The following is a 103,158-nucleotide window of genomic DNA, read 5'->3' on the forward strand; positions in this document are numbered from 1 at the left end:
ATTTTCATATTTAAAACAGATTTTCCCAAGAAACTTGGAAAACAAAAATGTTACTTTTCATGCATGTATACTTTCACTGTGTGAGGTTTGATTGTGATAGGAGTAAAGGAAAAAATAAGCCCATTAGGGAGTATTTTGGGCATATTACATTAGTATATTTCTCATTTGCATATTCAAATATTTGGGTGTATTTTGGATATATTTGATTAGTGTATAGCCCATTTGCATAGTAAAATTCATTTTCAAAGAAACTTCTAACACAAAATGTGTTACTTTTCATGTCGACTTTCATTGTGTAAAGTTTTGTTGTGGTAGGAGTAAAGGGAAAAAAGCCCATTTGGGTGTATTTTGGGCTTATTCGATTAGTGTATAGCTCATTTGCAAAGTAAAATTCATTTTCAAAGAAACTTGTAAAACAAAACAAAAATACTTTTCATGTGTACTTTCATTGTGTAAAGTTTCATTTTGATAGGAGTAAAGGTAAAAAACAGCCCCATTGGGGTCCATTGTTGTTTGGCCTTACTGGCACACATCTCGGATTGATGAGAATTGAACATATTTCCTCATCTAGGATTTCTTAGGACTTTTAGTATGTTGTTCTGGACACCTCATAGAAATGATCTAAGCTGAAAAAAATTACTTTACAATTAGTTCTATTTTTGGCTCCAAAATGAGTTACTTTGTCTGGACTACTATCGGCAGGGCTCAATCTTTCAAATTGTAGCCCCTCTGCATGCAATAGGATAGCGCTTTAACCAACCAGAGCAATGAAGAAGGTGAAGCGGAGCTCGTTTATAGATTCAACTTTTGCATTATCGGGTCGGCAAAACTCAAAACATATCTTCCCTTCTTAAGAATGACTTCAGTGCTGTTCTTTTCTCAAAGAAAAGCTCAAGTCGTCCAGAGTCAGCTTTTTTGTTTTCAAGAAGCACGCAACTGCCGTCATTTTGTTAAGCCCCGCCCACCGACTCTATACATGATGTGATTGGCCTGACCAGAGTTTGGTTTTTCCAGCTCGCAAGCCAATGGAGAGTTGCTAGACGACCCTGACTGCAAATTTAATTGGCTACCGCTAGGGTGCGTCTAGGTTTTTAGGCTAATTGAAGTATGGGAGAAAAATTGAGGAATGTTTTCCTCAAAAAACATAATATCTTTTTGACTGAAGGAAGAAAGACATGAACGTCTTGGAAGAGAAATTACCAGGAAATTTTCATTTTGAAGTCCACTAATCCTTTAAGGCAAATGGTTTCATAGTCTTTGACCTGGAAACTTGTACATTATAAAGGTATAAAAATATTAATTTCTTCTCATTTTATAAGTCTACAACACGCCCCCGGGGTGAACCTTACTGTGTGACTAGACAAGAACTTCCACCTCTTTGTAACATTTAAGCACTATTTAAGGTACAACCTGTGCCAAATTGTCGATATAGTCAAAAGTACATCATTAGCCATGTCTATATTCATAACTCAGCACAGCCTTGAGAGCTTTTTTGCAGCTTGGCTATAGTAAACAGGTATTTTGCATCATAGCTAGTACTATAGTTTTTTTTTTTTTTTCACAGCTAGACCACAGTTTTGACCAATCGAGTAACCAGGATCTGGAGCGATCTGTTCTGTAATACCCCTATGGTTATTGGTTTTACAGTGCAAATGCCATTTAGATTAACATACAAATGTGATGCGTAATTGTAATGTTTCCAATTTGTATTTGGTATTACATTGAGACTTGTTATGAAAATTGGTTCATCTTTTGTTCAGTTGTTTGTGACAAACTCCTGAACTTCAATAAGATGAGTAAATAATGAGCTGGCTTCTTTTCTTATCAGTGCGAAAGAGACTCAATACTCTGTCGATGTTGGTAATTCAGACAAGTGTTATGCAACATTATAATCTGCTAAGTTTCTACTTTTATTTGTGTACAATCACAATAAAAACAAAATGTTGTGCTTTTTGCAAAATGAAGAAAACAAGCATGATGTGCGATCTGCAACCTCTGCCAATGACGTTCATTGTGATAGTCTTCAGAAAATGAACTGTAACTTAGTGAATACTTGTCACACAAACATCAGGCATATGTCTGAAGAAACACTGAAAACAAATCAAAACCAAATATTCTCTGTTTATCCACAACTTTCCTGCAAGTCTTAGTGGGCGTCGCCATGACACTCGATACTTCCGGTTGACGGTATCTCTGTTCCGGTTTAGCACACATAACAGTTATGCTGCGTTCACACCAGACGAGAGTGACGCGAATAAATAGCGCTATTCGCGCGAATATGGACGCGTGAAAAGTTTGACTCCATTCGCTTCATTCACTACACAACAGACGTGAATTTGCGTCACGGGAGGGGCCAGGCAGCGGCAGTCGTCAGAAGAAAGAGCCGAGATAAGGCTACTCTCGCTGGGGTTAATGAGCGCTGAGCGCCGCTGAGCTTCTGGGTCTCTCACCTCAGAAACCTACTTGCTTCCATAAACCATGCAACATAAACGGACCCGTCTGACATGTTGTCTAGCACCCTTCGCACTCCATTCAATGCCCAACGAGCTTCAAATAAACTCAAGAATTGTGATGTAGAATTAATATTAATATTTGTAATTGTTGAAATCATGTCAGACACTGTCAGTAGACTATTTTTTAAAGGTGCACTATGTAGTATTTTTGCAGTAAAATATCCAAAAACCACTAGGCCAGTGTTATATATTTTGTTCAGTTGAGTACCTACAATATCCCAGATGTGTCCAACTATTTGTAAATTGTGAGAAAATTGCTATTTTAACAACGGACCGGGACGTTTCAGCATTGCGTTTGAGGGAGTCACCTGTCAATCGCGTCATATCGGCGCTACCCTCGGTTTCGGCTTTTATTTGGCAGGAGCGCTTTACTCTTAGCAGTGTGAACAACTGAACGCACGGAGTAACGTCATAACATCGTTTTAAACACACTTAAATGTTTCAAATATGATAAACAGAGCTGCATTACCTCAAAATCATAACCGGAAGAGCGGATCTGTGCAGGCGCCCGGCGACTGTCTCGCGTCCCGTCATAATAAAAGTCCCGGTATTCGCGAGGCGGGTATTTGTTTAACAATCGCACCAGCAGCCGTGCTCAGCTCCACAACACTCGCTCCTGCTCTGCTTTAGACTACAGTAACGTTAATAACCGCATGCATGAACGTGATTTCTGCCTGAGTCCTATTTTCCACCGGCTGTGAGATGAAGACCACATGTCCCAAGATACTGCGCTCACACAATGCGTCATCAAACTATGCATTTGTTTTGAATAGGTGCCCTCCAGTGGACGGAAAGTTCTATAGTGCACCTTTAATCGACATGAAAATAGATGCATGAACTTCAATTAATTTAAGTGCATTGTAATAATTAACATTTCATTGCTGTAAATTTAATTATTGAGTTTATATAATATATAAGTTTAACCTAGCCTATTTAAAATACTGCAGTACAACTGTATAATTTTTTGCAAGGGGTATGTTTATTGTTTTCAATAATTTACAGATTTATTGTGTAGGAAGACCGCTCTAACAACCTAACGTTAAATAGAGACCTGCACTCCCGCGGGACCCAGCACAGCCGAGTGCGGCGCGGGATCATATTTGATGGTGAATGTGGATGCGGTGGCAAGATATTATTGTGTGCGTGTCGCGGGAAAATACAATTATTTTGCGGGACTCCCGTAAAGTGGAAATATCTAACAGAATAAATAACTAGAAACAAATAAACTTTTATTTATAATAAAATAAAATCGATTTACAGACCCATGGACGGAAGGTAACTCTCGCGTGGATCATAGGAACAGCCAAAGCCTACACACAGTGGCAAAATGTGTGCACCGCATAACTCGGGTGAACCGCTTAGTGCTGCAGATATTAGTAAGTTGCTGTAAGATAGTCAGATCCATGCGACCATCTGGAACATGTGATCATTTTGCCTGAAGCGTTGTTATAAAAGTTTACTCCTGAGTCCTGATAATACAACCAACGTTTAGCAAATAACAGTACAGACTAACCTAAACCGGAAGTTCGATACCGGCGTGTTCTACGTTGCCATAGCGATCATGGAAAAGGTCAGAGTTCGGGAAAGTTGTGGATACCATGGTCCGTTTTAATACTCGATTCTGATTGGCTGGAAGGTGTGCAGTAAAACCGTTTAATGCACAGGTAGTTCCAGTCAGTTTGATTACAGTTCGAAATTAATCCACCACTATAAACCATAGTAACACAGTTACGCTTGCAAACAGTGACAGTGGCAGCTGGCAGTATCAACCACAGGTATACATATCTATGGCAACATTAAGTGACATGAGACATGACGTGACACACAGAAGCCAATGGCACATGTCACTATGCGCAGATATTTATACGTATACATATCTATAACTATGCGCGTATTGTATTGGCACCTCCGTGGCACATGCGGTCTTCATTGTCATGTCACTGACATTATCGCGACTGACATGACACCTGCATGACATCGAGTTGCGGAACGTGTCGTGCGTTTTTTACAGTCTATGATGGTCGTGAAACCTACACTGACAGACTCGAGCACCTATATTATTATATAATTTAATGCATTAAATGTAATGTGTCTTTATGACGCGGGGTATATTTCAAACTAGGCTACATAATGATGATTCATTCAAATAAAGATTGCCTTGTCACTGCACTGTTGCCTGTCATTCATAAATAATTTTAATAAATCCATTAAATAACCATTCAGTTAATGTTCGATACGCTTAAGCAACGAGGGGATCTTCAGACTGACATAAAGAGATCGCGAACGCATCTCTCTCTCTCTCTCTCTCTCTCTCTCTCTCTCTCTCTCGCTCTCTCTCTTTCAGTTTCAGTTCTCTGTCTCTCTTTTAATAATGAATTTAAATAAATGTGCTAATTTGTTCATATAAAAACATTTCGATGGCTCTACTTTATTTAAAGCGGCGGTGTGCTAGAACTAACGAGCCGTAACTTAAGAAAACAACCGTCATTTTAACCCGTCTCTTAAAAAGCATCAGTTACAGCTTTAACTTGTTTTTAACTTGGCAAATAACCATGGTATAAGCGGGATAATCCACGGCTAGCCATGCATTAAAGGATTTTAATGCACGATAGGGTTGGGCGATGTCACTTAAATCGGCAGCTGACGATGTGTACAGCAAAACATCGCGATGGACGATGATATCGTCCGGGGGGGGTATTTTAGTTTCGTTTTTTCGAACTAGAGCTTAGATCAGTTCAAAAAAATCAAGACTGACTGCAACTGCAATTATGAGCCCGAGCCCCATTTAAACCCAACCATTTTTGAATACGTGGGCGTTCTGTCGAGAACGAGCCTGTAATGACTAATGAGCGGAGCGGAGGGAGCCGGTGTGATCAGCTCAATAATCCGCAGGCGCGCGCTCATGAACCCGCCGGTCAAATGATGTTCGTTCAAATCCAGCTCAGACATGACATAAGCTACTACAGACATACAAAACATAAGCTACAGACATAAATCTGTAGCTTACTATACTTGTTGTAGCCATTAAACAATGCTTTTAATTTATGTTTAAATATTATATCCTAATATTATTTTTTAATTTCATCTGATTATGATAGGCTATAAGTGCAAAGATGCGAGTGGGTCAGAAATGATTTTGGAAGTTATATTTAGTTTAATATTAAGTTTTGTTTTGTAAAAAGCCTTTCTTTCGTTTTGTATAAATTGTATCTTAATTTTAATAAAGGTTTCTTCGGCCAATTGCATGTATTTAATTAGTAAGAAGCAATTAAGTAGCCTAGACTATGAGGTCGCGGTAGCGATCACTTTCAATGATCATGAACTGAAGCGCGTCTCAAATAAACTGAAACTCAGCAGGCTTGCCCCACAGACATGAGAAAAATGTAGCCTAATATGTGTAGAAACGAAAAGATTTAAATAAGCACATGGTGCAGTGTTCAGAACTCACGGCAAACAACCAGCGTTATAGGCTACAGATGCTCACGGCGATGGGCATGAGCGGGATGTTCAAATTTAAGGGATTTTTTTTAACCTCATACGGAATATGTTCGGGTGAAAGCGCATTTTAAACAGGTAGCACTTATTCACACACGAATTAATCGTTCTCTTTAATGCATTCAAAAACATCTTGTAGTGCTTACCTGCATACAGTTATCAGTAGCCAGTAGGTAGCCTATACAGTTATAATATTTTATTATATGATTTTGAATGAGCAGACATCTGAATTGATCCGTAGATAAAATAACTAATGAAAACATTCATCTTTCCAAACTTCCAAACATACAAACAAATTAGCACTGCAAAACTCTGCTTCGCGTCGGGCGGTTCTTCGCCTCTATGCCGTGCATTAAAATCCTTTTGATTATCCCTTACTTATGTAATCTGTTTGAAAATAGAGAGATGTCAGTCGTTCATTATCCACTAACGTGGCCACACCCACAGAGCGCGCGTTCTTTTGAGAGTCAAATACTGACGCGATCCATGCCAGTGTCCCCGCCCGCATCAACTCGAATAAACACATCAAGTTTAGTGCATGTACTTTACTTTGTTTTGAGACGCGGTGAGGAATAACTCTGGAATAATTTACCTCAAAAGAAAAGCTGTTTCATTTTTAAACAGCACCGGATCCAGCCGATGATTGTGAGGTAAGTTTATTCTGTTAGTGTCTAAAACGAAAGCAGCAAATCAGATTTTTTTTTTCTATTTATATATGTAATGTTAAGGTAATGCAAGTGCAAAAAGTGTTGTGAAATACAGTATTTATGCCTGTCAAAAAGGATGACAAATATGCGAAACCCTAATATTCTGTGAACGAGAGACTTTTATTTTGACGTGATGATGTTTTGAGGGGCATGTCAGGAGTTTGAAGGGTGGCTAGCTATTGTTATTTCTCATTTTTCACACGTTGCCTCTTCAGAAATGCACAAGTGTGCAAAGAAAGCTGGGAAATCTGAATAATAGGCTGAGATTAAAGTGATGACACTGTAAATGTATTCATATTTATAGTATTCAGACATCCAACCACAAATGAACACATTATGCCCATGTATACTATATGACGCTAAAACAGGTGCAGATATTGTTCTCTAATAATAGAAGCGACTTTCCGTGGCAGGTTATTAAGGAGGAATTCAGCATATAATGGAATGGTGCCGCTTGTTCAAGATTTATTGCACTACAAATGAATATGTTACTGTATAAACTGCATGATGCTAAAACAATAGCGTAGTACAGTATTGCTTAATAGACTCTACATTCCAATACCTTGTGTCTGGATAGAAAGGATTTCAAAATAATGGAGGGGTGCAGTTTGTTAACGGTAGCAGAAATTGTTTGATATCGACTCAGCCCTACGGTTCCTCTGTGATCAGCTGTATATTGGACAAGGGCTGATGGGATACAGCGGTGCCACAGTTCTTCATCAGACTGATGCCCGCAGAAAAAGGCTTCATAGTGGAAATGATGAGAGCCAAGCAGTCTGCCACATCTTTATTTGGAGCGCATGCCAATGCTGGAGTATGACCTAAAAAACATGGCACAATTAATGAGTGCAAAAACATTTCAAACACAAGTATTATGTAAGGATGAGTTATCCTGATGCACTTCAAAAACTGTTTCATTTTAAAGGGGTCATATAATGTGATTCTAACCAGTGTCTGGTTCTAACGTGTTAGCAACTTCGATGCAACTTCCTAGCATCAAAATGTCTGGCTGTTGCGTTTTCGGTTGCACTAATCGCTATTCCTCCAATGGGCTTAAGTTTTATAGGATTCCGACAGGATCACGGACGTTTCAGAAGAACCGGCAGTATCTGTGGCTGCAGGCGATTAAATATGAACCGGTGTCTGACATGGGACAAGACAAAAGCTCAAACGAGATTCGACATTTAAGACTAAACAGGACGTTTCTAAATGGGTGGTTAACGTAATGTCACTGATCTGTCTTTATGAACAGGCAGGGTAACGTTAGCGATGAATGCTATGTGTTTACTGATGTTCACATTAGTTCAGTGACAGATTGATGTTACAGCTAATGCCAATAAAAACGTTTTTTCTGTAAATGTCGGCTTGTCAGTGATGCTTAACGTTATCAATGCAGGGGAATAACTATTACAACACGATTTATTTTTTGACAGTAATTTATAAATCATCTACATAATTAAGCTTATGTTAGTTTCCACGTCCACGTTAACTTTTTAAACCGGCGTACACAGTTTGTAATAACACAATATCCATAAGGTGTTGTTCATTATAAACGTGCGATTATGAATTATATTGAGAACGTCATACATAGAAAGCATGCTGTAATGTAACTTAACGTTACCCACTTTAGCCGCATTCATCGTGAAACGTGTACGCGTTTCAAACTACTCACTGGTGAGAAATGCTTCACGGTTCGCGCAGACATAAAAACATTGACGAAAACATAACTCAGCCACTGCGTCTTAAGCGGTTTGGATTTAGGAACATCAGAATGACTGCTGTGTTCATTATTACACCCAAGATCAGAACACTACAATCGCTTAGACACCATTCTGCTCCAGCTTATCCACAATAGCAGACTGTGATGAGCTTGCGCAGGGCGGGTCTGAGATGAAACTGCTTGTCAATCAACAGTCGTGGGAGGGGTGTCGGGTCGTGTGACGTCACACGGCCGAACGGCTCGATTTGAGACAGGAGAAAACATATAAGGAGATTTAAAAAAAAAAAAGCACTGGATGGATTTTTATCATTATAGGATAGTTGTGTACAGGCACTGCCAACACACATTTCCATTCAGTCAGCTTGTAGAAGTGGATGTACCATTATATGACCCCTTTAAGATTCATAAAGTGCGTCATTACAGTCGCTCTGTAACTCAGAAACTATGGCTTTCCAAACAACAAGCTCAATAAAATATGTCAAACACCAGCTAACTAAATGTTATGCAAACATGTTCTCTAAAAGTGATAGTTCACCCAAAAATAAAAATTCTGTCATCATTTAATCATCCTCAAGTGGTTCCAAACCTGTGAGGCCTTTGTTCATCTTCAGACACAAATGAAGATATATCCGAGCTCTCTGACCCCTCCATAGACAGCTGTTTAATTCACACTTTCAAGGTTCAGAAAGGAAGTAAAGACATCATTACAATAGTCCATGTGACTCCAGCGGTTCAACCTTAATGTTATGAAGCGTAAACACACAAAAAAACGAATTTTATTCAACATTTTCAGTCTAGCCTGTGTCAGTCTCCTACGCACTACTGTAGGAGACTGACACAGACAAGAACGAAATTGTTAAATAAAGTCATTATTTTTGTGTGTTTACGCTTCATAACATTAAGGTTGAACCACTGGAGTCACATGGACTATTGTAATGATGTCTTTACTTCCTTTCTGAACCTTGAAAGTGTGAATTAAACAGCTGTCTATGGAGGGGTCAGAGAGCTCTCGGATTTCATCAGAAATATCTTCATTTGTGTCTGAAGATGACCGAAGGTCTCACGGGTTTGGAACGGCATGAAGGAAAGGGATTAATGACAGGATTTACATTTTTGGTGAACTAACCCTTTAGGGGAACAGTCCATTTTATGAAACTAAAGCATTTCATAAAAAACAGAGAGTTTGTTTTTGTACAAAGTTTGAGAACATTATTAACACTAGTACATTTTTGCAAAGTAAAAATGTAGTAAAATTAAACCCATAAAGATATAATACCCTGACAAAATCTATCAGTCAATACAATAAGTTAATTTAATTCTGTAGGCTCTAGTTTGGTAACGTGATGCCCATAGAGAAACTCACCGTCTTCATCTACAGCCAGAACCGCTGCACCTCGAGCAAGCAGAACCTCAACCACGGTGGCAAGTCCATTTCGTGCTGCAATATGCAGAGGCCTAATGGTATGCAGAAAGAAAAACTTCAATTGTGAAAATAACCAAATAATCAACGCACACACACACTTATCATATGGGTATGCTCACGTTTGAAGTGCACTATTTGTGGCGTTGATGAGCGAGGGGTCGTCGATCTCAGTCAGAATGAGAAGAGCACACATTTCATGACCCTGTTGAGTTAAACACGTGAGGACCATTGATAATGGAAACTCACCACACAGAACATGTTGTGCAATAGGATAATTACTCTTCTACAGGCCATGTGAAGTGCTGAGTTCCTGTTGATGTCCAGCAGAGAGAGGTCCGCTCTGGCCTGATGAAGCAAGATGTCTAGAACCAAGTAAAGTTAGAGCAGATCAATATGACAACTACAGATAATGGAAAAAGCACAAGTTAATACAAAACACTAGACAATTAGCCTGGATGGCAGCCGAACTTAGCCCCGCCCACAACATCTGAGCTCGGGCACTTCGGTCTGGACTTGATCCATAGAGGAGTAATGATGCCGGAACAGAAACTGACCAATGAGATCATCAGGGCGGGCTTTAGCCGATGATGGACAGATGATCAACAGAAACTGACCAATGAAATCATCAGGGCGGGCTTTAGCCGATGATGGACAGATGATCAACAGAAACTGACCAATGAGATCATCAGGGCGGGCTTTAGCCGATGATGGACAGATGATCAACAGAAACTGACCAATGAGATCATCAGGGCGGGCTTTAGCCGATGATGGACAGATGATCAACAGAAACTGACCAATGAGATCATCAGGGCGGGCTTTAGCCGATGATGGACAGATGATCAACAGAAACTGACCAATGAGATCATCAGGGCGGGCTTCAGCCGATGATGGACAGATGATCAACAGAACCTGACCAATGAGATCATCAGGGCGGGGTTTAGCCGATGATGGACAGATGATCAACAGAAACTGACCAATGAGATCATCAGGGCGGGCTTCAGCCGATGATGGACAGATGATCAACAGAAACTGACCAATGAAATCATCAGGGCGGGGTTTAGCCGATGATGGACAGATGATCAACAGAAACTGACCAATGAGATCATCAGGGCGGGCTTTAGCCGATGAAGGACAGATGATCAACAGAAACTGACCAATGAAATCATCAGGGCGGGCTTTAGCCGATGACGGACAGACGATCAACAGAAACTGACCAATGAAATCATCAGGGCGGGGTTTAGCCGATGATGGACAGATGATCAACAGAAACTGACCAATGAGATCATCAGGGCGGGCTTTAGCCGATGACGGACAGATGATTAACAGAAACTGACCAATGAGATCATCAGGGCGGGCTTTAGCCGATGACGGACAGATGATCAACAGAAACTGACCAATGAGATCATCAGGGCGGGCTTTAGCCGATGACGGACAGATGATCAACAGAAACTGACCAATGAGATCATCAGGGCGGGCTTTAGCCGATGACGGACAGATGATCAACAGAAACTGACCAATGAGATCATCAGGGCGGGCTTTAGCCGATGACGGACAGATGATCAACAGAAACTGACCAATGAAATCATCAGGGCGGGCTTTAGCCGATGACGGACAGATGATCAACAGAAACTGACCAATGAAATCATCAGGGCGGGCTTTTGCCGATGATGGACAGATGATCAACAGAAACTGACCAATGAGATCATCAGGGCGGGCTTTAGACGATGATGGACAGATGATCAACAGAAACTGACCAATGAGATCATCAGGGCAGGCTTTAGCCGATGATGGACAGATGATCAACAGAAACTGACCAATGAGATCATCAGGGCGGGCTTTAGCCGATGATGGACAGATGATCAACAGAAACTGACCAATGAGATCATCAGGGCGGGCTTTAGCCGATGATGGACAGATGATCAACAGAAACTGACCAATGAGATCATCAGGGCGGGCTTTAGCCGATGATAGACAGATGATCAACAGAAACCGACCAATGAAATCATCAGGGCGGGCTTTAGCCGATGATGGACAGATGATCAACAGAACCTGACCAATGAGATCATCAGGGCGGGCTTTAGCCGATGACGGACAGATGATCAACAGAAACTGACCAATGAGATCATCAGGGCGGGCTTTAGCCGATGACGGACAGATGATCAACAGAAAATGACCAATGAAATCATCAGGGCGGGCTTTAGCCGATGATGGACAGATGATCAACAGAAACTGACCAATGAGATCATCAGGGCAGGCTTTAGCCGATGATGGACAGATGATCAACAGAAACTGACCAATGAGATCATCAGGGCAGGCTTTAGCCGATGACGGATAGATGATCAACAGAAACTGACCAATGAGATCATCAGGGCGGGCTTTAGCCGATGATGGACAGATAATCAACAGAAACTGACCAATGAGATCATCAGGGCGGGCTTTAGCCGATGATGGACAGATGATCAACAGAAACTGACCAATGAGATCATCAGGGCGGGGTTTAGCCGATGATGGACAGATGATCAACAGAAACTGACCAATGAGATCATCAGGGCAGGCTTTAGCCGATGATGGACAGATGATCAACAGAAACTGACCAATGAAATCATCAGGGCGGGCTTTAGCCGATGATGGACAGATGATCAACAGAAACTGACCAATGAGATCATCAGGGCGGGCTTTAGCCGATGATGGACAGATGATCAACAGTAACTGACCAATGAGATCATCAGGGCGGGCTTTAGCCGATGATGGACAGATGATCAACAGAAACTGACCAATGAGATCATCAGGGCGGGCTTTAGCCGATGATGGACAGATGATCAACAGAAACTGACCAATGAGATCATCAGGGCAGGCTTTAGCCGATGATGGACAGATGATCAACAGAAACTGACCAATGAGATCATCAGGGCGGGCTTTAGCCGATGATGGACAGATGATCAACAGAAACTGACCAATGAGATCATCAGGGCGGGCTTTAGCCGATGATGGACAGATGATCAACAGAAACTGACCAATGAGATAATCAGGGCGGGCTTTAGCCGATGATGGACAGATGATCAACAGAAACCGACCAATGAAATCATCAGGGCGGGCTTTAGCCGATGATGGACAGATGATCAACAGAAACTGACCAATGAGATCATCAGGGCAGGCTTTAGCCGATGATGGACAGATGATCAACAGAAACGGACCAATGAAATCATCAGGGCGGGCTTTAGCCGATGACGGACAGATGATCAACAGAAAATGACCAATGAGATCATCAGGGCGGGCTTTAGCCGATGACGGACAGATGATCAACAGAAACTGACCAATGAGATCATCAGGGCAGGCTTTAGCCGATGATGGACAGATGATCAACAGAAACTGACCAATGAGATCATCAGGGCAGGCTTTAGCCGATGATGGACAGATGATCAACAGAAACTGACCAATGAGATCATCAGGGCGGGCTTTAGCCGATGATGGACAGATGATCAACAGTAACTGACCAATGAGATCATCAGGGCGGGCTTTAGCCGATGATGGACAGATGATCAACAGAAACTGACCAATGAGATCATCAGGGCGGGCTTTAGACGATGATGGACAGATGATCAACAGAAACTGACCAATGAGATCATCAGGGCAGGCTTTAGCCGATGATGGACAGATGATCAACAGAAACTGACCAATGAGATCATCAGGGCGGGCTTTAGACGATGATGGACAGATGATCAACAGAAACTGACCAATGAGATCATCAGGGCGGGCTTTAGCCGATGATGGACAGATGATCAACAGAAACTGACCAATGAGATCATCAGGGCAGGCTTTAGCCGATGATGGACAGATGATCAACAGAAACTGACCAATGAGATCATCAGGGCGGGCTTTAGACGATGATGGACAGATGATCAACAGAAACTGACCAATGAGATCATCAGGGCAGGCTTTAGCCGATGATGGACAGATGATCAACAGAAACTGACCAATGAGATCATCAGGGCGGGCTTTAGACGATGATGGACAGATGATCAACAGAAACTGACCAATGAGATCATCAGGGCGGGCTTTAGCCGATGATGGACAGATGATCAACAGAAACTGACCAATGAGATCATCAGGGCGGGCTTTAGACGATGATGGACAGATGATCAACAGAAACTGACCAATGAGATCATCAGGGCGGGCTTTAGCCGATGATGGACAGATGATCAACAGAAACTGACCAATGAGATCATCAGGGCGGGCTTTAGCCGATGATGGACAGATGATCAACAGTAACGTAATCATCACGTCATCAAAGGCGCTTGGATTGAATTTGTTCTAATCCTAAACGGAGAGCTTGTTTGTATCTGCATTCACCTTCACTATTTCTCTCTGAAATGATGATCATGTTGGTAAGTACTCAGTTTATCCTTAAATTCTTTTATTTACAACACCGGCAAAGATCGTTTACACTCATCTTCTTCTTGTAACGTTACTTATTCCAGCGCGTGTGCAGACAGGGTTGCCAAGTTTTTACAACAAATCCCGCAAACTACTTTTTGGGGGTAAAATGTGTGTTATTTTGGCAAGGTTGCTGCTAAAATTCGCATTCCTGGGTCTATATATCCCATAATTGAGGTCGCTTCAACCCGCGGACATGGAAAACAACCCGTGGAAAAAAACACAGACTTGACATTTGACAACTAACGTTATGCGTCACTTCGTTGCTCTGACTGGTTGTAGGTCTGTCCAATCGAGGTCTTTCCTGGTTGGGTTGAAACACGCCCCATAATCACAGCCCAATGGAGCATCAGACTCATTTTATGACTAGAGCTGAGTATGACGACGTCAGGCTACTAGATAATAAAAACAATACAAACCGACAGCAGAAGTATGGCCATTTTCAGCAGCAACCATTAATGCAGAGCGTCCCGTGTAATCGACTGAGTTTACATCTGAACCGCAGGTCAACGCCAACTGCAGTGCTGCCATATTTCCTGCATATGCGGATGCATGTAGTGGAGTCCTGTAGACAAAACACACTGAAAATCTTTAAGTGCCCCATTATAAAATTACACACATTTTATCATAATATCTACTGCAGCATCAGCTCTTTTCTCTCAGTGTCTGAAACAGTTTGATTTAGATTCAGTCTCTCTAAACCCTGCCTTTCCGCAAGTCTGCTGTGCTCTGATTGGTCAGATGGCCAAATTTGTTGTGATTGGTTGACCATGTGAGAAACCGAGCTGTCATTATCATATCTGAATCTCGGCTCTTGACAAACAGTGATAGGAACAGTACCGATGGCATGGGTTTGACCGTATCGATCTCATCAAAGTGGATTTGCTTTGGCAGCAGAAAACAGCGTCTTCTCCACATGAATAACACCAACCAAACTCTTCCAGTGTCAGATACAACTACAGTGTGTGAGGACGGGGCAAAGAGATGCTGTTCACAACAGCCAATAAAGACTGTAAGCTAGCAGTATGCAAATCTGTTACAAACATACATAGATTCAGCAGGAAGTGAGACTGACTGGACCTGCCTGACTGCATTGTGTCAAGTGTAAAGTTTGGTGGAGGGGGGGTTATGACGTGGGGTTGTTTTTTTTAGGGTTTAGGCTTGGCCCCTTAGTTCCAGTGAAAGGAACTCTTAATGCTTCAGCATACCAAGACATTTTGGACAATTTCATGCTCCCAACTTTGTGGGACAGTTTGGGAACGGCCCCTTCCTGTCCCAGCATGACTGCGCTCCAGTGCACAAAGCGTTGGTCCATAAAGACATGGATGAGGAGTTTGGTGTGGAGGAACTTGACTGGCCTGCACAGAGTCCTGAGCTCAACCCGATAGAACAGCTTTGGGATGAATTAGAGCGGAGACTGAGAGCCAGGCCTTCTCGTCCAACATCAGTGCCTGACCTCACAAATGAGCTTCTAGAAGAATGGTCAGAAATCCCCATAAACACACTCCTAAACCTTGAGGAAAGCCTTCCCAGAAGAGCTGGAGCTGTTAAAGCTGCAAAGGGTGGGCTGACTCCATATTAAACCCTATGGATTAACAATGGGATGGCATTAAAGCTCATGTGCAGGTAAAGGCAGGCATCCCAAAACTTTTGGCAATATAGTGTATTACGCCGCATTCACACGGGACGTAGAAATTAACACTTCCCATTTACTTTGAATGGGTGACATCATCCGTTGCCGAACTGAATTGTGGGTTCCGTCGCGTCGCTTCAATCGCGTTGCAAGCGGCAGAAGATTTCTCAACTTTTCAAGCGCCAGCGCAGGCGTCATCCAATCAGATCGCCGTATGCAAATATCCTTGAGCAGGCGCTGGCCAATTGCTTTCATTACTGCTCCGTGAACCATCCAGACGCAGCTCCCGGACGAGTACGTGATATTCTTCCTGCTGTCGGGCTCTGAACAGCTTCGAGCACCTGTGCAGTGCACTGACAACAACTACAGGGGCAATCGCATTCGCACATACAAAAAAAAAAAATCGGCATCCATTTCGTCTCACAGACTAGCTGTCAAAAAAGCCGTTTTTTTTGTGTTGTGTTGTCGTCCAAGCGGCAAGTAAGTTTTAATGTGATTGGCTGTTGTCACGATGACGATCATGTCAGCACCAAGCTTCAGCCACGCCCTCCGTCAAGCGTTAACGCCTATGCCCCGTGTGAACACACCATAAGGCGAAATTCAACATACTGACACAAAATGATAACTGCAGAGTTCAGTTGTTTCTGTGAATTGCAGCGATCCATTTGCTTATCTTTTCTGCAGCTTACGGTAGTCTGTAAAAATATACCTCTAAATATGCCTTCGCACAGTCAATCTCAAAGCACTTTCCCATTTTAGATGCGTTTGTGTGTGTCGATGCTGCCTCTCTGTCTTTTTGCCACTCAGTGGGCATAACCGCAGTCGCTCCGCCTGATGGTGACGTCACTGGCATACTCTCTATAAAACGAATTGGATAATAATAATAATACTCTTTCTGAAATATCAGTGGCTTTTTGATATTAGCTTTTAAAAAAAGACCCTCTTATTTATCCAAAGTGATGGGTGACCTACTGTAAACCATTCAAGTTTCTATGTTTTGCTCTTGAATTATATTGGGGAAATTTTTGTTAAGTGGACAACAGACATACACACCTTCCTTTTGCATCTCTGAAGTCCATGATCTTTGTTCCTATAGTTTCAACAAGCAGTTGAGCAGCACCATCGTGACCAGTAATTCTGTGGAAATGTTCTTGTCATGAAAAATGTGTGTTTGTACAGAAACATTATGAAGATGGACAGTTCACTCACAGTGCACAGTGCAGAGGTGTAAAGGTATTTCCTTCCTGGAAGCTTGATGGTCTATATTCAAGTAAGACTTCAAGACAGTCATTGTGCCCTTAAAAGAAAAGAAAAAAACCTTGACATGATTTGTGTCATGACCAAAGTTATTTTGACAGTTAAAAGCACCAGAATACAGTATGTTTCCTTAAAGTCATTATGGAATCAAAATGGACAATTCTTAATTGTCCATTTTGATGATTTATCTGTGCACATCTTAAAAAAAAAAAAAAAAAATTCATCCCAGACACCAACATGGTGTCAGCCCAGATCCGGCCCATATCTGGTACATGTGGATTAAACGCGTTCCAGATTTGGGCCAAATCTTGGCCGACACTACGTTGCAATTTGGGATGTGCTTCATAATCTTGAATCAGAATGACTTCCCCCTCCCTCTTGCGGCGACATCTCTTGGGCCCTATTTTACCGATCTGAACGTATTGTATGAAGCTCATAGTGCAGGTGAATTTAGGGCATGTCCGAATCCACTTCTGCTAGTTTAATGACGAAAACGGCCGACACACCAGGAGCATGGTCCAAAAGGGCTCTCCCTCTTCTCTTAAGGAGTGTTGGGTGTGTTTTGGGCGTAGCGTGCAATAAACCAATCACAGTCTCATCTCTCTTTCCCTTTAAAAGCCAGTTGTGCTCGCACCATGCAGGATTCACAATTCACATGCCAGCGGAAAGACTGAACGCTTCTCCAGAGAGGAATCCTTTTATTTTTAATATTTAAACGTGTGTGCTGCTGTGCGTCCCTGCGTGTGTAATAATCAGAGAGTGTGTGTGTGTTGTGCACTGTCTATAGGCTTCTAACACACCCTTTAAAATAACACAAAAAATACTGCACTACTGACTTCAGAGCAGGTTTGTGTTGGTCGTTTTCAGTTCCTCACAATAGCAACGTGCCAACAATGCTCCTAAACACTCCTGGTTTTCACACTAATGGTGCCAGCCAGTGCATTTTATATTTAAACAACTAACACTGCTGGACGTGAAAATGATTTGAAGTGAAAATGGACTGCGTTGGGCTGAGACTAGCCAAAAAACGCCTGGCGGTGCATAGCGTCGGGTGTATGATACATTTCAAGCCAACTTTAATTTTATGTAGCAAATGAAAGATATGTCATCCATTGATATAAGTATCAACTGATGTTTCTCCACTAGTCTAGCATTTATTAAAGGTAGTAGAATGGGATCTTACCATGGTAAGCAGCCCAGTGAGTAGGTGTGTAGGCACTGTAGTCTAGCAGAGAGTCAAGGGGGTCTGAAAGTGACGCTGCATCAAGTAAGGGCCGCAATAGCCCTGCATGACCACAAGAGGAAGCCAAGTGCAAAGGGATTCTGCCATGAACGTCCCGGCACAGAGCAAAGGCTCCATGCACCAGCAGAGCTGAGACACACTCTTCATTACCAACTACTGCCTGAAATACACAGAAGACACTGAAATTAAATTTGCTTTACTAGCATTGCATTATCATTTTCAAGAGCTCTTGTTATTCTTAGCTTCATTTTGTACTACACTATAAAAATAGGTTTTTTGAAAGTTCAAAAGGTCCCACTTTATAATAGGTGGCCATAACTAATATGTTCTTACATCAGAAAATAATTACAATGTACTTATTGTGTTCATATTGTAATGCAAAACACTTCTGTCAGGACCACTATCGTCAAATAAGATTGATTGACTATTAGCATATAGTTTGGATTGCCGGTATGGTTCCTTCTGGGCAAGAACTCCCTGCGCAGCCTAGTATGGATAAGAGAAGGGAGAGCAGCGATAACCCCAAAACAAAACCAATGCTGACATCCCCAAAACATGACTGATGTGAAAATCTGAATGCCCCTTATTCAATTAGAAATATTAAAAAACAAATTTAAATTCATTGAATAATATCCACTGGGGAAAGCCTATACACCCTTAGCAGCAGCAAAATTTGATACAAGAAAGACTATCAAAATCCACTGCAGGCGGTCGATCCTTTTCCTATTTAGCACCTAAACTCTGGAACAGACTTTCTAGCACTGTTAAGAAAGCAAAAACACTGTCTGTTTAAATCTACACTAAAAACACATCTCTTAACTATGGCATTTACATAAAAATGTATTAATTTATATTATTTAAATCAGTTAAATTATTGTTTTAGGGTCAGCCGGAACGGGAACACTTCCCATAACACCTTAAGTGTGGATCGCCTACAGTGGTTCTGACTGCAGGGTTGCTGAACGACTAAAGAAACGTTATCAGCGTGATGGTAGAAAACTGTACATTTCTCGTCTATAACCACCCACTGCAACTTATACCAACGACGGAAATAAGCGCAGTTACAATAGCAAAATATGTGGGAGAGCGTTGCTTTAATGTGACTATATTGTATTGCAATAGGTAACACTTCAAAGTCAATACCAAATCAAAACTAGTTAGCAAATCATTTATGATTGAAAGAATTTAATGACAAAATCTGGTTATGGTTACACTTAAAATAGTTACAAAATAGATGAATGAGATGAGAAAACTTATACCATTAATCGTACCCAGAATGTTACATGAGAGAGAGAGCGAAAGAGTGATCTCTCTGACCAATCAAACTGACCAATCAGACCAAACTTCCCCCACTGTACTACAGGTGTGGCACACATTTGGCCTAGAGGCCCTCAACATCTCTGTGTCTTCAGGAATCCCAAACGGCCCCACTGATAAGAGAGAGGGGGGTGGAAAACAGTAAAACAAATGTCTTTGTTCAATTTCAGATATCAAATATCTTTGATTATTTTGAATTCTTTCACCTGATGTACTTTTTACATCATAAGAAGAATGGCATCTACACTAATGTTAGTCTCCCTGTTTACCCCGAGGTTTACTGTAGTCTGACCCGCGATTAGACACTACCACAACGAATCCTCGAAGTGTCAGCAGAGATTGCCAACTAGACTCTCCTCTGTGAAGCCTCATCAACACGTCATCCAGTGGCAGTGATCCTCAAACAAGCCCATCTCCGGATGATGACTCCGATCTCCAATCAGATGGAACTGGACAAATATTCTGAAAGTTCGGATCCAATCTCTCACTGTTCGCTCATTGGCCAGAGAAGAACTGGTTCCCCGACTGAGCCTGGTTTCTCTCAAGGTTTTTCTCTCCATACTGTCACTTGATAGCCTGACAAGCCAGACCCACATCCAGATGTTTGGTCTGGAAACTCACCATAGACAGGACTCAATCCGAGGGGCGGATAAACGGTTGTCTTTCAAACTCCCTCTGCACGCGATAGAATAGCGCTACACCAACCAGAGCAACGAAGGTGAAACAGAGCTCGTTGACAGATTAAACATTCGCCGTATCCGGTCGGCTAAACTCAGAACACATCTTCCCTTCTTAAAGGGTTACTTCAGCGCCGGGAAGATGAATCTGTATTTAAACTGGGTCATCAATGCAGTAGAATTGTGAAATTATTTTTGAATTTGGTGCCTTCTAGACTGAGAAAAGACAGAACATTTATTTTTGTCTCATGGGGATGAAAGACTACAATTCCCAGAATGCTTCGCTGCCCTGTGAGGCCATTACCAAAGCCACCAACTTGATTACAGTGACTGAGTTAGAGAAGACGCTACAATTAAAAACTGAACGTGTGTGTTCAATATAATGAGTGAGTCGCCGCGCGAGTCTCACAGCACTGAGCACTGACTGCAGGAGTGAGATAAATGAGCTGATGAGCTCTCGTGATGAGAGCTGAGGTAATCACGACTACACTCGCGGCATACATTCACAACGCCAGTTCAGTCTGGCGCGTTTCAGTTCATGCCTTTACAAGCTTAACTTTCATAGAAATTAATTTGAGAAGTTAAAAGACTTCCATTGCTCAGCATAGCTCCGTTTAAATGAGTGCCTGAGCTGAGCTGAGCTGTGAGTGTGATCTCCATCCTCATGCGCGGGTTCAAAACATGAGGAAATGGCTCCCTCTGCTGGTTGTAGTCTTTAGCCTTTGGCCAAACATTCCTCCAATGATGCAAAAATCATCAATTTGCATCATAGGAGGAATGTTTCCAGAAATAAAATGCATAAATCTCTCGTCTCAGGGAGATATGAGGGGGGAAAGCACAATAATTTGAATATACTCCAGGGTTTCTACTGATACAAAACCATATGCTAATGGCTGAAGTAACCCTTTAAGAATGACTTCAGTGCCGTTCTTTGTTCTTTTCTCAGAGAAAAGCTTAACTCCCAGTCTTCCAGAGTCGCAGTCAAAGCTGATTCGAAAGACCGCCGTTCGCCAGTTTCTGTGTTTACTAGAAGCACGCAAACGCAACTCAGCCGTCATTATGTTAAGTCTTGTTTTGAAATATCTTGTTTTGAAAGCTGATTGTCAGTTTTTGTAACCGTTATGGTTCCTGAAACCGCTGTCTTTGTAAACATCTGTATACCCTGCAGACTCTGAAATGGTTCTGGGAGGGTAAGGGGGATTTTTGAGCAGATTTGTCTTGTAAAGTTTAGTTTGTTTTGTATTGTATTGAGTGTACTGTATCTGTTGTATGTTCTTGGTCCCCCTTGAAAATGAGATTTTGCATCTCAAGGGGCTTTCGATGAATAAAATTTCACAAATTTCACACTGCGGGAGTGTGGACGGGGTTGTCTGTTCTCCTTCAAGAGCAGAATAAAACCTCATTACATATTACATTCACATCTAAATCTGTATAACGAAAAGACGTTGCAAATATCCCTTCATTAAATGTGCCCAAAATCCACCCCAGACCACCTCTGAACCAAGCGTCACCTCCCGCAGTTTCTGTTGAAGTCAATACGGAAGTGACTTAAACCGCAGTTCATCGACTGGCCACTAGGGACGGGCTCCAGAAGGGAAAATGTTAAAATGCCCAACTTTACAGCAGAATAAAACATGTTTACAGCCTGGTACAAATTGTGGTTTTGGTCTATACGGTTGATTTTGCCCTTCATGACAACTCTGAGGGGGGTGAATTTTTTTATAACTCATTTGTTTATATTATATAAAGCCTTAAAGTTTATGCAAATTAAGTGCGTGGCCACTTTAAACGTGCAGTATGCAACTTTTGGCCACTAGGGGTCACTCATTCAAAATAATAACAACATACGTACTTTGATGACGTCGGGAAAGTGCGTGGGCTCATGGGAGTTGTTGTCATTATTGCCACTGTCAACCAGCGAATCTGGCATCTCCAGCAGAAAACATGTTCACTGACAAGGTAATTGTTATATTACATCTCTATTATTGTTAAGTTTAGTTACGGCTTTTCACTTTATGTAATGTCAATCTAATGAAATAGCAGCGAGCTACCGTTACTTAACTAAACTTATCAGTAACGTTAGCTAATGTGTGAGACAGAATGTTGTGCGGGCGGTCGCTATGCCAACACACCTATAAGTTGGTAGGCTATGTTGACATATTAACCGCGCATCATAACTTGAGTTACTCAAATTATAGATATGTTGACATGGCATCCGCGATTGTCGAACATTCTGTATATCAACTGTTCAATAAGGAAATACATTTCAATTTAGTTTATCATTACCAACATAAAACAGTAAATGAGAGAACCAGCACCAGCAATACGTTGTTCATTGGAACACGCGCTGTGTCGCTCCCCACGTTCATCAATCATTCTAATAAACAGTTATTTTGGAACTCAGAGATATATGAATAAGTAGATCATTATTAAATCGATATTATATGTAGCTAGTATTAACATATGATAAAAGTGACGGTCACCATATTAATTGACCAAGATAGTGGCATATTACCTTATGAAGCTAACGTTACTTTCTCCAGCTACATATAAAACCAATAATAGCTAGTCCATCTGCGTTTTACACATGACATCATCGTGTCACCAAATATACGGATATAAATATACTTTTGAATCAGTTTTAAAAAGTCTCAGTTTCAGTCTCCAAAAACACAGAATCCGCCTGTTTGAAAAGCCGATACAATACAAAATGTATAACATTACGTATTCAGCTAAACGCGTCTCAATGTGGTCAAGATCGCTATGCAATATGCAAACATACAGCATGTTATGATTATAACATGCTGTATGTTTGCATCTCTCTGCAGTCCGAGCTTGTCACGAAGATTTCGCCATCTTTCAAAGGCTTCTCCAAGGTTTACACATCTCTTGCTTCTTCTACTGTCCCAAAATCTTCTCGGGTCATTTTTTTTCACCCGTACGTTTGCGCTTTGTTGAGCTGGCAAAACGTACAGGCAAAGAGTAGTCATGATCCATTATCATACAGACTTTTTTATACGGGTGTTCCCCTTATACTGTCTGTCAGTGTTCCTCTTTGAGTTTGGCCGTTCCGCCGAGTTCCGCAGGAAGCAAGACGCAAACGTGGATATGACGTCAAAGACGGGCGACATAACGGAAATAAAGACACGGTCCGTGTCTTCGAATTAAAATATTAATTTCTCTGGATTTAGAAGTTAATTGGAACTGTCGGGATAATGTAAACACACAACTTTAAAAATATAAAAGATCACTATATCTATGTTATATATTTTTTAATGCTGAAACATTACATATTGTGCCTTTAAGTGACAGGTGGATTGCCGTTTGTCTGCTGTCTGTTAGTCATTGCGTCACCTAAGCTCCGCCCACATCCCACCTCTTTGCCCATCTTCTGTTATCCGAGAGTAAAGCTCGTCTCTACTTTACGCTTCAGAACGGCTCTAAGGAATCCTATGGGTGACGTCCATATTTTTTTACAGTCTATGCTCTGAATGGGCTTTAAGTGATCTGTTCACAGCGCATTTACCTGGCACTTCTGTGTGTATCTCAAGTGAGACTGGATGGTAAATCCGATCACAGAAAACACAGGTGTAAAGGGAGCCAGTGTTTTCCCCCTTCATTCCTTTGACTCCTATAATTAGGCCACATGTGTTGAACCGTCCGCACTACAGAGCTGAGATCTGCTGGCAACTTCACCACGTTTAAGCCCGAGTGTCCCAGTAAGCTAAGTTCGGAAATGATTTCAACCCACACTATATGATGCCAAATGTGGAACATAGAAGGGCTGTTAAAATGGAAAGGGTATCTCGTAGGATTAGTTAGTTGCAAGGACTGGTTTGCAGGGCTGTGTAAAGACCAGGGCCTTCACCACCATAGACATTGAGGGGACAAATCCCCCCCGAATAATCAGAGGTGGATAAAATGAACTTCTATTAATAACAGTAATGAGCAAAAACCTAATTTTAAATGGAAAATGTAAATATTCTGCTCTTATTAAATGTCACATTGTTCATCTGTAGTCACACTGAACTGACTGACAGCTCCAGTGATTATAAAACGAGCTCTTTTCTCATATGTAACAGAAACGGCAGCTCTTATCAGTTGGTGACGGTCGCACCAGTATGACGTCTAAGAAAATGTAGTCGCACCAGCAGGAAAAAAGGTCGCAATATGCAATCATTTGGCCACCGTCTAGAGCCCTGAACCTGGTTAACATCAACAAGGTTTTGGGACCAGCTAGTTGATTTCTTCAATGCATCGTAATAGGGTAGTTAAGCAGCGAGTTATGTCAGTTTTTAAAGGTGCACTTTGCAACTTTCCGTCCACTGGAGGGCGCCTATTCTTAAAAAAGGCATAGTTTGATGACGCCAAGTGTGAGCGCAGCATCTTGGGACATGTGGTCTTCACCTCACAGCCGGTGGAAAATAGGACTCGGGCAGAAATCACGTTCATGCATGCGGTTATTAACGTTACTGTAGTCTAAAGCAGAGCAGGACCGAGTGTTCTGGACCTGAGCACGGCCGCTGGAGCGATTGTTATACAAACACACGCCTCGCGAGCACCGGGACTTTTATTATGACAGGACGGGTCACAGTCGCCGGGCGGCCGCACTTCCGCTTTCCCAGTCATGATTATAAGGTAAAGCAGCTCTGTTTATCATATTAGATACATTTAAGTGTGTTTAAAATGATGTTATGACGTTACTCTGTGCGTTCGCTCGGCGCTGCTGTGACATGTTCACACTGCTAAGAGAAAAGCGACTCCCTCAGACGCTGTGCTGACACCTAGTTAAAAAAGCAATTTTCTCACAATTTACAAATAGTTGGAAACATTTGGGATATTGTAGGTACTCAACTGAACAAAATATATAACACTGGCCTAGTGGTTTTGGAATATTTTACTGCAAAAATACTGCATAGTGCACCTTTAACAAGAAACGCACCCCAGAGCACTAGTGACAGACTGGGAAGAGAAGAGATGCAACAATGTCAAATAAATAAGGGTTTTTTTGAACATTCAAACATGATTTTTTTAGGGCTCTACTAGAACAAGTTCAAGACATGATATTGCCAAATTCAACCACAATAATGTGTAAATATTCAGAAACACAAACCAAACACATGCATAGCATACATACAGTACGTAAACTTACTGCGCGATGTAACGCAGTGCGGCTTCTTCTGTCTCCAGTGTCTGGTTTACTTCCTCTCTCAAGCAGCATGTGGACACAGTCAATGTGACCGCCCAGTGTAGCCAACATCAGTGGAGTCCTACAGATACCAGACAGCAACACTTTAAACAATGCAAAAAAGGAAACAGAGAGAGAAAGATAGGGGGAATAATATAACCTATTAATATGGCTAAATTCCCACCACTTTCTGATCAAGCATATTATTGAACGTTGTCATCATATAGGAGAATGAGCTTGAATGTGCAATGTAGTATTTACAACACTGTAATTGTATTTTGGTTAACAACCATTTGACACAATTTACTTTTTTCGTACACGCTGGTGCATTGTAATTACATTTAAAGTTCTTGCATTTAATAAACATTTGTAGTTATACTGTTCTACAGATGGAGGCGCCAGCACCTGATTTGGTAGACCTGGAGGAAAATGTTTCAAAGTTAAAGGGTTAGTTCACCCAAAAATGAAAATTCTCTCATGAATTACTCGCCCTTATGTCGTTGGACACCCGTAACACCTTCGTTCATCTTCAGAACACAAATGAAGATATTTTAGTGTAAAGCTGAGAAAGGCTTCAGAAAGGCCTCCATTGGCATTCAGTCCATTCCCACTCACAAGACCCATAAAGGCACTAAACACATCGATACAAACCCCATCTCACTGCAGCGGCTGGACAATCATTTTACAAAAGCGACGAGAATAGTTTTTGTGCGCAAAAAAATCGAAATAATGACTTTATCCGCCAAGTTATTGTCTTCCGTGAACTCACACGATAGCGGTCTTCCGTGAACTCACACGATAGCGGTCTCCTCCTCTTCTGGTCATGAACGGCGGATCATATTCTCACGCATGCATCAAGTTCACATCAATAACTTGGTGGATAAAGTCGTTATTTTGATTTTTGTGCGCACAGTAACTATTTTCGCCGCATTGTAAAATGATTGTACAGCCGCTGTAGTGAGATGGGCTTTGTATCGATGTGTTTAGTGCCTTTATGGGTCTTGTGAGTGGGAATGGACTGAATGCCAATGGAGGCCTTTCTGAAGCCTTTCTCAGCTTTACACTAAAATATCTTCATTTGTGTTCTGAAGATGAACGAAGGTCTTACGGGTGTCCAACGACATGAGGGAGAGTAATTAATGAAATTATTTTTGGTGAACTAACCCTTTAATTTAATAATAAAACTACTTTTGTGTTGAGTTGATTTGTTAATAAGTGCAGTTACTAATAATATCACATGTTTGTTTATTGGAAATTTAACAGTGAAGCTCTGCGCTTGAATTGATATGCAGATAAAATGAACTTCTATTAACAACAGTAATGAGCAAAAACCTCATTTTATATGGAAAATGTAAATATTCTGCTCTTATTAAATGTGCCGTTGATCTTCTGTAATCTCACACTGAACTGACCGACTGCTCCAGTAATCATAAAAGCACCTCTTGTTTTCTGTGTAATTCAGTCACAGTTTGAAGAAATTTTCATATATTAAAGAATTTTTTCATATATAAAAGGTGCAGTGTGTATTATTTATAAGGATCTATTGACATAAATGCAATATAATATTCATAACTATGTTTTCAGGGGTGTATAAAGAACTTACATAATTGTATTACCTTAGAATGAGCCGTTTCTATCAACACACACAGCAGGTCGCTTACAGTGAAGTTGTCATTTTGGGTCGTCATGTTTCTACGGTAGCCCTAAAGGGGCAAACTTCTCTCCAGAGGGCTAGTCATTCTCTGCTGTCTCAGACGAACACATCTTTGTCCTGTGTCAGCCACCGTAGCTTCTCTATGTGCTCCGAAAGGGAGGGGTGAGCGGCTGCATTTCACAACCTCACCACTAGATGCCGCTGAAATCTACACACTACACCTTTAAGGAGTGGAAATGGCTAATAAGTCAATAATGCTCCTCTGCTGCCATCTACTGGTTATAGCGGTGATTGCATTCCTTTTTTTAAATAAAAGTGATTGTTTGCCACACAGTGTTACTTTTCCTACACCTTTGAACTTTTTGATTTACAATTAATCACAATTAAAAATAACTGGACTGTGGTCTTGAAGAGGAGTAATGGCTGAGGAAGACGAATCAACCCACTAACACTGTGAGCGGTTTCAGCAGGTCAACCAAGAAAATGAGTGGCAAATGAATTGCTGAGGTAAAAATATTGACCTTCAGGAGATGCCACAGTCCATGTAGGATCTTGTGGACTTTCTCAGGCTTCGCATGGATAAACAGCCTAAATTTAGTAACTACTGTGCTTGTTTTCACCAAAACATGGCTGCATTAAATGGGCTATAGTGATGAAGAGGCCGCTGATATACAGTACTATATAGGTCATTTTCTATTGAACTTGTTTAAATTGAAACCATGCATTGTATGAACATGCAATATCATTGAAACAAATGTTGAAATGGCACTTACTGTCCATCTATGTCCATGAGGTCAATTATGTCATTTTGTTCAGCTCTTTTCAACAGCATGAGCAGGCACTCAGTTTGACCATTGGCAGCTAAAATAAATCAATAGATTATTTTTTGTACAAATGTATAGTTTTGAACCATCCCACAACACCAATCATTTAGGCCTAAATAACCTATTATGCCCTTTTACGCAGTCTTGATTTAGTTTTTCACGTTTCACATTATTAAAGCTCCTCTCTCCCCAGTCTGGGTCGAGCATGCCGATTTTATTAAAGCCCTTCCCTTCTGAAATACAAAATGTGTTGTGATCGGCAGCACTTATGTGTTAGGAAAATGTCCCGCCACTTCATAACCGGTCTACTCAGGTGTAAATATTAACAATGGGGTCAATTTCAAACCATTTTGAGCCTGATTCAGATTCTGACAATGTTTACGAACAAGAGGACAAGCACAGATTTTGCACACGTATTCTACAGGACGTTTCAGAGTGGTGTGTTGCTCTATATAGGGGATAGGGAACGATCAGACAGTGCTCTATATAGGGGATAGGGAACGATCAGACAGTGCTCAATATAGGGGATAGGGAACGATCAGACAGTGCTCAATATAGGGGATAGGGAACGATCAGACAGTGCTCTATATAGGGGATAGGGAACGATCAGACAGTGCTCTATATAGGGGATAGGGAACGATCAGACAGTGCTCAATATAGGGGATAGGGAACGATCAGACAGTGCTCAATATAGGGGATAGGGAACGATCAGACAGTGCTCTATATAGGGGATAGGGAACGATCAGACAGTGCTCTATATAGGGGATAGGGAACGATCAGACAGTGCTCTATATAGGGAACGATCAGACAGTGCTCTATATAGGGGATAGGGAACGATCAGACAGTGCTCTATATAGGGGAGAGGGAACGTGCTCTATATAGGGGATAGGGAACGATCAGACAGTGCTCTATATAGGGGATAGGGAACGATCAGACAGTGCTCTATATAGGGGATAGGGAACGATCAGACAGTGCTCTATATAGGGGATAGGGAACGATCAGACAGTGCTCTATATAGGGGATAGGGAACGATCAGACAGTGCTCTATATAGGGGATAGGGAACGATCAGACAGTGCTCAATATAGGGGATAGGGAACGATCAGACAGTGCTCAATATAGAGGATAGGGAACGATCAGACAGTGCTCTATATAGGGGATAGGGAACGATCAGACAGTGCTCTATATAGGGGATAGGGAACGATCAGACAGTGCTCTATATAGGGAACGATCAGACAGTGCTCTATATAGGGGATAGGGAACGATCAGACAGTGCTCTATATAGGGGAGAGGGAACGTGCTCTATATAGGGGATAGAGAACGATCAGACAGTGCTCAATATAGGGGATAGGGAACGATCAGACAGTGCTCTATATAGGGGATAGGGAACGATCAGACAGTGCTCTATATAGGGGATAGGGAACGATCAGACAGTGCTCTATATAGGGGATAGGGAACGATCAGACAGTGCTCTATATAGGGGATAGGGAACGATCAGACAGTGCTCTATATAGGGGAGAGGGAACGATCAGACAGTGCTCTATATAGGGGATAGGGAACGATCAGACAGTGCTCTATATAGGGGATAGGGAACGATCAGACGGTGCTCTATATAGGGGATTGGGAACGATCAGACAGTGCTCTATATAGGGGATAGGGAACGATCAGACAGTGCTCTATATAGGGGATTGGGAACGATCAGACAGTGCTCTATATAGGGGATAGGGAACGATCAGACAGTGCTCTATATAGGGGATAGGGAACGATCAGACGGTGCTCTATATAGGGGATTGGGAACGATCAGACAGTGCTCTATATAGGGGATAGGGAACGATCAGACGGTGCTCTATATAGGGGATTGGGAACGATCAGACAGTGCTGTATATAGGGGATAGGGAACAATCAGACAGTGCTCTATATAGGGGATAGGGAACGATCAGACAGTGCTCTATATAGGGGAGAGGGAACGATCAGACAGTGCACTATATAGGGGATAGGGAACGATCAGACAGTGCACTATATAGGGGATAGGGAACGATCAGACAGTGCACTATATAGGGGATAGGGAGCGACGAGACAGTGCTCTATATAGGGGATAGGGAACGATCAGACAGTGCACTATATAGGGGATAGGGAACGATCAGACAGTGCACTATATAGGGGATAGGGAACGATCAGACAGTGTCTGATAGTTCCCTATCCCCTATATAGTGCAGTGCTCTATATAGGGGATAGGGAGCGACGAGACAGTGCTCTATATAGGGGATAGGGAGCGACGAGACAGTGCTCTATATAGGGGATAGGGAACGATCAGACAGTACACTATATAGGGGATAGGGAACGATCAGACAGTGCTCTATATAGGGGATAGGGAACGATCAGACAGTGCTCTATATAGGGGATTGGGAACGATCAGACAGTGCTGTATATAGGGGATAGGGAACAATCAGACAGTGCTCTATATAGGGGATAGGGAACGATCAGACAGTGCTCTATATAGGGGAGAGGGAACGATCAGACAGTGCACTATATAGGGGATAGGGAACGATCAGACAGTGCACTATATAGGGGATAGGGAACGATCAGACAGTGCACTATATAGGGGATAGGGAGCGACGAGACAGTGCTCTATATAGGGGATAGGGAACGATCAGACAGTGCACTATATAGGGGATAGGGAACGATCAGACAGTGCACTATATAGGGGATAGGGAACGATCAGACAGTGTCTGATAGTTCCCTATCCCCTATATAGTGCAGTGCTCTATATAGGGGATAGGGAGCGACGAGACAGTGCTCTATATAGGGGATAGGGAGCGACGAGACAGTGCTCTATATAGGGGATAGGGAACGATCAGACAGTACACTATATAGGGGATAGGGAACTATCAGACAGTGCACTATATAGGGGATAGGGAACGATCAGACAGTGCTCTATATAGGGGATAGGGAACGATCAGACAGTGCACTATATAGGAGATAGGGAACGATCAGACAGTGCAATATATAGGGGATAGGGAACGATCAGGCAGTGCACTATATAGGGGATAGGGAACGATCAGACATTGCACTATATAGGGGATAGGGAACGATCAGGCAGTGCTCTATATAGGGGATAGGGAACGATCAGACAGAGCTCTATATAGGGGATAGGGAACGATCAGGCAGTGCTCTATATAGGGGATAGGGAACGATCAGACAGTGCACTATATAGGGGATAGAGAACGATCAGACAGTGCACTATATAGGGGATAGGGAACGATCAGAGTGCACTATATAGGGGATAGGGAACGATCAGACAGTGCACTATATAGGGGATAGGGAACTATCAGACAGTGCTCTATATAGGGGATAGGGAACGATCAGACAGTGCTCTATATAGGGGATAGGGAACAATCAGACAGTGCACTATATAGGGGATAGGGAACGATCAGACAGTGCACTATATAGGGGATAGGGAACGATCAGGCAGTACTCTATATAGGGGATAGGGAACGATCAGACAGTGCACTATATAGGGGATAGAGAACGATCAGACAGTGCTCTATATAGGGGATAGGGAGCGACGAGACAGTGCTCTATATAGGGGATAGGGAACAATCAGACAGTGCTCTATATAGGGGATAGGGAACGATCAGACAGTGCACTATAGGAGATAGGGAACGATCAGACGGTGCTCTATATAGGGGATTGGGAACGATCAGACAGTGCACTATATAGGGGATAGGGAACGACCAGACATTGCTCTATATAGGGGATAGGGAACGATCAGACAGTGCTCTATATAGGGGATAGGGAACTATCAGACAGTGCACTATATAGGGGATAGGGAACGATCAGACAGTGCTCTATATAGGGGATAGGGAACGATCAGACAGTGCTCTATATAGGGGATAGAGAACTATCAGACAGTGCTGTATATAGGGGATAGGGAACTATCAGACAGTGCACTATATAGGGAACGATCAGACAGTGCTCTATATAGGGGATAGGGAACGATCAGACGGTGCACTATATAGGGGATAGGGAACGATCAGACAGTGCTCTATATAGGGGATAGGGAACGATCAGACGGTGCACTATATAGGGGATAGGAAACGATCAGACAGTGCTCTATATAAGGGATAGGGAACGATCAGACAGTGCTCTATATAGGGGAATAGGGAACGATCAGACAGTGCTCTATATAGGGGATAGGGAACGATCAGACAGTGCTCTATATAGGGGATAGGGAACGATCAGACAGTGCTCTATATAGGGGATAGGGAACGATCAGACGGTGCTCTATATAGGGGATAGGGAACGATCAGACAGTGCTCTATATAAGGGATAGGGAACGATCAGACAGTGCTCTATATAGGGGATAGGGAACGATCAGACAGTGCTCTATATAGGGGAAAGGGAACGATCAGACAGTGCTCTATATAGGGGATAGGGAACGATCAGACAGTGCTCTATATAGGGGAAAGGGAATGATCAGACAGTGCTCTATATAGGGGATAGGGAACGATCAGACAGTGCTCTATATAGGGGAAAGGGAACGATCAGACAGTGCTCTATATAGGGGAAAGGGAACGATCAGACAGTGCTCTATATAGGGGATAGGGAACGATCAGACAGTGCTCTATATAGGGGAAAGGGAACGATCAGACAGTGCTCTATATAGGGGAAAGGGAACGATCAGACAGTGCTCTATATAGGGGAAAGGGAACGATCAGACAGTGCTCTATATAGGGGAAAGGGAACGATCAGACAGTGCTCTATATAGGGGATAGGGAACGATCAGACAGTGCTCTATATAGGGGAAAGGGAATGATCAGACAGTGCTCTATATAGGGGATAGGGAACGATCAGACAGTGCTCTATATAGGGGATAGGGAACGATCAGACAGTGCTCTATATAGGGGATAGGGAACGATCAGACAGTGCTCTATATAGGGGATAGGGAACGATCAGACAGTGCTCTATATAGGGGATAGGGAACGATCAGACAGTGCTCTATATAGGGGATAGGGAACGATCAGACAGTGCTCTATATAGGGGATAGGGAACGATCAGACAGTGCTCTATATAGGGGAAAGGGAACAATCAGACAGTGCTCTATATAGGGGAAAGGGAACGATCAGACAGTGCTCTATATAGGGGAAAGGGAACGATCAGACAGTGCTCTATATAGGGGAAAGGGAACGATCAGACAGTGCTCTATATAGGGGAAAGGGAACGATCAGACAGTGCTCTATATAGGGGATAGGGAACGATCAGACAGTGCTCTATATAGGGGATAGGGAACGATCAGACAGTGCTCTATATAGGGGATAGGGAACGATCAGACAGTACTCTAAATAGGGGATAGGGAACGATCAGACAGTGCTCAATATAGGGGATAGGGAACGATCAGCAGAACATTTCATTTGAGCAATAATTTAGAGTAATGCAACTTTTACGTTAGATTGACTGCATTTTAGTTTGATGATGAATAGCTGAAATGTCAAGTCAACAATGCTAGAACTGATGTGTAGTGTGCATGCGTGATCCGTTAGAGTGAATAAAATAAAGATATAAAAAAGACAAATACAATGCGTTAGAGTGTTACAAAAACAAGAACCACAAGTTTTTTCTTTTGTTAATATGATATTTCAGTTAAATATATTTAGTGTAGGCCTATTTATTTTATTCCTTTATGTAGTTTTATTCAGTTTTTCTCCATTCACACAAGCGCTGAAGGTGCATGATGTGTGAATCCTCATGCTCAATTGTTTATGCTGCTGTTTGCGCACATAAAGCTTATTTACTTTAATATTCTAATCTTAACAGTTATTGGTTGACTAATGAGCTTTGTTTGTTAGTCAGGAAAATAATCAAAATGATGAAAATGCGTTAATTTTAACTCTCTGCCAGATTTGCTATGTGGCACGCAAGTTCATGCTAACTCAAAAGCTTACATACAGCGCCTTTAATATCCATACACACCTGAAGCATGTAGGGGTGTCCACCTGTGAATGTTCTCCCTGATGACATATGACGCCTCCTGAAGCAGCAGCAGCTCCACACAGGGGTCGTGACCTCTCAGAGCAGCCATATACAGGGCCGTATGACCCCTGGAATCTTGCAAGTTGACATTAACCAGTGTTTCAGAAAGCACCTGAAGAGCTTCAGTGTGACCGTTATACGCCTGACAAGAACAATTGACCAGGATTGGGCAAAATTCATAACTTAAAGGGTTAGTTCAAAATGAAATTTTTCTAAAATTATCCCATAATTTACTAACACTCAAGCCATCCTAGGTGTATATGACCGTCTTCTTTCAGACAAATACAATCAGAGTTATATTAAAAATATCCTGGCTCTTCCAAGCTTTATAATGGCAGTGAATGGTAAATGAGATTTTGAAGGTCAAAAAAAGTGCATCCATCCATAATAAAAGTAATCCATACGGCTCCAGTGGGTTAGTAAAGGCCTTCTGCTATGTAAACACACAAAAAATAATGGAGATGATTCGGATATGTTAAAGGGTCAGAAAATAATAGTCACACTTGGCTCCTTAGCGGTCAAAAATGACAGACATAGGAAATGAATGGGAAATATGCAAAAATACAAAAACTAAAGCAATCTTTTGTTGATACAAACTACAAATCAGCCACGATGCAGAAATAACGTGAACAAAAATGAAGGGGTGACACTCTAAAAAAATATCAAAAGTGCAAAATAGACACACACATACATACATGAACTAGTGCGACTTTAACACCCGGGACATATAAAAATAGCTAATAAAATTTGTATAAATATTGCATAAAAATGTCAAACCTGATAGAGTTGTCAGAAGTTAAGTGATGGTGACGTTGAAGTTGAGCGGCTGTGGTGTTGTCCATTTATAGCCTACCTTTAGCTTTTTACTTCTGGCGACCGCATTTAGGCTTCAAAATTAACAAAAGTTGGGTTCATCTGTGATAATGATCTTGATGGACAGAACATGTAAGTATCATAAACTTTTGTTGATCCCAGAGCTTGTTTTTTGTGATAACCCAAAAACCTATATGAAAATCCTGGGTTTTTCTAGAGTGAACCAGTGCGATGCGAACTGATGGAAGGACAATAAAGTGACATCACACCTGCACAAGTGCAGAGAGAAACAAAACCGGTCACGAATAAGAAGTCTAAAATGAGATTAAGTCAGATTGCTGTTTGAACCGCGACAGGCGTCGAGTCTCAGCTGAGCTTACGCTACTCTTAGGCCAGAGACACACTGCAAGCGTGGCGTTTCTGCTGCGTGTCAGCCGCGGGGCGGCTGCCCGGCGTTTTCTCTGTCTTTGCACACCAGAAGCGTGTCTGACGCGGCGCTGCTGCTGCTGGGATGCCCTATACTTCATGTTAAATATAAATATATTGTCTATTGATAAAGCAAAGACAACGTCGGCAGTAGCCTATTGACCATACATATCTATGGTATTGACGGCAAAATAGGCTACAGAATATTTCGTTCTGTATTGACAGGTTTAATATTTCAAAATCGATAATTATGTTGTTTTTTATTATTACAAGTAGGCCTATATCTGCATTTATGTTAACCTACAGACTTTCAAACATGAAAATGTCATTTATTAATATGTATTCGTGTCAAAATGGCATATAAACATCTTTTCCTATGCTATTTTGCCTAGAAACGCTTCCAACACGCTCGCGTGTCGCGTGAAAAATAGGCGTCTCTTCTATTTAAAGCATGCACAGGCAGTATGCAAGCGCTAACCGGTTAACATGGGAGCCGAAATCAAAACGGACACGCCACGCACCCGAGACGCTCACGGCACGCTTGCAGTGTGTCTCCGGCCTTATCCTACTTCAGGCGTTGGGTCAGAGGTCACTCTTTCGCCGGAACAAGGCTCACGTACAGCCGTTACCGGAAGCTATATTTATAGTTTATACACTGCAAAAAATGCTTTTCTTACTTATTTTTATCTTGTTTCTAGTCCAAACATCTAATAATTCTTAAAACAAGGAAGTATTTACTAGACAAGCTAAAGTAATTTTCTTCTTTTGGGAAAAACATCAGCATTTGCATACAAGCAAAATAATCTGCCAATGGGGCAAGGATAATAATGTTATTTCAAACAGAAAACAAGATTATTTTGCTTACCCCATTGCCAGATCTTAATTTTGAGCCCCCCCCCCCCCCCCCCCCAAAAAAAAACAAGACATTTTGACTAGAAACAAGACAAAAATACTAAATAAGAAAAGCATTTTTGCAGTGTAAAGTTACAAATATGGATATTTTTCTTCGCTTCAGAAGGCCTTTACTAACTGGATTAATTTTAGAATGGATGGATGCACTTTTTTGGGCTTCATTATCTCATTTACCATTCACTGCCATTATTAAAGCTTGGATTAGCCAGGATATTATTTAATATAACTCTGATTGTATTCGTCTGAAAGAAGAAAGTCATATACACCTAGGATGGCTTAAGGGTGAGTAAATCATTGAGTAATGTTCATTTTTAGGTGAACTAACCCTTTAAGAAATGTCTATCAATTCATACTGGACTACAGTCCAAAGAAATTCAATAGGCAATGGCATCATTTTTTCAAGCAATGGCAATTTTACCACTCTTACCATTTCTAGTTAAAAAAACAAATACACTTGTAGCAGTTATTTGAATATTAGTTAACTTTAATTCTACTTAAAATCACATTAAAAATGGCAATACTGACTTCTTTAGAAAGAGAGAAGAGAGAACGAGAGAGAGAGAGAGCGAGAGCGAGAGCGAGTGCGAGAACGAGAGCGAGAGCGAGAGAGAGAGAGAGAGAGAGAGCCTATCTAAGACTAGAGACTGAATACTCACCGCTAAGTGTAAAGGGCTCACAGGAATGCAACTCTCCAGATCCTCCACACATTTGAAAGACATTTCTATCAGCTAATTGACAAAAAAAAATACATTGCCAGTTTACTCAAAAGTGACATACGAGATAAGAAGTAAAGAGTGCACTCTAGGCTATTGATTCTGCATACAGTATAAAGTGCCACAACAGTTCATTCCTCAAAAAAGTATTTTGGGTGCTTAAAGGGTTAGTTCACCCAAAATGTAAATCCTGTCATTAATTCCTCTCCTTCATGTCGTTCCAAACCCGTGAGACCTTCGGTCATCTTCAGACACAAATGAAGATTTTTCTGATGAAATCCGAGAGCTCTCTGACCCCTCCATAGACAGCAATGTAATTCACGCTTTCAAGGTTCAGAAAGGAAGTAAAGACATCATTACAATAGTCCATGTGACTCCAGCGGTTCAACCTTAATGTTATGAAGCGACGAGAAAGCTTTTTTTGTGCTCAAAAACAAACAAAAATAATCTGATGTTCACTGAATAGCCAATGGTGAGCCGCCGTTCTGCCATAGCGCTTCTAAAGTGTTGCATCCTATATTTACTACATTACCAGCATAGGAGACTGACACAGACGAGAAGAAATTGTTGAATAAAGTTGTTATTTTTGTTTGTTTTTGAGCACAAGAAGAATTCTCGCCGCTTCATAACATTAAGGTTGAACCGCTGGAGTCACATGAACTATTGTAACGATGTCTTTACTGCCTTTCTGAGCTGTCTATGGAGGGGTCAGAGAGCTCTCGGATTTCATCAGAAATATCTTCATTTGTGTGACATAATTTACATTTTTGGGTGAAACTTCATCTAATGTGTGTGTTCTGTTGGCGTGTGTGTGTGTGTGTGTGTGTGTGTGTGTGTGTGTGTGTGTGTGTGTGTGTGTGTGCAGGGGCGTAGCACCAAATTTTGGGCCCTGGGTACAAACCATCTTGCTGGGCCCCCGTACCATGTATGTGTATGTATAGAAAACGGACTTCCCTGCCTTGGGCCCTGGTTACTCAGTACCCTTTATCCCCCCAGTCCCACGCCCCTGTGTGTGTGTGTGTGTGTGTGTGTGTGCTCATGTCTCTTTAGCTCCTCCACAAGCTCGGCTGTTTTCAGAAAGAATCGGTTCAGTGTCTCTGTCTTTTATAAATCTGATAAAACTAAAGACTCTTGTGAGATATGAAGGATCAACACTTCTCTATAGGTACTCAAGATTAACATGAGACTGCCAGAAACTGTGTGTGTCATGTACCCTTTAAACGATTTTAATGCACGACGTGGAGGCAAAGAATAACCCGACAAGAATAGTTTAATGCACAGCTAGCGGTGGATTATCCCATTTATACCATGATCATTTGCCTGCACTAAAGCTGTTATTTAAGTTTGCAGTGCAATATTTGACCGGAAGGGTAAAATCAGCGGTTATTTTTTAATCAGTGTGTGTGTGCTTCAATGAAACAGCACATTAATACAGAACTGTGATTAAACTGACTTGGAACTACCTGTGCATTTAATAAAGTTTATTGCACACCTTCCAGCCAATCAGAATCGAGCATTCAGAAAGACCATGGTATAAGTTTATTTGTTATATAATGCAATCAATATAATTAATTTGTGTTCCACTACACAGAATTGGCAGGAGTGAAAACATCAAACTTAAGCCAATTGAAAGATAAATTCTACTCACATTTCCCACAATTCCCATAATATATGGTATGACATTTTGACCAATATTTTTGTTTGATTTACCAATTTTAGGTTGAGTTTGTCGCCACGGGCAGCTGCGTAGTGGACTGGACTGAAGCCATTACTGTCACGCAGCGTCGGATCAGCACCACTATGCAAAAGAAACTCCAAACACCTGTACGAACACACAACACATAAAGGGTCAGGTAGTATTAAAGGGTTAGTTCACCCAAAATGTAAGTCCTGTCATTAATTCCTCTCCCTCATGTCGTTCCAACCCGTGAGACCTTTGTTCATCTTCAGACACAAATGAAGATATTTCTGATGAAATCCGAGAGCTCTCTGACCCCTCCATAGACAGCAATGTAATTCACACTTTCTTTACTGCCTTTCTGGACCTTGAAATTGTTAATTATATTTCTGTCTATGGAGGGGTCAGAGAGCTCTCGGATTTCATCAGAAATATCTTCATTTGTGTCTGAAGATGAACAAAGTTCACCCAAAATGTAAATTCTGTCATTAATTCCAAACCTGTGAGACCTATCCCTTTTACTTACTTATAGTCAGTCATTTTACTTACTTATAGTCAGTCAAATCCCAAAAAGATGCTTTACCATAGAGCCTCCTCGACACTATCACTGCTGGATTGTTTGTCAGGACAGTTGTGCTCAGCTCTACAGGGAGAAAACCTTAGTTAACTACATTAGTGAGCATGAACTATTAATGAACTACACTTATAAAGCATTTATTTATCGTTGTTACTATTCATTTCAACATTTACTAAGGCATTATTCAAATCTTGTTAACATAAGTTAATACACTGTGAACTAACGTTAACAAAGATGAACAAATACAGTAAATCATGTACTGCTCAGGGTTAGTTCATGTTAGTTAATACATTAACTAATGTTAACTGATGACCATTATTCTAAAGTGCAACCGAATAAATAGATATAAATTGCTATTGGTATACAGCCCACCACTGTGTATATATATATATATATTAGGGGTGTAACGGTTCACAAAATTCACGGTTCGGTTCGATACGATACACTGGTGTCTCGGTTCGGTACGTTTTAGATATAGCAAAAATAAAAAAAATTGGCAGATAAATTACCTTTTTTTATTTTTTTAAACTAACAAAGTAAGATTTAAAAAACATTTTTTTTTACATTGAACAAAGATGGAGCTATACTTTACCCATCTTCTATGTAGTTACAGAAATAGACATTAGCTCTTTACATTAGCTCTCTCCACACTTTTTTCACACACTACTGCTTCTGTCATCCCTTTGGCCAAATCCTCACTTGTGTGACTCTCAAGGGGGCGTGTCTGAAGAACGTGGCTGTTCAGCTCCCATTCATCGGTAATGTAATGTGCCGTTACAGTCAGGTAGCGTTGTGTAGTCTTTGACGTCCAGCCGTCTGTTGTCAGAGCAACCGCTGTTGCTTTGGCCAATTGGTTCTCTGTTTGGGCTTTTGTTTTTTATTACAAAGCAGGAATTACTGGCTGAAATGGGCTCGTGTAGGAACATTGTAACGCAGCTCAATTACTTTAAGCACGTTCTTAAAACTCCGTCTGCAGTGCGTCTGCGGTGCGTTTTGCACTGCGTATGCGGTGCAGGAGCCGCACGCCCTGTTGTCCATTCACATATGTTGCGTTTTCAGTCCGCAACCGTTAACATGGGTACGGAACAAATACGCACCGCATAGGCTACGCACTGCAGACGGAGTTTGTGTAAAACGGGCGTAAGGTCTCATATCCGCGGCTATAAATGTCTTTTGCCATTTGAATAATTTGGAAATGTCGGTCTAAATGCTGCGGTGATAGTTTGTGGGATAGTTTGTGGCTGTTTCTCCTTTTTATCGTCTTGTTGTCGGCGTAAATGAGTTGATTGACATGACATGAATTATTCCCGCTGCTGTACCATCATGTAGCAAATGCGACATACCGTTGTTTTTTAATCCATCACTCTTGCCAACACCATCATAGCCTACAGAGAATCCAAAGTTCACCAACACACCAGACCCGTTGGTTATTGGAGGATCTTCTATTTCTGGTCTGTTAAACGCAATAGCCATTTTGCGATGAGCATTCAGCGTGTACTGAGTAAGCGAGCACCTGACTGAGCAGTCTAAAACATATTTGTTTTTTGTTTTTTTCTCTTAGTCGGGGGCATTGCCTGTTACGTCGTTTTGGTTATTGGCTTCCTTGTTGAACGCATAATATTATATTTTACATACTTTTTTATTTTCCAAATCTAATTAATTAGACCAAGAATTAATACTTTTTATATTATTTAATACTTTTTATATTTTTAATACTAATACAGACTTTTTTATTTTCCGAATCTAATTAATTACGTATATATATATATATATATATATATGTCATTGTCATGTTGGAAGACCCAGCCTCGACCCATCTTCAATGCTCTGAGGGAAGGAGGTTGTTCCTCAAAATTGTTCCCCCAAAAAATTCACATTGTCATTGGGGTATTTTTTGTAGAATTTGGAGGAAAATAATGATTGTAATCAATTTTGGAATAAGGCCTTAGCATGACAAAATGTGGAAAAGGTGAAGCATTGTGAATACTTTCCAGATCCCATGAAAGTTTTATACCTGTGTGAGGTTTGGGCAGCAGCTGCGTAGTGCAGAGGACTGCATCCATTCACATCCAGTTCATTAACATCAGCTCCAGCTTTCACCAGAGCCACTGTACACAGATATGAGCCATTCACTGATGTATAGTGCAATGGAGACCTGCAAAGGATTAAATCAAAGTTTTTGCAATTGCATTGACCATTTTAAAAAGATCATATTCCATGGTTTGTATTAAAGGGGACATATTATGCCCCTTTTCACAAGATGTAATATAAATCTCTGGTGTCCCCAGATTATGTCTGTGAAGTTCCAGCTCAAAATACACCCCACATAATTTATTATAGCTTGTCAAATTTGCCCCTATTTGGGTGTGAGCAAAAACCTGCCGTTTTTGTGTGTCCCTTTAAGTGCAAATGGGCTGTTGCTCCCCGCCCCCCTTCCAGAACAAGGCGGATCCTTTACACAAGCTTCAGATACTCCGTCACAGGGACGTAGCCAGCCCAGCGGACGGGTCTGATGGGCACAGGCCTGCCCAAAATGATGACTAGGCCCCCTCAGTTTATTATACAAATATAATATTAGTTAAATAACAGTTGTTTAAATAATTTTAACATAAATTACAAAATTATTATAACATCTCAAATACTGAAAAAAACAAATGTGTTTTTTACAGTCTATGTTTTTTGCATAATGTTTGATTGACAGCTGTGTTAGGCAACAGGCCTCTCATGTATGTGACGCGGCTCGCGCCTGTGACTTCATGAAGTGTGTTTACCTATTCACATAGCCTATAATTTGCAGTTGTGTGATAGAGAAACAGCAGCGATGCTAAATTCTCTAAAAAGAACTTTAAAAAAAAATTCGCATTGAGAGAGAACCCATCCATCAGGCCGCAAGTAACGTTAAGACTTTTCAATTGCAAACGCAGATTCATTCTGTAACACCGGGAACACACCATGTGATTCTGTCAGTTTTGATGGTGTAGGGGTGAGGTGCGTTGCACTAAGATTTGACGATATTCTATTTGCGATATTCTATTTCAAATCCGGCTTTTGACGAACTCGATGTACTTCCTTTTCTCATCTCATATCCAATCGGAAAGGTAGTTCATGAGACTCATATGTTTGTTGGTACATCCAACAACAGAACAATAATAATGTTTTTGGTGCAGACATTGTAATATATTAAACATTTCATAGTAACCAGAAATGCCTTCTCACTCAGGGGCGTGTCAATGCTAAAAGGGCCAATCATCAACAGTCATGGGCGGGGCTTCCCTACTCTCACTTAAGAGCAGGGGAAATACGAAACAGCACATTTTGAGGGATTGATAATGATTGATGGGATTATAAAAAAGGATTTTTACCATTTTAGGCTGGTTGTTATACACACTGTGGACACATCTATGTTCAAACACCTTATAAAAGTTGCATAATATGTTTCCTTTAAAGTACAAAAACGCTCTTTGAAATATCCTTAAACTGTGCTGGGATAATGCTGATCATCAGGTTTTAAACATGCCAGTTTTAGTGCATGTGTATAAATTTGCAATGGTATAATTAACAGAAACATTTTCACTAGTGGGCTTATACTTATGAACCCCAATGAATATGTACACAAGATTTCCCAATGTGAATATATAACAGAATTATTATTATTGACAAAGTTTTTACCTTCCAAAGTTGTCCTTTTTACTCAAATCAGCACCACTGCTCAACAGCAATTTAAGACATTCAACATTTCTGTAAGTGAACAAATTGAAAAACAAAGGATGAATAACAAAATAATATATAATAAATGTATATTAAATATAAAGCACATAAATGGTAGCCATTTAGCATACCCGCCTGAGGCAGCTACATGCAAACATGTCCTTCCCAGGCTGTCCAGCGTGTTTATGTCAAACCCTGCTGACAGTAAATTTTTGTTAGACAAACACACAATACTAGACAGTTGACATACATCTGGTTTAATGTCAAAGCAATGGGATAGTGATTATGCATTTACATACATCTGCAAAATTAATAATGTGTCACCAACTAGACACTGTATATGTGACTTTTACCTGAGGAGAGTAACTTTCGACAACAGTCTGAAAATCCATAAAACACCGCCATGTGCAATGGAGTCATCCCATTAATGCCTCGCCTATGCAGTTATTGCAAAAGCATAATTACTATTTAAATAAGCATTTGAATATCGTATAAACATATTTTCAAGATAAGCTAAAGATATGACATGATTCAAACCATCACACTACTAAGAGTCATTCTATAAAGACACTTACATTTTACAATACCTAAAATATTGACACATCCCTTAACTTCACAGCAAAAACCCCAGTGATAAATTAACTCTCCTCAGAGTGTATTTGAGTCCACACTCAAGAGTGTAAAAATGAACACTGAATCAGTGTTAAAGTTAATGAGATAATTAGGTGATTATTTGAGTGATGATTGACCATTAGTGATGAACACCTGCTCTTAACAAGCAGAATCACTGAAGGAAAGAGTCACCATTTTAGATCACTATTATGGTCAAGTGTTTGCTTTAGTTGGGCTCTTGACCCTTGATGACCCATCATTGCATTGCACTTAAAAATTCAAACGCTCTGACTTTTCAGCACTATATAAATAGTTATGCTATTACATTTTATTTTCAAATTCAAAATGCCACTTCTCCAACACTTGCTGCACTTCATCTGTCATACAATATGAGACCAGTAGATCTCACTTGTTCAGTTTCACAGGCCCTTATACCAGTCCCTCTATATAAAAACAACGAACAATAACAAAACAATAATTTTTTATACATACACCAAAATCTGGAAAAATCTGAAGAAAAATACCATCCATTATATGTTTCAAAAAGGAATACAAACTCTTCCTTCTAAACAGCTACACTTGTACTTACTGATCGTTTATTTATTGTCCTAGTTCAGTTTGCACCGTTTTGTATTTTTGTATGTAGCCGTTTGTATTTGTTTAGGCTGTATTTGTTTGCTAATGTCTTGTATAAGTGTTTTTTTTTTTATTCTGTGTGGTAAATAGTTTATGTTATGCAGAACAGGAACCTTTTTAAAGGTTCTGGCTGAGTCAGGCCAGTTTAAACTGTTACTTTTTAATCCTTCCTATATCATAAATAAATAAAATGATTTCTAATGTTAGATTTTGTCTTGCTGCTATGTTTTGATCACTGATCTAATTTAAAGCCTGATCTCTGAGTGAGATAAATCTAATCAATTACAGCTGTTATAATCAATACTGTAAAGTGAACACATCACCATATAACCAGAGATTGGGCTCAGAATAATATCAGTTAATCAGGTCACTACGCACTATCAAAACATACCCAACATCCATAATGAACACATTTTCTCTGTGCTTTCTTCGCCATGACAAATTTGTTTTATAAACACAGCCAAGCAGTCAGAATTTTTTTTAATAAGTCAAGGGCCAAGAGCCAAACTAAAGCAAACACTGATCACCATGATGACCTAAAAATGGTGAATCTTTCCTTTAGCAAATCTGCTTGTTAACAGCAGGTGTTAATCACTAAGGGTCAATCATCATTTAAATAATCAATTATTTAATTAAAACTAACACTGCTTTAGTGTTACTTTTATACTTGTATCACTCTTGAGTGTGGAATAAAACTCTGAGGAATGTTAAATTAACAAGTAAATGAACGCGTTTATGAATCCACGTACATGCAGCTAAATGGAATTCACGTTGCTTTCACATTGGTTTAAAGAAAGCGTGTGCCATATTTTAGTCACTGGAGTTGCTTTATACTGTTGGCAACATTAAAGGCATTAGAAATACCACTCATTTCAATATATTGAAATATACTGTAGTCCCTCCCCACTCCCCCTTTATGAAAAAAAAAATTTGAATAATGATTTTCATTTACAAATAAGGTTGGATAATGGGCATACTTTTAAATCTACTCCTGCTATGATGTATCTAATCTTGGTCTGTCTTTGACTAGCTGTGTTTAGTTGTCAAGGAGTGAAGATACGAACTCTAAAGTCTCTGTTCTACTTGAGTAGTCTGTGTTTAAATGGTTTTGTAAAGACACACCTGGCCACGTCCCCACCGTTATCCAAGAGTATACCGATGAGCAACTCGTGACCATGTTTAGCAGCAGCGTGAAGAGGAGTATTACCATATGTATCAATACACTCCACCTCTGCACCTACAACAGAAAAAATCTATTATATTACAACATTGTTACGATTGTTACAAACAAACTACAGGCCAGAAAGCATGATGGTGGCAAACTGGAAAGCCACTTTGGCAGGCAGGTGGTATAAGGGAAAATGGCATTCCCATTTTATTGGATACATTTTTTGACATGCCGCTTAAAGAAAGACAAGAGAATGGATGTGAATTTAAAATGCATATCTGCTGATCTGTTAAGAGTACTAGCATCTACAGCTGTGGTCATAATTATTGGCACCCCTGGTAAATATTATCAAATGTATTTGCATTCTTTACCCTTTTGATCTTTCATTGAATTAAAATAATTGAAATTGGGGGGAGAAATCACATTACCCAAAAAATAAATGCTTTTCTACAAAACACACTGGCCACAATTATTGGAACCCCTAGATCTTATGAGTAAAATATCTCCAATTAATATTTTAAAAAATTCAGCACACCAAAGTGACTAGGGACATGAAATTATGACTTCTATGAAGCAAGAAGTCAGCTATGATGTTTCGTTTCACAGGAGTATAAATAAGAGGACACACAAAACCCAACTTCCCTTAATCATCATCATCACAATGAGTAAAACCACAGAATATAGTTCTGATGTGCTGCAAAAGATTGATAAGCTTCACAAAACAGAAAGTGGCTGTAGGAAAATAGTAGCCTGATGTGGTCCAGGGCCGGCCCAAGGCATAAGCGAACTAAGCGGCTGCTTAGGGCCCCCTTGGCCACCAGGGGGCCCCCAAGAGCACTTGAAATGACTTGCTGCTGCCGCTGGATGTTCCTTTATGTTTGAAATCGCAAAATGGCCTTAAAACAATTACTAAATAAACTGTAAAATGTTACGTTTTCTAATATATGCACGGATTGATTCTGACAGCGCTGCACAAGCTCGCGGTGCCATCGACTGGACTAAAGCGTGTTCTTCAGGGTTCAAAGTCCACAGTGCGAGAAAAAAAAAAAAAAAAAAAAAAAAAAAAAAAATCAGCTGAAATGGCGCTACTCGTCAGTTGACCGGTAACCTTTTTATGAATGGCTGGATTTGAGAATGCGCTTTGGTTTAGTGCAATTATCTTATTTGACATGCTGTATGTTTTGGACGGAGTACAGCATAGCTTCCAGTTTCTGTTCACGGTAAAAACTTCTCTGCAAGTGCTATAGTAGTCGAGTCGCTCAAAATTATCTTTTTTTTTTTTTTTTTTTTGGGGGGGGGGGGGGATGCAAATTCGTTCTTCCCAAAAAAGCCTTCCCAAATTTGTAACGAGAATCATTTATAAATATGCTGTTGTCAACAAATAGAAGTACTAATGTTGTTCTGCATGAATTTCGGCCAAAATAAAACCTCTGCTTAATGTTTGAAAGAAATCCACCATTTCTTGTTTTAAAAGAAGTCTCTGCTCACCAAAGGCTGCATTTATTTGATCAAAACTACAGTTAAAACAGTTATATTGTGAAATATTATTGCAATTTAAAATAGCTGTTTTCTATTATATATATATTATATATATATATATATATATATATATACCCCTAGATCTTATGAGTAAAATATCTCCAATTAATATTTTAAAAAATTCAGCACACCAAAGTGACTAGGGACATGAAATTATGACTTCTATGAAGCAAGAAGTCAGCTATGATGTATATGTATATATATATATATATATATATATATATATATATATATATATATATATATATATATATATATATATATATATATATATATATATATATATATATGATATTCGTATGTGATATGAATATCAAGTAAATTGTAATGTATTCCTGTGATCAAAGCTGAATTTTCAGCATCATTACACCAATCTTCACTGTCACATGATCCTTCACAGATTATTCTCATGATGATTTGCTGCTCAAGGAACATTTATTTTTTATTATGTTGAAAACAGTTGTGTAAACATCTATTCTTTGAAAGCTTTCTATTTTAGATAAATCCTGTTCTTTTGAACTTTCTATTCATCAAAGAGTCCTGGGGTAACGAATTGTGAGCATATTTAGCATGAGACTTCTTTAAAAAAAAAAAAAAGTTTAAATCGTACATATCCCAGTCTGAACCGTACTGTAAGACTGAATATTAAAGTGCAAATGAACATCTGAGCACTCTTGTGGATTTGCTACAATTAAAAACCGTATAAGGGTAAAAACATGACAGACAGACATGATGTAAGCAACACAGCTACAACTAATACAATTGATAATGGGTGTGCGATTATTATCAAGAATTGACAATAGTCAATCGGTACCGAGGGGCCCCAAATAAAATTCTGCTTAGGGCCCCATGAAGGCTTGGGCCGGCTCTGATGTGGTCATACTCAATTCTAGTCAGAATATGAGTCTGATTGCTCCATTGGGATGTGATTATTGGGGCGTGTTTCAAAAAACAAAGCCTGACAGCTAGAAATCTTATAATGGGCCATGACTGGCTCTTCCATCAGGACAGTGATCCAAAACAAACATCAACATCAACACACAACTGTGTCACTGAGCACAAAATGAAGCTTCCGTCATGATCATCCCAGTTCCCTTATATAAACCCTATAGGGAATGAGTGGAGAACTGAAGAGAAGAAGTACCAACATGGATCTGGAGGATATGGAGGAATGGTCTCTGATCTCCAAACACACCAGGCATTATAGGAGAAGACTCCGATGACTTCTCTTGGCATTGTTGGCAAAAGGAGGTTGCAAAAAGGATTTCATAAAAGGGTGCCAATAATTATGGTTAACGTGATTATTTCCCAATGTAAGGTTTGATTTTTTGTGATTTTTTAAATTAACGATCAAAAGGATAAACAATGCAGATTAATTTTTTACAGCCAACTTTGATCATATTTTAACAAGGGTGCCAATAATTCTGATCACAACTGTAAATGGTCTCACAGCAAACAGATATGGACTAAAAAGCACCAGAGTAAATAATAACAGAATGTGCTTTCTTTGTGACTGTTCCATTAATATTTGTAGGTATAAGAGATACTGTTGAAAACCAGTGTATGCTGTGCTTTTGATGTTATTCGCCAGCTGTCAGGACTTGGGTTTGATTTTTCTTTCCACAGCTATTTATCTGTATTTATTTTGTTTTTGGTTTTCAGACAGAAAAAAAAATTCTACAAAAGCTGACACTGGGGCAGAGTAAATGTTTTATGGAATACTGCAGTATTTTCTAAATGATTTACCAGTGCACTTCATTATTTGTTTTAATTCATGTTCCTTGTAATCTTGGATCAGAATAACTTCCCCTCCCTATTGCGGCGACATCTCTTCTCTTCTCTGAAGAAGAGGGCGGGGCCACCTGAGATCCACCAATAGCAAACCACAACCATCCAATCAATTCCCCACGGACTAAATCAAGCCCCGCCCTACATTTGTTCTTGTTTGAGAAGCGTTTTACTCACATATACGGCACAATGGAGAAGAAAAGACGAATCGCAAATCATTGCTGACTTGGGTTAAAGTCCCTTTCATATCATAATGTGACGCCAGGCTCGACACAAGTGTGTTCAACTAGCTTCAGCCCGATGCAGTTCTCATGTTCACATCCAGCTCCACGTTGTTTAAATATCAAATGCACTGGCGCATCTGTTCACCCATCAGAGTGTGTGTGTGTGTGTGTTCCCCCATGGGCGTCTGGTCTAAACCAGGTGTGTTCAGGAGCATTGTTTGAAGGTTGCTATTGTGAGGAACTGAAAACCACTGACCATTGACCAACACACACCTGCTCTAAAGTCAATAGTGCAGCGTTTCTGTGTTATTTAAAGGGTGTGTTAGTGATATGAGCCTATAGGCGGAGCACAACACACACACACACAGGATGCGCAGCAGCACACACACACACGTGCCAAATATTACAAATAAAAGGATTCCTCTCTGGAGAAGCATTCAGTGTTTCCGTTTGCATGTAAAAAGTGAATCCTCCATGGCATGAGCACAATTAGCTTTTAAAGGGAAAGGGAGATAAGACTCTGATTGGTTTATTGCACATTACACCCAAAACACACCCATGACTCAATAGACTAGGGACAAATCTTTTGGACCATGCGCCTGGCACACTGAGCATTTTTTCCCCCATTAAACCAGCAAAAGTGGAACCTAAGTGCACTTGCGCCATGAGCTTCAGACCATGTGCTCAGATCGTTATAATAGGGCCCTTAAAGGGGTGTTTTTTTTCCTAGGCTTGGTTGTGTTTATGGGGCGTAGTATAACATGTCTTATTGTCTACTTCTCTTTTTTTTTTACACCATATTTTTCTTCTATTCTCCCTTTATTCCACACCGCTGTCTGTCCTATGAACGGCTCGCTTGCTTCCTGCTTCTCTGAAGCCCATCCCTCCGAAAAACGCAATGGTCTTGGATTGGTTAGATGGCCAAATGTAGTTTCCTGTATTTTTATTGGCTGAAGTGCCAAGCATAGGTTAAGGCCACGCCCCTTCCCATTACGGGCAGAAGTCACATGTGCGGAGACTAGCAAGGGTTTATGATGTCACCAACCCAGGAAGAAGCTCGTTGTAGTCCAAGCCGGCCATTTTTGTAGGCAATAAACTGCCGTAACTTTAAAAGACAATATCTCCGTTTGCATTGAACTTTCAGCGCTGGAACTTTGCAGATACTGTTTATGCTCAAGCAGCGACATTACACACTAACTAAAGTTAAAAAAGTCAAATCGCATGCAACCACCCTTTTAAAGTTTATAGCTTGGCTTTACCATTCTGAATGAGTATCTGGGAACGGGTGAAGTGTCCCTGAGTGGCGGCCATATGCAAAGGACTCTTCCCTTCTTTATTCTGAAATCAGAACAAAAAAGGTCAACAATAAAAAACCCTGCAATATCCATCTGGGTTTATTTCTGGGTCCATGTCTCCTGACCGGAATGTTAATTTCTGCCCCGTTATTGACCAGCATCTCCAGACACAGCGCTCCATCGGTGGAGACTGCAGACATGTGCAGCGGTGTGAAGCCACGTGTGTTTGAATGGTTAACATTGGCACCACAGTTAATCAGCTGACTTGCTATAACCTCGTGACCAGCATAACAAACCATGTGGAGAGCACTGTTACCAGAACCGTCGGCTTCATCAATCTAACAGACAAAATGAGAGAGAAAACAAAAATCTAATTTAGTTTCTCTAATGCACAATTCATCAGTACACATCACTCCAAAAGACGAAATCTGTCTAATGTTGTCAGTATTAGAGAGATAGTTCACCCAAAAATGAAAATTACCCCTTAACTAACTCGCCCTCAAGTCATCCTAAGTCAAGGTCATTTTATTTATATAGCACATTTACAACAGCCACTCGACTGACGAAAGTGCTTCACAAAAAAGCCAGATAAAAAGTAGTAAAATAGAAGGAAAAAGCTATACAAATTAAATATGAAGACAGAGATGCTAAAGCAGTAATAGAATCAAAAAGCAATAGCAGACAATGAATAAATAAATAAATAAATAAATAAATAGAAAAGCAGCATTGTCAGAACAATAGCAAACTAGGAAAGAACAAGAGAGATAAATACAGAACAAATTGATACGATAACATAATACAGCAAAAGGGCCAAGTGTAACAAACTCAATATCAAGTGGTAAGAAGGAAGTGATAAATTAAAAGTGTCAAGCGATAACAACACAACAGACAGTGCAAAACAGTCAAAAGTAGTCAAAAAGCTTGAGAAAACAGGAAAGTTTTTAACAGAGACTTAAAGGTGCACTATGTAGTATTTTTGCAGTAAAATATCCAAAAACCACCAGGCCAGTGTTATATATTTTGTTCAGTTGAGTTCTTACAATATCCCAAATGTTTCCAACTATTTGTAAACTAGGGCTGTCATTTTTGAAAAAAATCTAATTTGAACGGATATCAAATATCAAGCAATGCAAAAAATAAAATAAAACGAGACCGCCGGAACAGATTCAATCACAAATGCATTAACAGTCTGACAGTCATAAACAGGACTCAGGCCACAGCCTGTATTGAAAAATAAATTGTTAATTTAACGTTTGAAACAGCAGGTTATCAGCTTAATCGATATGAAGTTCGACGCCGTCCTCTCCAGCAGCTGAATGTGTTTACGGATGCCCTAGCAACTCTCAACGGCCACCAGGACTTATACGGTTTATAAAAGCTATTCATTTGTTGTAAAGTGTAATAATCATCTCAGAAAAAAATAGATTCTGATTTCAGGCGCAGTTTAAGTAGTTGATTGTTTGCTTACATAGGTTTAGGGACAGTGTCATTATGCCAACATTATCTTCATAACTTCTTATGAAATAAAAAATGTATCCCTCAGAAAAATGCACTTTCCTGTGCTCTTCAGTGGAGAAGGCGTGCTGTGTACGTCACATAAGGACACACACTCAAAAGTAATCCGGTCAGGTCGTTTACAAGGTGAAATGTTTCGTTTGATTGATTCATGAAAAGGTTTATCCCACCCATCTCAAAACGATTACAATTTCATTCAGTTTGGGCATTTTGATTCCGACAGGTGTTTATATGGAGCATTTTCCTTCAGATTGGACTTTTAAACCGATTACAGTGCTCCATGTAAACGCACCGACAGTAAAAAATTGCGCTACATGGCACTTTAAAAACCGGATAGTTTATTTATAGTTCGATTACGGATATTTCATGTCATCTTCGAATATCGAATAAAAAGTGACAGCCCTATTGTAAATTGTGAGAAAATTGCTATTTTAACCAAGGACCCAGGACGTGTCAACATAGCGTTTGAGGGAGTCGGATGTCAACTGCGTCATATCTGCGCTACCCTCGGTTTTATTCTGCAGAAGTGCTTTACTCTTAGCAGTGTGAACATGTCACAGCAGCGCTGAACGAACGCACAGAGTAACGTCATAACATTTTAAACACACTTAAAAGTATCTAATATGATAAACAGAGCTGCTTTATCTCATGACCGGAAATACTGCAGGCGCTCGGTAAATGTCCCCCGTCTTAATAAAAGTCCCGGTACTCGCGAGGTGTGCGTTTGTGTAATAGTCGCTCCAGCGGCCGTGCTCAGCTCCACATCACTCTGTCCTGCTCTGCTTCATAACTACAGTAACGTTAATAACCGCATCCATGAACGTGATTTCTGCCCGAGTCCTATTTTCCACCGGCTGTGAGGTGAAGACCACATGTCCCAAGATACTGCGCTCACACTTGGGCTGCGTTCGAATTCGCCCTGTATACCCTCATTCATTCCCCATTACTCCACTAGTTCACTTAAAGGAGTGAATGAAAACGAGTGAGCGAATTCTGACACTGAAGGCGCCGGAGATAATGCTGTTTAGTTTGAGATTTGCTTGTTGAGTATTTCCACAAGATTTCTCCTCAGAGAACAGCTGCTGCGTCGTGCTTTTACGAAATAGCCTATTTTTTTTTAAATTGTTCTTTAAATTATAGCATTGAGAGAACAGCGAAATTAAGAACTTTTAATACAACAACTGAGACGTCCTATTCTCTTATGCAATGGTCATGCAGCTTGTAAGTCATAAGCTCCTATTGTTAAAGCTACACTGTGTAACTTTTTTAGTTTATTCTTAGCTAAAATCACTTAGTTCTTTCAAAAATATATGTGCTCATTAATGTATATTTACTTCTTTCAAGTAATAAAGTATTCTCGTAAGTTTATAATATACCATTGAAAATACATACGGGTGAGGGGTTCGAATGCCGGTCGCCATGTTGCTCCTCCATCTTGAAAGTACAGTAGCCAAAGAGGGACATACCCGTAAATTCAAGCATCGCCTTTCGCGTTTTAACACTCGATGGCACCGTGTCGAATGTGAAGAGGGGGATTGCTTGAGGCTGCTATGATGATGGAGGATCACTCTTATTCTCGAGGATATTTGCCAGAGTCGCCAAGGAAGCGGAAAAGAGAATTAAGACGGCGACGCAACGGGCAAATCAACAAGACAAAAGTAAATATTGGAGCGGCCTTTCCAAGATGGAAAGTTGAGGAGCAACGATTTTAAAAAGGACGCCGACGTTGCCTGCTTTCTTTTCGACAGGTAATATTAATTCAGCCTATTCGTGTATATTGGAAGTTTTATTGTTGCTTGGCTAATTATATCATGGTGTGCGGTGCATAACACTAGAACGACGTCTAGGATAGTTTTCCTCGCGGCAATGATGAAAAAGTATTGTTTACCTTATAACATAAATCTGTGTTCTATGACGGATAACATGAGATCAATATTTGAATTGCATTATAATTTGTTTGCCTTACGCTAGTGATGTCGTACAATATACAGAATAACGATAGCACTGATGAACGTTACTTTACTAAGATTAGCTTGCATTCGTCTGGGAACCTGATAGCTGATGTTAGCAATGAAATGGTATAAAAAAAATAACGAAAACGTAAAACTATTACTCATTTTACATAGATTAATTTGATCATGGATCATTTGGCAAATTAAATAACTGCAAATTATAATAGTTTTCAAAAGTAACCTCATCACTTGAAGCAACACTCACCGAAGAGGTCGAACTGGAAGCCACGACTAAGGGTGTACTCACACTAGCCAGTTTGAACCGTGCCCGAGTGCGTTTGACTACCAAAGCGCGGTTCGTTTGACTAATGCGAGTGCTCCGAACCGTGCCCGGGCGCGGCTCGATTAGCCGGCCCTGGCCCGCTTGGAAGAGGTGGGCCAGAGCGCGATTCAGTTGGACTCGGGTGCGGATCGCATGCAGTGTGAGCGCTAACCGTGCTGGAGTCCGTAATCAAAGCTGCAAAGTCCTTGCTGCACTTCAGCTGGTACCTTGCAAACCTCATAATACGAGCAGCACGATTACGTGAACATTTTCGTGCCACTAAGGCGACACATCTGTTTAACAACAGGCTGTGAGAGGGCTGTGGACCACCGTGGACCAAACGACACAAAATTATCCACAAAGAAAACAGAGCGATGGACTCAATTGTGTTCAGAGAGCGCCGCTCTTTCTGTTTATCCCGAAACCGGCGCACCATAATGACGTAAGCGTGCTCCGGCACCGGCACGAATGCTGAAACCCGAAACCGTCGCACCATAATGACGTAAACGTGCTCCGGCACGAATGCTGAAACCCGAAACCGTCGCACCATAATGACGTAGGCGTGCTCCGGCACGAATGCTGAAACCCTATGTGAGTGCAGGCCAGCGGGGGAGTGGGGAGGGGGGACATTCGTACTCGGGCCCAGTTCATGGCAACCGTGCCTAGTGTGAGTACACCCTAAATCGGCCACCGTAGGTTGGACGAGTTGCAACGATATCGAAATTGAGAGGAACAGAAACTATTATTCCCTGGATGGTACCTTTACACCGCTAGATGGGGGAAAATATCACACAGTGTAGCTTTAACCCTATATAGCGCTCTTGTGTGGCACTAACTTACTGGGAAACTTATGGAAAACCCAGAAATATATACAGCAACAGTTGGCTAGTGTAGGGGTAAAACGCATGGTAGAAAGATTGAGGTAGGCTATCTATACGAGGTTCGAATTTGCCTTTTACTGAACTCGCTTTTCCCATCACATCAGATTGGAAAGGTATTTATTTTCAATAAAAATCCAATTAGAAAATTGGAAAAATTGTCTAACATGTGTTTAATAATAAGTGTTAGGACGTGCTGAATTAGAGACAATAAAAGTGAGTGGGTCTAATTGGTCATGTTGTCCCCTATGGTTGTCCCACCCATATACAATGGTTCCGATGAATCCGCTGTGGATGCCATCTGCTGGCGAGACGCGGGAATTCATTCGACGCGCAGCTCGATCTCGCAGTGCATTGTGGGTATTCTTTAGGAGTCGAGTGTACATCAGTTGCAAACTCATTATAGCAGTGCATTGTGGGACTGAATGAGTGCACTGGATAACGTTCACTATGGTTTCGGACACCACTACAAATGGCTGTTCCCTCAAATAATGCCCTATTCAAGGGTATAGGTGGAGATATCTGCCAGGAGATGGTGCTCGCAGCTGAATAAATCATCCATCCAAACTGCACTGGCCCAGCGCACTATCATGCATACAGTATACATTCATTTTTAATTGATTATTAAAGGTGCACTATGCAACTTTCCGTCCACTGGAGGGCGCCTATTCAAAACAAGGTCTAGTTTGATGACGCCAAGTGTGAGCGCAGCATCTTGGGAGATGTGGTCTTCACATCACAGCCGGTGGAAAATAGGACTCGGGCAGAAATCACGTTCATGCATGCGGTTATTAACATTACTGTAGTGTAAAGCAGAGCAGGAGCGAGTGTTGTGGAGCTGAGCACTGCTGCTGGTGCGATTGTTAAACAAATACCCGCCTCGCGAATACCGGGACTTTTATTATGACGGGACACAGTCGCCGGGCGCCTGCACAGATCCGCTCTTCCGGTTGTGATTATGAGGTAATGCAGCTCTGTTTATCATATTTGAAACATTTAAGTGTGTTTAAAACGATGTTATGACTTTACTCCGTGCGTTCACTTGTTCACACTGCTAAGAGTAAAGCGCTCCTGCCAAATAAAAGCCGAAACCGAGGGTAACGCAGATATGACGCAATTGACAGGCGACTCCCTCAAACGCTATGCTGACACGTCCCGGTCCTTTGTTAAAATAGCAATTTTCTCACAAATTACAAATAGTTGGAAACATCTGGGATATTGTAGGTACTCAACTGAACAAAATATATAACACCGGCCTAGTGGTTTGTGAATATTTTACTGCAAAAATACTACATAGTGCACCTTTAAATTGTTTGATTATGGTTTATACATGCTAGTTTCCACGGCAGAGTTCAAGATAAATCTTTTCATTATTACTGGAGCCAGTTTGCTACGTTTCAAATAAACTGCAAGCAGAGACTGCAAAAGCAGCAGCCCTTCCGGTTCAGTCAGTGTCCGAATTCACACATTTGTTTTCCTTCACTCCCTCAAGTGGACTATATTAGTGGACTAATGTAGGGAATAATGAATGAGGGCACAGGGGGCGAGTTCAGATTCAGCCTTGGGGACACTAAAAAATATGATTAAAGTTATTCAACTTATTATACAAATAAAATGTATGAATTAGGTCTTATTTAATCCTATAAACTATAATACTGATCTGCCAACATTGTCGCTATATGATAAATTAAAATAAGCTGATAACATCACTGTTTTCTCCAGTACGACTGTACAGCCAAATCTAATTTTGTCGCAATATTATCCTGTTTGACACTGTGAAGCTGCTTTGACACAATCGTGATTGTAAAAGCGCCATATAAATAAAGTTGATTGATTGATTGATTGATTGGCGTCATCAAACTACACCTTTGTTTTGAATAGGTGCCCTTCAATGGACGGAAAGTTGCATAGTGCACCTTTAAAAACTGACAGGGTAATGGCCATTCTAATCTCTAAGGGCAGGTTGTTCCAGAGTCGCGGCCCTGCCACTGCAAATGCGTCTAACACAAGGGAATTCAAGCAGAGCCTGGTCGAACGAGTTTTTCATTTTTTATTCGTCCACATCGTATTCTATTTTTTTTGATGCATGTTACCACTATTTTAATTAATTTCTATGTGAAGCACTTTGAATTTAGCTTGGTTTTACCAGACTCTCGTACATTTAATTTGTACATAGAGTCTGGTCACTCTCCATTGACAAGGGTTTATTTCCGCGAAGGCGGGCACCCTGTTGAGGTTTAAAACTATTGGATCTGCCCTGAGCCACTCTGGATCTGCCATAACCAATCGCTAACGTTTGGTCGTGACGTATGTCATGTGCCCTTCGCCTGTTTCACTCATGGAAATCCGACAAAATAAAAGTGCACATGTGCATGCCACCTCAGTGATAAAACTATAGGATAAAACCTAAAACTCGTGCATTCGGATTGTGATTTATTCACGCCACGGTGGAGAGGAGAGTTCTGTGATCGGGAACGCGGCGCTCACATGGTCCGAAACATGATTGTATGCTGTAAATAAAATGTCATATGCTTGGTATGATAATAAATGCTGCTATAAATAACGGACCAATTCAAATGTTTAAGTGCTTTTATTTTAATTTGTTTGAGCGGTGATGAAATATATTGCTCTTCTAAATACTTGCCAGCATTTTAAGGAAATACAAGTCTAGAAATGCATCCTAATAACAGCAAAGCAATCATATGGTGTTCTGCAGAGGTCAAAAATGATTATAAACAGTGAATTTTGAAGTGATATCTTGTTGAAAACTCAGATGTGGATTAGGACAGCTATTACATCAACACGACCTTGCGTTTGTCAAAAGCAGTCGGTAACTCGGCCGGGGATTTTTACGCGGGTGGTGAGAGACGGACGGCAATAAAATAACTGACCAGTCCCTGTAACTTAAATGATGGCAATACCTTCCGACCCCACGAGAAACAGTCACCGTCCGAATAGCTTCAGAAACTCCTTCATCACGAACGATGCGATCTGGAAAATCAAACTTTTCCCGAATTTACCCTGTTTGGAGGGCCACAACATCATGGCCACCAACAACAACAACTGTTATTGCTCCGGCCGTAACTTCTGGATATTCGGCAGCGGTGCCACAATGCAATGAATGGTTTAGTTTACATCTTTCTCCGCCGCCATTACTGAACTACATCTCAAACTAGCGTTTGACATCAACGTCATCGTTCTCAGACACTCCTGTTCGCTGATTGGACCGGTAAAAATTTGTTCGGAGATAACCTAAGACTACACAGCAGTCCCAGACGTAGTACTGAAGGAAAATGAAAATTGAGTGGAAGTGCGTAGGAGGGCAGAGCCAGGGTACTTTGAATTGCCATTTGGTATGAAATGTGCTATACAAATAAACTTGCCTTGCCTTGCCTAGTAGGTGTCACATGTAGAAATGTCCACAAATAGACATGATTGCTCACCTGTGCTCCATGTTTCAGGAGATATTTGACCACTTCAGTGTGTCCACTAAGAGCCGCCGCATGTAGAGGAGTAAAGCCCTGCTTGTCCCTGCAGGACACATCTGCACTGCACGCTATTAAGAGCTTCACAACCTCCAGGTGCCCTGATGGTCAGACAAAATCGATAAGAAAACACTTTATCCAGAAGTCTATATAATACACATGCTTATTCAGAGGACCAGATACCTAGATGAGCAGCCAAATGGATGGGATGCCTGTCCTTTATGTCTCTGGCACTCAGGTTGGCCCCTTTATTTAGAAGCAGGGTCACTGTCTAAGGACATTATTGATTAGTTTTTATGAAAAGTGCTACATAACATCCAAGCCTTGCAAATAATGTGTAAGAGATATACAGTAGGGCCAGATTTACTAACAGCTTGCGCCAGCACAAACCCTCTTTTGGCGTTAAAAATTACTGTCAGGATTTACTAAAGACACAAAGGCAGTGAAATATTAGCACTGGAAAAGCATAGACAGGGTTATTTGTACGGCTGATCTTACTGCATATGCATTTGTAGGAGTTTCCCTTTCAGACGCAAATGCGTGGAGAATTTTTAAATGAATCACGCAAGTTGGTTTACTAGGACAGGGCTTTTCAAACTTTAAGATGCCACGGACCCCCAAATATGACCGTTCTCGTGTAACCCTGAAATTTAAAAGACATCTTAAATTAATCGTAAATTTTTAAATGTTCATTTAACATTTAATCATTTATTTATTCCTTTTAATCTAATTAATTTTGATGTACTTAAGCCAATTTATTTATTAATTTTAATAATATTTTTATTTTCACAGTTTTACTCTAGGCTTTTCCACATTTATTTCAATCTAATTTATTTATTTACTTTATTTACATTTTTATCATGTGTTAAATTACAATTACAATCATTTATTTACTTAATTTAATTAAACTTTTCTCTACTTTTAAACAAATTAATAAATAAGAAATTAAGCAAATATATTTATTTACTTCTTTATTTTTGTGCATGGTTTATATGTTAATTTAACATTGAATAACCGATTAATTTGTATTTTAATCTTATTTATTTACATTTGTTATGGTTTTTCTTTAGACTTTTCCATGGACCCCGTCACGCCCTTACGGCCCCTCGGACCCCAGTTTGAAAACCCAGGTTTGCGCTCGTCAATGTACTGGTGTTCTTTACCGCATTATTTACCGCCCAAGCACGTCTTAAACCAGACAATAACTGGTAGATTGTGTTAGTCATTATTAAAATGTTCAAGCTGCGTCTGTTTTCATTCATTTCTGTGTCGTCAGAAGATCACAAGCTGAACTTTCCCCTCCCATCGGCACTTTTTTTAATTGCGCTCTCACGCTAATGTAGTAAATCTGGCCCATAGGAGGCTATATCTACATGAATCTGAATATATGTGAAAGACACTTTCTAAAATGGATTTGCATTCTGCGACAGAGGTTATACTTGCATTGTTGTGCCTTCTATTTTTACTTTTGCAATTTTGCTAAATGTTACTTTTTACAATCTTTATAATACATTCCTGCAAAGAAGATTCTCACAATTGCTGTCCTGTGTTAAAACACGAGGGCAATTGTGTTTTTGACCATACAGTAGTGGCCAAAATGATGTCCAGCCTAGAAAAATTGACATCACCTTTTATTCAAATATTATTACAAGTTTTCTAAAGATTGTGTGAGCATATTGCATAGTTGAGCTTGGAGTCAATTGTTCTATTTGTGGTGATAACGCAGTTACCAATTGTGCAACAATTTTTGCCAGGCTGTCATAGGAAGCAATTATGAACATATGCAAAAAAAAAAAGAGAAGCAACAAATTAATAATAACTGATTATATCAAACATAGTCAATGTTTGTTTTTTCCTATGAGCTTTTTGTTTTTCCATGCAGTTTTTTGCACAGTAGAATAAAACCTGTAGCTGTAGTTTGCCCTTTTTTCCCCTCATATTTTGATGGTTTAATTAAAAACAGTGGTGAGATATTTCTGCCAAAAGATTATGTGTGGTCTTTTGGTATCATCCAAATACATTTTACGCATGCGCAGTAATAAGATTTAAGTGTTTTCAGATGTTTAAAGTCGGCATGAAGCAAAAGTCTTTTTTTCCCTATTGTGCTGTATACTTAGTTTTCAGTCACGTGACTGTTGCAGAGCCTTAGGGGGTAAAACCACCATTGAACTGCAGGACAAGCCTGTCAAATTTCCATCTTAAAACAAAAATATGTAAACAAGATGCACATTTTGGGCACTTGATCCATATACAACACCTGCTCCATTTCAATCACTAAAAACAATGGGACATTTTTTAAATGCTTAACGTGAAAAACTCTATAAGGGGAGTTTCACCAATAAGGAAGGATTCGATTAAGCAAAGTTTAACGCTAATCTAGGATTTGTTGAACTGGGTTTCATTTTAAATCGAGTTGTTACACCGCTTGATTTTAAACAGAGATTAATTAGGCAGTACAACCCACCATTAAAGTGCCGTAATGTACTAAAACAATGATTTTTAAAAGATAAAATTCAGTTTACACCTTCATGATGATGTAAAACATCCTCTCTATATAAAGAATATGAACGCAATGTGTTTTCTTTATTATGGGTTTCGATGGGGAAAACGCCTAACGAGAAACCTTGTGCTGCATTAATATTCTCTGTTCATCTGCTTTCCTCTACAAAGTATGCAACACCAATAAGGTGTACATTGAATTTGGGATTTTATTTTGTCTTACTGCATTACTACTGACTACAAACCTGGTCAAAATGACTGGAGGGCAATGGAGGAGAGCCTTGTTTTGCTCTCCAGGGCCGTCATTTATCAATCTTGCGTAGAAACGGGCGTATATGTTGGCGTAAGATTATGCTTACACTCTTCTCAACGCTGTGCGCACCTCTGCAATCCAGGTGTACGCAATACCTGCCCTTGATAAATGCCGCGGCTGAAAACGATCGTCATTAGAATAACACGCCCCTATATATTCAAGTCTCCGCCTCCCCCACGCCCTCATTTTACGCCATGGACAAACAGAAGACGGCAAAGAAGCAAAACTTCACCGACGTGGAGATCGGGCGCGTCTCAATCATCTCACTAGTCCACTAGTCAGGGCACGGATTAGGACATAAGTCAATGGGTTGACTCCCTGATCAGTGCCCTGAATAGTGGACTAGTGAGAAGATTGAGCCGCTGATGCGCCCCTCGAGACCATCACCAGGGAAGTGGAGAAAAATAAAATAGTTTTATTATGGAGTTTAAAGAGTGGGATTAAAGGCGCCCACAAAAACAAAATGTGGACCTAAATAACGAGTACTGTTAATAGTGTGGAGGTTGAGAAGCGCACTCCAGCAGTTTAAATCGCTGTTTGGATGAGAAATTACCATCACAATGCATTATTTTACAGCACGTTTTGAAACAATTAGCATTTAATTTCGTATCACGGCACATGTATTGGGGTGTACGACAGTGATGATGATGTCATGTGGAAGACCATTCATTCACATTAATAATTGCCTGACAATTTGTAAGATTCTTTTTATTATTATTATTATTATTATTATTAATGACGCTTATAGTTATTTAGAAGAAGAAGGCCATTATTATTTATTTTATTATTATTATTATTTAAAAGAAGAAGAATGTAATTTATTATTTTGTCAGTCTGAATTATTTTCAGTCCCAGTCCGTGCACAGCTGTCGGGCCTAACCCTGAAACGTCAGGTAAAGCGCACAGGCTCACCTCTGCACGTGATTGGATAGACCACAACCAACCAACATGAAGCGGGGCTGATAGATTAAACATTCGCCGTATCCGGTCGGCTAAACTCCGAACACATCTTCCCTTTTTAAGAATGACTTCAGTGCCGTTCTTTGTTCTTTTCTCAGAGAAAAGCTTAACTCCAAATCTTCCAGAGTCACGGCCAAAGCTGATTCTAAAGACCGCCGTTTGCCAGTTTCTGTGTTTACTAGAAGCACGCAAACGCAACTCGGCCGTCATTATGTTAAGCCCCGCCCACCGACTCTATACACGATGTGATTGGCCCGACCAAAGTTTGGTTTTTCCAGCTTGCAAGCCAATGGAGAGTTGCTAGACATTATTACATTTGCTGCCGCTAGGGTGTGTCTAGATTTCTAGGCTACATGTGACACTGAAGACTGCAGTAATGATGCAGAAAATTCAGCTTTCATCACAGGAATAAATTACACTTTACCATATATTCACATAGAAAACTACAGTGACGCACTGCTGCCACATACATATTATTTTTTCCACTCAATTATGTCATAATAACGAGATCTTATATCATTTTAACGATATCTTTTCTCGTAATAACAAGATGTTATGTCGTAAAAAAGCCCGCTCACTGACTCTAAACATGTTGTGATTGGCCTGACCAGAGTTTGGCGTTTACAGCTCAGAAGTGTATTGAGAGTTACTAGATGACACTCGCGGCAGATTAGATTTGCTGCCGCTAGGGTGCGTCTAAATTTCTAGGCTAAATTTCATGGTGACCTTCAGAAACTTTTGGAAAATGCTAGTGTGACTGGAGAGCGTATATTTTCCTTTTTCAGATGTATACAGATTAATGTAGACGTAGCCATAGAGTTTCATATAAATCATCAATGAATCGTCTACTATATTTAGTGTCGGCTCTTGCCATACCTCTGCATGCCCACTGTGGACGGCGTGATGTAACGCAGTCCTCCCAAACCGATCGGCTACATTCGTCCCGCTCATGTGCGAAAGCAGAACATCCACACACGCTGTCGCTCTATTGGCTGCAGCAACATGTAGCGGCGTCTGACAGAACCGGTCCTGAGCGTTCACCTCAGCTCCCTCCCTCAGAAGCAGCCCAACAGACCCCTGCAATCACAACAGCACAACATGAGAGAAGAAAAACAGCTAAATTACTTTTTAAAAATCCTCTCATACTTTGTTGTGTGAGGCAGCGGCCCGATGCAGAGGAGTCAGCCACTCCTGGTCTTTAGCATTGACATTAGCACCTGAAACAAGATCGCACAGACAAAAAGAATGACTGAAAGATAATATGTTCTACAGTTGAAAGTAAAAAACATTTTTTGGCTTGTGGTAATTAATGTATGTCCCAACGTTCACAATCCATCGACTTCAAACATGACTACTTTACATGGCTGGTCGCTGTAACTTTAAAGGCACAATATGTAAGCCTACAAAAACACTCGATCAATGTTATATATTTTGTTGACTTGTGTCCTCACATTATCCCAAATGTTTTAATCCAGAGAAATAAGGCATTTTAATCGGGACACGGACAGTGTTCGTGCGTCACCTATCAATTATTTTGTAGAAACCATAGAAACACCAAAGACGCTTCAATATATGATGTCTTATTATACAGATGAGCAACTGTTTGGATCATTCATGGACAGAAACGAATCATTGTTATATACACCAATCAGGCATAACATTATGACCCGGTAAAGTAAATAACCCTAATGATGTCTTCATCACGGCTCCTGTTAGTGGGTGGGATATATTAGGCAGCAAGTGAACATTTTGTCCTCAAAGTTGATGTGTTAGAAGCAGGAGAAATGGGCAAGCGTAAGGATTTGAGCGAGTTTGACAAGGGCCAGATTGTGACGGCTAGACGACTGGGTCAGAGCATCTCCAAAACTGCAGCTCTTGTGGGCTGTTCCCGGTCTGCAGTGGTCAGTATCTATCAAAAGTGCTCCAAGGAAGGACCAGTGGAGAACCGGCCACAGGGTCATGGGCGGCCAAGGCTCATTGATGACCGTGGGGAGCGAAGGCTGGCCCGTGGGGTCCGATCAAACAGACGAGCTACTGGAGCTCAAACTGCTCCAGAAGTTACTGCTGGTTCTGATAGAAAGCTGTCAGAATACACAGAGCAGCTCAGTTTGTTGTGTATGGGGCGGCATCGCCAACAAACAAGCAAGAGGTCATAACAGGCAATCAGTCCAATCAAGCATATATTACGCGAGAGACAGGCCCACGGGTAATCCACGAAACAGGCAAGAAATCCAAAAACCAAGAGACAAGATACCAGGGAAAACCCTCAGAAATGCAGTGGTTACACTAAACAAGACTTAGCAATGAATGAATGAGATAACCAGGCTTATATAGTGTGAGGTAAACAGGCTAATGAGACACAGGTGGATGTAATCAGGGATGATGAGCGTTACCTGAAAAAGTTATGGGAAATGTAGTCCTTGATGGAGTGACAGTCCCTCTCGTGGTAATCATGGGCACTTTCACTGGTGAATTGTGACAGGCACGTGAGCATCAGAACTGGACCACGGAGCAATGGAAGAAGGTGGCCTGGTCTGAGGAATCACGTGTTCTTTTACATCACGTGGATGGCCGGGTGTGTGTGTGTGTGTGTGGCTTACCTGGGGAACACATGGCCCCAGGATGCACTATGGGAAGAAGGCGAGCCGGCGGAGGCAGTGTGATGCTTTGGGCAATGTTCTGCTGGGAAACCTTGGGTCCTCCATCCATGTGGATGTTACTTTGACACGCTCCACCTACCTAAGCATTGCTGAGACCATGTTCAGCCTTTCATGGAAACGGTATTCTGGTGGCTGTGGCTCTTCCAGCAGGATAATGCTCCTGACACAAAGCACAAATGCTTCAGGAATGGTTTGAGGAGCACAACAACCAGTTTGAGGTGTTGACTCGGCCTCCAAATTCCCCAGATCTCAATCCAATCGAGCATCTGTGGGATGAGCTGAACAAAGTCTCATTCATGGAGGCCCCACCTCACAACTTACAGGACTTAAATGATCTGTTGTTAACATCTTGATGCCAGATACCACAGCACACCTTCAGGGGTCTAGTGGAGTCCATGCGTCGACGGAAGGTGGTCATAATGTTACCTTCCAATATTATAATGGTCATAATGTCACCTTCCAATATTAGGAAGGTGGTCATAATGTAATGCGTAATCAGTGAACAAATGTCTTATAGTAGCGCAGCGCGAATGCACAGAGTTGCATTTTAAACATAATTTTAACACACTCAAATGTGTGTAACATGATAAAACTCCTGATCTCACCTGAACTGATGAGGAGCTCCATGATATGAACCCCACCCACATACGCTGCAGCATGCAGGGCGGTGCGACACTCTTGGTCCTGAAACAACAAGTCATTGATTAGCAAGAAATGTGCGTGTTCACCCTATAATGCAATATTTCAGCATTTCAGTCATCAGGAATGTGAAATTATCCTTTCTTACAAACATGTAAAAGGAGTGACAGAATTTGTAAGAAGAATCAGGAGAGACAGAAGGCAAACCCATATACCAATTCATCCACTTCTTCCATTTGTTCCAACAAAAAATCCACCATTTCAGCATTCTGGCTGAATACCGCCTGGACCAGGAGCGACTTAAAGAGAGAGAGAGATGGACAGAAGGATGAGGAATTTATTATGAATAAAGGGTCTGTGAAGTGTCCAAATGGTGTCATCTTTTTCATATTCAAAGTCAGGTTTATTGTCATTTTTTAAGTCACCATGAAATAAAATGTGACAAAATGTGACTTCAGTATTTGTTATAAATTATTTATCTGTGTACATCATTATTTTTGGTTCGGTTCCAATTTATGTTTTGAGAAAATTGTGAATTATTAAAAAAAAAAGGGAACATATTTGGACCACAGTGTACTAGCAACTCATAATGTAAAAATTGCACATAATGTATTAAGTATTACATTATTATTATTATAATAAAATAATTCTCAGAACGCAATAAAATCTTTTTTTTAAAACAATCTTTACATTATTAGAAATGTATTATAAACTCATATGGTAATTTATTAAAAACAGTATTCTCTTACAGTGCATTTTTAAAAAAAAAACAACTAAATCCATTATTAAACTACTTGCGAAATGCAACATTTAAATATTCATATTATTATTAATAAACAAAGCATTGGTTTTCATACAATAAATTGTACTACACTTTAATTAATTTATACTATAGCATACTGTATAGTCAATTGTTAAACTAGGCAAATACTGAGATATGCTACAATTTACTGTATTAAATTGACTATAATTTAGTATTTACTAGAGTAATTTTACTTTTTTTTTTATGTGGTTTAAATTAAACTAGCAGATCATGATTGACTTCATGACGTTTTTACTTGACAACGTACCTGGAGAAAAGATAGATATAACTAGTTTTACATACATTTTTTATCTAGCTGTCTAATATCAAAAAAGTATATTAAAAACAAACTGAAACAGAACAAACTAAACCTGACCTGGCCATGCTTCTGAAGAAAACTAAAGCGATAAACACTTCTTAACGCTTACCTGCTCGTTTATGTTTAATATCCCCATCTCCTCAGATCAGTCAGGCCGGAGTTTATTCATTAGGAATATGATAATCCAGTAAAATGTGTATAAAGTGAAATAAAGTTTCCTTTGAACGGTGAACAGTGAGCGGATTCACTCGTCTAGTGCGCATGCGCGGTAATATGAAGCTGGTGGTTCACAGGTTCACAGCGCCATCTTCTGTGGAACAACGTTACCGTGAATGGACGGATTTACATTATGATTAGCTTACCTCTGGCTGTGTGTTTTTCTTTTATATGTATTATTGTAGTTCTTGGTGTACTTTGACCATCTGTATGTTGTTGAAATTCAGTTTAAAAAAAAAGATACATGGCTAATTTGTTTTCAGGTACTGTAAAGAAACCATTTGTCGAATACCATACCAATATAAACCCATCGTTTAAAGGCTATTTAATGGTCAGAAATGTGAGAATTTTTAAATTAGTAATTTAAAAATCTTAGTGCTATTTGTATCTTTTTCATGTGCGATGCCCACTACCAGCAGGTCTCTCCTATTTGTAACTTTTTGTATGTACACAGGATGTAAGGTTTTATGAAGGTAAATTTAAGACCAATTGAAGGATTTGAGGAATAAATTGAAGGGAACATAACACGTCAACATGTTCTCTAAATATAAATGTCTAAGCACACATTGAGTTATTATTAGTGAGTGATGTTTAAAAGTTTGAGGATAACATTTCCAACAGATCTCCATAACTTTTTAATTAATTATACAAAAGTGTGAGATAAGAATTCTTGTGAACGAGATTTTATGAATAAAACAAAAACAAATATCTGCCAATGAACTTAATTCAAATGCAAGTAATTTTCATATTCAGTGACAGACTTGGTCTTGTTTTAAGCACAAACTTAATTTTGTTCAGTTTCTTAGAAAACAAGACTGAATTTCATTTTGCTTGTCATTAAATTAATCTTGATTAAAGGATATTTTAAATTTGTGCTGGAAAACAAAACAAAAAATCCTGAGGAAGAATTCCTCTTTTTTTTTTTTTTTAAATGTACAGGGCCCTATGAAATCTGTTTCTTATTGTTTTATAGTTTATTCTATTCTCAATTTTTCTGGAGTCTGCTTTAGTGGTTGAATTAAATTTTACAGACTTTTGTTTATCTTCAGAACAAATGAAGATATTTTTAATGAAATCTGAGAGATTTCTGTCCCTCCATCGGCAGTCTAAGCAACTTCCACTGACGCTTCAGAAAGTTCACAAAGAGATCGTAAAACTAATCCATACGGATCAAGCGGATTATCCCAGATGTTCTGAAGAGACTCGATGGCTTTATTTGATGAAGGGTTTTATGAGGTGTCATTTTTGGGTGAACTGTCCCTTTAAGTGCTCAGACCTACTTTTGATTTATTCATCCAAACTTTGACAAATTCTGTCATTCTGCATTATACAGTAAATTACATTTTTATGAATGGATTCTGCAATTCCATCAACGTTTTCTGCATTGCAGAGATCACAGAGCCCTAATTTAATGTCATGATGTTGAATTTAAAACTTTCTGATCCAACAAGATCAAATTAAGACCTGTGGGAACCCCGGTAGAGTTTATTTCTGTATTTATGTTTGTAAGCATTCGTGTTTTTATGGTCTTTTTAACATCTGGATAGTTGGAAATGAGTATTGGCACTTTTCAGAAATGTTAATCAATTAATAATCACAAAATAATAAAACAAATGGGAGTAAATGGAATAATTTTTTTATTATTATTGTTCTGTGATTTGCTAAACTCTTAGGCATGTCTCATGATTATGAGTGTTTTATTTCTACAATAACCAGCAGATTTACAACAAATTCTCTCCAGAAATACCACATTTCACAAGCTCTATAAAAATATTGACATGAAAATGATAGGATTTATTGATATTTTGACACTCGCCAGTAAATGACTGTAAAATATATTTGTAATTTTTCACCCTCCTGAGGTAGGACCACCTTAAGTACCAAGTACAGTTGTATATTTCTTTACTGATCTTGCATCCAAATGCTAGAAGTTTCGCCTCTTAAATTGTTGCGAAAAGTTGCACTACACATTGTTATTAAAACCTCCCAAAGCTTTAGCAAAAATGTAGAATAAGTCAGCGTTGTGCTAGTAAATATTAAAACACCATAACTTCATACTCTAACAATAAATTGGGACCTTAAAAATAACAATAGTGCGACTAATATAGATTTCTGAATGATTGAAAAATAACAATATTACACGGTGGGACCCTTTTATCAGAATAAACACTGGATACAAACACAGCGAATGCTGATAAATACAGAAGCAACAACCAATAGAATTATATTTGGGAAGAAAACTAATGTAAACGGCATGTTTCTCCCTATAAAGTGGTGGCAGACTTGAGGACTAGTGCTAAGATTCGTGACCTGGAGAAAGAAACTTATAATAAATACACTGCAAATGATCTTCTAATTTAAAAACTAAGTGCATCCAAAAAGTGTTGAATATAAAAGTATGGCATTGGAGAGACTCGTAGAGATCTCATTTCAGCTGTAGAAAGCCAGCTTTAATGAATGACAATGGACAGTTTTGATGGTAACGCCATTCATACAGTCGAACAGGTCAACGGTTGACCCATAGGGTCAGGTTCATGATGATGATGTTCAGCGTCCTCGAGTAAGAGAGTCAGTCCGTTTACTGAAGGAGAACATGTTGGTCAAGCTGCTCGGCTCATAACTCGTCATGCGGTATCTTCAGGGCGTGGTCACAAAGATCTGAGGGAGGAGTTGCAAAAAATCATCACTTCATCTCTTAGATTTCATTATAAAGACCTTCATTTGTGTTCACATTGTAAAAAAATATTGTTGGTTTAACTTAAAGTAAGTAACCTGGTTGCCTTAAACGGGGGGTGAAACACTCAGTTTCAGTCAATCTCATGTCAATCTTGAGTACCTATAGAGTAGTATTGCATCCTTCATATCTCCGAAAAGTCTTTAGTTTTATTATATTTATTAAAGAAATATAGGCTGTACCGAGTCTTTCCGGAAAAAACCGAGCGGCTGGAGGCGTATCGTGTGGGCGGAGCTAAAGAATGACGAGCGCGCAGCTACAGCACGAGAGCTTCTGAAAGCTGACATCCTCAAGCGTGGAGAAGAAAACGTTACCCTAAATAAACCATGGCTATCAATCAGATTCAGCTAATACAGATATGATCCAGAATCAGATCCGGAGGCTGAAATAAACTGAACAGGAGAAGCAGCAGCAGGACGTCCGTCTCTGTGGTATGGACTGTATTTAGTGGCCTGTCAACATTTGTGTGTGTTTACTCGCAGTTTATGAAGACATGATTCGGTTTATGGACTATTGTATGCGACTAAACCTTAGCAGAAGCAAGCAAGACGGTTTTACACGTCAGATAGTGTATTAAAAAAACAATGGAGTAACGCAAGCGCATTTGAAGGAAGAAGCACACTTTGTGAGAACGTCCCCTAGCCTAGGTTTATGTTTGGGTGGTTTTACAATAAACAAACTGACACCTATAGTGGTCAGCTAAGCAAATGTATTTAAACACACACCATACATCGCATGCTCCATTGATTAATTAACTAACGTTATACACGATCGTGTCGTTTACTGATGTTTACTCACGCGACGATAGCCGACAGCACAGACATTTGAAGCAGTTTTACTCACCGCCTGCTTCCAAAGCAGGACCGTGAACCTTTATCGCTGGGACCGCTCCGTCAAAAACACACTTCTTTGGTATAATTTGGTGAAGTCCTGAGACAGCAGTGACCGTGGAGATCCACTTTTGCGACGCGACTGAAGCAATGTTGTGAAGCTTCCCGTCATTTCTGCGTTAAAATCGGTTCAAATGCAGCGCTGCCTTCCCAGAATGCTTTGCGGACGCGTTAAAGTCACTCGACGTCACTCATAGGAATAAAGTGGACACGGCTTGACAGAAGTGTTCACGGACGACTGGATCTGCAGCTGAGCGAGTGTTTATGGGCGTGCATTTCCTCTCTCGCTCTAGTTACACACCCTACCGGGAGAAGAGCCCGTACGGCCCATACAAGGACCTTCCGCTCTATTAACGTCAAGCCGACCCATACTCGGAAAAAACTCTCCGAAACTTGTGAGAAACCGGAAGGAGTATTTTTAACACAGAAATACTCCATCAAACGTCCAACATTAGTTTTTGAAACTTTGTCTTTGTTTAGGATGGGAATCCAAGTCTTTAACAGTGGAAAAAGATCAGTATGCATGAAACAGCATTTCACCCCCCCCCCCTTTAAAATTAAGTTAATTGAAATTAAAAAGTTGAGCTGATACAATGAAGGAAATTGGTTTAATAAATAGAAACTCAAAATATTATTGTATCTGAACCACAAAACATTTTTAATAAATAATGAAAATAGCACAATTTGGCATGTTTCACTGCGTCATCACAGATAAAAACACACAATTACCCATTATGCTTACAAAATCTTTTAATAATATTTCACTTAAAATATGTAATTTCTCAAAAAAATTTCATTGTATTACCTAGAATTTTTAAATTAAATGAACTCAAAATTAAGGCAACCCGTTAACTTATTTCAAGAGTTTGGAACGAGTGATCAATAGCTAGGTTTCCATCCAAGGATTGCGCTGACAGTTCAAAATGTTTACCGATATCGCTGACGGAAATGCCAATTATGGATCATTTTATTGAAACATTTTGCATGTTTTTTCCATTTCATTTTAGTGTATAAATTCTATGTCGATACTTCAAATGTCGTGAAAACTAAAACGTCCAAATATCACTTCTATCACAAATGGTCAACAAGGTATGGAACCTTGAGACTCTGACCTTTCCGACGATATGTTTCTCGTCAGGATTAGAAAAGATTTTGATAATAAAGTAGTTATATGTAATATGAAACATGACCACGCCCACTAGGGGAGGAGCCGGCTAAAAGAAATAAGAGTACTGTTTCCATGGTAACGCAATGTCCGATTTCAAAGCGGTTTACACAGGATACATTTTAAGTTCGTAAGCTTTCAAATGATACCTATCTTGTGATGATTACTGAAATACAGGAAACAGAAAAAAGGCCATCAAAAAAAAAAAAAAAAAAAAAAAAAGAGCGCCAGGCAAGCGTTGGTACAGATTGGTACTATGTAAAAGCCTTTATGTGACAGCACATTTGTCCTGTATGCCACATTTTAGGATGCAAAAAAAAGTACCAAAAAATTCAGTCATTAAGCAACTCTAACGGATTGAACATCCGTACCAGTCAGACCAGCTGTCCCACTTCACCGTCATCTTATGATTAATATTTCATAATTTACTAATAGGCCTATTATTCCTGAAAATAGTAAGCAGTAAACAGTTGAATTTCAATTGTCTAATCACATTTGACAAATATTTGGCAAGAGAAGATTTTAATCAGTAAAAGGTCAATTGGATGGCTACGGCCTGGAGACAGTAAATTGTATTTTCTTTTTACGTATATCTACTTTGTCGACAACAAAACTGTATTTTTATATATATATATGTATTTTTATATATATATATATATATATATATATATATATATATATATATATATATATTATATATTATTTTATGTCAGTTAATATTTATTCATTTCAAATAAATATTTTGATGGTTTTAGTTTATATATATATATATATATATATATAAACTAAAACCATCAAAATATTTATTTGAAATGAATAAATATTAACTGACATAAAATAAAATATAAGAAGTTTGACATTCACGGTCGGCAATGTATGTTGTTCCTTCCCTAAAGTATAAGATGCCTTAAAATGATCATTAAGACGCTTGTTATACCATATAAGGTTTTTATGAGCGGATATTTAAAGCTCCACTGTGTGATATTTTCCCCCATCTAGCGGTGTAACGGTATATGACCATCCAGTGAATAATAGTTTCTGTTCCTCTCAATTCTGATTTCGTTTTAACTCCTACGGTGGCCCATTTAGTCCAAGATTAACACGGCAATCCCCCTCTTCACATTCGACACGGTGCCATCAAAACGCAAAAGGCGAAGCTTGAATTTACGGGTATGTCCCTCTTTGGCTACTGTACTTTCAAGATGGAGGAGCAACATGGTGACCGGCATTCGAACCCCTCACCCGTATGTATTTTCAATGGTATATTATAAACTTACGAGAATACTTTATTACTTGAAAGAAGTAAATATACATTAATGAGCACATATATTTTTGAAAGAAATAAGTGATTTTAGCTAAGAATAAATTTAAAAAGTTACACAGTGTAGCTTTAAGAAAACTGATCCGATTATTTATTCGCACTCGTGCTCCAAAACACAGTTGGCACACATCTATTAAGTCACAAATGCTCGCGCTGTCGAGCCTAGTAAAATGAACGAATACTGAAGCATGTCTCCATATTTCCAGCATTACCTGTCCTCTTACTGCAGAGCTTGTCTTTAACGTTGTCCGTCTCGTGAGAAAAGAATTCAATAAGTTCATCCTCATGCTGCTCAACGATCGTTTCACACTGTGAAGAAACAGGAGAGAGAGAGAGAGAGAGAGAGAGAGAGAGGAGAGTCACTTTTTACGTGTACGCGAGGGTAAGCGTACTGTGTGCATAATGCGAATTTGATGTAAATATGATGCGTACTGAATGTGCATCACGCATACTTAGTATGTCTAGGTCGCACATGCGCATACATTTGTTTTGCAGTGTTTACATGGGATGTAACTCATGGCAAAAGATAGCTCAAACACCCAAGAAGTATACTTTGCAAGGCTGTGCGTTCGACTGCGCATATACAATAGTGTACGTGTAAAAAAAAAAAACGTGTGTACTTTCGTCTTTAGTGGACCCGTGTGTGGTGTCGATAGAAACGGCTCATTCTAAGGTATAAAAACATAACGGTTTATTATGTAAGGTCTTTATACTCCACTGAAAACATAGTTATGTGTATTATACTGCATTTCTGTCAATATATCCTCATAAATATTACACACTGCACCTTTAAATGAATTTCCCAGGACATCCCTAAGATGGATGAAAGTACTGATGCTGTGAAAGCAGGGAATACGTGACAACACATGACGAAATTAACACGTTTATTCTTTTGTGGCACTTAAAATAATAATTTGCCGCCTATTTTTCCCTTATAGGAGCCAGTGGCCCTTAATTATTTTTTTTGAATGGAGGGTGAGTAAATTATGGGACAAATTTTGGTTGAACTGACCCTTTAAGGTTTGTCTTGTCTTTACCTGACAATTAAGGCGTGAAGAAATGAAAGAATGGATCTTACAGCAAACTTTAAACTGGAGCTGATTCTGGAGTCAAAGGCCACATCAGAGAGGTCCATGGCAGTGCCGTCACGGGTCGTGTGTCTCACGTACGTTTTTCGATTGGTGGCAGGGTCAACGTGTTCGCCGTAATCATTCATCTTCTCACAAACCTCTTCCATCAGTTCAAGCAGATGACCCTCAGAGCGAGAGAAGGGAACCTGAGGACATCAACACAAATATATGAAGAAGAAAATCAGGTTGGTGGTGTAAAAAAGAAAAAGCCAGGGTCATTATGAAACTAAAATATGTCACCTCTCTTACTGACTGACTGCCATCAGGATTGATCCTAAATGATCCCGTCTGGATCATTTTCTTGGGATCTATTTGCGATATAGCCCATTCCATTTCATCAACTAATGCCCTGCATGCTGGATGAGAAGCACGATACATATCAGAAAAAATCCTTGTTAAAACATTTCGGAGATGCAATTATGAATGTACACTGTCGTTCAAACGTTTTTGATCGTTTAGATGTTTTATGTTTTTAGAATAAGTCTCACCAACGCTGCATTTATTTGATTAAAAATACAAAAAAGAAGTAATATTGTAAAATATAATTCCAATTGTAAATCAGCTGTTTTCTATATAGTAAAGTGTGATTTATTCCTGTGATCAAAGCTGACTTTATCATCATTACTCCAGTCTTCAGTGTCACATGATCCTTCACTAATCATTCTCAGATGAGGATTTGAGCAAGAAATATGTATGATCATTGATTAATATCAATGTTGAAAACAGTTGTTTAAAAAAAAAAAATCAGGATTCTTTGATGAATAGAAAGTTCAAAAGAACAATATTTAAGCTTTTACAAAATTGTAGTACTGTTCAAAGGTTGAGTCGGTAAGAATTTAAAGAAATGAATACATTTATTCAGCAAGGATGGATTAAATTGATCAAAGGTGACATTTATAATCTTACAAAAGATTCTATTTAAAATAAACGCTGTTCTTTTGAATTTTATATTCATCAAAGAATCCTAAAAATTGAAATGCATGAGTTTCCACAAACATGAAGCAGTATGACTGTGTTCAACACTGATAATAATCATAACTGTGTGTTGATCATCAGATCCTCATCTGAGAATGATTAGTGAAGGATCATGTGACACTAAAGACTGGAGTAATGATGATAAATTCAGCTTTGATCACAGGAATAAATCACACTTTACTATATATTCACACAAGAGAACACTTATTTAACATTTTAATAATTTAACAACATTTTTTTTTTCCATTTAAAATAAATGCAGCCTTGCTAAGACTAATTCTAAACACATTAAAAATCTTACCGATTAAAAACGTTTATAACAGCGTAAGTTTTATTGCATTCAACCCACAACGTCTATGTGTACGAATATATTCATGAGGAAGAAGATGGAAGAAGTACCTCCACATTTGATGTCTTGACCCTGTCTGGCTCCTTGGACCAGCATTAGGTGCAAAGAGATTAATGCACAGAAAATAACCGCGTGAAAATGGTTTTCCATCCCCACCTACAAATAAATAAAAATATCATATAAAAACAGGTTTTTCCATACAATTATATTTCACTGCAAACTTGGAGAGTTGGGATAAATCTCTGAATACCAGGGTAGCTCCACAAGAATGACCTTTCACAAAACACACAAACAATAGCCTCCAACATTGAGTGTATAATATTGATCTGCATCACATTCATTTTTGAAAGCGTTCGAGAACATACATACCGTTTGCTTTGAACACACCGCGCACACACACACGCGTACATTAACTGATGACGTGCACACAGGATAATTGTGGCTCAGCGGCTGATCTGAGATCTGCTCAATATCGTTTTTCTTCGTGACTGTTGGCAGTGGCTGTTTGGCGCATTACCGCCATCAACAGAGCTGGAGCGAAGATCCGGTAATATTTCCATAGACAGTAAAATAAATACTTCCAATATTTCCGCCCCCCGGACTTTTTAAAGTTAAATGATAAAAGCTTTTCACAATACTTTGATATGTTCAATATGATGAATAAAAATAGTTGTTGCATTTAAATAATTTGTATCATCTATGGTAGCCTACACTAAGCATTCAGCACTTTACTGAATTTGTAGAAAATATCTAACGAAATGTGCACTATGTCTATATTTTTGACAATAGGCCTATTGTACGTGTGTATTTGTGTTACTTTCTTGTGAAAAATATTTTACTAAAAAAATGCAAGATATACTCTGAATAAAAATTGTTGTTGCATTTAAATAATTTGTTTCATAAAATAATGTCGTATTTCTATGGTAGCCTACACTTCAGCACTTCACTAAATTTGATGAAAATATCTAACGAAATGTCCACAATATCTATATTTTTGGCAATATTGTACATATTTATTTGTGTTACTTTCTTGTGATTTTTTTTTAAATGCAAGATATTTGACAGACTATAAAGTTGGAACTTAGATTAGACTCTACCCATATGTGACATAATTTACCAGAAATTACATAATTTAGGTCTGTTTAACAGTGATGTAGAAGATGGTAAGTAGTATCATACTTTTTATTCATACTGTTTGAGGCGTATGGTACTGTCAAGTTTAACAAACTCAACCCCAACACATAAAAATATATTTTATTTTAATCCATAAGTATACACAGTGTAGGCACTTGGCCTCTCATATCATTGCTATGCTGATGACACACAGCTCTACCTCTCATTTCAACCAGATGATCCCACAGTAGCTGCACGAATCTCAAGCTGTCTGGCGGACATCTCGGCATGGATGAAAAAACATCACCTGCAGCTCAATCTAGCAAAGACTGAGCTGCTCGTTTTCCCCTGCTAATCCCACCATACAACACGATTTTACCATCCAGCTAGGTTCATCTCTGATTACTCCTTCAGGGTCGGTCAGAAATCTTGGATTAATCTTTGATGACCAGCTGTCCTTCAAAGACCACATCTCAAAGACAGCTCGGTCATGCAGGTTTGCATTGCACAACATCAGGAAAATCAGACCGTTCCTTACGGAGCATGCAACACAGCTTCTTGTCCAAGCCCTGGTCATTTCTAGACTTGACTATTTCAATGCGCTTCTGGCTGGACTTCCATCTTGTGCAATCAATCTGCTGCAAATGATCCAGAACGCTGCGGCATGTCTTGTATTCAATGAGCCCAAAAGGGCTCATGTCACACCTCTATTCATCTCTCTGCATTGGCTACCATTCGCTGCCCGGATCAAATTCAAAGCCCTGACTCTTGCTTATGGATCTTCCACAAGCTCAGCACCAGAATACTTTGACTCACTCCTTCGAGTCTACACCCCCACCAGAAGCCTTCGCTCAGCTAATGAGCGAAGGCTTGTGGTACCATCACAGAGAGGCATGAAATCCCTCTCCAGGACTTTTTCTTTCATTGTTCCTGGTTGGTGGAACGATCTTCCATCCTCCATACATACGACAGAATCACTCGCTTCATTCAAAAGACAGGTAAAAACTCATCTCTACCATGAGCACTTAATCTTACATAAAAAAAACTCTTTCCTCCTCTATTTCTCCTTTCTTCTTCCCTTTTCTGGTCTTTGCTACTCTGAGCAGTGTACAAATCTTGGTATTTAGGGCACTTTTTGTGTTTCGTTGCCCCTTCTTGACGGATCGCTCCCTGTTCTCCTGAGTTGTAAGTTGCTTTGGATAAAAGCGTCTGCTAAATGCATAAATGTAAATGTACACTTCAACACTGACAAGCATTCGATGTCAGAAATGGCAGCCTCATTAGCAGCAGAAACACAGTGTTTTGCATGCAGATACACTATATTGTTAAAAGTATCGGCCCGCCCCTCCAGATCACTGAGTTCAGGTGTTCAATCCCTTCATGGCCACAGGTGTATAAATCAAGCTCTAGGCCTGCAGACGCTTCTACACACATTAGTGAAAGAATGGGTCGCTCTCAGGAGCTCAGTGAACTCAAGCGTGGGGCCGTGATAGGTTGCCACCTGTGCAATAAGTCCATTTCTGACATTTCCTCACTACTAAATATTCCACGCTCAACTGTTAGTGGGATTGTAATAAAGTGGAAGCCATTGGGAACAACAGCAACTCAAGTCACCAACTTTCTGCAGAGTCAAAGCTCTAGACCTTCAGACTTCTGGTTTCCATGGCCGAGCAGCTCATCCAAGCCTTACATCACCAAGAGCAATGCAAAGCGTGGGATGCAGTGGAGTAAAGCAGCCGCCACTGAGCAGTGTAGTCTACGTTGTAGGGTTTCTTTTCAGGAGTTGGGCTTGGTCCCTTAGTTCCATACTTCAGCATACCAAGACATTTTGGACAATTTCATGCTCCCAACTTTGTGGGAACAGTTTGGGGATGGTCTCTTCCTGTCCCAGCATGACTGTACAACAGTGCACAAAGCGTCGCAAGCCGCTTTATGGCAAGCCGTATAACATTTAATCCTTAAAACGAACTAGTATCTATTTTCATGTTGCAAACGATTCTATTTCAGATAAATAGTGTTCTAAATGTTTCTTAAATGTTTCTTGAGCCTCAAATCCTCATATTATAATGATTTCTGAAGGATCATGTGACACTGAAGATGACCACACCCTCTCCGTGTTAAACTGAAAAAAATAATTGCATGTGTTAACGCATGTGTTAATTTTGACAAGACTATTTTAAACACGTCAAACTGCGCAGCATTAACTCACCAAATAATTTGACAAATAGTCACATATCAGTAAAAGGATTATATAGCTTCACATTTCCCGTTTCTTCCAGCTAATTTACTACAATGATAGAAAATGGTCTGATCAAACACAGTACAAAAACTTATTCCTCAGCTCATCCGTGAACATGATTTGTGAATTCCACACATCGTACCACTCAATCTTCTTTATAGCACCGTCAAGATTTCCCTTGTTATTGTTTTGAAAATGTGACCTCTGGCTGTGAAAACTTACAGATTGTGCCTAACCTAACCCCTTTGTAATCAGAACAGCAGAATGTTCTTAGCTCTGCCTTATCTTCTTCATACGCCCGTGTCATGTCATGCACCTACTTGTCAAGAGACATATAAACACATGCATAAAGACTTAAATATTATGCATTTCAAATATAGCTTATCATTTCAAACACTTAATGCATTTGAGTTTACCTTATCTTATGAAGTCCATGCATAAAATTATACGTTATGTTCTCACATTGTTGTTCAAGTGAGTGGGATGATTCATTAAAGCTTAGTTTATGGCAAGCCTATTTAACAATTAATCCTTAAAACGACCTAGTATCTATTTTCATGCTAGTAAAACTTATTAAACTTAAAGTGTACTTATTCATTAGTCACTAGTACTTATTCATTTGATTCTAGTTCCTATTAAATTGGTACTAGTACTGATTTATTATTTACTAGTACTTATTTAATATACTGGTACCTATTAGATACTACTATTTATTTAAAATGTTACTAGTAAGATTTTTTTTGTATTGAACTCTACAGTGGCCATTCTGACTAGTCATAACATAAGACAAGTAAAAAAGCAGTTGTGACTAGTAAGATAAGAAATGTTACTAGTAGCTAATGAATAATTAGTTCTATTTAATAGGTACATCTGAAATAAGTACTAGTCAAAATCGGAATACATACTAGTCAGAACTGAATTGGATATCTGAATGACAGATCCCATAGAAGTCAACGGCAAACAGTTATGCTAGTAACAAATGAATAGTTACTAGTCACTATCAAAATAAGTACTATAGTTTCTAATAAATAAGTACTGGTACATATTTAATAGGTACTAGTATCTAATGAATGAGTACTAGTACTTAAAGGTGCAGTGTGTAATATTTAAGAGGATCTATTGACAGAAATGTTGTATAATATTCATAACTATGTTTTCAGTGGTGTATAAAGAACTTACATAATGAACCATTATGTTTTTATTACCTTAGAATGAGCCATTTCTATCTACACACACCGCGGGTCCCTTACAGTGAAGTTGCCATTTTGTGCCACCATATTTCTACAGTGGCCCTAAAGGGACAAACTTCTCTACAGAGCACTAGTCACTCTGCTGTCTCAGACGAACACATCTTTGTCCTGTGTCGGCCACCTGTGTCGTTCTCTATGTGCTCTACGAGGGGGGATGGAATTCACAATCTCACTGCTAGATCCCGCTAAAAATCACACACTGCACCTTTAACGGAACAGATACTAGTATCTAAAAAATAAGTTCTAGTAGCATGAAAATAGATAATAGTTCGTTTAAAAGTGCCCTACAATGATTAGAAACTATATGTTAAATTATTCTCTGATATCTACATAGAGGGTATGTGGCTTATTTAAGAGCAAAAATTGGCCAGATACAGTTTTACAGGTCCATTTACAACCCTATAAATTGTCCCTAGGATGTAATGCTCTGTTTTTGCCTTATTTGGAAGAGTCATGAATATTAATGTTGAGCTCTGCTCTGATTGGTTTATTTCAGCAGCTCACAGCTCACAGCAGTTCAGTTGGTCAGAACACAGACCGACTGAATGACACTTTAAGCAGAACATCACAAATGGAGATGGCTAAAATGCAGCTTACTTGTTTATTGGTGTTTTCAGATCATCCGCGTGCGAGAAAGAGCTCGCATGCTTGCGGTAGCCAGATTTCAACACGTATACTATCCTGTGTTTTACCTAAACATGTCCAATCTGGCAAACATATGCACGTGAGCTCTCTCTCTCTCACGCAGATGATCTGAAAGCTCCAATAAACAAGTAAGCGGCATTTTATCAATCTCCATTTGAGATGTTCTGCTTAAAGTGTGTCATTCAGCCTACATTTTAGACTTATCTATTTTCGTCACCGATATTGCATGTTTATATAACGTTAGTCACAATATAGGCTAATGTTACGCAGTGACTGTGATGTACTCTGAACAAGCATGCAAAAACAACATAGGTCTACTTCAGTTCTCAAAAATATAAATATATAACTTATAATTTTACAAAATTAATAGCCTTGTCGAATGACTATCCTTTTAACTTATATGGTGGAGAAGGTGACGTTTGCTAGAAGGATCGTGTGAACGATCTGTAAGCAGAGTCTCTATGGTTGTATTTTGTAATACAAAATAATATTACCCTTTGTCATTTGACACACTATTTGGTTTTGTAGGGTACTCAGAGTTTCCTATTGTTACTGTACTAGCATCTTGCGTTATCTAGACAATGTGGTCTTTCTAAGAAACTTTCAATTTAATCAGAAATTGTTTAAACAGTCAAATAAGTGGATAAATCAGTACTTACTGCTTGCAGGAATATAGTTGCCCCTTTCTTCAGTTTAAGATGCTGAGTGAAGCTTGCTTGAAATGGGCCGAACAAACAAACGATTTTGAAATAAATTGTTGTGGTATGCGATTATAATAAACCTCAACCATGACTGTTGACATATGAAAAGTCCTCCCGTCCCCTGCACAGCCTGAACATGACATATGTGTCATGAGAGCTACCGTTTTTGCTATCCTCAAGTGTCGCTTGTTTATCTGCAGTCTCGATGATTCGCTCCGTCAGTTCCGCCTGACAATGCACATGTTTGAACAGATGCAAATGTTGGGGGCGTGCATATAAATGATCCCCAATGCTTGCGTCATGGTTGGCCTTATGTTGAGAATCATTTATTTTTCCTTGGTGTTTTTCATGCACAAGATTTACATAAGAAGTAGGAGGCAATGATGTTTGAGACTCACAGTACGTGATGTTCATGTACTGAACTCTTGTTATTTCACTATGGCAAGGTTATTTAAATTTTTCATTCTAGGGCACCTTTAAGTATTAAAGGTCCTGTTGTTCGCGATTCCATCTTTCAAACTTTAGATAGTGTGTAATGTTGCTGTTGGAGCATAAATAATACCTGTAAAATTATAAAGCTCAAAGTTCAATGCCAAGCGAGATATTTTATCTAACAGAAGTTCCCTTTCAAAGCCTACAGCGAGCGGCCGGTTTGGACTACACCGCTGGACTTCCTGCTGTAATGATGTCACTAGAACCGTTTGTTGACTCCGCCCACAAGAACACGCAAAATTGGGGGCGTGGTCTCGTTGCCCTCCCACGTGGAGAAGAGCGCGCATTCAGCGCTTGCATCTCCCCGTTATGGTAAGAGGCGGGACCTTTCCGGGCAAAGTGCGCTAAGCTGCTGTCCAATCACAACACGGGAAATGCTGGCCCAATCAGAACTCATTACGTGTTTCTGAAGGAGGGACTTCATAGAACAAGGAAATCATCAGGCCGTTTTTAGGACAGAGGAAACAGCGCTGTACAGATAAGTAAATTGTGTGAAAAATACTGTTTTCTTTTTAAACGCGAAACATGAACTCATGTTATATTGCACACTGTAAACATAATCAAAGCTTCGAAAACACGCGAAGAACGGGACCTTTAAATGTTAATGAGGCTTGCCATATAGGTTTATCTGATATGCATGTCCGTCTCCTGAAGAGGGCGGTATTCGTGAACAAACTCCTCCTCCTGCATTGACGCAATGAGAGGGGCAAATGCTCTCATTTCCGACGCGTTTCCGTTATGTTGCGTTAAAACCCGCTGCTCACGCTTCAGAGATGATGTGTGTGTGGAGTATCAGTGCAGTGAGTGACACACAGGAAGCGCGAGACACCGCTGCAGATTGAGTTCAACGGTATGAGCTTGCTTTATGTGTTTACTTTATCTGTTAGGTCTATCCGGTAATAATGAAAGTCGTTTGTGTGTGCGTGTGTGTGTGAGAGTGTGTGTGTGTGTGAGAGAGAGAGAGAGAGAGAGAGTGTGTGTGTGTGTGTGTGTGTGTGTGTGTGTGTGTGTGTGTGTGTGTGTGTGTGTGTGTTTGTGATGCAGTGTAACATTCTGAAAACACCACAGCTGTAGGGGTGGGCAGGGTAAACTAACGCAGTTAACATGATTTAAAAGGTTTAAAACTTTCCACGCATGCCAGGATGACGAAACTTTGTGTATTTACGAGTTGCCATATCAACAGTTAAATATTGAAACATTTGCGCCAAAATAAAATAAAAAATCTTTGGAAGATATCGGTGAACATTTATAGCAAAAGTAAATTTCTTAAGACAGCTTTTAATCTCAGTTTTTGTGTTTGTTTATTTAGACAAATCTGATATTAATCTTCTATCTGTTATTAACATTAACCTGGTCTAACATTAGCCGGGGTTAAATCCCAGTTGCTCAGGTGGGGCATGTTGTCACACTGCGTTACAATGAGCCTCTATTAGAATTACGATATTATATTCTATACTTTTATGAACTCTGTTGAGAAACCATGAGATATGTGAATAATGACTGACAGTCAATGTTCAGAAGTTATGAATTATTATGTTTTGAACTGTGACGAATAGCTGCGTGTTTGCTGTCAAACTGTTTTTAATTATTAAAAAATAGCATTATTTGATATGAAAAAGTTATTTTATTTTTTCATTGACAAAATATTGGAGTTTGTCTTGTCTATTTGTTCTATTATATCAGATGCATGTTAAGCTGTCATATGCTCATGTTATAATGCACCACACCTATGGGACATGTCACATTTCACTTCCATTCTTTCGGGGTAACTCAAGAAAAAAGTATACACTGCATTAATGAAACAAAACCACATAATTGTACTAGACATGTGTGAAATTAAAGTGGGAGAAAATAAATACTCTGAACCCCAAGTCAAAAGCGTTGGGTTGTGCCCTGCTCTCCCCATATTGCTTTTCAAAATAATCATTGAAATATTATTTCAACTAGATATCATTTTACTTTGTATTGATGTCACACATTTGCATGTCTATTTGCATTTATTAGCTCCATTCCCAATATCCGAGTCCAAAGTTGGACAAGCAGGCAGCTTGCATTTGCACATTAAAACCATAATGACAGGCTATCAAATCTCTCATCTTCTATAGGCATGGCTCTCAGTCCACTCATCTGCCTGTCATTGTCCTTGGGTGATTTTTGTCCCAGTTTGAGTTCTTTTTTAGGTTGCTAATATTTTTGACCTGATTTTTAATTAGTGTTGAAACTGACCTACTTGTAAAACATGACTATCTATACGTCTGATCTTGTTGTGTGTAGTGTGTGTGTGTGTGTTTCACAGGTCTCTGGGATGGCAGATTTGCTGCGGTTGCTCCTGAGCGTGGCAGAAAAAGCTGCCAATGTGGCACGCGTCTGTCGTCAGGAAGCGGCGCTTTTTGAGCTCCTGGTACAGGAAAAGACGGGAGCTGAAAAAAACAAGAAATTCGTCCAGGACTTTAAGACGCTTGCTGATGTGGTGATACAGGAAATGATTCGCCATGATGTTTGTGCCCAGGTTCTTATAAATATCACTTTTAATAACATTTTAGTCAAACTGATCAGTTTGTGTTGAGGGCTTCACATTTTCCCTTCTTGCTTTACAGTTTCCAGAATTGAATGGCTTCATTCAAGGAGAGGAGTCAAACAAGTTTGAGAATGGGCTTGGTGAGTTACACCCTGAGACGCTTTGGAAGGATTTCACTATGCAATTGTATTCAAATTTTTACCACTCTTGTGGCTCTTGATTTTTGACTTTTAAAGTCGGTGTGAACCGGAAGATACGCCACAGTCTTTTCTTCCCTACTGTGACGTGTTTCCAACAGGGCCGGGTGATTATGGCTCTGTATTTTTTGATTAAATGGCGATATATGGTATATATCTCAGATGGATGATAAAATCATCAAAACAATTATATATTTCACATCCTGCCGTATGATGTCCTACAAACAATGTTTTGAAGGCTATAAACAAATAGAGAATGTAATGTTGGCTATGCAATTTATTGTGAACCAAAAGCGGATTTAATAATTATTTAGTTTTTAAATTCACTAAACTAAAAATGAAAACAAAAGCACAGAATAGTTATATTAGCCTACATTTGATTACCCCATTATAATGGTCCCTTTCATAAAAATACACTTTTATGTTTAAAATTATACATTTGGCACATTTATTGTCCAACAACAAATAATTTAGCAGTATGTCAGAATCATTGCACTCCTATTGCACTCCGTCTGTTTGGCACGCATGCACAGCAGCTCTCAATCAGCTTTCACCTGAATTTAGAGATTCACTTGCAGAAAGCTCGTCCACTCCTGACTTTCTAACAATAACAGATGGAGAATATACCTATGACATGTAATTTATGCAGTGAGGAAAACGCCACATCTCAAACGCATTAAAGAGCACAATTATTTATCTGTCAGTCAGAACAAGTAGCCGATCTCTCAGAGCATCTGACAGGGCAAGCTGCTTAAAACTATACATGTTAACTAGCTTACCAGTTTTTTTGAAGCCCTAAATACACTATATTGCCAAAAGTTTTGGGCCGCCATCCCATTGCTAATCCGTAGGGTTTAATATGGAGTCGGCCCACCCTCTCTAACAGCTTCAGCTCTTCTGGGAAGGCTTTCCTCAAGGTTTAGGAGTGTGTTTATGGGGATTTTTGCCCATTCTTCTAGAAGCTCATTTGTGAGGTCAGGCACTGATGTTGGACGAGAAGGTCTGGCTCTCAGTCTCCGCTCTAATTCATCCCAAAGCTGTTCTATCGGGTTGAGCTCAGGACTCTGTGCAGGCCAGTCAAGTTCCTCCACACCAAACTCCTCATCCATGTCTTTATGGACCGACGCTTTGGGCACTGGAGCGCAGTCATGTTGGGACAGGAAGGGGCCGTTCCCAAACTGTCCCACAAAGTTGGGAGCATGACATTTTCTAAAATGTCTTGCTATGCTGAAGCATTAAGAGTTCCTTTTACTGGAACTAAGGGGCCAAGTCCAACCCTGAAAAACAACCCCTCAGCATAATCCCCCCCACCAAACTTTACACTTGGCACAATGCAGTCAGGTGTGTCCAGTTCTCCTGGCGACGGCCAAACCCAGACTCGTCCATGGGATTGTCAGACTGAAGCGTGATTGGTCACTCAGAGAACGCGTCTCACTGCTCTAGAGTCCAGTGGCGGCTGCTTTACTCCACTGCATCCCACGCTTTGCATTGCTCTTGGTGATGTAAGGCTTGGATGAGCTGCTCGGCCGTGGAAACCCATTCCATGAAGCTCTCTACGCTGTTCTTAAGCTCATCTGAAGGACACAGAAGTTTGGAGGTCTGGAGCTTTGACTCTGCAGAAAGTTGGTGACTTCTGCGCACTGTGACCCTCAGCATGCGATGACCCCGCTCTGTGATTTTACATGGCCTATCACTTCGTGGCTGAGTTGCTGTTGTTCCCAATGGCTTCCACTTTGTTATAATCCCACTAACAGTTGAGCGTGGAATATTTAGTAGTGAGGAAATGTCAGGAATGGACTTATTGCACAGGTGTCAGCCTATCACGGCCCCACGCTTGAGTTCACTGAGCTCCTGAGAGCGATCCATTCTTACACTAATGTGTCTAGAAGCGTCTGCAGGCCTAGAGCTTGATTTATACACTCGTGGCCATGAAGGGATTGAACACCTGAACTCAGTGATCTGGAGGGGCGGCACAATACTTTTGGCAATATAGTGTATATGTCATGTTTTAGACTATTTGGATTATGAACTGTCCCTGCAGCAGCTCACTTGTCCTCCACTGTTTTTCAGATGCACTCGTATCAAACTACTGTATATCAATATAAATGGTATTGCCTCATTCCATATAGTTTCTGAAAAATATATCGTACGAAACTCGATATACCGCCCATTCCTAGTATCCGAGTGAAATGGCTTCTTGAACCAGATCAAATGTAAGGCGGGGCTTGATTTTGTCAATAGGGAATTGGTTTGTGGCTGTGGTTTGCTATTGGTGGATCTCAAGTGATTGACAGGTTGCCCCGCCCTCGGCTCGCACCAGTATACATGTGATACGAGAATAAAGAGATTCTAAGATTGCACTTGATTGTTCATTGTGTACTTGCAGTGTCCTTACCTTAGAAAGTAGTCAAGTCAACTTTATTTATATCGCGCTTTTACAATGACGATTGTGTCAAAGCAGCTTCAGTGTCAAACAGGATAATATTGCAACAAAATTTGATTCAGCTGTACAGTCATTCTGGAGAAAACAGTGATGTTATCAGCTTATTTTAATTTATCATATGGCGACAATGTTGGCAGATCAGTAATATAGTTTATAGAATGAATTAAGACCTAATAAATCTTAATTTAAAGTACTGGTTAATATAACTAAACTACAGGGGTTCAGGGGTAGCTTCATGTTTAATACCTAGTTATTGCAATTACTATAATAAGTACATAATATGTACATGGCGAACAGAACATTGATTAAAGTTACGAGGCATATGAATTAAAAGAATAATGATGTCTACAAATAAATAATTTATAATAAATGCTGCAATATTCCATTACAAATCAAGAATTGTCCATTTTGATTTCATAGTGAATTTTACCTATCTGAAAAGTAACATTAGATACAATGATGTGAACATTCATACTTATTCAGAGTTGAAGTACTGAATGTTGAGCTGTGCTGTAAATTAACCTATATCATTTCATAAATGGTCTAAGCGTTGTGTTGTAGAGCATAGGATTGGCCTAGTACAGAGGGCTCATGGGGGTGTGTGTGACAGGATTTGGTTTGGGGTTATGCAAACCATTTTAAAATCAGATGGGATAAAGCCAGTGGGGAGTTTCTGGCCACAGTTCCTGCTAGGCAAATGGTTGTGAGATGATGGAAAAAATCATAGATATCATTATGGAGTGTGTCATGAGGACCTAAAGAAAACTTAGCATAAGATAGTAATGCAAATGTCTGTTCTGGGGTGTTCACGAGATGCCTGGGAATAATGTGTAATTGTCTTTCACTCTCTTTTCATATCCGCAAACTCGTCAATGTCATTCTGAAATATGAAATATGCCGTTTATGTGGTTCGTGCAAATCAAAGGAGTTTTTTTTTTTTTTTTGATGTGTTATGTGAATATACACTGCCCGGCCAAAAAAAGTCACTGTTTAAATTGGCAAATGCCTAAGAGTCCATGATTGGATCATTTTTGCAGTGATTTTTATGTTTCTAGCATGTTATATGTTTGGCAACAGTTCTTCTAGCCCTAATTGGAGGGCTGGTAAAAGTGTGTAGCTTTTAATTTCTTAAACAACCATGTAGGAAAGACATCGTGGCCATATTCCAGATTGACAATGTCAAGATTCATCAGCTTAGACTGTGAAAGAACGGATAAGGCAAAAGCTCAACTACAGCAAATACGAATACCATAATATGCGACTCTACTTGTTAACAGCAGGTGTTCATCCCTAATTGTCAATAACCACTTAATCATTTAATTATCTCATTTACTTTAACACTGTTTCAACGTTATTTTAACACTTGAGTGTGAAGTTTGCTGTGTAGGCAAAATGATAGGAGAAATATGCAATTACTTAATGGGAATTGTACTTATTTTTTCACATAAATATGCTTGTAACCAATTGCCTTAATATATAATTGTACTTGTAATCACTTATCTATCATGCAGATATGCTAATTCAAATATTACATGGCCAAAACATGTATCCTGCACCAGTATTCCTGGTCTAGGAGGAATATAAATGAGTAATAGTCATTTTAAGGACCTGATGGCCGCCATTTTGAAAATGGGAACTTTCTTGAAGGTAACCTTTTAGTATGTTTAGTATCTGATACTACTGTAAACCACTGAGAAACCTTTTGTTAGAATTTTTTGGGGTCAAACCATATTTGCAGCTGACTAGGATGGGAGGGAGGATTTAAAAATCATTTTCAGACATTAATTGTCCCATTCAAGCGGCAACCTCCCCCAGTTTCTGTTGAATCCATTACGGAAGTGACTTAAACTGCAGTTCATCGACTGGCCACTAGGGCTCCAGAAGGAGCAGAATCTCATTGAGCCCCATGTTAAAATGCCCAAATTTACAGCAGGAAAAAACGAATTGTGGTTTTGGTCTATATGGCTGATTTTGCCCTTCAATACAACTGTGAGGGGGTGATTTTTATTTTATTTTTTTATAACTCATTCGTTTACATTTTATAAAGCCTTAAAGTTCTGCATAATTATGGGCGTGGTCACTTTGAGTGACAGGTGGATTGCCGTTTTATGCTGTTAGTCATCACGTCACCTAAGCTCCGCCCACATCCCGCCTCTTTGCCCATTTTTTTGTTATCCGGGTGTGACACGCTGCCAATATGGCAATGACCGACTTTGAGGCTTCAAACTCTCTTCAGAATCCTATGGGTTATGTTACGGACACTTCGTCCATATTTTTTTTTACAGTCAATGATCCAGACCTTAAATTCATTGAAAGTCTTTGGGATGTGCTGGAGGAGACTTTACTGAGTGCTGGACTCTTGCATTGGCAATACATGATCTGGACCAAGCCTGCAGTCTCCCTCTCATTTACTGAAGCTTTCGCGCCTCGATCGCCCCCCGGTGACCGGTCCCAGTATAGCCGCCCCTCTGTGTTTTCTAATGGACGCGAGGCAAACTAAATAATACAGGGTGTCCGCAGGGTTTTAAAAAGTATTAAAAAGTGATAAATCAAAATGGTCAAATTTAAGGCCATTAAAAGTGTTAAATGTGGTCTCAGAGGTATTATTTTTTTCCAAATTAGGTATTATTTTTTTAGACTATCAGGTGTCCTATTCTGATTGAAATTCTATCTGCGTTCGCGTTCGTTTTTTTAAATATGGGCTTTAGCATATCTGGGCACATAATCAAAGATCTTTCGTCTCCGTCTCGGCGTATGTTTGATGCTGACGTCATATTCAGCGGTCGTTCGGCATCATCTCAGAAAACTGCGTGCTCAACAGAAGGGGTTGGCTTACGTTTTATTTTAGACTTGCTTCAAGGCATATCTTCAACGACTATCCTCTTAAGAGCAATCTTAAATGATTCATATAAAGTCTAAAATGAACAAAAAGAGTTGTGAGAGAATGAGGCGTGATCCATAGACGGTGAGATCCGCGTGTCTGTCTGCTCTTAAAGGGACAGCAGCCAATAAAGCTTCCTGTCAGTAAAGTTAAAGAACAAAAGGAACAGAGAAAATGACTCGCTGCTCTTGACTAAATAACTTTAGCTTTAATAAGGATTAACTATTTAATTTATAGTTTATGCAGTGCAGACTGCATATAACTTTGATAACTTTATTACATTTCTGTATATTTCCTAACTGTTAAGACAGGAAGGGCAGGAGTAAACATGACATTTATTATGGGTTTATGTTAGCATTGTTTTAAGTTTACTTAAATTAAAAATGTTTTTTTTTTTGTATATCTTCAATATTTTTGAAGCCTAATAATAAATGTAAAAAAATAAATCAGTAGCTGTATTAATATCAGTAATACTGGCCTTCATTCATAAAAAGATGCCATTTAAACAAGTATTTAAAATATACTGTCTTTATGTTGTTTCTACATTAATTTGATTAACTGTGAAATTATTATATTAAAAAATATATTAAAAACGTACAAAAACATTTCTTTTTTTATTGCGATTAACCACAGAAAAAAATGTGTGATTAATCTAGTTAAAGTTTTGAATCGATTGACAGCACTAGTTTTAGTATTTTGTTTAATTCAACAACTTATCTCAGTTATAGAAATGTAGTATTTGGCTCAGGTTTTGTTGTTGGAAAAAAAAACACCAAATCATTTAATTGCTGAATTACCAATTATTAATTGAAATCAAATGTGTATGCAGTAATGCTTCTCCTTAACCAACCTTTGTGAATGTTGAGATGTATTTTACTGTGTCTGAATGATAACTTAATACAGATTTCCTCCTGGTGTCGATTCTAAATCTATTCTTTTTTGTATGTTATATGTCAAAATCTGTGTAAATAATAGAAAGGTCGCTGATTAACACTTGCAATTCAGTGTTGTGATGGTTTTAAAAAATATTCTGAAGGTAGTAAAAAAGGTATTAAAAAGTAGTAAATTTAACCGAAGGATTGATGTATATACCCTGGAATAAAATTACACTTCAAAAATTTTCCCCAAAGTTAGTTTATGTCACTGAAGGCAGTTACCATCACGATGATTTCATTTCAGGTGTTCGTTTTTAAAATAAGTTTAGTTTGAGTTAGTTATCTGATGCTATAAAAACGGGGGGTGTGACGTCATGATTGACAGCTGAGACTGACGGCTTCTCTGAGTGAAGTTGTCACTGAGGCACTAACTGACTTTTTTCGAAATTTTTGGGAGCAGATTAGAGCTTTAGCTTTAATTTCTACATTTCCATAACTGTTTATTTCACACCAACATAATTAATTGTTCTGCATCTGCGAGAGTGTGGGCGGGCTTTTGATATTGCAGCTGTACTTCCTGCTCTACTTCCTGCGCTCTACTGCGCAACTCCGGTCCCGAAATCGCTACTGCGCAGACTCGGTCCCAAGATGTCAGCGCCGTGCACCCCCGCCTGAAAGCTTCAAATCTGGCAAGCGGAAACGGATGATGTCGAGTCGTCCATATTTTTTTACGGTCTATGATCTGGACCAAAAATTGTTGCACCTCTTGATGAAAATAAATGTAACATGTAATTGACACAAAAGATGATGCATGCATATAATTAGGTTAAAAAAATAAATCTATAAAGATAAAAATGCCCATAAAATGTAAAAAATTAATTTTAACTTTTTGTAAAAGATGATTTGTCACCACTGTGAACTGACCACCACACAGAATAATGAAGTAAATCCAAAACACGGCAGTCTGAAACCTGCCAAGCTACCGGCACAATAACTTACTCAGCAAATATATATTACAGTCTATTATCATAATCGAGAAAATCTCAAGATATCATTTTTATATTAATATCGCATACCCCTACAAGAGACACTATGCAAGACAGTAATAATCATGTTGCATGTTGATTCATATAAAACAGTCTATAAGTTGAGGCAGAAGAGTCTGTTTTACAGGCTTTACATGTCTTTCCTGTGGCTTTAAAGAGTTCACCCAAAAATGAGCCTGTGATGTTTATCTGCTTGCCTCCAGGGCGTCCGAGATGTAGGTGTGTTTGTTTCTTCAGGAGAACACAAATGAAGATTTTTAACTCAACCGTTGCTCGTATAATGCATGTCAATGGGGTGTATTTCTATGAGAGTAAAAACACACACACATACGAATCCATATTAAACCCTGAGGCTCGTGGAGACACACTGATGTCTTAAGACACGAAACGATGGCTTTCTGTGAGAAACACAACAGTATTATGTTCATTTTTACCTCATATCAGATGAATCTCATCTAGTATTTCCAGCGCCATTTCGTCCATCTTATAACGTCAAAAGACCATCGCGACCATAGATATATTTACGTAGATGCCTTATTTGACCGATCCGAGCATGATCGTGCTGTTTTTTTTTACCTTAATCGATGGAAGTAATGTCGTTAAGCGCTATATAAATGTAACAAATAATTATGTTGCATAGACACTCAGAGCTATAAACTGAGGGCTTGTTAATGCATTAATCGTAAGTAACTGGAGTTTGTGTGTGATTCTTTGTGAATTAGGGGAGAGTGTTACTGTGACCGTCTGTGCTCATGAAGAGGACACAAGTGCTCTTTTGGCTAAAGTCCTGGATGGGGATCACGCCGCCGCGGCGCTCCTGAGTAAGGCCATCCATCAGGACCTTCAGCTCCGAGACGAAGCGGCCGAATCTCTGCAGCTGTCAATCAGCCCAGCCGACCTGGCCATCTGGATCGATCCCATCGGTAATGCATTTATTTTCCGTTCATAAAATTAAATAGCAATTTCTTTAACTTGGATTGTGAACCTGAATTAGTTTTTAAAGGAACACTCCACCGGTTTTAGAAATAGGGCTTATTCAACTTCTTTCCTACATTTAGATATGTGGGCAAATGCATTTCTGTCTCAGTGCATGCATTGTTTTAGTTTGGCAGGGTCGCCGCTAGCTTAGCTTAGCATAATGAATGGAATCCTATGTTGCCAGCTAGCATGTCTGGAGTAAAAGTAATCCAAAAACACCCACCTAATTACTTCTTGTGGCCTGTGTATTCACAACGAGTACAAATAGCGATGCAGATTAAGACTAGGCGATCGCAGGGATATCACGCAACACATTGCGATCGTTTAACAGCCGGAGGACGTGAGGATGAGAGTCGTGATATTTCTGCTTCGCATGTGCTTCCCCATAATATAGTCCCAAGCCAATATCTGCCTAGGAAATGTCTTAATCTGCATGGCTATTTGTACTCGTTGTGAATACGCAGGCCACAAGAAGTAATTCACAAGAATTTATAAGAAGTAAAGATCACTTTTACTCGGGACATGCTATCTGGCAACATAGGATTCCATTCATTATGCTAAGCTAAGCTAGCGGCGACCCTGCCAAACTAAAACAATGCATGCACTGAGACAAGACTGCCTTTGCCCACATATCTAAATGTAGGAAAGAAGTTGAATAAGCCCTATTTCTAAAAACGCTGGAGCGTTCCTCAACAAGTTTTAGTAAGCAGAACTTGCAGATTTTTATTTTGTAATCGTATATTTTAATTGCTCTGAATATTTGAGTAAATTAATTCATACATTTAACTTTAAAATGGCCATATTTTCAGTTGTGGGAACTTGAAAAGCTTTAACTATTTCATCTAATGCTACCTTGCTAATTGGTTACACAATGCTTTGGTAGCATTAGCTGAACGAGGACAGAAATATAATAGATTTAACATAAACCTGTTCTCAAACTAAGCTCATGCTCCACTCGGCACATGATGGAAACTGACAAAAAAAAACAACATAACGGAAACTCTAATAAACTACCATAACACTCCTAAATCTCACACTTAACGCTAATCTTGCACAAAAACATAACACTTTGAATGTCATGGCAAAGCATGCTGGGAAATGGAAATTCCAGCCCAGTTTCGTTTCAATTTAAAAGGTTACAAAACTGTAAATTCTGTGATTAATTCCTCCTGTGGTTGGACAGGCGTCAGACCTCCGTTCATCTTCACACACAGATGAAGATATTAGTGTTGAAATCCGATGGCTCAGAAAGGCCTTCATTGACACCAATGTCATTTCCTCTCTCAAGACCCATAAAGGCACTAAAGACGTCGTTACAAAGCCCATCTCACTACAGCGGCTCTACAATCATTTATGAAGAGGCCAGAATAGTTTTTGTGCACAAAAAAACTAAATAACGACTTATATAGTGATGGCCGATTTCAGAACAAAGCTTTGAACGGTTATTAATCAGCGGCTCTACAATCATTTAATGAAGACACAAGAATTTTTGGCACAAAAATTAAAGATGTGTTAAATTAAAGATTAAAGATGTGTGAAAGTATTTGAGAATTTCTTAAGAATTGCACTTTTTCTTAACTTCTTTCTTAAGAAATTGTTGTGACTCCCGCCTATATCCGGCCCGGTGTCTATAAAAGCTTTTCTTTGACTAACAAGGAAGTTTTCAGCTCTGAAACTTACAGGATATTGTAATATTACCATGACCTTTTTATGTATCAAAAGCTGAAGGGGAAGGTTGATTTCTCAATTCATCACCCCTTTAAATGTACAGTATTCTGCTTAGACTAGTTAGACAAGTTTTTCATCAAGACTCATCATAACTTTTATTCATTGTTTCATTAAAGAAAGTGGATTGGTCTAATCTGAATCTGAGAAGTAAGACGGGTTAGCTCAACTAATTGTTAGTTGGATATAATAGCACAGTCTTAGCAGTTATAATTATGAAACTGGTTATTTAGGTGTGTCGTTGTTCACTAGTTGTAGGAATGTACAGAAGATAAAACTATGAGGAAAAAGCTCATGTGAAACATGAAGGCATTCTGAAACAAGGCGACTGATTTGGCACAAAGCACCTGGAGAATGATGACAAAAGTTGTTCAAAGTTCAAAAATTCAAGTTATTTTTCCGTGTGTGAATTGTTCAGGTTATCAACAGATGTTTTTGGTTCATTTCTTTGAACAGATGGCACAAGTCAGTACATTGAAGGGAAGGAGGAAGAGGAGCCGGATGAAGGCTTCTGTCCCTCTGGACTCCCGTGTGCTCTGGTTCTGATTGGGGTTTACTTACGAGCCACTGGTCAGCCGGTCATGGGTGTCATAAACCAGCCGTTCAACCGCAAAGACTCCAGGGGTAAAGGGTAAGAGTGCTGCTGTAGTCACAGATAAAGGGTTTTATTACACTCTAAAAATAACTGTGGCTTTGTAAATATCATCATAATGAACGTCACTTGAACGAATGACATCCTCAATAAAATCTCTAAATATCACTTGCGTAATTGTTTGAGTTGGACACACCAAAAATCTAATTTAAAGTTCAAACTATTTGAGAATGAAGAACTTGTACTGATTAAGAGTTTCAAGAGCTATAATTATAACTTGTATCATATGTCACGATGGGTTATAGAGAATGCTACGGGTGGAACGGTTCTCTGTAAAAAAATCTCCACCCTCGGTTCGGCACGCACTTGCATCGCGGTTCATCTTAAATCTGACGACGCATCTTTAACATGGTTTGTTGAAAGTAACGTGTAAAAAAGACACACACAGTTAGGCTAATGTATGTTTCTGTCGGTGGATACACATTCATTACAACAGCGATGATCAAAAAGTGTGGACAGAACGGTCACTCTTGTACACGAATCCCGTCTGCATTCACCAGTCATTTATGCCATCAAAACCCGGTGTTGAGATCACCTGAACACCACGCGTTGCTATTCGTGTTAAACTAAACTCATTTAAGATTTGCAAACATTGAAGAGCAAGACGCCAAAAAGAACTCGCGTGAGTGTGTGCACTCCAGGGCCGGCGTTTGCTATAGGCGAGCTAGGCGGTTGCCTAGGGCGACAATTGTGTTAAGCCTAGTTCAGACTGCACGATTTTCAAACTCGTCGGGTCACTGCTCTATTCACACTGCATGACTATCTGGGTTATTATTCAGTCACTGCTGTGTTCACACTGCACGATGGTTTGACGACAGAGGAGTTCACACTGTATGACTGAACAAGAGGAACAATCGCCGACAACTCTCTCTCTCTCCGGTGCTCAAACTACGTTTCCCAAACACACGTGCGATGTGACAAGTAAACAACGCGAGATCACACGTGCGTCAGACCGGAGTTCTCGCGCGAGACTTGGAATTGTTATTAAAAATGATAAACTGCACAAAGTTTGCTTCAAATTGTATGTGCGCTGATTTGTGGAGAAAAAGAAAAAAGATAATGGCGGAAGAAATTGTTGGAGAGACAGAGGGAGCCAGGATTTTGTTCTGCAAAGACAGTTTGAGGTAAATAAATAATTATTTAATGTGCTGCTGCTGTGGCTGGATGTGCAAATGTTTGGCGTTTGTTTCTGTTTGATAGAATTGTAAATATATCTATTAAAATACTGAAATTCTGCTTTATAACTCCTCCCTGAACGTCCTGCTGCCCTGTATCTCACTCTTTCATTGGCTGTCGGTCATCGCCGATGTAATTTTCAGTCAGAACGCTGTTCACACAGCAGGAGTTTGAATCGCCGACAGGTCCAGATATTTAGCATGCCAAATATCTCACCGGCGTCGGCGACTCGTCGGCGATTCTCTCTGATCGCGTCTTTGATCATTCATACTGCGTGATTGTCACTCGCGTGCACGAGCACCGATTTGCCTGTGATCTCGGGCATTTGTCGGCGATTTCACAAAACCTGTCGGCGACTCAAAATCGGGGCAAAAATCGGGCAGTGTGAACTAGGCTTTAGGGGCGCGAGCGCGCTCTAGTGCCGCCCATTACTACCCATTAGAATTGGAACAAGCGAAATACAACATAATGTTCATTAAACATGATCATCATAGGCGCCCCCCTCAGCCACACGTTTAATTACTTATCAACCTGATTATTAGATTGAATTGATGGTGATGATTATTAGTTCAGGCGTTAGGTCAGGCAAGTGCTCATCTTGCGCGTTCATCAAAAATGAGGCGCCTAAACCCGCGGGTGCACAGGGAAGGAAAAAGCGAAAAAAAGAAAGGAAGAAAATTGAAAGAGAGCCCAGTATAGAGGTTAGTCTTCTTATCTCAGCCAATAAGTTGTCAAACAAAATAAAATTACTTAGTATCAATCTTATCAACTAATATTTATTTTATAAATATTATTAATATTGTCACTAAGCTATCACTTGCTAGTTTTCTACATAATTACTATACGTATTGCAAACATAACTTCACTGACAATAATCTACAATAACCTACATGGATGTCATTTAAATATCAAAAGTCCAGTTCGTTATAAATATGGATAACGTAACGTTATGCATGTTATTTATGAAAAGTACAAACGCTTTCTACGTGGGCGTCGGAAGGAAATAAATACGGCCTCTTTTTTTTTTTTTTTTTTTTACTGGAGCAGCCTAATGATAGATGCCATATTATTTACATCAAACACAAATATGCTGTGTTCACCTAGTTCTTTACAGTGGCTGTAGTGTAGTGGTAAGACGCACGGCATCAAGATTTGATGCAGGCCGATCAGTGGTTCGATCCTGACTTTTGCCACACGCTCTATTCCCTTTTCCCATCACATATCAAATTGGAAAGGCATTTATTTTTAATAAAAAGTGAGAAAATGTTTGAAAAGTGGAAATAAAGCGTCGAACGTGTTTAATAATAAGTGCTTCTCGGTTAGGGGTAGGCCTAGGAAAACAGACGTGCTGAATTAGAGACGATAAAAGTGAGTGGGGAGGGGTGGGGGGCGCAAAACTCCATCTCGCCTAGGGCAACCAAAGAGCTAGAGCCGGCCCTGGTGCACTCCTCTGAAGTGTGCAAATATTGAGCTCTCAAGTCTTGAGCTTGAACGGATTTACACACAAAATATGCCAACATGCCTGTCTTGAAGAGTTTAGTAGGTTATGTCTTAAGTAAAGTGTAAATAGACGATAAAGACTGTTCATGTGTGTGAACTGAATCTGTGCAGTATGTCTTAAAGGGACAGAAGCCTTTTCCTGCGGTCTGTGTTTTTAAGGTTAATCAAACCACAAAAGACACAGAAATCACTCACTGCTCTTGACTGAATAGCTTTTGTAACTACAATAATGATTGATCTTTATTTTATTTATACCGTGAAGATTATAATGTGCAGTGTTATTTTATATTTAATTACTTTATTCAATTTCTGTGCCTGGAAAAGCACTGTTTATTTGATATACATCTTTGGCCTATTGCATGTATTTGTGCGGTAGCTTGTAGTTGGATTATTTTTTTTCTCTATTTGACAAATGTTCAGTTCGATGTTTCTCATATGTAACAGAAACGGCAGCTCTTATCAGTTGGTGATGGTCGCACCAGTGTGACCTCTAACAAAACGTAGTCGCACCGGCAGGAAAAAATGTCGCAATATGCAATCATTTGGCCACCGTCTGGAGCCCTGTATCGTAACCTAATACCTGAAATATGTAGGTTCTGCAACATGACACTGTGTAAACATATACGCCACTTTCTAAAGCCAAGTGGCGTGTTATCTGTACGCATTTTAAGCTATCCACGCGTACATCTACGTTGTGTGATTCTGCGTGAATGTCTACGCCGAAAGTAACCATTGTGTGTGTGTGTCCACAATGTAAATGGATTTATAAACATACTAAATTATGTTGTTGTTTTTATGTAAAAATGCAGAATGTTTCTTGTGATGGTAGGGTTAGGGGCAGGGGCTCTGTGTGTGTGTGTGTGTGTGTGTGTGTGTGTGTGTGTGTGTGTGTGTGTGTGTGTGTGTGTGTGTGTGTGTTTGTTTTTGTGACGTATGAAGACACAAATGTGTATAATGCCATGGGTATGACACCGGTATTACAGGAGAGGGTGAAATATGAGGACATTACCCATGGCCCCACTTTACAAAATGCTAATAAATCATAAAGGATGAGTTTTTTTTGAGAAGGTAAAAATGCAGAATGTTTCCTGTGATGGGTAGGTTTATGGGCTGAGTGTGTGTGAGTGAGAGAGAGAGATGTGTAGGTTTAGGGGTAGGGGAATAGCATAAAAATGGCGTTGATAAACACGCTAAAAAGCGATTATGCGTCTTGATAGCGCGCCAAAATGGCATACGAATTGGCGTATACATACATACATACGCCATTTCATGGGATTAGTCGTGTAGGTTACTGTAATACTTCATGCCTTTATTTTGTCCTGATTTCAGATGGAAAGGCCAGCACATCTGGGGTGTTTCGTATGGAGATGTGAATGTTTGCTCGTTGACTCGGCACAGGCCGCCTCGTCCGCAGAAGAGCGAGTGTTTGTCGGTGTTGCTGAGCTCCAGCGAGAGGTCCGCAGTGAAGGACGCGCTCGCGACGCTTCCCAACGCCTCGCTGATGTACGCGTCCGGCGCGGGATACAAGATCCTGTGCGTGGTGCGGGGTCTGGTGGACGTGTATGTGCTGTCCGAGGGAAGCACGTTCAAGTGGGACTCGTGCGCTCCTCACGCGGTGCTGCGGGCGCTGGGCGGCGGTGTGTCCGATCTAAGCGAGTGTGTGCGGGCACGCCTCGAGGGTCACACCGCTGAACTCGCCTACCACCTGCCCAACAACCACAGGCAAGGGGTGGACCGATGGGCTAACCAAGGAGGACTCATCGCCTATTTGGACTCCAGCGTCATTGATAAAGTCGTGGAGGCACTTGCTGGAAAAATATGACAACGATATGATGATTACAGCAACTCGTAATGTAATACCTGCACATTATTTAAAGGGATAGTTCACTCAAATATGAAAATGTGATGTTTATCTGCTGACCCCAGGGCATCCAACATGTACGTGTGTTTGTTCCTTCAGTAGAAAACAAATTATTTTTAATTTAAACGTTGGCGTATGATGCATGTCAATGGTTTTTTTTATTATTTGAGAGCCACTGCAGCTTGTGATGACAAATTGATGTCTTAAAACACGAAACAATCAGTTTCTGTGAGAAACACAACAGTATTTTTTTTTACCTCAAAGCAGACAAATCTCATCTAGTGTTCCCATCCGCCATTACTTTTGCCGAATAAGGTCAAAACCTGGTGAGGTCATAGATATAGATGCCTCATTAGTGCATGCACGGATCGGTCGAATGAGGCATCTAGATGAAACACTAGATGAGATTTGTCTGCTATGAGGTCAAAAAATAACATACTGTTGTGTTTCTCACAGAAAGCCATCGTTTCGTGTCTTAAGACATCAGTGTGTCTCCACGAGCCGCATGGTTTAATATTGATTCGTATGTCTGTGTGTTTTTACTCTCATAGAAATACACCCCATTGACATGCTTTATACGAGCAACGGTTGAGTTAAAAATCTTCATTTGTGTTCTCCTGAAGAAACAAACACACCTACATCTCGGACGCCCTGGAGGCAAGCAGATAAACATCACAGGCTCATTTATGGGTGAACTAACCCTTTAATAAGTATTACTTTATTATAATAAAATTTTCATAATGTAATAAAATCTTGAGCTCAATGTGGGTTGAAAATGGACAAACCCAGAAATTGGGTTGTTTGAATAGGTCCATTCACTGGGTTCAAACAAAACCAATTTCTGGGTTTGTCCATTTTCAACCCAACTTGGGTTGTTTTTAACCCAGCATTTTTTATTTTGAGATTGAGAAAATGATTCATTATAAACTAGCTTTTAAAATATAAAAAAATATTAGTATTTCCTTACATTTTCAAAATCTAAAGCCAGTCTTGAACTACAAGCGAAATGCAACATATAAAATGAATATTAATATTTAAATGTTTATTAGACATAGCATTGGTATTAATTTACAGTACATTTTAAAAATACCAATGCTTTGTTTAATAATAATAATAATAATAATAGCATGAATATCTAAATTGTTGCATTTTCCAGGTAGTTGAACTTTTTGGTGCGTTTATAATGTAATTGATTTCTCATAATGTAAAATTTTTTATTACATGATAAGCAAAATTATTACATTTTGAGAATTACATTATGAACATTTTATTACAATAATAATACTTTTAGTTTTTACATCGAGTTGCTCCAGTGATACTCAAAGGCATGTGTATGTGTTTGTAATCTTGTGTTCTTTATGATTCTAGTTTTATAAGATATAGTGGCATATTTAAATATGAATGTTAAGTTGTAGTTTTTTGGGAGAAGAAATATATCCTCATACTTCTGTTCAATCACGGTTTGCCTCATTACAGATGATTATAACATGTTTTAAAGTTTGGACACCTGCGACTAAAGCAAAGCTAGAAACTGACACCTCTCTGGGTTTGGATTATCATACACGACACATGGACATTCCTGCCCTTTTATGGGGATGTTTTTGACTTATTTTTACTCTTCCCTTCATATTTCTCTCAGAAACATAATGAGCTAATGAATGAGTCTCTCACCGGAACGACTTGTGCTTTACCTGCTCAGTCTAACCCTTCACTAAAATATTCTACAAGATCTGAACAATATTAAAAAAGGTTACAAAACAAAGCTGTGATATAACCATTGTGGATTTTTTTTTGTCTGTTACTGGTCAAAAGTAATTAATCAAACAATTTTAAGTCTCTTCTGCTTACCAAGGTTGATCAAAAATACAGTAAAAACTAACATTGTGAAATATTAACATGTAAAATAACTTTTCTATGTGTATATATATATATATATATATATATAGTGAAGTGTAATTTATTCCTGTAATATGGGGATTATGAGGATTATTTAATGATTATAAAGTTCAGAATAACAGTATTTATTTAAAATATAGAGAAAAAAAATACTTTTTTTTGCATAATCAGCACATTAGAATTCCTGATCACAAGAATAAATTACATTTTAAAATCAAATCAAACAGCTAAACATTTACATTACAACTTTTAATGTAATTTTGATTAAATAAATGCAGCCGTGATGAGGAGTCTTAAAAAATCATCAGAAAAATGTTGCTTATGCTCAAGATGTATCAGTTTGTAACAGTCTTCATGATATTAATTGAATTATGATATTATGAAATATTAAATAATGGAGACTATTTCAAAACAAAATACAAATCATTGTTTGGTATATTTGTTCCCATAATGGAAAAACTTTGTGCCGTTTAACACGTTTAACACCCATCAGCTCTTTTGCTCTCAAAGGAACACCGATGCCCTTTTATGTCCAAAGACCTTCAGAAAGATCCTCATTTAATTCCTCTTGGCGTCAGTGTGAATCTCGTCACACCGTACACATACAGGTCATGTGATCTGAGTCCATTTATAGCAAACACGGGATAAATCAGACCAAAACTGTGAGGTTACAAATCACACTCACAAAATCTCTGGCTTACTTCAATCAGCGTTCTGGAAATGTATTTTAAAAGTATTGTGTTAAATTATATTGCATTATTCCCTATAAAAGTAAGTATCGATACTCGAGTTGCTTTTTATGTCAAGTAATGTATGTTACTTTTAGACTATTTTCTCAGTCGGCTGAGGCTTGCTCTTCACTTTTTTGAAAGTGTTTAATGCATTCAACAACAGACCCTATAACATCCATCTTCAGTTTTCTTTTAAAAACAGGAATATTATTATATTCTGAGCACTTTGAATATTTCCTGACCCCTAGAGTGGATGCGCGTTACTCGTTACATCTAAAAGTAACCTGATCGTGTGATGCGCGTTACTCGTTACATCTAAAAGTAACCTGATCGTGTGATGCGCGTTACTCGTTACATCTAAAAGTAACCTGATAGTGTGATGCGCGTTACTCGTTACATCTAAAAGTAACCTGATCGCGTGATGCGCGTTACTCGTTACATCTAAAAGTAACCTGATCGCGTGATGCGCGTTACTCGTTACATCTAAAAGTAACCTGATCGCGTGATGCGCGTTACTCGTTACATCTAAAAGTAACCTGATCGTGTGACGCGCGTTACTCATTACATCTAAAAGTAACCTGATCGTGTGACGCGCGTTACTCGTTACATCTAAAAGTAACCTGATCGTGTGACGCGCGTTACTCGTTACATCTAAAAGTAACCTGATCGTGTGATGCGCGTTACTCGTTACATCTAAAAGTAACCTGATCGTGTGATGCGCGTTACTCGTTACATCTAAAAGTAACCTGATCGTGTGATGCGCGTTACTCGTTACATCTAAAAGTAACCTGATCGTGTGATGCGCGTTACTCGTTACATCTAAAAGTAACCTGATCACGTGATGCGCGTTACTCGTTACATCTAAAAGTAACCTGATCACGTGATGCGCGTTACTCGTTACATCTAAAAGTAA

General features: G+C 39.6%; 3 protein-coding genes across 8 annotated transcripts; 1 reads left to right on the top strand and 2 right to left on the bottom strand.

Moving 5' to 3' along the window:
* Nucleotides 1-6,661: 6,661 nt before the first annotated feature.
* On the bottom strand, nucleotides 6,662-66,788 carry ankrd52b (ankyrin repeat domain 52b). 3 transcript variants are annotated; one of them, XM_067431311.1, is made up of 28 exons: nucleotides 66,656-66,788; nucleotides 65,641-65,724; nucleotides 65,392-65,470; nucleotides 63,273-63,343; nucleotides 63,003-63,203; nucleotides 58,538-58,625; nucleotides 58,313-58,455; nucleotides 50,328-50,540; nucleotides 50,167-50,245; nucleotides 45,311-45,425; nucleotides 43,294-43,376; nucleotides 43,072-43,135; nucleotides 42,902-42,970; nucleotides 41,247-41,387; nucleotides 39,239-39,298; nucleotides 38,688-38,799; nucleotides 36,921-36,992; nucleotides 34,054-34,255; nucleotides 28,035-28,122; nucleotides 25,572-25,689; nucleotides 18,366-18,585; nucleotides 17,135-17,222; nucleotides 16,979-17,062; nucleotides 14,712-14,857; nucleotides 10,138-10,220; nucleotides 9,978-10,060; nucleotides 9,799-9,890; nucleotides 6,662-7,536 (listed from the first exon to the last, which is right to left on the bottom strand). In XM_067431311.1, the coding sequence occupies exons 1-28, from the start codon at nucleotides 66,680-66,682 to the stop codon at nucleotides 7,364-7,366; spliced, it is 3,078 nt and encodes a 1,025-aa protein (XP_067287412.1). In that variant the 5' UTR covers nucleotides 66,683-66,788; the 3' UTR covers nucleotides 6,662-7,363. The 3 variants fall into 3 exon arrangements, 2 of the variants coding, with proteins under 2 accessions (XP_067287412.1, XP_067287413.1); XM_067431312.1 differs by lacking the exons at nucleotides 6,662-7,536; nucleotides 9,799-9,890 and having other exon boundaries at nucleotides 10,003-10,060; nucleotides 10,146-10,220; XR_010900595.1 differs by lacking the exons at nucleotides 6,662-7,536; nucleotides 9,799-9,890; nucleotides 9,978-10,060; ... (4 more) ...; nucleotides 18,366-18,585; nucleotides 25,572-25,689 and having other exon boundaries at nucleotides 34,054-34,188.
* A 1,594-nt stretch (nucleotides 66,789-68,382) lies between these two features.
* cnpy2 (canopy FGF signaling regulator 2) lies at nucleotides 68,383-79,159 on the bottom strand. Of its 4 annotated transcripts, none has more exons than XM_067431316.1 (6): nucleotides 79,095-79,159; nucleotides 75,377-75,482; nucleotides 74,243-74,358; nucleotides 73,951-74,148; nucleotides 73,085-73,181; nucleotides 68,383-69,420 (listed from the first exon to the last, which is right to left on the bottom strand). In XM_067431316.1, exons 2-6 carry the CDS (start codon nucleotides 75,474-75,476, stop codon nucleotides 69,377-69,379), a joined length of 555 nt encoding a protein of 184 aa, XP_067287417.1. In that variant the 5' UTR covers nucleotides 75,477-75,482; nucleotides 79,095-79,159; the 3' UTR covers nucleotides 68,383-69,376. The 4 variants fall into 4 exon arrangements, with proteins under 4 accessions (XP_067287417.1, XP_067287414.1, XP_067287415.1 ...); XM_067431313.1 differs by lacking the exon at nucleotides 79,095-79,159 and adding an exon at nucleotides 75,696-75,847; XM_067431314.1 differs by lacking the exon at nucleotides 79,095-79,159 and adding an exon at nucleotides 75,735-75,772.
* A 3,306-nt stretch (nucleotides 79,160-82,465) lies between these two features.
* On the top strand, nucleotides 82,466-99,753 carry inpp1 (inositol polyphosphate-1-phosphatase). The gene is made up of 6 exons (XM_067431891.1): nucleotides 82,466-82,616; nucleotides 84,041-84,275; nucleotides 84,364-84,424; nucleotides 92,449-92,649; nucleotides 94,886-95,060; nucleotides 99,087-99,753. Exons 2-6 carry the CDS (start codon nucleotides 84,072-84,074, stop codon nucleotides 99,577-99,579), a joined length of 1,134 nt encoding a protein of 377 aa, XP_067287992.1. The 5' UTR covers nucleotides 82,466-82,616; nucleotides 84,041-84,071; the 3' UTR covers nucleotides 99,580-99,753.
* The last annotated feature ends 3,405 nt before the right edge of the window (nucleotides 99,754-103,158 follow it).

The sequence above is a fragment of the Pseudorasbora parva genome, chromosome 22 (assembly GCF_024679245.1).
Source record: "Pseudorasbora parva isolate DD20220531a chromosome 22, ASM2467924v1, whole genome shotgun sequence".
Lineage (NCBI taxonomy): Eukaryota > Metazoa > Chordata > Actinopteri > Cypriniformes > Gobionidae > Pseudorasbora > Pseudorasbora parva.

Coding starts and splice junctions, on each gene's coding strand:
- ankrd52b (XM_067431311.1), bottom strand. CDS start 66,682: ATGGGGATATTAAACATAAACGAGCAG. Junction 58,456..58,537: donor CCATTTGGCTGCTCATCTAG/GTATCTGGTCCT, acceptor TCTGACCATCAG/GGCACCTGGAGGTTGTGAAG. Junction 17,063..17,134: donor ACACCTCTGCACTGTGCACT/GTGAGTGAACTG, acceptor ACATTTCCACAG/AATTACTGGTCACGATGGTG.
- cnpy2 (XM_067431316.1), bottom strand. CDS start 75,476: ATGGAAAACCATTTTCACGCGGTTATTTTCTGTGCATTAATCTCTTTG. Junction 74,149..74,242: donor GCAGTCAGTCAGTAAGAGAG/GTGACATATTTT, acceptor TGATGTCCTCAG/GTTCCCTTCTCTCGCTCTGA. Junction 73,182..73,950: donor GCTCCAGTTTAAAGTTTGCT/GTAAGATCCATT, acceptor GTTTCTTCACAG/TGTGAAACGATCGTTGAGCA.
- inpp1 (XM_067431891.1), top strand. CDS start 84,072: ATGGCAGATTTGCTGCGGTTGCTCCTGAGCGTGGCAGAAAAAGCTGCC. Junction 84,425..92,448: donor CAAGTTTGAGAATGGGCTTG/GTGAGTTACACC, acceptor TTTGTGAATTAG/GGGAGAGTGTTACTGTGACC. Junction 92,650..94,885: donor CATCTGGATCGATCCCATCG/GTAATGCATTTA, acceptor TTCTTTGAACAG/ATGGCACAAGTCAGTACATT.